This window comes from Cajanus cajan, chromosome 5 (assembly GCF_000230855.2).
Source record: "Cajanus cajan strain Asha chromosome 5, NIPB_CcT2T_4, whole genome shotgun sequence".
NCBI classification, from domain to species: Eukaryota; Viridiplantae; Streptophyta; class Magnoliopsida; order Fabales; family Fabaceae; genus Cajanus; species Cajanus cajan.
This window is the reverse complement of record NC_138521.1, coordinates 64,519,588-64,624,361: the sequence shown is the minus strand read 5'-3', so window position 1 is coordinate 64,624,361 and position 104,774 is coordinate 64,519,588. Positions and strand designations below refer to the sequence as shown.

Sequence of the window (104,774 nt, the reverse complement as noted above, 5' to 3'; positions counted from 1 at the left end):
AAAGGATTATCATTAACTTTATGCATAGGCAATATATGCCTTGCTTGCAGCTATAAGATGGACATGGGAAGGCTAGAAGTTTAACGTAACATCCAAACTTTTCTAAATAAATTAATAAGAGTTAATTAATTAATTAAGTTTTCTTATATATAAATATGCGTGCTACCAAACAACAACAAAAATTGTAAAATTATTTTATTTATGTATTAGGAGAAATATGTGTATTTTATATATTTAATTACGAGTTTTAATTAATAAAAAGAGAAAGAAGTGCAATTAAGGTTAATTATTTTTACGGATGATATCAATGGGAGTTAAAGGTAACAAATGTGAATAGTTTTCTTGTTCTTGGATATGAGATACTTACAAATAGAGAGATTAATCTCTAATCTTGCTTCTATCATATGTACGAGGAAGAAATTTTAAATTTGAATTGTAACTTATATTCCTGTGTTTTATACTTTTATTTTATGTGCTTTAATCGTAATAATCGATGAATAATCATGTTTAATTCTATTTAATTGCATGGAATCGTGAATCTATGAGTACATGATGGTTTTTGCGGAAACCTAGGAATATAGTAAGTGAATTTGTATAGAATAATGTATGTGAGAATGTAAATAGATAGTTTTTTTAGTATTTAATCACACTCGTATATTTTTAGCTATTGAAATTTGTCAAATTACATGTTGGGTTGTCTTGTGAGATTTTTGTACTTTTTGCAAAAGTTTATTTTCTAACACTACATAAAACACAAAAATGACAAAGAGTAAGGGATTGCTCTTTACAATTTTTGCGTTGGGCGTAACTAAGGATGACAAATAAACTCGTATCTATAGGTAATATTTACACTCGTCCTGACTTTAACAAAAAATACCTAATTTGACTGAGTACGGATATGGGTAAAATCCAAAATATTAAACTGGGGACAAGGACGAGTATATACTTACCCGCCCCGTCCTCATCTCCATCCTCATCCCTGATTTCACTTACAAGATAAATTCTATTTTTGATTTAAGAAATATCAATTTATTTTGTTATTTCAACACAACATTGTGACTGTTTATTTGTGACATTATTCAACATTTGTAGTTGTTTAGTTTGTAAGATTTTAATTATGTGTAGTTGTTTAATTTGTAAGATTTTAATTATGTGTGAGTGTTTAATATGACGTGTAACATCTATGGTTGTTTAATTATTAAGAATTCTCTTTATTAAAATATGAGATAGAAAAATAAATCAATTACTATTGTAATACAACAAAAAGATAAGTTAAAAGTATTTGTTTTTTTGCAAAAAAAAAATTAATTAATTTTTTACGGGTACGGGTATACCCGATACGTGACGGGAACGAAGATGGGACAAAAATTACATACCCATCAGGTATCGACGACGGGGATGGGGATGAGTTTGAATCGTGGGGACAAGGATGAATATCATAAAACTCGTACTCATTTCGCCTCGTTGCCATGCCTAAGCATAACCCTATTTATGCTTACTTACCGAGTTATGTATGAATGGTAATTGACACGCGTGAGAATGATGTATGAACTATGTTGATTAATGGAGTATATTATATTGATGTATTGTTGGATTTTACCTATTTAATGGTGAAAATAATTTTATGACTACCTTGATGTTATTTCATGGAATATATGATGTGAATGTGTGGTCATGTGATGTGAAGTATAAGATGAGATTTAGTCAAGACGAAAGTTTGAACGTTATTATCTAGCCACAATATAACTTATGATATGTAACATGAACAAATGTGGCATGAATAAGCATTGAGTTTTGTATAATATATATCATTCACATAACTTATTTTGTGACGAATACGATACAAGATACAATATCAAAAAAGGTCTTATTGTATAAAACTTGAAAATTCATTACATTGGGGATAACAAGTTTGAGAGTCCTAATTTTACTCGTGTGTGTACATTAAGATATAATTTGTGTGATACCACTTCTTGACATATTCTAGTATATTTTATCGTAATGTAAAGTGTTATAATATAATGAAATGTTATATTGTCTTAAACTACTCTTCAATTAGTACACAAATTAAAGCAAGATAAAATACACTTTTAAATATTCTCACTTTGAATAAGTTAGTAGGATAACAAAATTACGTTTTTTTCTAACCGTATCAATATCGAAAAGCTTTTATCTTATTCAAAAGTCTTCCCTTGGGTTGAATTTGTTCGTGAGACAAACAAATAAAGTTATCTATTCGTTTGTTCAATTGTCTAAATTTAGTTTGGAAGATTTTGATCTCATTCCAACTTGTACTCAATGATATGATAATACATATATATATATATATATATATATATATATATATATATATATATATAACCGCATTTTGTTGTAAAAAGAAAAGTAAAACTATCATTTTTACTATAAAATAATAAAATCTCCTTATATGTAATTATGTATGTCAATTAGTATTTCATTTTCGAATTAATTAATTTAGTTTAAAATAAATTTAATCCATCTATTAATTTCAAATCAAAACTTAACATTTCTTTATCATGTTTTTAAATTGTTTAAATATATTTAGTGTAATAACCATTTGATCTATTATGCAAAAGAAATTAATTTAAATGATTATTTAGAAGATTTTATAATTTCATTATTGTAATCAAAATATTGTCGAATTGTTTCTGTTATAAATAGAACATTTTTTTTTCTTTCAAAAATAACATTTTAAATTTCATTTTTCTTGTATTTAAAAAAGTAAAGGAATATCTTTTATTTGTCATATAGCAAAAGTGCTAGATATTAAATTAGGAACATTACTTGAGATATTTTCTATCTTCGAGTTTCTGATTTATTTTCAAATACAAGAAAGATAATGAAACATAAGGATGTCCCATAGATGGATTCTTTGTGTGTTTGGTTCCGCGTCAACAGCATCTGAATCGCGTAAAAAACGTGAAAATCAGAAGCAAATATTACTTGCTTCTCATCAAATTGACGTGATTCTGTTTGAAAACATAACTCAATACGTGAATCCAAACACACGCTCTGGTGTAGCAGCGTTGAAGCAATGGGAGAGGGACAGGGAAAACCACATGCAGATATTTTGACGTCCAAAGTCAATAGAAAATCTAGCATAGTAATAGTGTAATATAAGTATCATAAACTTGTGATATCAATCAGGCTTACTTTGATGGTGGTGAGAATAAGAAATAGAAAGTTGTTATGGAGTACATTGTGTAATGGGTTATGTCATCGTAAGTTGCTAAGTTAGCATCCAAAGCATGATAAGGTTGGAATGTTGTAATTAGCTAGGTTGATTGTAAATTTACTTAGGTGCGACTAGGTTGGTCTTGTTTTAATTAATAAGTAGGTGTTATTGGAGTTTTGGCCAATGTGTAATTCTCCGTATAACAAAACCAGAGGAGTGGAATTCAAGTCGAATAAGGCATATGGTTGCAAATTGAGTGCACTAAGTGTAATTCTTTAGACTAATAATTTAATAGTATTTGGTTAGTCGGAGAGATTTTGAATTGATGGTGCACTGCATTGTGTACAATGTGAAAGTGGTAGTGGTAACGTGGGAATCTCCACTATCGCAGACAGAAAATCTTCGTTGGAGTGCGTTTATTCTTCTTCCATTCCATCCTGTTGGAACTTGATTCCTCCAAAAACCACAAACCCATGCTTGGGTTCTTCAAAACTCCAAGGCTTTAGGCTTTAGGCTTTAGCAGAGTGAATTGGGAAAAGCAAAAAAGTCACCCTTTCTCACCTTTACTACTTCGTCTCATGGAAAAACACTATCACTACAAAACAAACTTCTTTTCTTATGCTGTGGACGGACTTATAAAATTCTCACATGCATACTTATAAACAATTAACTTTTAATTTATTTAATTTTATTTTTCCTGCGAAAACAGCATTTCAGATCCTTAAAACTATGTTGATGGACCAAATTCATTTGTTTTATGTTGGTGTATGAATCGAGTACAGTAGCAGGCATTTATATAGCCATCAAATTAGGTTCTCTATACGCCACGTGTGTGTGATAGAAATGTTACTTCCTCATCCATGATCCCAATCATTAGAGCATAAAGAACCTCACTACCCACATCCACTTGTTTTCTTTTGTGCGGTTGAGTGAGTGGTGCAGGTCTAGTCCCAATACTGGAGGTCAATTCTAAAGGTGCATCATGCACGACTAGTTAAATCATACCACATTAGAGAAAAACAAAAATCAAGTCAACCAAAGAAAAAATAACAATTTCAACCACGAAAAATTCCTGCTTAAATACAATGTAACACATTGTCACGCAGTAGAATTATTTTAAGTTAATTATGCTCACAAATTCTAAATATATAACCATAATTAAATATTTGAAGAGAGACATTTTACCCAATAATCTTATTTATCTTGAATTAAATTATCTTATATGAAAGATAAACATGATCTTTATTAAAAGAAACTAACATTTGATTTACACATGTCTAATTATAAATGATAACAAATTAGAATCATATTATACTAAAACAACATATACTAAAAAATTGCTAGTTCCAGGTTCCAGATGATAGCTCTTCGTTTTCAACTCCGTTCTAAATCACTACAGGCTACACTTTGATGTTATTCTTGAAGTTCAAGAAAGGAGTAAAAAGTAAAAACCCGGAAATTACCAAGAAGTTTTATTAAATTGGTTTAAATGAATCAAATTTTACACCATGTTTGGAACACAAAAATACCAACGAAATAGAAAGAAGAGGAAAATATACCCCCTTTTCAAAATCTTTTCTTCATTTGGTATGCAAGAAAATAAGAAAAGAGACTCTCCGGTACCATTACATTTTGGAGGGTTTTCTACGTGACATAATTATAATGGTTAAGTAAGGCAAGTCACTTAAATGAATAGCAAACTTTTAGAAATTGTAAAATAGTCCTAGGTGTTAGGAAAATTCTTGGATGGACCACTAATACAAGTAATGTATCATACACCCTATCACACAAGATTAAAGTTTCTGAATTTTTATTTAAATAATTATTTTTTTAAAAAAAATACCCAAAAAGCACATGTTCCAATGTACTGACGCAACAGGTATTAACGTTCGGAACGGGCCGTTCTGAAATAAGAACGGCCCGTTCCAGATGAAATAATAACACATGAAGAATGGATCAGAACGGGCCGTTCCGGATAAAAAAATAACACATGACGAATGGATCAGAACGGCCCGTTCGGAAATCAGAACGGCCCGTTCGGAAATCAGAACGGCCCGTTCGGAAATCAGAACGGCCCGTTCTGATTTCCGAACAGGTTCAGATAGGTCAACGTATGGAACGTGAACACACATAGATGGGTCATCCAATGCAAGGCTCATTGTTTCACACACAAGAATACATGGAATGGTACATGGCCAATTCCATCTATTTTTTATCTATGTTACGACTATTATCACAAATTAACATAAATCCTAAACCCTAAATCCTAAACACATTTAACTGTGTATTTCTTAATTGATGAAGCATTGACAAGTAGATACATCTAGATAAGTAGATATATCTTGATCACCTTTCTCATATATTTGGTAGTATAAGAGTTTATATTGTGTTTGATCTTATATTATGAGCCTTAGTATAAAACTTTTTGGGTTTTAAGTTTATTGGGCCTAGTTTTGGGCTTCATGGGCTTTTGGGCTTTTGATTGCTTCAGAGTTTAGTGAGCCCAATGGATTTGGTGGGCCTAGGGTTCTCTTTACTTAGGCTTTACATAAATGACCACCTTTCTCATATATTTGGTAGTATAGGAGTTTATATTGTTTGGTCTTGTATTATGGGCCTTAATATAAGACTTTTTGGGTTTTAAGCTTATTGAGCCTAATTTTGGGCTTCATGGGCCTTTGTGCTTTTGATTGCTTCAGAGCTTAGTGAGCCCAATGGGTTTGGTAGGCCTAGAGTTCTCTTTACTTGGATTTTTCATGGATGACCACCTTTCTCATATATTTGGTAGTATAGGAATTTATATTGTTTGGTCTTGTATTATGGGCCTTAGTATAAGACTTTTTGGGTTTTAAGCTTATTGGGCCTAATTTTGGGCTTCATGAGCCTTTGGGCTGTTGATTGCTTCAGAGCTTAGTGAGCCCAATAGGTTTTGTGGGCCTAGAGTTCTCTTTACTTGGGCTTTACATGGATGACCACCTTTCTCATATATTTGGTAGTATAGGAGTTTATATTGTTTGGTCTTGTATTATGGGCCTTAGTATAAGACTTTTTGGGTTTTAAGTTTATTGGGCCTAATTTTGGGCTTCAAGAGCCTTTGGGCTTTTGATTGCTTCAGAGCTTAGTGAGCCCAATAGGTTTGGTGGGCCTAGGATTCTCTTTACTTGGGTTTTACATGGATGACCACCTTTCTCATATATTTGGTAGTATAGGAATTTATATTGTTTGGTCTTGTATTATGAGCCTTAGTATAAGACTTTTTGGGTTTTAAGCTTATTAGGCCTAGTTTTGGGCTTCATTCATATGATGCTTGATGTCATTGAGGAAAATGTCGAGATGTAAGTATAAGACTTTTTGGGTTTTAAGCTTATTGCGCCTAACTTTAGGCTTCATGGGCCTTTGGGCTTTTGATTGTTTCAGAGCTTAGTGAGCCTAATGGGTTTGGTGGGCCTAGGGTTCTCTTTACTTGGACTTTACATGGATGACCACCTTTCTCATATATTTGGTAGTATAGGAGTTTATATTGTTTGGTCTTGTATTATGGGCCTTAGTATAAGACTTTTTGAGTTTTAAGCTTATTGGGCCTAATTTTGGGCTTCATGGGCCTTTGGGCTTTTGATTGCTTCAGAGCTTAGTGAACTCAATGGGTTTGGTGGGCCTAGGGTTCTCTTTACTTGGGCTTTACATGGATGACCACCTTTCTCATATATTTGGTAGTATATGAATTTATATTGTTTGGTCTTGTATTATGGGCCTTAGTATAAATTTTTTTGGGTTTTAAGCTTATTAGGCCTAGTTTTGGGCTTCATTCATAGGATGCTTGATGTCATTGAGGAAAATATCGAGATGTAAAACTAAAACTAACAAAATTTTTGCAATGATTTAAATGAGAAAAAATTATATTTATAGTAGAAAATTTTGTTTGGTGTTATTTTCTAATTAGAATTAGAAATTTATACATATAATTAATGTAAACCTCTAATTATAATAGAAAAACATTATCAATTGAAAAAATATACTTAAATTTTAAATGTAATTTAGTAGAATGAAAAAAAATATTATTTTGTTTAAAAAAAGTTTTTATAACAAATATGTAGTTAGAACGGACCGTTCTGATTTTAGAACGACCCATTCTGGTTTAACTGGTAATGTGTTATTTCTGAATTTGGAACGGGTCGTTCTGGATCTGGAACGGGTCGTTCTTGTCCATTCTTCATGTGTTGTTTTTTCATCTGGAACGGCCCGTTCTGATTTCAGAACGGGCTGTTCTGAACGTGAAGTCATGTGTTGTTTTTTCACTTGGAATGACCCGTTCTGATTTCAGAACGGACCGTTCTGAACATGAAAACCGAAGAATGGAAGTTGCGTAAATAGATTTTTTTTTGGATAAATTATTTTTAAAAAAAATTATTTTAATAAAAAATTCAAAAACTTAGTGTGTATATTAAACTATTAGATTAGATGCATCTAATGGTAAAGATTCATGGTGCATGATGCACCTCTTGGACTTCACCTTGAAAAAAATGGGGACTTAATAGCAAAATTTTATAACTTCAAATTTAACTTGACATGGCACACTTAAATGACATGTATATAAATTATTGGTCCACGTATAAAAGGCACCAAAACCCTTCCAAAAACGAGGGTGCGGTAGAATTAGTCAAATAAGAAAAGAAAGAACAAAACTAGTAAGCCCGCTTAATTTTTTTTCTTCTAAATTTGGAGAGAAAGATAATAAAACAAACTTAAATGAGCATGAAGATAAAAATATTCTTATTTTTTTATATGTCTTCTTTTTATTTAACATATATGGGTTATTTTAAATGCATATCTCTTTTCTTTCCTAAACCAAATAAAACATTAATTATTTTGTAATCATTTTATAATTGGGTGTATATAAATATGATATGTCAGCCTGTATTTCAAAAAGTAATTCATCTTGGGTCATTGATTACAAATTATTTAATTCTCTTAGCACTATTTCAATGATAAATTCATTATAGCTAGATGAACTTCCCCTGTACCCATTCAATCTTATCAACTTCTTTTTCTTTTTGCCGAGTACCTTATCAATTTCAATAATGAGACTATGAGAGATCCTTTATTTTCTCCTTCGGGGCCATACTGTCAAAATATGTCCTGCTTTTAGTAATTCTGGATCTTGGGACAGACAGCTCTTAAGCACATATAAGCCCAAATCAAACCCATAAGGTTACGATCCAAATTCTGTTGGGTCACCCCAATGTCAAGTTTGAGACTTTCAGATACTGGGTTTGCAGAGTATTGACACGAGTCCTATGAAAATTATATTTTCATTTTTATTTTTTATAAAAGAAAATAAAAAAATTGAAGGTTATTATAGGAGTTTTTGTTTATTCTTATAAATCCCCAATAAATAAATAAATAAATAAATAAATAAATATATATATATATATATATATATTCTGCTTTCAAGTTGATCTCATCATTTATATCGCACATTTCTCCATTATTAAGTATCTTAAAATGTTATGTTTGTATAATTTATTCCATAAAAACCTCTTACAAAATAAAATGAAATAAACATATTAAAAAACTAAAATTAGTTTACGCATTTGTAAAAGTTCTTTCATACTAATTTATTTAAAATATTTTTTTTAATTTATGTAAAAGTTAATTTGAATTTATTAAAAAAAAAAAAAAATCTCTCCCTTAAGTATAATATCTGATTTGAAAAATGTTATAACAAGTCAATGCAACATATATGACAAATGCTCGTAGCTAAATGCGTCTGAATATAAAGTCTTAACTTTTAACTGAATACATCAAACTAATATTTAAATTGAGTCTTTATTAATATTTGAAATTCTCACTAAATATTCATAAGTATGTCTTTTAAATGTTTTGAAAACATGTAGAATTTTAAGTGTTCAAATAGAAAGAAAGTTTAATACTCGATTTGACAAATGTTATAACAAGTCAATGTTACATTTATGACAAATGCTCGTACCTGAATGCATCTAAATACAAAATCTTAGCTTTCAACCGAACACATTAAACCAATATTTAAATCGAGTATTTTTTAATAATCAAAATTTCCACTTAATATTCATAAGTATGTCTTTTTAAGTGTTTTGAAAACACAAATTTTTAAGTGTTCAAATAAAAAATAAAAAAAGAGTAATACTCAATATGACAAATGTTATAATAAGCCGATGCTGCATATAGAGCAAGTGATTGTACCTGAATGTCTCCAAACACAAAATCTTAGCTTTTCATCATGTGCATGAGACCAATATTTAAATTTAGTACTTATCCATATGCGAAATTCCCACTTAAATTTGAGCCCAATAGAAAAGGTAGTATGTAGATCCACTAACTAGTATGTGGTGACAAAAGACAAAAAATGAAATTGGTATGGCCACTTATTACTGCGTGCTACAGTGAAAAAAATGCATTTGTGTGTAAAAGTCAAAAATATGCCTCACCCACTTTTGACAGAGTATTGTGACATCCCCACTTTTATTCTTGCTTATGTTTTTTATTTGGATATTGAAAATCTTAACCACCAGCTTGGTTATCACCTAGAGACTTCATGGTTCTGTATGAAAATGTCTAGGCTCCTATTGAGTTACCAAAATGTTCATACATGATACATACTACTCGTGTAATTTGAGTTTTTTTAGGTTTTAGGGTTGAATTTTTTTGGTTTAGAATATTAGACAGCATTAAATCATGTAGGCCAGATTCTCATTTAAAGTTTTCAAACTGCATAATTTTCACATTGCTCGCAAGAAGCCACTGAATTAAGCCTATATTTGGAATGCTAATGGTTCTGTTCCATGTTGAGGTTCTCTTCAACAAGTGCGAACAGAAGAAATAGTCTATAGCTAGTAACATTTGGGATGGCAGATGCTATTCAGAATTAATTACGGACCCAACTGCTGTTTGTAAATTCTTATATATGAAGTGCCACTTCGAATAACCTGAATTCGATCAACTAAAATGGATTTTTTTTTCAGCTATTCATTTATTAGTTCTGGAAAATATAAATTGTACACTGATTTTTTTTTTTTTTTTGGAACTCTTGTTACTAGAGACAGGATCATCGCGTGGATATAAAAACTGACATGCCTGCATTATGAATGACCATGCAAGGGATAATTTACCCCTTTTACATACTTTTTTGTAGTGAGATTTTGCTGTTTTTATAATATGCAACAAAATTACAAAACTGTCTAACAGAGAGTATTTTCTTTTCGAGGCACTAATTAATATATGGTAGCATTAAGCAAGTAATATGCAATGGACTTATAAGGCCAGTCAAGAGGTCGTTGTTTGTCGACCTTGAGGAGTTGTGGAAGGAACAAACAGTTCAGGATCAATATATAATCAACAAAGACTCTTAATAGTCTGAAGTTTAACATCTATGGATCTTTGTAGTTGGATAAGAAGCTATCAGAAGACAATGTTGTATGAAATTGAATCATGGATATATAAGGATATTGTATTTAGTCCAACAATTATGTATTGAAAGAAAATTTGTCGATATTAATATTGCCTAAGAATATGACTATTGTTTCTTTCTTGTCGGTACTATAATCTTAGAATATGAACAGATAGTGTTACTTCCAGTAATTGTTTCATATACCATTTCCGTGCTTTATGAACATATTTGGGTAGATAGTGCTCTATTTTATTCTTTTCAGCACCTAGCAGCTCTAAAAACTAGCACCAAAATCCTCCTCCTTCCACTGGGAATTAGTGGTGTGATATTTACAATGGCTTATATGCCAAATATTGTCACCCACATTAGTTGCTGTGCCTGAAAATTAAAATAGAACATAATCAATTTGCTCATTAAATAATTTACCCCATAAACTAATTCCTTAGTGCAGAATTTTAAACACAAGAAATCACTCGATATAAATCCAGAAGCCTGGCCTCACATTCAGCTGTGAAGGTGGTGCTCCTTAATTATTGTTTCTGGCACTAGCTCTCAAAACTGACTCATCAAACTCCTTTTTCCTCGGTTTGGAAGTAGCATGATATTTAGAGTGGCTTAAATCTATCAAAGATATAAATAATTGGGGTTAAGTATTCAGAGGGTTAGGGCTTAAAATATGGGTGATGTCTATGATGGAGAAGTTGGACAAGTGGTCCATGGATGGTGCATTTAAAATCACCATAGATATAATATTAAAAACAATGAATGGTTGAGATTGTGATTTAGTGATAAAATATATTGTACACCTTCACACACTGGATAAAATTTCAGAATATTTTACTGAAATTTTTTTTTTTAAATTACCTAAAAAAAAACACGTATTACGATGACTGACGCAGCAGCTGTCACTTCCAGAACGGGCCGTTCTGAAACCAGAACGGTCCGTTCTAGATGAAAAAATAACACAGGAATAATGCACCAGAACGGGCCGTTCTAGAAGAAAAAAAAACACGTGATAAACTACACCAGAACGGGCCGTTCTGAAATCTGAACGGCCCGTTCCAGATTTAAAAATAACATATGATTACTTAAACCAGAACAGGCCGTTCTGAATTCGGAACGGCCCGTTCTGGCTACATATTTGTTTTTTTTTTTTTTTTTCATTCTACTAAATCACATTTAAAATTTAAGTATAGTTTTTCAATTGAGCGAGATATGAAGCCCCTTCCTCAATGACATCAAACATCTTATGAATAAAGGCCAAAATTAGGCCTAATAAACTTAAAACTCAAAAAGTCTTATACTAAGGCCCATAATACAAGACCAAACGATATAAACTCCTATACTACCAAATATATGAGAAAGGTGGTCATCTATGTAAAGTCCAAGTAAAGAGAACCTTATGCCCATCAAACCCATTAGGCTCACAAAGCTCAAAAGCAATCAAAAATCTAAAGGCCCATGAAGCCCAAAGCTAGGCCCAACAAGCTTAAAACCCAAAAAGTCTTATACTTAGGTCCATAATACAAGACCAAACAATATAAACTCCTATACTAAAGACCAAGTAAAGAGAATCTTAGGCCCACCAAACTCATTGGGCTCACTAAGCTCATAAGCAATCAAAAGCTCAAAGGCCCATGAAGCCCAAAACTAGGTCCAATAAGCTTAAAACCCAAAAAGTCATATACAAAGGCCCATAATACAAGACCAAGCAATATAAACTCCTATACTACCAAATATATGAGAAAGGTGGTCATCTATGTAAAACCCAAGTAAAGAGAACCTTAGGCCCATCAAACCCATTGGGCTCATTAAGCTCAAAAGCAATCAAAAGCTCAAAGGCCCATGAAGCCCAAAACTAGGTCCAATAAGCTTAAAACCCAAAAAGTCATATACAAAGGCCCATAATACAAGACCAAGCAATATAAACTCCTATACTACCAAATATATGAGAAAGGTGGTCATCTATGTAAAGCCCAAGTAAAGAGAACCTTAGGCCCATCAAACCCATTGGGCTCATTAAGCTCAAAAGCAATCAAAACTCCAAAGGCCCATGAAGCCCAAAACTAGGCCCAATAAGCTTAAAATCCAAAAAGTCATATACTAAGGCCCATAATACAAGACCAAGCAATATTAAGCAATATAAACTCCTATACTACCAAATATATGAGAAAGGTGGTCATCTATGTAAAATCCAAGTAAAGAGAACTTTAGGCCCATCAAACCCATTGGGCTCACTAAGCTCAAAAGCAATTAAAAGTCCAAAGGCCCATGAAGCCCAAAACTAGGCCCAATAAGCTTAAAACCCAAAAAGTCTTATACTAAGGCCCATAATACAAGACCAAACAATATAAACTCCTATACTACCAAATATATGAGAAAGGTGGTCATCTATGTAAAGCCCAAGTAAAGAGAACCTTAGGCCCATCAAACCCATTGGGCTCATTAAGCTCAAAAGCAATCAAAAGCTCAAAGGCCCATGAAGCCCAAAACTAGGTCCAACAAGCTTAAAACCCAAAAAGTCATATACAAAGGCCCATAATACAAGACCAAGCAATATAAACTCCTATACTACCAAATATATGAGAAAGGTGGTCATCTATGTAAAGCCCAAGTAAAGAGAACCTTAGGCCCACCAAACCCATTGGGCTCACTAAGCTCAAAAGCAATCAAAAGTCCAAAGGCCCATGAAGCCCAAAACTAGGCCCAATAAGCATAAAACTCAAAAAGTCTTATACTAAGGCCCATAATACAAGACCAAACAATATAAACTCCTATACTGCCAAATATATGAGAAAGGTGGTCATCTATGTAAAGCCCAAGTAAAGAGAACCTTTGGCCCACCAAACCCATTGGGCTCACTAACCTAGTTTTGTACTTCATGGACCTTTGGGCTTTTGTTTTGGTCTTGTATTATGGGCCTTAGTATAAGACTTTTTGGGTTTTAAGCTTATTGGGCCTAGTTTTGGGCTTCATGGGCCTTTGGACTTTTGATTACTTCTGAGCTTAGTGAGCCTAATGGATTTGGTGGGCCTAAGGTTCTCTTTACTTGGGCTTTATATAGATGACCACCTTTCTCATATATTTGGTAGTATAGGAGTTTATATTGTTTGGTCTTGTATTATGGGTCTTAGTATAAGACTTTTTGGATTTTAAGCTTATTGGGCCTAGTTTTGGGCTTTATGGGCCTTTGGGCTTTTGTTTACTTTTGAGCTTAGTGAGCCCAATGAGTTTGGTGGGCCTAAGGTTCTCTTTACTTGGGCTTTACATGGATGACCACCTTTCTCATATATTTGGTAGTATAGGAATTTATAATGTTTGGTCTTGTATTATGGGCCTTAGTATAAGACTTTTTGGGTTTTAAGCTTATTGGGCCTAGTTTTGGGCTTCATGGGCCTTTGAGCTTTTGACTGCTTCTGAGCTTAGTGAGCCCAATGAGTTTGGTGGGCCTAAGGTTCTCTTTACTTGGTCTTTACATGGATGACCACCTTTCTCATATATTTGGTAGTATAGGAGTTTATAATGTTTGGTCTTGTATTATGGGTCTTAGTATAAGACTTTTTGGGTTTTAAGCTTATTGGGCCTAGTTTTGGGCTTTGTGGGCCTTTGGACTTTTGTTTACTTCTGAGCTTAGTGAGCCCAATGGGTTTGGTGGGCCTAAGGTTCTCTTTACTTGGACTTTACATGGATGACCGCCTTTCTCATATATTTGGTAGTATAAGAGTTTATAATGTTTGGTCTTGTATTATGAGCCTTAGTGGATGACCACTTTTTTTATATATTTGGTAGTACAAGAGTTTATATTGTTTGGTCTTGTATTATGGACCTTAGTATAAGATTTTTTGGGTTTAGGGCTTAGGGTGTAGATGTAATTTAGTAGAATGGAAAAAAATATATTATTTTGCTTTAAAAAATTCGTGTGACAAATTTGTAGTTAGAACGGGCCGTTCCATTTTCAGAACGGCCCGTTCTGATTTAATTATTGATGTGTCATTTTTGAATTCGGAACGGGCCATTCTGATGTTGGAACGGGTCGTTCCGTTCCATTCGTCATGTGTTTTTTTGTCATCTGGAACGGCCCGTTTTGGTCCAATATTTATGTGTTATTTGTTCATTTGGAACGGCCCGTTCTGATTTTAGAACGGCCCGTTCCGAGTGTCAGTAGCAGCTGCGTCTGTTGCCACGTGTTTTTTTTTTGTGGGTAATTTAAAAAAAAATGAGTAAAAAAATCGAAAATTTAGATCCAGTGTGGTAAGGTGTATTATGGTCTACTAGTTTAGATGCATCTAAGGGTGAAAATTGATGATGCACCCATGGACCACTTGTGAAGGTGGTCTTTGGGAGAATTCACCTAAAATATGATAGTAGCAGGCGGCACATCTTATGCAGATTTATTTTTCTTTCAAAGTATGCATTCTTCTTATAAATAGATCCAACGGTTAAAATGTTATGATGTACACATACCCTATTCACTAGTTTTTTTTGTGTGGTACATATAGAGAAAAAGCAAAAGAAACGGATAAATAAAATAACTTGCTTCTTGTGTAGGGCTGTCCCACCGGGAAGCAAATTGACCATATAAGGACTTAAATTTTAGTAAAAATAAAAGTGGAACAGTAATTCATTCCTATATGGCAGGGAAAAGGCAAAGATCCACAAGGAAGGAAGTCATTAACTCTTTATGTTTCTACATACCTTCTGCGAAGGGCCCCAACCAATTAAAGCTTCCCTGGATTACAGTCGCAGACAAGACAAAAATCCTTTAAAAGGCCAAAATCCCAAAGATGGAGAACTGGGTACAAATGAATGTAACCAGGTGTAGCCACGCTAATGTATGGATGTTGGTGTCCACATTAATTTCATGAAAAAACCTTCCACCTTCCACATTCTCAAATGCTTGTTTTATTTTATTTTTCTAATCTCGAAAGGTTAATTAGGAGTGTGTTTGCATCCACTTTAATGACGGGATTTTTCACAATCAACTCAAAGTAAGAAATAGTAGTTTTAATGTGAATTAAGCATTTGGTCATGTAAATTAAATATTTGGACGGGAAAAAGAAGAAAAATTTGAGTTGAAAAATTGATACTAAACATACACCGGATTGATATCAGGTGTTGTCAGCTAGATGGACACTGTGAGATATTATTAACTAGTGATATTAAGTATGTTCGACTTTTGGACATGTGTTACACATTCTATTTCGATTATAAATAAACTCTTAATCCACTTTTAATCTTACAAAAATAATTTGTAAGATAATTTTACATTTTCAATTAGTCGATCTACAATTTCTAATAATATATAACTGTAGCAAAATATTTAAATATATATATATTTTTTGTATTATTTGAGTTGAACAACATTATTTTCACGTAAATTACTTATTTTATATTGAAAGAAAAACATATATACTAGATATGTTCAGGTGACGTATGGATTGCAGCTGGCTGGAAAAGACAAGCGACAATAAATTAAGGTCTGCACCCTCGTTTTAGAGATGGTCATGAATCATGATCATTTAAACTCCACAAAGCACGGACATGAAAATGTGGACAAGACCACTTTTTATTCCGAATTGCATAATTGGTACACTCCCTTGCCCACAATAGTCAAACCCTTTTGTTCCTCATTTCACCCTTGCATGCTCTTTTGGAGATTACTTTGAGGAGCCAAATATGATATATCCAATCGCAATATGTCACGCTTCTCCAATAATTATGGTCCACAAAATCTTACTTCTTTCAATTTCTTATTTATGCTTGGGCACTCTCCATGCATGAGACCTTTAATATTCTTAATTGTAATAGAAGGCTGAAACTTCAATCTTACGCCCATCCTAGTCATTCTATCTCTTTTTCTTTTGTCAATGTCTTTTCTTTTTCTTTTGTTATTTATAAAATTCACTATTTTCACCGTTCTTGTATATATTATTAATGAGATAATTAATTTGAATTGATGTAAATAATGAAGAATTTATATTATTTAATTAAGTAGTCACGATTTAAATCCCGACTCTTATGAATACAAAAAATTTAAATTGGAAAGAAATGTTTAATTAAGTGGTGTTTATTAAATCTCGAACAAAGATTGTTCTTTTATTCAATAGAGTATATTATGTTCGATAGAGTATACTCCTTGTCAATCAATAAAAAAAATCTATTAATGAGATTTTTTTATTAATGGTAATTAATTTATATATTCTTAGATGAGGCATCGTTTACTTTGACTTATAAAAATGTGATTTGAAAATATAAACTAGTTTATGGACACTCTTATGCTATCATACACAATAGAGAAAGAGATGGAAGAAACAAGTATAGGTAATGACAAATAGTATTGTTTCGATACGATAACACTCATGACCTAGCGTTCCATCTTAATCTTAGCTTGTGTTCCTTCAATAGGTTGTACCTCTTGTTTTATGAGATCCGACCTCTCATCGTGAAATGTGGTATCTATAAAAGGTACTCCAATATTTAAGTAAATGTTCGGATTAGAGTAATAAATGTTATTAAATAATAAATAATCTAATCAATGAATAATGTCTACCATTTGACCTACCTTCTATTTATGTCGACCTTACTAGGCCTACAGGCCTCGTTTGTGATTCCCATTTGGTTAAGGATAGATTTTCCTGATATTATTATATGTTGTTGATCCCACTTATTACTTCTAAATGTTGATGTAACAAGAACGATATTATCCGGCTAGTCCTTATCTTCTAACATTACTAGGGACATGTTTGTTTTATTATTGAACTAGGCCTGAGCATTGGTCAGGCACGGTCGGTTTCGGACCAAAATTCTTAAAATCGTCCGAAACTGATTAAGAAAAATCAGGGGCCATTTCCGACTGACGAAGAACTCGGGTTTTGGCGGGTTCAATCCGTGCGGGTTACGGGTTCATCGGATGGATTCATCAGGTGCCGCTATCCGTCGTCACTCTTTGCCGGTCTCTGTCACTGCTTCATTTGGGGGAAATCACGGAGTTTCAGATCTCCACATCACCACCTTCATCAACCAGAACAGGGAGCTTCTCAGCGGCGGTAGCCATGGCAGGAAAAAGTTGAAGAAAAGAGGATGGTTACGGAGTGAAGAAGAAGAAGAAAGAAGACAGTGTGAAGAAGAAGAAGAAAGAAGCAGAAGAAAGAAGACGGAGTGAAGAAGAAGAAGAAAGAAGACGGAGCGAAGAAGAAGAAGAAAGAAGAACGGTAAAGACGGAGAAAATAAACGGTGAAGAAGAAGAAGATAAACGGTCGGATTCGGGTACATCGGATGAGAAAATTCCAACACCGAATCCGACCGTTCAAACCCGTTTGAACCCAAAATTTGCTTCAGAAAAAATCCGAAATACCTGAGAATCAATCCGCTTCACCCGATCTGATCGTCGGTTTGGCCGGTTTCGGATCGGCCGGAAATTTTTGCCCAGGCCTATATTGAACTTTGTTGTGAAAAAAACACACATTTCAAAGCATAAAATCAATAAGTAACATTTTCTGTCTTTTCCATTGATCGTGATTTTGTGAGTTTCAACAATCGGAAGTCAAACACACACTAGGGTGTGTTCGGCCTTTACTGGCCAAATGGTGGTATACTTTCTCAAGAGATGTTCCACGGTTACTGGAGTACTAGCCGTTGACCAGTCTTGGAATGAGAAGTGACTGACGCACTTTGGCTTATTGTTAAGCCGAAGAGTTTTATTTTTTATGACTTCAAAGGTGTAGAGGTTGCTTCTAGCTCGTCTACTGGGACGTATTTGGCCTCTTTCTAGGTTGAAGGATATGCCTTCATAAGGTGCATTCAACCTTTTTCTAAGTCAAAGGGTATGCCTTCATTGTTTCAAGTTCAGCAGACTTATTCAACCTCTTTCTAATTAAGTTGAAGGATATATGCCTTCGTTGAAGTGGGATGTATCTTATATAAATATGAATGAAAAAAGAAGATAAAGATAGAAAAAAAAAAAAACTTCAATCACATGTTTACAGTATTTAAGTTTCTGATTTTTTATATATAATTATTCACACGCTATGTTTGGTGGGGTGAAATAGCTAGGGTGAAAAAGATGTTACTCTTTTTTTTTACGGTTTGATAGGTGAAAAGAGATGAAGTGCGAAGAAAAAGACGTGGTTTCCATATTGAATTTTTTCCCCCACGAGAATATACAAAATAATGTAACAAAATCATTATAACAAATTGTAATATTTTTTAACTATGTTTGCAACATTTACGTTTCTCTCTCTTTTATAAGTTTTCTCTTTTTCTCCGTTCCCGGACATGAACACTTGGGTCTACATTAACCTTCTTTTTTTTCTTTTTTTTTTTAGGAATTGCATAAGGTACGCAAGTGCTTTAATTTGGTATCAATAATTGAATTATTAATTGACAATTATGACCGTGAGTCGGGGACACATATATATGATTTGCAACGAAGTGAAAGCTAAGGTAGATTATGAATTTGGTCCCGAACTAGTACTCTTTCTTAAGTAGTATTTAAATAATAAAAAATATTTAAGTAACCCTTCCCCTATTGAATATTTATCACTTTAGTTCTTAGGTTGGTTAATTTCAATAAAGACAGATCGATTTGCAAAGATTTTTCATTTTTAATATTTTTATGATCACTCACATAGTTTTTTTCTTTTTATTTAATTTCAGAAACCACTTAAGGATGGCAGTAGTTCTTAAAAAATGAAGTTAATGATTTACTCTAAAAAAGAATAACAACTAGTAATTGTGATGGTAAACCGATGAATAACAACCAGTGAGTAACAAAACATTGAACTTTGTCTTATCTATGTTCAATTGATTTATACTATTCCGATTTTTTTTATTATTTAAATGGAACATAAAACAAGTGCAATTATATCTTCCAATATCATAATTTTATTTATTTTTTATCGAAACCAAACTACCTTAAGAGATGAGTAAAGGTAGTATAGAGAAAGCCAAGAATAAGATGTACATCCCCTATGTCAAACATAAAATAAAGAGAATAAGATTGACAAGCAACTATGCATATATCTTTTTAAAAGGAGCACCAGAATTTTGTAGGTAATCAAATTGGAAGAACGAAGGAACATTGGTCGAAGCTCTCTTCATTTGAGGCAGGCAGGACCAATCTCTTACTTGCCTTCGGTTCTTGGGCAAGTGCGGGAGATTACAAGTCCATTATCCATTATAAAACAAATAAAATCTGTCTCTGCTCTCTTGTCCTCTCCTGTTTTTACCTTCTTTTTTTAATTATATAATCATCAAGAGCTTAAATATCCTTCAAGTGGATGCTGAGTCTGTGTCAAAGAGGACAGCAAGTTGATATGGTGTAAAGTCAACTAAGAATAATCGATCACAAGGGTTTCAAAAAATCTGTATCATAAAATTTCCTCTCCAGGAATTGCAAATTGCAATTGCTTTCTCTTGGCAATTTGACATTGTGTCCATGTATTCACACACATATTTTCATAATGATATGATGATATCCACTTTGATTCAATAGAAAAAGAAAAGGGATGTTGCATTTTATATAACATTATTATGGTACTAATTTTTGTTATGTACTTAAAATTTATACACATAATATTATCTATTTTTAAGTTTAAATTTCCATAATTTTACTTTTGATCTTCTTTTAAAAGGTTATCTCTCGATGTCTACATACATGTATTTTTACAATATATTGTCCACTTTAACTCAATAGGAAGAAAGAGAAGTTGCATTTTATATAACACTATTATGGTACCAATTTTTGTTGAATATCCGAGATTTACCTGCATGTCTCTACAATTGTATAATATTGATCATTTTGGCCTAGATCTACATGGTTTTACTTTTACTCATCTTCCAAATTATCATCTCTCGAGGTACATACATGTTTCGCAAATTCAAATTGAATAAAAAAAAACAGAAAATATTTTTAAGTGCTTGATAGATAAATTACTACTATAAACTATTTTTTTCTTTTTAAAGTACAGGCTACATGAATTATTTTTTATTAGAGATAATTATTTCAACCATATAGAAATTAAAATAACTTCATAACATTTGATCCACATGATTATTGGTAATGAGTTAATTATTGGTTAAAATTGTATAAATAATTTATTCACATGTTTTCAATTGTTTTTACAAAATAAATCCTAATTTTAGATTTTCAGATTTTCAATTCTTTGAGACTTTTTTTCGTGTGTTTTTTTTTTTGCTATATTTATGGATATTTTTAATTTTTACATTAATCAAGTTTTCTAGTTTTAATTTAGGTATATCTAATGAGATGATTTGTATGTCTTGTATCAATTTAAAAAAGTTTTAAATGGTATTCTAAAATAAAAAATTATTATTATTTCAAAATGATCATATTAAATCAAATTTAAGAATTAAAAGACTAAAATAATTTTTTTAATAAGATAAATGACCATAAGAATGTTTTAGTCATTATTATGTTTATTCTAATATGTTTGTATCAAATTTAATATATTTATATTTATGTTGAAGATTATTAATATATATATATATATATATTAATGAGTATGTATTGTTGTTTTGTCAAAGAATTAGAAATTATATTTGATATAAATTATAAAATAGTTATTATCAAGAACGAAAAATTTATTATGCACAATGATTCGTGAGTTATGATTGAATGAAAGTGTAACTGAAGTGCATATTCGATTTTTTGTATTTTTTATACACAAAAAAGTTAGAAAAATATTATGGGAAGAGAGGAGGTTGTGGTCCCTTCGTTCCTGTGTCACATCTGCATACCGCATACGGCTTAGCGTAATTTGCAATCTCTGTCGTGTCCAAAAGTTCAGGGCCTTTGGGGCTTCTAATTGTATACTGTGTTTGAGTATTGACAATCATTTTGTAATAATCAAATGTAATGGAACCTTTTGGATATTTCAATTAGAATAGTCTTTTTTTTTGTCATATTTGATTTTACCATTACTTATAGTTTATACTTAAGTATAATAATTGTACCTATATATATATATATATATATATATATATAACTTTTTCACATTAAATTTTTCTTTTATGTTAATATTTCCTTAAATAATATATTTTTTCTCCTATATATATTAAGTGTGTCATAAATTATTTTACACAGACAAATAAAATTAATAAATGAATTAATAATAATAATAATTTTACAAAGTTGACTTTGTGATTAATTAATCTTTTTTATTAGAAAGTAGAAATTAAACAATACAACATAATTATCATTTTCTAAATAATTCTATTAGTGGTATAAATGAAAAAAATATTATATTAAAAATTAATATAATACTAATTTTAAACATTTTTTTAAACACAACACTTATTATTTTAATAAACAATATAAATAAATAAATTTTGTTAATGTAATATTATTTAAATTATAAAATGATTTTGTTAATTTTTGTTCAAAGCTAATAATCAAGAATTAATCTTTATTCACAGAATATGATTTCTGCTGGCCAAATATCATTTTAATACAAACAAGAATCGAACATAAAAGTGCTAGCTATATACTCTCTATCATCTTGGTCTTACCATGAAAAGAGTCATTAACTAGGATGTGAGATTTATTAAATTTATATTTTTTAATAAATTTAAACCAATAAAAAAAATTGTATTAAAAAAAGTGTAATAGAAAATACTGTTGCCAAAACATATGAAGATCTTTCACGAGGAAGTCTAAAAGTCATACACACAACAAAATCAAAATTTAAAGTTCAAAATTAATGATTTTTAATAATTTAATATCATAGTAAAACAAATGCATTTGCGAAGGTTAATGCACATGTAGGGGCCAATTTTTTTCAGAAGGCCAGCCCATAAAGTTTTGAGTCCATAATTTGTTTGAAGTCACAATTATTAGGTCACAGCGACCACCCTGCTACGCAAGTTGTTGCACTAAATGACAACGTTCTATCTGAAGTACGCTAAAAAAAATTACCTTAAACTAACCAATATTGCCTATATATATGAATATGATATTTTGAAAGAGGCTCACAAGGTCCTTGAGATAATTTCGTGGCCTTGCTCTCTTGTGTGAAAAAAAGCTCTGAATTCATATCCTTCCTCTCCAAACTCAAACCATTTGTGATCATGTAAGTATATTCATTGCTTTGGTCTTCCACAAAAATTTCTTATCTTCAGCACAATAATCTTCATATTCTCATAATTTCTTGGGGTAACAATCTTTGTTTGTCATTGGTTATGGTTATGTATTGCTAAAGGTGAATCAAAGTAAAATATATATTTCTGGTCATTGGAAATCACCACTTAATTATTCCCATTAAAAAGCTCTCTTCGTTCATACGACATTTTTGTATGGAAATTGGAATAAGTTACTTTCATTTTTATAAATTTATAAGCTAAAACGTTATATATAAAATAGAATATAAAAATATTATATATTGGTAAAACAATCCTTTACAAAATTAATTTATATTAACTAAACTCTTAAATTAATCAAATAAAATAAAAATAATTAAAACATAGTTTATAAGAGAATACCCAAATATAAATGAAAAGAGACGTACGGACTTTGGTGGGTGTCTCGGAGTGAAGTTTTTACGAATTTGACTCTACCAATAAAAACTAATTTATTCGAGATTAGGAATGGGAAAATAAATTTGTACAACACATATTTTTTAACAAAATTGATAGATTGTTAGTTAAATGTGTATTGTGGATAATTTAAATGGGAATATATGGATATATATCAAGATACTTGTCTCGAAGATATTTGTTATAATAAAATTATTTAATTTTTTCAATTAAATATATAATATGTTTTAAGTGAAAATATGATATTATTTAATTTTTATATTATTTAAATCTTTTAATAAGGATTTCGAAGAAGTATTTTATATGATTTTAAATAAATATTCATATATATATATATATATTATTTTAAAATCAGTTTTAATAAAAATAATTTTAGAAAAAGAGTTTTATTTGAAAAATAAAATTGAGTGAGTGAGGCAAAGGCAGAGAGTTTTATGGGCAGTGCTGCTGCACCGTCATGTGCACTGCAATTTAACGTGTCGCCAATTCTTTTTCTATTTTGCCGTAAATGGTCCCTGCACTGCTCCTCTGTCCTCAACCTTAGCTTTTCTAGCATGCACCCCAATTTCATAGCTAAATTAATCTACCTTTCATTTCTTCAAATATATAATGTATAACTTATTTTACTATTACATTTTAAGAACATTTTTCACTAAACGCCATTCTCATTTTGCAATTCATCAAATTCCAGAACCAGCCATTTACTTCTAAGACGGATTAATCAATATTACATTTGTGGACTAAAACTCTGTTTGGCTTTTGCGCTGTTCAAATTCTTTGGCAACTATATCTATGCAATATTCAATCATGATCGTCGTCTCACTATTTTACCTCTGCTTTCCTCTGTTGGAACACTGAAATGGTGGCAACATTTTCTAATTTACTTTTTATTAACCGAGATTCGTTGGAACATTGAGGTTTCACTTTTCATTTATTAAATTTAATCATTCATTAAAAATTACATTTAAATATATTTTTAGTCCACATAAAAAGAGTTAATTTATATTAAAATTAGTCTTGAATCTGAAATACATGTTGAGTAGTGAGATTAACCATAATTTCTTTTTTATTGTATACATAGTATGAGGTGAAAACTCCGATTTGTGACTTAGGTTTTTGTTTTCCATATGATTTTTCATATTCTAATTAATGTTATTGGCATGTATATATGTTTGATTACACGTATGAAAATAATCTTGTAAATCTTGGATTCCCATTTTTTATGGGATTCTAAGGAATGTACGAATTGAATTATTGTGAAATAATAATTGAAATAAACATGTGAATTTGAATAATTGATTACTTAATTGAATAATCATAAGCTTTATTTTGACATCTTATCGATTATATTCGGATTGAAGGTGTTCAAGAATGGTATAAGGAATGTTAGAAACTTATTAATAGTATGATATTAGGTTCTGGACTGTCATAACTTTATTCAAGTGACTTTAGTTTCGCTTTAAGTGAATTTATCCTGTTTCAAGCAACCTTAGGTTCGCTCAAAAAAGTCCTAAGAGAGCGTCTCAGGTAGCCACTCACTTTGAGCAAATTTTATCTTACTTCGAGCAAGCTAGTTAACCTTGCTTGATATTTGCTTTGAGTGAGTTGACCTCACTTAGGCAAATGATTGGCCTGCTTAAGCAAGTAGATGACCAAATTTACTTTTGTGGTCTTTATGAAAGTTGTATCCTTGTTAGCTATCAAATGTCATTAGAATCACCTAAAAAAAGCTTAGAATTTAAGTTATGATCAAATTAGTGAGTGAAGGTCAAGCTATTAAATTTAGATAGAAAACATTGTATTTTGGAATTTTTTAAAATAGTAGGTGACATAATTAATTATTAAGGTCAACATATAAGTTGTAGATAATTGACTTAACTTTTAAAAAAAAATTAAGTTCAACTTGATTGCATGTATATAATTCTATATATATCATGTTTTGACCACACAAGGTTATAGAAGATTAAGTTATGAAAATACAACTTGTGAATAGTGATGATGAAAAACTTTACCCTTTAAGTATTTGATCTTATGAATGATTTGAGTTACCTATACCAATGTTTAGGAAAGATAAATCATGAAAGAGAATAATTATAAATAAGTTATAATGTGAATTAATTGTTAACGACTTTAAGTACTTTATTGATAGTGATATCTGAGAAACTAATGTATGATATCAATAATGTTTCTAGACTACTTAAGTTATTAATATAAATGTTTTATTTGATGATCTTTTAGTGACTATAATTAAAGTATTAACATATGATTAAATAATTTTATAATAATTTTATCTTGAAATATATCATATGATATTATTTTATTATTGTATTTAAATTATAAACATGTGACTCTTATGACTCTTGTATTATAAAAAAATTGTATATATAATAAAGTAAAAGTATATCAATTGTAACAATAATTAAATACTAAAAATTTAAAGCAAAACTCAACATACATATAATATTAACCTTAAAAGAATATATATATATATATATATATATATATATATATATATATATAAACACATATTGTATTAAATTAATGTTTATAATTTGAAAATAAAAAAAATTATGTATAGTAATGTACATTAATTTATATATCACTATATATTATAAAATTTATATTTAATATGTTATCTACAGCGCAAACTTAAAATAAATAATATAGATGATAATGTTGGGATACCAACACAACACTTCAAAGGTCCTCTCATGAATGGAACTCCAACGATTGATAGGATAACCAAATATGCATGCCAGATTTTAAAAACAGGATGCCAAACCATATCGAGCTAAAAGAGAGAATGAGGCATGAATAAAAAAAATATATAAAAAAAAACAGCCACCTTTCAGCTATCATCAATGGACTAGGACTCTCATCCCTATCCCTTTCACTATATAAACATGCATCAAAACCTCAACTACCCTTAAAAATAGGTCGGATCGAGTCGAGTTAAGCTTTATTAAACTTGAGTTTGACTTGGTTTGCTAAAAAAATTTATATATGGCTTTAGATTGATACATTTATTGTCGTAAACTATTTTTAAAGGTCTAATTTACATTAAAAACATGGTCTGACGTACAAATTCATTTAAAAGTTTGTTTGTAATAATTTAATACTAAAATAAATACAAAAATAAATATGTTAGGTTATATAAAAATCGAATCCAACTTGTTTATATTATATTATATTATAAACATATTTTTAAGGTTTAATATGAGATTTATAATGTTAACTTATTTAAAAATATTTTATAATAATATATCTAAACAAATAGTATTCTTTATATAAGTTATTGTGCTTAATATTTAAAAAGATAAATAATTATATAATTTTAATACATTATAACAAATTAGATATAGCAATGTCAAAAGTATTTGTCTTTTAAAAAAAAAAAAAAGACCAACTTAACAAGTCTAATTAATTTTTTTAATGACTATAACATGAACTTTTTAACAAAATAGACTTTAATGAAGACTCAGCCTTATGCCTGTCTCATAAGGAGATCATCTTCATACATCTACACCTAGGAAGTTGGAACTCTCTTAGATTGTTATATTGAGTAAGGCTTCCACAAGGTTTCTAAGAACAAATTTGTGGTCAATTATCATAAAAATGTTTGGTAAATTTACATTAAATTATCACATTTTTTTTACTTATAAAGGAAAATGATTTTATTTTCCCTCATTTATAAATTGATATCCCAAATAAAATTTATTTGTATTTTCTTCCAACAAATATAAGAGTTAGGTGAGCTAGTAAAGTGCATAACTAGTAAACTTGAAGCATGGATGATTTGCAAAGTATGATCTCATCTCATCAAGAGACTGATGCTTTGGTGCTCTCAGTACAAAATGATGGTTTACTTCTTCATGTTTGTTTTTTTTCTTCTTTTTTACATACGTATCTCGAAGTGAAACAGAGTTACTTGTTACTTCCAATCAATTTGGCAAATTTTTGTTGGCTTCAAGTCATGTGGCCAAACCTGAGTCCAAAATTCAAACTTGCTAAGACAACATGGATCTTTATTACAAGTCCAAAATGGAAACAAAAAGAGCAGCAGGGGACGAGCTCATTATTATGAACACATTGTACAAAGTACATCTAAATTATCGTTGATGGGATCATGCGACCCACCGTACCCACTTGTTTCCTTACAATTAAACTATTCTAATTATTATTCGGACAAAAGGTTAAAAGACTTACGGTACATAATTTCACGGATTACCATACTTCACTCGATCTCTGACTAATTCATTTTAAAAATAGAGATTTTTTATTACCCTATTTTGTTTTTTTGCTTTGAACTTTTGTTCTCGAGTCTTAATCATTTGAGTTGTATGATTCAGATTTTAAATCCATCATTTTGTTTTAGGTACGTAGGTGAAGAGATTCAGATTAACGATCTCCCAGTCACGTTGAAGTGTGACCCTTTTTTGGCTCAATCTTTTTTGGTTAAAATGTTTACTTTAAATCACTGGTTTGATATGTGAGAGCTACTCTGCCACATACTTAAAAATGGAAAAGGTAAAGCTTGTGTGGAAAGTAGGTGTAGTTCATATGCAAAGTGGCATGCTGGTTTCAACCAGTGCATGTGATGTTTTTCTTTATTTTTGTCTTTTCTTGCTTCTATTGTATCAACGAGCTAATTTAAGAAAATGTTAAAGTGTATCAATGCCATGTTCGAAGAGATGCACAAGACCCAAGAGTACTTGGATGGTATAAGTGATGAGAAAATCCAGTAAGCACTTTATGGCAACCAAATTAAAAAATATAAATTTATAGAGATTAAATCAATAACCCTCTATGTCTAGATGCAATGCCAGTTGGACTTCCGTTAGCCATGTCATTACCTAAACAAAGAAATCTCACATTATGACTAAAATGAAATGATGCTTATAATGACCAAAAAATATATACTATACAATAGAATATAGAATATAGAATAGACGTCTCACATTATAAATATGCAAATTAGGGAAGAGAGAAGGAATTGGTTAGGTGGTGTTAAGTGTTAACTTTGACAATCAATAAACGCTGTTTATAATATTGAAGTTGTGGCGTAAAGGGCAATTTACAAATATGCCATATTCTTTTCTTTCAAAGAAGGTAACTAAAGGAAAAGGGAAACCCATCTAGCACTCAGTTTTTGCTTCACATTAAGACCAAAGTTTAGACAACATTAGCAATATATGGTTGAGTTGAATTCTTAGGATCCGTTGTTAAAACAAGACAAGTCCACTTCCGAGGAAGAATCATATTCCTTTTTTATTTTTAACCTTTATTCCTTTTAATGGTGCACTGCGCAATCCACACTTTCACGTGCATACTAAAACTAAAAGGATTGAGAGAAAAGAGGAGGTTCGGAGCACAATTGATAGGACACTTGCAAATAGACTAAAGAAGCATTCGTCACCCGTAGCTCAACTTTCTTTGTCTCTGTGTCTCTTTTAATTTTGTTTTTCCAGCCCAGCTAATTTTATCTATAAAAGAAAAATAAAATAAAATGCTCTATGATTTTTTATTTTTATTTTTTGTGCTCTATGATTGTGCTCAACACAGTCTCCTTTGGACTGGCAGCTTCAGTATTTTGCAACCCAAGACCCTACTTGTGCTGTTGCATTGTCACCTCACCTACCCTCAACCACACCCATAAACACTGATTGGACAAAATATATAATAAAACCTCAATGCCAAGAACCCAAATAAGCACATTGAAAACGAAATTCCAAACAAATTCAGATATGAGGGTAGGCGAAGATAAACAGTGGTTTTCATTATGTTGGAACTTGAAAGGCCTAAAGAAGTGAGAAAATAATAATTTATTAGTCTAAAGTTGAAACATAATTAGGTCTAGTAATAATATATTTGAAATGAGTTTCCTTTTTGACCTCCTTATGATATGAGGAAGCCCCACATTGCCCAAGAAAAATCAATAAAATTTGCAAAAGAGACAGAAGCAAAGACTGACATTAAATTTGAAACGGTAATAAAAGAGTGTTTGGATGTTGAAGGGTCTGTAGTCTGTACCTTAAGGGACCCCCAAAATTTAAAGCATCACTGACTAAAATCCTACAGGATTAGGTGCATCCCCATTTACTGCAAAATGTAGCAACCCAAAGCTCAATCCAAGAAACGTCTACTTCCTCCCAGGCCATGAATTCAAACACACACAAACCCCAAATAAATAAAAAATAAATAAAAAAAATTCAGCGAGAAAATTAAACTGAGATGATAAGAAATGAAAAGGTGTGGCAAAGAAATCAATATCCACTGGTTGAATATTAACATTGGTTACAAAGAGAGTAAGGAAAGAAAAAGAAATAAAAGCAATGCTAACAATAGCTAATAAGACTAAGCTAAGAACAGATTGAGCCATGTAGCCAATATCACCAGCAGCAGCATGATAATAATGAAGATTCAAGAGAGGAATAAGAAGAGCATAGTGACAGGCAAGAATTGGAGTTCAGTGAAATCCATTTGCCTCAGAAGGATTAGGATTGATGAGTGAAAGACAAACCATTGTTTTTGTTGGTGTTGGATCCCATAATCTGTGGCCATGGATGTGTGGAGATGTTGTAGGCAGTGGTGCTTGAGCTGCCACCAAAGCCAAAAGCAAGGCCAGAGTGGTACCATAACTCACTGAGTCAGTCACAAAAGAATGGGACAAGCAGTTTGGTGCAAAAGGGGGGGAAAGGGGTGAAGGGTAAGGATGGTTGTGTGAGGAGACATAATGTGGGAAAAAGAAAATGAATGGTTGGTGTGCTTTTTGTGTGTACTGTTTGGGCAATGGGCAATGGGCAATGGGCATGGAGAGGAGATACTTCTTCTGCTTTGCTCTCTCTCAAATCTCAATCCTTTTCTTTCTCTACTGCTTGCCCCAGAAGCCCAGATTAGCTAGATTTGCGCAAGCAACCTCTGTCCTCTTTTCTCTTCCTCGCCTAACCTTCCTCAATCTCTATATTTCCACTCATGTCCTTCTTCAAAACTCCCCCTTTTTCTTTTCTTAATATTTTCTCTATCCCTTTGAATAGTAGTTGCTAGTTGCTACCTCTCCACTCTTTCTTTTAGGACTCGCCACATCGATCAACCCGTCTTAGGTATAGTGGGGCCCTTCTTGCCCCGTTAACAAAAACATAATAACCCATTTTGCTTTGTAATGGGTTCGGGAGAGATAATAACTTGAATCTATGAATCATCAATATCATGGATTCTTTAGTTCATTCACTTTTACAAGTTACTCAGAGATTCATCTTCAATAAACTTAAATATAAATTTAAGTTGATAGATTGAATAAGTTGATAAATTCATTTATTTAACTCACCGATCATTAACTCGTTGAGTCTCATTCTTAATTTTATTTTCACTTACAAGGTAAATAACATATTTAATAAAATTATAGTTGAATTATACATAAATATATATTTTTTAATATCAAAATATGTTCTTTGTTATCATGTTATTGTTCTTTTTAAGCCAACTTTTTAATCTATAAGATCCAAACTTAAAAATTTGCTTCAAGATCTAAGTATAGTTTTACTCATTCTAACAACTTATTAGTATATTATGATTTAAATGAAAGTATATATAAATAATTATTCTTAAAATATTGATTAAAAATATTCTTTAAAAATAAGTGTTGTCAATATATTTCATCTTGATTTCTAATATTACTCATTTTAAATTTAAGTAATTTTTTTATTAATTTATTGTATTTCTTAGGATAATCTTTTTAACTGTTGATTTTTAGAATTTTAGGATTTAATTATTGTAGTTTACTCTATAATGATACTTATTTTACTAATATTTTTATAAGATAAAGTTTGATTGAATAAAAATGTAAAAAAAAAATATTAATTGAAGTAATATTAAATATATTAACTCAATAGATTGTTGTTATTCAATTCCATAAGAAGAAATTCTAAAGAGTTTTAAGAAACTTATAATTTCATATTTTTAATTTTGATTTGATTATATCTCGGTTGTTTAGTGGTCTTGATTGGATCCAAAATATTGTTTTTTTAATGATAAGGATCAATTGTTTGTTTAAGGAACTGAACAAAAAATTTAAACAACTTCCATTATCATGTTAAATTGCTCCACCAAGAGAATTATTTTAAGCAACTAGAGTTTCATTGAATCATTTCACCATATATCTCCCATTAGAATAATTTAACGTAACAATAAAAATTTTAATGATCTCTCTCTATATATATAAATGACAAAAAAATTAAACTCAAGTATTCAAATAAATACCTCAATTATTGAATACAAACAATGAAAATTGATATGTAAGTATGAAAAAAATATTACATTTATTAGTAGTGTAAAAAAATTATGTTGTCAATTGACATGTACTGTTGTTGTTGGTTTTTTTTTCTTCACAATACTTTAAGATTGTGTTTGAAGGGAGACTTTTAAAATTTTAGGGTTTAAGGAGATGGGATAATATCTTAGGTTTAAACCTTCTTGTTGTCATTATAATCTTTCTTATTGATAAACAAAATTTATCTTAAATCATTAATTTTTTTTATAAATTAATTCAATTTTCTTAAATTTAAAATTTAGAGAAGACAATTTAAGTTTCATCATATGATTTTTTTAAAATAATATATATATATATATATATATATATATATTCAAATTTTAATATTAAGCTTTACAAAAATAAACTGTAGTTAAATATTAAATATGTTTAAAAATAATTTTAAATATTTTATAATAAAAATATTAATATTTTTTATATCAATGAAAGAAGGGAGAGAAATATGAGAGATGGGAAAAGACAGAGGAGAGAAAGGAAAAAGGAAAGAGAAGAAGGAAAAAAGATGAAAAAGAAAGAGAGGATATATAAGAAAGAAAAAAAGGTGATGTAGAGAAAAAAAAAAGACAGAGAAGAGTGTGTGTGGGAGAGAAAATGAGTAAGAAAAAAAACTAGGAGATGGAGTGAAATAAGAGAGAAAAGAGAGGAGAGAGAAAGATAAAATAAAGAATAGAATGAGATTGAGAAGAAAAAAGATTTAAAAAGAGGAAAAAAAAAAAGAAGTAAAAAAATTAGAGATAATATCAGAAAGAGAAAATAGGTATGAAAATTTTAAATTTTATTATAAATTTTAAAATTTTACAATCTTAAATAATTAAAATGTATTTACAAATTACTAGAATTTGTAATTTTTTAAATTTTGTTTAAATAAAATACTTCGATATAAGACATATATAAGAAATAGAAAAAAAAATAAAGGCTAAGAGATTATGATTAACATTTAATATTATTTATTAATTCAAAATTAAAAAAATAGATGTAATAGAGAGAATCCAAACGCAAACTTTTATTGCAAAATGCAAATATAATGGATTGTGTGTATTTGCAAGCATAATCAAGTATGTACTTGACGTACAAGTTAAAAATGTTCCTTAGAATTTATGTATTAAAAAAATAATTTTCAATTTTAGTAAAAAAGTTATAAAAATAGTTGTAAACTAATATGAAAACAAGTTGATAGTGGATTATAGTTGCACGTGAATACATCGATATAAGTAAATTGCACTTGCAATGTTTTCGAACAACGTTTCTCACACTTCTCTCTGTTTTTATTGAGAAGCATCTCCCCACAAAAATTTGTCTCTATTTTATTTTTTTCACTATTTCTCTCTTTTTCCTCTCTTGCAAACAACTAATCAACAATAGTTTATGGTCAATTCTCTATTTTTCTTCCACCAGAGTCTAAGCGATACTGTATAATTTGACTTCCTTCAATGTTGTTTTTAATACAGATTGTTTGCACAGTGCTTCGTGGAATTAGAAATTCCCCATGAATTAGGTGGCTCCATGAAGAAAATGAATGCAAACTTATATATTATTAATATAATATATAACTATTCTATTATTATACTATTATTAATTTGAGATAAAGGCATATAATATTTGCATTAAGTTCTAATCCTTAGTTTTTGTTCTTTTACAAAATAACTGTAAGTTTTAAGTCTTATACACGCATAAAATTAAAACTTACAATTTTCGTGAATAAACACAAACTTAAAAAAAAAATATTATAGAGACTAAATAGATATAGTTCAACATACTATTATATTATTATCGCATTATTTCACTGTTGTTTATTTGAGATAAAGACACGATATTTGCATTGACATAGAAGAACTGAAATTTCAAAGCCAATATTATAGATTACTCGTGATTTTTCCGGTACATAATTAGAATAATCAACATCGATCCATTATTTTATACAATTAGCTGTCATTAAAGTTAATTAATATTGTAGTTGCTTTCATTCCATTTAAGTATAAGACTTCACTCCACAGTAATTTTTTGAATTAAATATATACATACATTCACTAAGGGTTTTTTTTTATTTTTTTTTTATAATTGTGTACATTTCATTATTTTTCTTTTAGTGTTTACAACAATATTTCTTATATTATATACAATGTAATGATTAAATAATTAAGAGAGTATTATATTTTTTTTATCTATGAGAAAAATTACATGGGTGTGTACATGATCAAACTTAGATTCCATCATTTTTATATCAATTCCTTCTTCCAACTGTTAGACTAATTTTAGTGATCTAAAAAGAGAATATAATATAATATATTAAGAGTGTGGGTGTAATATTTTTAAATAATTAAAATGATCGATGTAACAATAAAAAAAAATAAGTTTAATCACATAAAACTTTAAAGAATGTGGGTGCAATTTTGTCTCAAATAAGAAGGTCAAATTCTTAACCACGTATTTAATTAAAGGATAAAGATACCCAAGTCTTTTGCTAAATAGTGAGGTGCACCCTAAGCTCTTAGATAATAGTTAGTGTAGTCCCCACCTTATAATTGCGCAAAGCAATAAATTAAATACAACTAGCGAATTTGCAACTCGACACGATACTGGCATTCTACACTCACATTATATGCCATATCATCCACATTAATTACACACTCCATCTCATTTCTCTAGTGATTTTAGCCTCTCTCTCTCTTTTTATTTTTTATTTTTTATTTTTTTTAAATAATTGTTATTTTTTATTTTTTTATACTTTTTTCTTTTCCTAATTACTGTATACTTTATTCTATAACATTCTTGCACTAATTACTCACTTATTTTTACTATGGAGTGAGCTATGCAATCAATGAATACGCTGATTATTGAAAATAATTTAAACAAGTAATAATTTATATTAAATAAGGGTTAGTATTTTAGTTCAAATGCTCTTTGAACTTATTTATAAGTAAAAAAAAAGTATTTTTTTATTAAAATATAAATAAATTTTATTAAAGTTAATTTTATTTAATGTTCTTAATTCAAAAATATCTCTATAATAATAAATGAGAACACATCTATTATGAATATGGTTAAATATATTTTAGAAATTATGATATATATATATATATATATATATATATATATATATATATATATATTATGTAAAATTGTGCATTTAATAAACTTTTTTAATTTGTGTAAAATTAGTTTTATTTGCTTATTTATAGGTCTAAAAGAAATATATAATTACTAAATATTTTTTAATATATGTCCGTTAATCTTAAACCACTAAACAAATGTGATGAAAGGATTATGTTTTTTCTAAGATATAAATGGGTTGGATCAAGTTTAAATCATTTTAAGACTCAATCTAATTAAATATAATTAGGTTGGATTGAGTTGAATTTGTGAACTTTTTTTTAAGCAATCCAATATAAATCATCTCGACTACAATCAAGTTGGGTTATTAATTAAATAATTAAAAAATATTTAAAAAATTAAAACAAATAAAAAAATAAAAATAAAGATTCTTTATTCAAATTTTAATATACGATCTAAAATATAGACAACATTATAACAATTATATATAAAAATCACAAATATTTTAAATAAACACATGACATGTGACAACTTTTGAATTAAATTCTATATCTTCTTCAATATAATCAATCAATTTATTATTGCAACATTTAATGAATAATTTATTCTTGACTAAAACCCTATTTTGGTACCTTATAATCTTTTTTTGTTTTAATTTAGTCCTTCATTAATTTTTGGTCTCAAATTGGTCCCAAATTAATTAATTGGTTTCAATTTAGTCCCAAATTAATTAATTAGTTTCAATGTGGGACTTCCGTCCAAATTATTTAAACGGAGTTAACTTTTGGCCACGTGGATGCCACGTATCGTGGATGCCACGTAGATGCATACGTGGCATCCACGTGGATGAGAAAATTCTTTTTAATACACCTGGACCCGGAACGGCCCGTTCTGAAACCGGAACGGGACGTTCTGGTTGCAAAATTAAAACACCACCAGTGAAGCAGAACGGCCCGTTCTGAAATCAGAACAGGCCGTTCTGCTTTCAAAACGGCCCGTTCCAGAACTATGAATAAAATATTCTTTACTTAATTGTGTTTTTGATATTATAATTATGCAATTTTGATCTCTAAGGTTTTAATTGAGTAATTTCAGTCCTTAAAAGATTATATTTGTGTAATTTTAGTCTCACAATTTTTAATTAAACAATTTTAATCTCTCAAATATCATAATTGTGAAATTTTAGTCTTTCTCATTAAAAATTTAATAATTTTAAAATTTTAATATATATATATATATATAATGTTTTAAAACTATATAATTGTTTGTTTATTTAAATTAACATATATTATTAGTATTTTAATATTACTGATAAATTAATATCAATAATATTTTTACCCTTTTTATAAATAAACTAATAATTTGATAAATATAACTTAATATATATTAATATACTTTTACAAAAATATAAATATATAAGATCAGATATATATTTCTAATTAATATACTTATATTTTTGTAAAAGTATATTAATATATAACAAGTTATATTTATCAAATTATTAGTTTATCTATAAATATATTAATAATATTATTGATATAATATCGAAAATTATAATATACATTAATTTGAATAGATAAATAATTATTTAATTTTAAAACATTATATATATATATATTAAAATTATTAATTTTTAATGGGAGAAACAAAAATCATACTATTATGATATTTGAGGGACTAAAATTGTTCAATTAAAAATTGAAGGACCAAAATCGCGCAATTGCAATTCTTTAAGGACTAAAATTATGCAATTAAAATCTTGGAGATCACAAAACTGCACAATTGTAATACTTGAGGGATAAAAAATGCAATTAAACCAATATTCTTAATTAATTTTATTAAAAAAATATAATAATTAATAAGATAAAAGAAATATCACTTTATAATTTTTTGCAACTTATTTAAGATTAAAGGAATAAAATGATAAAAATTAATAAGATAAACATAATAAAATAAAATATAAAAAAAAAATATTAATATATTTATTTTATTGGATATAATAACATAATTAAAATATAATTAATAATATATATTTTATAAAATTATTAATATTTTATATATAAAAAAATAAAATAAAACCGGAACGGCCCGTTCTGAAACTGGGACGGGCCGTTCTGGTGCATTTTGGGTGTGATAATTTTGCACTTAGAACGGGCCGTTTCGGATGCAAAATTAACACACCAAAAGTACATCCAGAACGGCCCGTTCCGGTTTCAGAACGGGCCGTTCTGGGTCCAGGTATTTTCAAAAAAATTCTCATCCACGTGGATGCCACGTATGCATCTATGTGGCGTCCACGTGGCCAAAAGTTAACACCGTTAAAGCAATTTGGACGGAAAGTCCCACATTGAAATCAATTAATTAATTTAGGACTAAATTGAAACCAATTAATTAGTTTGGGACCAAATTGAGACAAAAAATTAATGAGGGACTAAATTGAAAAAAAAAAAATTATAAGGGTTTTAGCCTTTATTCTTTATGTTGTGTGTAATATTTTAATTTAATGTAATAACTTATTATAAGTTATATTAAATTGATTTAGATTTTTGAGATAACACAACATTATCCAACCTAATTATAATCTGTTAACATAAAAATAAAAGTTAGAGAAGCTCATTTTCATTAAACTAAGATGTTGTATTAGATATTATCTTCATTGTCACCGTTTTATAAATAAAAAGAGTGATTTATTGTTATTAAATGAGATGGTTTAAGGGGAGCAGGAAAAGTTAGGTGTAGTCAGTGTTATTTGCGGCACAAGAATTTTGAAAGGTTCGTTTTCCATACTCGACTTAACAGGCAGGCACCTAGGTCGAGGTTAAATTTATCGAGATGACCACCAAAGCAGTAAACATTCATTCGTTTGGTTTGGGGATTTCTATTTCTCTTGGGATGCTCAACTCCTTAGTCCTTACTGCTTACCCAACGTTCTTCAATCTTCATTCCTTAATCTCCGTTTAATAAACTCCAACTTGTATGCTCAAACTCAAACATTTCTATTTCTACCCTCACTCCTTGTTGGGGGCCCGTTCTACAATTTTAAGCCCAATAGGGCACTTCCGTCCTAATCAAAGGTACCCGGATTTTACGTCTGCCTCTTCTTTCCACACCACATGTAGGACGAATTACTCTTTTTGTTTACCTGCATGGATGCAAAATGTATCTACCTAAACTTATCACTCACTAGTTCTCAAAACTTGTTATATCTATCATTGTTTATCTTCTATATATAATTATTTTCTAACTTTAATCAGCATACTACATTTTTCTTTTCTTTTTTTTTTCCTTTGAAACGTCAAGAACAAGGAGTATCATGTGTAACTAATTAATAACAATCAATTAACACTTGACCTTCCTTTCGTTTTTATTTGTGAATCGGGATTGATTGACCTTCCACTCAAGATAATTTCATGAAATATTAAATTAAATTTAAAAATACGCATTAGTAGATAATTTATAATATTCACCGAGATCAGTAATTTATGGGTTACTTTGATTTAAAGAGAGCATACCTTTAGGCTTTAAACCACCCCTTCTTTCCTATTGCTTATTGCGAGTTTGCGGATGATTAGTTTTTTACTTGAAACGGTATAAACTCCTATAATTAAAGATAACATTGTTTTGCGTACATAATCAATAATCATCATAAAAGATAAGCTTGTTTTGGTCAGTGTTGCGGATAGATGGACATGAGGTTTTGGGGAGCTCAAAAATTTGGTTTTGGGACAAAATGTCTGAAGAAAAGTCAGATACAGTACAAAAATAAAATGGTTCATATTTTCTAAGAGCATCTACAATGGGAGTTGCTTATAAGCAACTTCCAACCACTTTAAATAGGTCCCACTGTGCCACGTCACTCTTAAGCAACTCATACTATATTTTTATAATTTTTGCTCCAATGGAAGTTGCTTATAAGCACCCCTACTTTTTTACAACTCATACTACACTTTTTGACACTTCACACTATACTTTTATTATAAATTTTTTTAAAATTAATTATTATGAATAATATATATATATAAATAACAAATAAAAAATTATATAATAAAAAAATTACAATAATAAAAAAAATAACTTAATATATCCTACAATGAAAAATTAAAAGACTATTTTATTTGAGAAAATATTTTTTATTTTTATCTTTAAAAATAATTTTTATTTTTAAATTTTTAGATTTAGAAAACTTGTTTACTTTGAGTTCTTGTTTTCTATTTAAAAAATAAAAATATTGAAAATGTGTTTGATTTAATTATTTTTTAATAAAATTTTACAAAATGTATTTTTTTTATTATAAAATATAAAAAATAAAAATAGAAAATAAAATGTAAAATATAAAAACAGAAAATAAGAGATAAAAATAAAAAATAAACGTCTCTCTCGTTCCCTATTTCTCTTTCAAGCTCTCTTTTTTCTCTCTCAATCTCTCTCGTCTCTCATTCTCTCTTGTGGTTGGTGGCTGGTGGCTGGTGGCTGGTGGCTAGTGGGTGTTGGCCGTGGCTGGTGGCTGGGGGCTGGTCGGGGGGGAGCGCGCGCGCGACTGAGGGGGTTCGGTTGGGGGTTTCCGCGCGGGCGGCTGGGTTTCTAGTCGGGGGTTGCGCGCGGCTGAGGGGTCTGGTCGGGGTTCCGCGCACGCAGTTGGGGGGTCCAGTCGGTTCCGTGCGCGGCTAAAGGGTCCAGTCTGAAGTTTTATCTGTTTTTTTTTTTCAAAACCGTTCCACCGTGGATGACCCTCATCCAATCAAATCTCTTCATTTTCAATTTGACAGGGTTAAGAAACGTTGCTTCTGCAAGCAACAAAGAGAAAAATTTAAGAACCGTTGCTGCCACGTAGATTTACTCCAATGAGGATTTCTTGTAAGCAGCGTTGTTTACAACTAAGACACGGAACAAGCACCTCCCGCTGGAGGTGCTCTAAGGGTGGAGAAAACGAGAGTGAGAGAGACAGAGAGAAAGAGGTACCTGAAGAGAAAGTAGGACGGCTCTTAAACCAAGATTAGCTACGTTGAACACATGGATGATCAAATGTTTCGGCCTCAAGAGTTTTATCTGAAAAATAAAATTTAAAAAAAATTAAAAACAAGAAAGAAAAATAGGGATGTGACTCATGTAATCAAACAACAATAATTTGTTGACTTGATGAGACAACTTTTATAGACAGAAATGAAAGCAAAAGGCAGCAACATTGTTTATGAGAACTAAGGAAGGATATGAATATTTTTCCTAAAAAATGGAGCTAGCACTTTATTTTGATGGAGGAGAAACTAAGGATGGTGAAGGAACACGGGAAGTTTTTCACAATGGAGTACTATAGAGGAAGAAAACTCCGATGCATCTGATCGGTATAGCAAATATGCATTTAACATGATACTTATATAATGATCTTTACTTTGTCAATAGACGATATGTATTTGTATTGATCGATTATCAATGATGAGTCATAGTGTATGACTGGAAAAGTATTACAATGAATTAAAGTTAATGAAATTCTTGTGTTTAGCAATTATTGGTGGCTCTGATGACTTTCTTTACTGTATGATATAAGAGAAAAACTGTGGAAAAGAAAACTTTACACTAAAGATAATTTTATTTTATATTATATATTTTTTTGTGAAATTCTCTCTAAAGGCTAGCCTATATAGAGCATTTTTTTTGTAGAAAGTGTTATTTACGGTATAATCTTTAGAAAGAAAAAAATAAGAAAACAAAAGTATAAAAAGTACTTCAAAAACATTGTTTATATAACGATCCGTCATGATTTATATACTTAACGATTTACAACTAGCAAAGAAAAGAAAGACAAAAGTAATTATTTATGATTCACATACTTACAACAACCTAGATTTACATGCCCTAATATATATATACAATAAAATTTATTCAACTACTAATCACATAACAAGTATATATATATTGCAATAATTCTTACTATAGTATGTAAAGAGATCCTAGTAGCTTGTCACAACTACTATATATAACTAGTATAACTACACAGAGGTAACTCCAAGATATCAACACCATCAATGCTATAATGACCCCAAAAGACTCCATCTGCATAACCCATCCCTATTTTACTCTCATACTAAATATGATCATCATAGTTTAACTACGTGAAAATATTAAGGATAAGTTGATGGAATAACACTAAGGCCAAAAAGACCAAGAGGTGATATATTGAAGGAGGCATGAGGAATGGGTTAGTGTTGAAAAATCATAGGAGGAGTAAGCCTACTTTTGGGCCTTAGCTCCTAAGTTTTTATAGCATTTATTTTTATTCCTATTTTTGCCCTTGTCTTTAATTTCTTATTTTACCCTTGTATTTTGGGGTATCTTAGTCATAGGATTTATTTTCTTTTGTATTTCCCATTTTACCCTTGTATTATGGGGTGGTTTAGATCATAGATTTTTAATTTTGGGCTAAGATATTTAATTAGGGAGCTAGACACATTTTTGGTGGTGTTTGGACCTATTTTTGGACTTAGAAAGGCTTAGGCCCAAGTGGAAGGCAAAGGTTGCATGGTCTTATCATGCACCTAGATGTAGCCTAACTAAACCCAAAGATTCCATCCTAGGCCACCAAGTTGCATCTAGGGTTAATTTGGATTTCATTTGGTGTGCATTTGGCACCCTAAATGCAACCCTAGATGCCTCCCACACCTATAAATATCCTAAGCACCACACCTTGTAAATACTTTGGATATTAAATATAAAGAGAGCCTTTTGTGCCTTTATATCTTTCCTTATTCACCCTTGGCTAATTCGGCCACCTCCCTCCCATCTCCACCTTGAGAGAAACAACCCTAGAAGTGGCCTTCATCACCATGAAGTGAGCCAACCCTAGAGTACCTTTCTCAAGCCTTTCATCAAACACCTTCTACCCAACCTCCATTTTCGTCCATTCCATCATCATCCACCCTAAAACCTTGTGCCACCTTTGAAGAACTTGATCCTTGGAGAAGACATCCTATTCTTTGTTGATCATCTCAAGTTTATGCAAGTAAGGATGTCATCATGTGGTATCTAGAGCCTTGGTTCTTCAAGGGTAACACTTTCTTTGTCTCTACATATATTCGGTCATGTCATGTCATCCTTGTTTGTCTTCTAAGTGTGCTTAAATGAATCATCATAATTGCCATATTTTGATGATCCATAAATCTCCTTTCTTGTATTGATTCATACCATATCTTCCTTGTGAATCATCTTGGCATTTTAGGCTTTCTTATTTAGGTTCTTGCCTTTTTCTTTAAATTTTTTAGTTGCTGGAAATTTTGGGCTGCATGATATATTAATGCTTTTTATTTTTTTAATCCATCCGGTTTTGTCATAAGCTTGTCTCTCTGAACTACCTTGAAAGAAATTCCAAGTTTTTTATGCTTAGCCTTTGAAATGAACAAAAAATGACATGCATGCCACTTGTTTGATGAAATGGCCGTGAGTCCTTGATGTGCTTTAGAGAGTCAATCATGCATGATAATTAGTTCTAGCATGTTCTACATTCCTAAAGTATCATGTGTGATTAATTTCTTTGCACATACTTGCTTTAAAAATTTTGGCCACTTTGTGTAATCCTTTGTGCACTTGATATGCCTATGTTTTGTTTGATGTTTTGAGTATGAAAATAACTTTTATGTGCATATTTTTGTTGCTGGACATTGCACATTAAACCTTAAGAAAACACTCAAAACTTGTCTCATTAAGCCATTATAAGTCACTAAAAAGGATACTCCAAAAATTTGCTATCCAAACCAACAAACACAAGTGTAAAACCCAAGCAAATGAAAGGTATAAACATTAAAAAAAAAAAAAAAAAAAGAGTGGCTGGACTTTTGGGACAATTAAACCGCACCTTAGCCAAGTATAAAAAGGAACAAAATCAAAAGAATCAAAGACAAAAGTAAAGGAACCTTTGCTAGACTTGTGGAGTTTTGGACCAAATTTTCATACCTTGGCACTTGGAGTTATTCTTGGACTTTTGGACAATGCTTATTGACTTTATGAGACATTTAATCAAACACATTAAGTGCATTACTTTCTTTTAAGCCTATTTGATAAATTCTATTCTAGTGCCATTCTAGGACTTATTCTCTTGTGTGATTACCTCTCTTAATGTGCCTTAATTTTAGTTTTGTGTCTTCATTCTACTCTTAAGTTTGTCTTATCAATTCCACTTGAGTTTAGCCTTTTTAATTGTGCCTTTTTAGTTTTTCTTTCTTGGCCTCTTGTGCTCTTAGGTTTTGGTTTCTTCTTGACCTAGGTGTGGAAATCTTCTAAACACCACACACTTTCTTGGTGGATTGAGTGGAGGGGCTGTCCGATTTGAGTTCAAGGAGCTTTGGAGGATTACACTAAATAAAAGAGTGCAAACACCATTGAAAGGCTAACCTTGGGTTTTCATTGTGAAGGGGTGGAGATTTGAAGACTTGGAGACACAATTTTCTTTTCTTACTTGTTCTTTCTTGATTAAATTTTCGGCCTTTTTTTTGTATTTTGGGCTTTTGCTTTCATTCATTTTGGGTTGTAATTGGCCATTTTAAACATCTTCAATTTGGTAGTAATTTCGTGTAGTTTGAAGATGATTTGAAAACCTTCACCTAGGAATTTGACTAGTATATGTTTTAAGTTGCTTTCCTTTACATGTTTTAAAGCTTTTGGTAGTATAATTGCTTAGATCTTTATTTTGTCTAAATTTTCGTTTAGTAGGCCTTTCTTTTGCCTATTAGGAGGGCGTGCACACACACACAAGTATTGTGAAAAAATTGTTTTGTGAGAAAAGTTTGAAAAGGCTTAGTGATTTTTACTTGAAAAGGCTTGGTTTTTAAGTGATTCTTAGTAGTCCTCCTCCCTTGATAGTTCACTTTGTACACTTAGGCCTTTTCATACCAATCTTGCATCTTGAAAACCTTTTTTTTTGTGAAAACCTTTTTATCACTCATTCTTTGTGAAAACCTTTTTACCAACCTTTTGAAAACAAATTTGTGAAAACCTTTTCTTGATCAAAGATGAGTGATCATTCTAGTGTACATGGTCATAATTCTTGTAGTACTAGGTCTAGTGTTAGAGATGAGATTAGAGAGTTAAAAGAGTACATAAGAAAAAAAGAAGAGGAGCACATAAAAAGAGAGGAAGAAATTAGAAAAAGGGAAAAAGAAAATACTAGGAATAAGGAGGAAATAAAACAATTACTTGCAAAATTAGTTGAGAGGAGAGAAACTAGTGGATCCAAACCTAGGGTTTTCCCAACTAGGTATCAAAAATCCAAAGAGGTTAGAATCCCTAAGAGTATGCATGAGGAAGAAAATACAAAAAGAGAGGAAGAACTTAGAAGAAAAGAAAAAGAAAAGAAAGAAAAAAGGAAGAAAACTATAGAGAGGGTTAAAGAGTGGTTAGAACAAGAAAAACAACAACCAACACTCTTAGAGAAGAGTAAGGAGGATAATGTTTCTTCCAAAGGGATTATGCTTGAAGAGAGTCACTTTCCCATTGAAAATGATTTAAAAAAGACTCTCTTTATTCATCAAGACCTTAACTCTTTCTCTCACGTTGCCACTAGTCATGAAGTGGAGATTCAAAAACAAGTTTTTTTTAAAGAAAAAGAATCTCAACTTCAAGATTTAGTGAAGAAGAAGTGGACTTCACTTAGTACCACCTCTTGTACTACTTCCTTGGTAGTGCCCAAGGTAGATAAGCCTTCTTTCTTTAAGACTCTTTCTACTTTAGTTTTCTTCATAAAGCACCCAACTTTTGGTTTGTATGGTTTGTTGGATACATCTCATGGTGTTGTATCTTCTATTTTTGATCTTGAAGGAAGTTCAAACTTATTTGAACTTAACTTGGATACTTCCCTACAAGACAAACTTAGATTATATGAGTTTTCTAGACTCCTCTTAACACCTTTTTCCCATATGTATCTAACAAATAATGCAATACAAAGTTGTTTAGGTAATTTTTTAGTTAAGTTTTCTTTATTTTCCAATACATACCTAGGTCACTACATTGGGTACCTCCAACAAGATATTTTAGTTCCTAGGACTAGTGCTTTAGTGTGCTATAGTTTTAGTCTTTTTAATTTTTAGGTTTTAGTTATACACCTAGACTTCACCATGGGGAGGATCCTATCCTTAATATTAGAAAGTCTAGTCCTTTTAGTTTAAACAACCTTTTTAGCATTTTTAGTGGAACTCCTCTTAGGATACATTTTCCATTTCTATCATATACTGTCACCTTTAATGCTTATTTTTATGTTTTTATTGGTCATGAGGCCCACCATGAAGAACCTCTTGATTTGAGGTCAAATCCTTTTCAAGAGGGAGGGAATGATGGAATAACACTAAGGCCAAAAAGACCAAGAGGTGATATATTAAAGGAGGCAAGAGGAATGAGTTAGTGTTAAAAAACCATATGAGGAGTAAGCCTACTTTTGGGCCTTAGCTCCTAAGTTTTTATAACATTTATTTTTATTTCTATTTTTTCCCTTGTCTTTAATTTCCTATTTTACCCTTGTATTTTGGGGTATCTTAGTCATATGATTTATTTTCTTTTGTATTTCCCATTTTACTCTTGTATTATGGGGTGGTTTAGATCATAGGTTTTTAATTTTGGGCTAAGGTATTTAATTAGGGAGCTAGACACATTTTTGGTGGTGTTTGGACCTATTTTTGGACTTAGAAAGGCTTAGGCCCAAGTAGAGGGCAAAGGTTGCATGGTCTTATCATGCACCTAGATGTAGCCTAACTAAACCAAAAGATTCCATCCTTGGCCACCAAGTTGCATCTAGGGTTAATTTGGGTTTCATTTGGTGTGCATTTGGCACCCTAAATGCAACCCTAGATGCCTCCCACTCCTATAAATACCCTAGGCACCACACCTTGTAATACTTTGGATATTGAATATAAAGAGAGCCTTTTGTGCCTTTATATCTTTCCTTAGTCACCCTTAGCTAATTCGGCCACCTCCCTCCCATCTCCACCTTGAGAGAAACAACCCTAGAAGTGGCCTTCATCACCATGAAGTGAGTCAACCCTAGAGTACCTTTCTCAAGCCTTTCATCAAACACCTTCTACCCAACCTCCATTTTCGTCCATTCCATCATCATCCACCCTAAAACCTTGTGCCACCTTTGAAGAACTTGATCCTTGGAGAAGGTGTCCTATTCTTTGTTGATCATCTCAAGTTTATGCAAGTAAGGATGTCATCATAAGTTAGTGATCAAAATAATCAATATATATAGTGAGTACAAAAGTAAAAGCAATCACACTACCCACATAATCCACTCAACTTGTTTCAACACATCATTATTGACTACAACTTTTAAATACAATACAACACGTTTTTCAACTTGAACAACACCACAATTTACAACACAACAACACATCTTATCAAAATCAATATCGAACATGGACAACATAGCATATGCATAACACAATAATTATATGTGTCGTTACACATTTTAACTATGAGATCTCTAACAACATAAGTGAGCGGTCTAAGTGTCTTGACTTTACTAAACCAACAACCTAATCTTTTCAATCCAGCTAGATCAAATACTAATTTGGATAAAATTCACAACAGAACATGGTTTCTCGAATTTCTCCACTTAAACTAGGAAGCTTAGTATTTCTATAAAGGTAGAACAACTTGGGTGTGAGTCCATTACAATAATAACTAGCGTAATTAAGCCACCTATAAGATTAATCCGTCGACTATCCTCTAAATACTATGTCTTTTCAATACTTAGAAATTTTGGCTTTTGTCCTTGTACCTTATTTTAATTTGGTCGATTTATACACATATGTCTCAACATAACCCACATATTGCATCAACTAAGGCTGAAAGAGACTAAACTATTCACTTAAACGATCAACTTTCTTATAAGGGTTTTTAACAAATTAGGCTCTCAGAGTAATACAACACAATATTCTCACAATGAGATATATATGTAGCTTTAAAAACAATCTCTCCTATAGTATTAGGTCAATCAAAATAGTATAACGTTAATGCTAAATCATTCTCAACACAACTACTCAACATTTCAACATGCATCTCACTTACAACTTTCAACCATTTATACATTAGATCAATGTATAAAGGTTCTACATCATATACAAACATATGGTATATTGCACAACTTAATTATCATATAATATGTAATAGATTCCACAAATCAATACATTTTCAACTTGTAACAACACATCCATAAAGTAGTCCACACTTAGCACCACACTTCTCGCATTTGTGAGTGAAATGAGGTGGAGATTTCTTGACTCGTCTACGTCCGATGCCAATCTACCCACCCCTATTGTAAATGAGACAAATAGTCCTTGTTGCTCTCACGCTTAGTGTGGTCTAATCCCACGCTCGACCTCATTTCAAATAGAGAATCTTTGCCTGATTCATGTCTAGTGTCACCACATTGACACTCAACATTGTCTACGTAGAAAGTTCTATCTTGGCCATGCTAAGTGCTACTCAACCTTGGATCTGATGTCGTCAAGTCAACGACGTTTCTCTCTTTTCATGGTCGACACCATTCAAATCACGTCCAACATGACCAAGTTAGAGACTTCTCCCTAATTCATGTCCAACGCTTCCAATCTTGCACTTGACATAAGTGAGACAAAAAACTTCTAACATGAGTCAAGCTCGACGCCATAAAGGTGCGCTTGACACGATGAGAATTCTGCACTTAGCAGATTCACGAATTTGGCGTTCCACACCTAAAACTCAAACAATCCCAACATGCAATAGTCTAAACAAAACCTATACATCAAACACAACTCAACAACAAGATTCAACACCATGCAAACACAACTTTACCAAAATCACCAATTCACATCAACATGCAAAATGTAACATAATATTATATTTTACGTTGTCTATTCATGTAATATGTTATATTATAAATATATATATATATATATATATATATATATATATCATTTAATATATCATAAAACTTTCATTCAATATTTTTTCTTATATATAATTAAACTAATTTAAAATTTGAAAGCATATTTTTAATTAAAATATTAAAATAAAATATATTATTTAAATAAATTTCAAAGAAAAATATTTGAATCATAATTATAATTTTAAGAAAATTAACTATATAATAAAAAATAATTTTGTATGATATAGTTAAAATTATACGTTTTTTAATCTAAAATTTTAAAACAATTATATGTAATTTGAATGAAAAACTTTATTTTTATTTAAATATAATTGGTCAATGTCATATAACATATAATAATATTATCTTATTTATTTTTATAATATACATCAACATCGAATATAAATAAAGTTTGTTCTAATTATCGTATTATATTCTTACATAATATATTATAACATTCTAGTATAACAAGCTGGTCCTGAGAGTTAGTGGATAAGTGAGTATGTCTTAAAATGGTTAAAACTACTAATTTTTGGTACATAATCATATAAGTGTAAATCAGTAACTAGGAAATATTTGCTCCGTTTGTTTACCATTTTAAAAAATAAATAAAAATGTTTGTATTTTTAATAAAAAAAAATACTGAAAAATGTTTGTCTAAACTGTTTGTTTTAAACAGTTTTATGTTTTTTTAAGAATTAAATCGTATATTTTATTAGAAAAAACATTTTTATAATTTTTTGTTGCTTTAAACAAACTAAACCTTATATAAAGTACATGTAATCTTAAAATAAAGGTTTAGTAATGAAATAGTAAAAGGTAAATTGAACCAAGATGCTAATGCTATATAGGATGTAACTAGTAGAATTAGTAAAACTATAGGAATAAAGAAGGGTCCATTGTTTATTAAGAAGATAAGTTAGTGTCAACCGTTAGAATAAATATTTAGTTGAAGTTATCCTCTAGATTTAGAAATCTTTAAGAGGACGTTAAAATAAATGAATTGGTATAAGTTTAATGTAAAACCCTAAAGTAAACTAATTGGATTGTATATATACAAAATTAGTTTAGTTTGAATTTTAAGTATTGAAGGATGCAGGTTGTTAAAAAAAAAAAGTATTGAAGGATGCATAGAAAATTTTAGCTTGAAAACTGTATTAATGTTGCTTGAATTATTGTATACATCATAACGGAAAGTAATGTTTAAAAACAAACATGTGGATGAAGAGTACCACGACAACTCCATAGACTTAAAGGAAAAGAGTTGTAAATCTAATTCCAGTAATGATTTTAGAATTTGAAAATTTTTATTCTACTTTGATTATGTTGAATTGATTTGGATTGGAAAGAAATTAAATGAAAGAATGGTCATCTTAAAAGCTACTACTCATGTTCGGCCATGAGAGCCATTGAGGGAAGACTTTTTGATGATTATGTTATGACTTTTTAAGTTTTAAAATAGGTAATTTTAAGAAAGTGTATAATGAATTTATTTTAAGAAGATTTTACGTATCGAATATTCGTAGGCATTAAAGTGTCATGAAACTGATAAAAGTGTGATCAAGGTAATCAGATTTGAGTTTTTGGTATATATAACTTAATTTATAGAATACTAAAGGAAGTGTTTTATCATGTTATATCAGATTCAAATAATATTATTTCCAGTTTACTTAGAGGGTTTTTTTTAATAATAAAAAACTAAGGCATGAAAGTGTTAAATATACTATCAGATATTTTAAATCAATTAAAAAGTAAATATTAACTAAAGAGTTTTGTGCTTTCAATATAATAAATATTCCTTTTTTAATAAAATTATCGGTTAAATGGTTATTAATAATTTTTATTCCCAATATATTTTTTTATTTGCTTAAAATTTAGTTTCAAGATTGTTGTTAATTAAGTTATCAAAAGTTTCTGTGTTTTATGACGTTTATCTCTTGTCGTTTATTCATAAGCACACTATAATAATAAAGAAAAAATAAGCAGACAATAAAAAAGGCTTTTATATATGGTATAATTTAGTTCATAATTATAAGAAGAAGAAAAAGCCTTTCATTGTAAAAAAATAGATATAATTATATTTTTTTCAAAATCAACTCAGTAAATTTTCAAATGTCAAAAAAGATATTATTAAATTAATAATATAATAAAAAAATAAAAATCAATAAGAAAAAAAACTGAAAAGAACAAAAGAATTTCCTTTCCCGTGTGATTCTTGGATATATAGCGGTAGAAATAGTTTGATTTTTTTTTTCATTTAAATATATTTTTAATCTTTTTAAATATATCACAAAATTATTTTTAATCTGTTAATTTTAAAATTGGTCTTTTTAATTTTTATAATGTTAAAATTTTTTATTTTAATAAAAAAATCTTATTTTAATTTTTTTTTAAAAATATATTAAATATTATTACATAAAATTTATTTACTAGTGTCTCAAAAATATAACATTAATTATATTGTAAAATTGCCTAAAATTATCAATAGATAGGAATGTTAACCTCAGAGAAACATTGCAAATCGATCCAAAAAAATTGAAAATCGATAGAAAATCACAAATTAGTTGTTTGATTTGGTTTTACAATTTCAAAAATCACATAGTTTAATTCAATTTTCAAAAAATATATTATTAAATTAATAATATAATTAAAAATAAAAATGAATGAGAAAAAAAACCTGAAACAAACAAAAGAATTTCCTTTCCCAGGTGATTCTTCAATACTGGTAGAGATAGTTTTGATTTTTTTTCGTTTAAATATATTTTTAATATTTTAAATGTATAATAAAATTATTTTTAATTTCTCAAACTTAAAATTGATCCTTTTAATTTTTATATCTTAAAAAATCTTATTTTAATAAAAAAAATCTTATTTTAATTCTTATATTTTTTTTTAAAATATGTCAAATATTATCGCATAAAATCTACTTATTAGTATATAAAAATATAATATTAAACTCAATGATATTGTATAATTATTTGAAATTATCACTTTTAAACAGGAGTATTCAAAACAACATCAACCAAAGCGAAAAATTGCAAATCATTTCAAAAATTCAAAAATTGATAAAAAAAATTGCAAAATAACGGTTTGATTTGGTTTTAAAATTTCAGAAATCACAAAGTTAAATTTGATTTTTGGATTGAAATTTGAAACCATTCCAAAACTTTACCTTGAAAGTTAAAGGGTTATGTAATTTCTTTAAGTCACTACCTAACGTTTTCTGAACGATCCAATCTTGTTAAATTGGTATGAATCTGACCTTATCTGCATAAGGGTCCAACTACGATTGATTTATCCCAAATTTAGGAGAAATGAGAGTGATCAATTAATGATAGAGAATTTTTCCACTAAAATTCCAAGACCGCTGTGTGTGAGACTAGTGAGAGTGTATAAAACTTAAATTTGATGGAAAAGAAAAAGGTAAGATCACATTTTTAGAGTGTACAGAATTTGGGTAACCTATGATCCAATGACCTTTTCTTTAATTGGAATCTATAAAAGGGTGCATGTGCATGGCATACTCTTGGAAGCAGCACTCAACAATTTGACTTCTCTCATCTTCTTCCAAGGTAAAGAAAGTATATGGTGCAGAAGTGATTGCATGGTCAGCAGAGAAAACGGGTGGAAATGTTTGCAATGGTAGACCACATATATTCTTGGAATTCAGGGTCATCCCGAGTATACAAGAGATATACTGTTTCATCTGATTCATTACCTTCTCAATAAGAATGTCATAGAGGTAACTTCATAACATTATTATTCATTAGCATATTTCACAGTTTTTGCATTAAAGTCTTGGAGCTTATTGTTATAATACAGAAAGGATTATTAGCGGAAGATTTGAAGTGTCGATTTGAGTTGGCCGAGGCAGATAAGGAGTGCTGGGAAAAGACATGCAGGAACTTTCTCAGGGGGGGAAACAGAGCTCAGGCACTTTCTGAGCACAGTTGGATGGCAAGCCCCTATGGAATTAAAAAATTAAATGAAATAGGTAACAAATATATTAAAACAAAATTAGGGGTTCTCAATATGTAACAATCCATAGCTGTCTTCTTGTCAAAGTACACCGTGTATATACATGTCCTATTATACTGCATGCATGGTTGAATTGGGTAAAACAGAAATTATAAAATTGCAAATTAAAAAAAATTAGTAGCAACCTCTGACACTTACTTCCTAATATTTTATTTATTAATTGGTTAAAATAATAATTTTTGATGAGTCTTACTATTCAATTAAGATATATTAAATGAAATATAACCAACAACAAGAATAATATTAATAAAAATGTATTAGAAAGAGTACAGCTAGCATTCATGAAATTATGTTTGTTTTTAGTTTGTGGTTGAAAAATGGTAAATATATGTTTTGTTCACATTTTTTTACAAGTTTTTAAATAGTGAACAGAAATTTATCTATAATATGAAAGGATTAAAAATCCAAGAAGACATAAAATTTAATATTCTATCGTAAATTTTGAGTAAAAAATAGTTTTTAATGGTAAAACTATTGATCCTCAAGTTACTTCTATTGAAGTTCAGAAATATATATCAGAACAGAGTGTCATTTAGTTCACTTTGCTATTTAATAATATTTTGTTATCCAAGAAAATGCTAAATAAGTATGGTATATGATTAACACTTTGGTTCTCCGATATAAGAACAAGAGAGATATTTAAAGTTATGTAAACTATAGAGGAATAAATTTGTAAGTCACTATAAATTATGAGAAAGGGCATTTGTTGAAAAATTAATAGAAAAAATGGGATTGAAGATAATTAATATTAATTAATTAATTTGTGATAGAAAGGCTCAAATTACAAGTTACTTATCTTCGATGGGATTGATGGAAAGAATTTTCAAAAGCAAATAAACATACTTACATTTTTTTTATTGAGTTAGAAAAGATATATAGTTGAGTGCCAAAAAAGAAAAGTGTTGTGAAAGACCTAAAAAAAAAGAAAAGATATTTACATGATTTATATCAAAGATATACAAAATATGTATGATGGAGTAACTATAAGGGTGAGAACTCCTTGAGTCGAGATCAAGGATTTTCATATTAAGATAAGTTTACATTAGAATTGAACCTTAAGTTTTTACTTATTTAATTTAGTCTTAAATTTGCTATTTAGCCACATACGAAAGATTATCCCTAAATGGAATGCTCTTTGTTGTGGGTTATATAGTTTTAGCTCAAAATCAAGAGAATAAGTTAACTTCAAACTTGAGCTTTGAGGACAAACTTTGGAATCAAATGATTTCTAGATATGAATAAGCGTCAGACATAGTTTATATATTACAATTTTAGAAAGAAAAATCATGAAAATGATTTGGAGGTAAAATTTAAAGAAAATGTCATTTGATAGGTTGCTAAGTTTGAGTATTTCGAGATTAAATGTGCAAAAAGATAGGAAACTAATAAAGTTGAACAGCACTTTCTTTTTGGGCTGTCCTGATAGGGCCAATAAAGGCAGCTTCCCTAGAGTGGCACTGCTCTAAGATAGCATGTTTTCAACCTCTGGAATGCATCTCCAATTGATTTTAACCCTTGAGTATTAAGATGTAACTGTACAAGTGATTGGTCCTTTGTTTTTCTGTAATATATGTCTTTTTCTTTAATTGATAGAAATTATTTGATATTGTACTTGTGTAGTGTTTACAAGGATTGGTGAGAAGATTATGAATATTGTCCATGATACTGGGTGTTGCAAGATTTACCATTGCAGGTGACTTATTGCTATTTTTAGCAGGGAAATTGAAAGGTAGCCTTTTTCTTCTTAATCCTGGTACTGGTCGATCAATAGCTGGTAGTGTGTTAATATTTCATGAGATTAAATGAGGTATTCTATCACAGGTTCTGTGGTATTCACCTTTTATATGTATACATATACTAGTGCATTACTTAATTGATTTACGGCTTTAACAAATCTGTTCCTCAGCACCAAATTGCCAATAACAGTGGAATTTGATATGGGGAACCTTGGTGGTTATGAAGGTGACTTTATTTTGGCATAATATCAAGTTGGAACTATATTGAAGATTGTATAGTTGAAATGCAATCAATTAGTGTCATATCTTATTAATGTGTTCATGGCCTCAATTCTAATTCTGTTTTCTTGTTGGGATAGCTGCAATCTATGATTGAAGCTCTTTAAATCATTCACAAAATTCAACTCTCACAATTTTTTTAATGGACAAAGATAGCTTACTTTTATACAATGGTAAGAAAATGTCCAAATTTCCTTCCACACCCAAATTGTCAGTTTTTTTCCTTGCATTATATCTTCTGTTTTTGTTTTAATTTGAAATTAATGGTCCGGGTCCACTTTACAAGGGTGCAATTGGGTATTCCAGCAGAATTTGTTTGCACATTGACACTGGCAATGATGTTCCCTGTGTCAGTTGCAGCTCCTGCAGTGGTTGTCCCTAGACAAGTGAGCTTTCGGTAAATTCATTTTTCTCTTTTAATTCAATACTATCATGTTTATAAAACAGTAAAATCAATAATATACCCTCATACTTTGATATAATTGAATACAATCATCAGATGCCAGCTGTTCCAGTCAGAACAACCAGTGCTCTTACACTTTCCAGTATAGAGATGGTAGTGGGACATGATGCATTTGAATGCTGTTCTTGAGGGTTCTTTGACGACAAATTCTTCAGTGCATGTAGTTTTTAGGTGACCTTTCATTAGCCTGAAATCGTTGACACCATCCCTATTTTTTCATGATTTGATCTTTGACAAAGCTTGATGGAGAAAATGGTTGTTATGTTTGGATTTGGGCAACAGGAAATTCATGTCATCTCCTAGCTCTCCTATTGTCTGAAAAGAGATAGCAGTGGAAGGGAGATATTTTTTGTGGTGTGATTGTAGAGTTAAACATAGTTAAACAATCTTGCTTAAATTGAATAGGATTATTATAAATAACTATTTTATTTTCTAAGTATTTACTATAGCTGTATATTTAAAATTTAAATTTTAAAAACAACTCCATGTTATTTAATCAAGGGATTATAAATTACATCATTACTCTACTTGTTCCATATCACAATTAGTTCTTTCATCAGAATAAAAACGCTACATTTTGATATACTGTCAAACTTATATTTCTTTTGGTGGTTTTTAAGTAAACAATGTATATGCTAAAATGTACATAATTAATTCGTTGACCATACATGAGTCAATTGCAAAAATTTCCTTGCCAACCACGGTTTAAAACCCAAGAACTTCACCACTAATCAAACCTTTCATATATATACAATGCAGTATAGCGTAAAATTTACTTTTTGTGCATGACTTGTGTACATAAAACACCTCGGCGGAGTTAATTTGCATAATTATATATATATATATATATATATATATATATATATATATATATATATATATATATTAAACAATTCTCTTGTTTTAATAATTGTAAGACTTGTTCTAAAATACGAGAAGTTGACATGGTACTCGTAAGTTTAATTTCTATCTATATTAAAATAATGTTTAATAAATGAAAATTATGTCTCACAATTATACATTAGTTTTTAATTGTCAATGTCACTAAATTTTTTTATTTTAATACTAAGCTCATAAGATTTTATGTAATTATAATTAAATGATTACTTGCATTTTAATCTTAAATATATCGATGACATATATTGTATCGGAATACAAAGATGAAGAAATGTTTATCCTAATTAATTTTATAAAAAAATAGGACTAAATGCTTGTCCCTCCTTCACCACTTGTAGAAGATCAATCTTCCCAAAGCCATATTATAATATCTATCTGTATTAGATTAATCAATTGCAATAAACAGATTAATTGGTTCGTCATATTCACAAAATGAAAAAAGTCCACTTATTATAATATTTGTGAATGATGGTCTCTCTTCTAAAAACTAATTAAAACCTTAGCTAAAGATTTATATATGAGTAGTCTTTAACATAAATCAACAAATTAAATAAATAAAAAACAAACATATCAGATTTTCCTTTTTCCATGCAATCACATCAACTCTCGAACTCGTCGTCACAATGGTAAAACGGAACAATGGAGCTGAACTCGTTGAACATGACATCATCCCCTTCCTCATACCTGTTGGAATCTTCATACTCAAAGTATGTCTGAATGTGGTCAGGAAATGTGCACTGTGGCAACTCATCAGACTCTACCTGTGTTGTTGACACATTGCCCACAGATGTCATCTCCAACATTTCCTTAAACTTCGATGACTGAAGTAGCAGCTCCAATGCTGACGTGGCACCTGCTTGACGAGGCTGATGTGGCACCAACGTGGCAGCTTCTTCTACAATGTTATTAATTAGTGAGTCCTGGTGGAGTAAGCCTAATTCTTGCTCCTGATTGGGGTTTGGGGTGAAGTTGCTACTACAATTATGGTTTATGTCAGTGAGATTAATATTAATATTAATCTGGTCACTGTTGTTGTTGCTGATGTTGTTGGGCTTAAGCCACTTAATATATCGGCTGAGATCGAAATTGGTGACAGCATTGAGTCCACGGTATTCTATAGCTGCCAGGTCATAGGCTGTAGCAGCTTCTTCTTGGGTAGCTGCGAAAATTATAAAGATCATTGATTTGAGATTTTTATAATAATGGATAGCATATGATCAATTTAAGTTTTATATTAATAATGACATGACATGTTATTATATAGTAGGAAAAGGTTAAGTTAACAAATCAGTTAAGAGTGGGTGGGTATCCTTCCCCATTGAATACGACTGATAAATATGCCATACATGACCCATGCAAACCCATGACATGGGGATAATTTATTTAATTAATAACCGAATTGAATGTAATGCATATAAGCAATTTATTAAATGGTACTTCTGGATGGTTTTGGTTTACAATAATTGTCAAAATGCTTTCATTTAAGTTTGAAATTAATGTGAAGAGGTTTATGGACGTGTACCAGAAGCATCGATCACTTGCACTAGTTAGAGTCGTGCCACACTAGTATTATTAAATAATGTGCAAATCAGTATTTCTTTTCGGTGTTATTCTTGTATCAAAATTAAAGCTTTGTCTTGAGAAGTCACACGTACATTAAAGATGTATAATAATTATTAAGATAAAATTTTAATTTGTATTAAACACATGCAGCATCCAAAATTATCTAAGGTTCTACACATGCAATTCAGTGTTGTCATTAATAAATAATACTCCGTAGTACTACGTAAGAACAAAGAACAGGTTAATAAGATTCAAAGCATCTACGTGTATTAATTACTAATGTTAATATTGTGTTTTGCCATTATTCCATTGCTGGCTAAAAGTATTTTAGGCAATGAAACTTACCGTAAGTTCCGAGATAAAGATATTTATTGCCAAAAACTTTGCCAATCCTAGCCTCCCACCTTCCATTATGATGATGTCTGATGATTGAAAAGAAAATCATGCAAACTTGATTAAGTTGATGCCTAAGAGACTGAGTGTATGCATAATATTTTTTTGGGTACATAATATATATAGTACCTTGCAACACCTCTGTATTTCGAAATTCCGCGAGAAAAGCCACTGCTTTTCCTGCAATTCAGTTAATTTTTAATTAAAATGTCTCTATATATAATCCACGGTTTTTGTGAAAATGTTCTTGATTACCATAAAAGAAGCTTGCTAGAACCTTACCTCCTAAGAGATCCGATATACTCCTCCCGTGATTGACTCCCCATTTCTTTCAATTCATTCAGGTAGTTCGATAACTGCACTTGCAACACAATTGTTGTGTTTTATTTTCGATCATTTCTGAATCTATCCCATTCTTCTCACGAAAACCACGCACCATATATTAATAAAAAGTGCTTAATTTAGAATAAAGTTACCGGAAAATTAAGAATGGTTTCTTGACCCCAGTATTTGAGTGCTGCTAGATCATAAGCATGTGCTGCTGCCTCTTCATTATCATAAGCGCCTGAACAATACACAACTTGCTTAATATAACCTTATATATACTTGCTTGGATATATATAATGAATCTTTTAATTAATATATAATCTAATATATACGTACCAAGGTAGACTGAAGAAATTATATGCGAAGAACCCCACAAGATTGAGAACACCACAGGAAGGAAATTAACATATTAGCTAACTTCAATATCAAACTCTCTCTCTATTTATAAATTTAGTTGATGCGAACTATATATATACAAACCTTGTCGTCCTTTTTTGTTCTGGGATTCATTCCAGCAATGCTTGTCCCACAAATGAGCTTCGTATCGACCTGTCCATCGGTGCCTAATATTAATGTTGAATACCATATTTGATCAATTAGCTAGCTAAATGGAGATATATATAATTAAAATGATGAAGATGTTGAGAGAGAGAGAGAAGCAATGAATTGAATTAACAAGAGATTAACCTAGTGACTCCTCGGTATATTGAGCTGCGTTGAGGAGGGGAGTCTCTAGGGACACTTCTCCTTGTTCGTTTCACCTTGGTGATGACAGTGTTAGGATTAATGTTGCCATTGTTTTTCTGGGATTTTTGGGCCATGGAAAAAGTTGCACCATGCAGATGGTAGTGATGATATTAATGGTGCATAGAAAATAAGTTTATATAATTAGTAGTGAAGAGTGTTATAATTTATAAAGGAATGGGGTAAAGGATGGGGTTAGAAGAGATTGTGCTGGCAAACATGGGAATAGCCGGCTCAAAAGATGGTTGTTTCTGGCCGTCTGAAAAATCGGCTCTATGTTAAATTCTTTCCCCCTTGTCCTTATACTCCACTTTGTGTGATGGACCTTTCAATATTCTTTCATGTCTCTTCATTTGTTCATTTTAATAACTTTATTCCTTGTTTTGTACCTCTTAAACAACTATTTTCGGTTTACATTATTTTCATAATTTTATTAATATATACCCGCGGTATATATCATCAGGTTAATTCCTTCTTTGTCATTTTTAAACTGGGGTATAAGAAACAAGTTTGAAGTGATTCAAATTTCAATGGCTACTAATACGAGGGAAATTATGTTAACTTTAAACTCAATAAGTCAATAACTTAGTGGTGAGATCTAGATGATTTTTATAAAATATTAAGCTAATGAATATAGTATATATCATATTAAATTTTGAGTTAATTTGGACTATATTGAATTTTGATTAATTATTAAGTAATTGTGATATTTGATTTGAGAGTTTTCAATATATTATTGATTCTCTGTTTAATAATTATAAAGTATCAGTTCTGATTTATGATTTTTAAACATAAAAAAAAAATCATATGATTGACAAATAATTTGTTTATATTTTTGTGATTAAGAGTTCAATTTTAATATCAAGATATTAATCTCTTAAATTGATTTTTAATATCTTGAAAGATTAATCATTGACTTTTAAATAAAAATATAATGATTTAAAAGAAATGAGTTGAAATTTTATTATTATTGTAATTAATATTAGACTTCATTAATTAAAAATACATTTTATATTAAATCAAATTTAATCAATAATGTTAAATATATATATATATATATATATATATATATATATATATATAATTGTGTTAAATATTAAAAATATTATATTTTTATCACTTATAAATCACAGTACATACTCAAATATATTCGACTCCAACAAAAAATACATATGACTTATTAAAAAAAATATTATCCATCTTCAGTCTTTTTATTGTCAATTTTTAGAATCTAGTTGGCTGACATTTTTTTAAAATGCATAAAATCATAACAATTTTCTTGGTACATTTAAAACTTAATTTTAAAAGTGTATATTTTACATGAAAACTTTTAAATATAATGAATCAAAAACCGAGGACTATATATATAATTTTACAATAGGTACAAATACACTATAGAGATTTAACTTACGTTGCATGAATTGTCATAAATTTTTTATACCGAATTTGATTTCTATAAAAGAAATACAAATATTAATTAAAAAAAACTGTATTTTGTATAAAACATATTATATTAATTTATAATTAATAATTTGTACAGGCTATAAACTTTTAATTATAAAATAAAATGATTAATTAATATACTCTTTCTTTTGTAAAATTCTCTTAGTTTACATATTTAAATACGGATCTTTCAGAAAAATTTTATGATGTTGAAATATCGTAGATCGGTGTAGGGTTTATTTGGTAATGTAGCGTCTGACTTTTTTAGTGAGACACTGATGTATTCTCGTAAATTTGGCTCTTTAAGTCGATCATTAAATTAATTATGGGTTTTAAGCTTAGTCATACTTAAAGTTATTTTTCAAGGAAATGCTAAACCATAGGTGTCTCTTTTCTTTAACATAAACCGTAGGTGTTAAGCAAATTAAAAATATCTGTTTTTTCATCTTAATTAAATTTGGGGTATTCTCATTAATTTATCCATTCAATGAATTAATTTTATTGATGTCACGTGTCATTATAGTCTATAATGACTTTATAATAATAATAAAAAAACTCTAAAGATATAAATAATTTTAAAATAATTAATTTTCAAAATAAGATTACAATGATTGTTCACTCCATATTTCACCATAGATAATTTGTAAATTGAAGCTGATTAGCAGGTTGAATATCTATATAGAACTTAACTAGGGAGGGTAAGTGTAGGAATGCGTTACACCTAATTATGAACATGTGATTCGTTCCATGTTTTTTTCAAAGAGCAGTTTCAAATGTAATATACTTAAGTTACCTAACGTTGTCTCCTTAGACATGAAATTTAACATTTAGGCATGTTACCCACGTAGGTGCAACTACCCCATGTGAGGATTAAAAAGGTTATGCAGTTTTCAGGTATAGGGTCCCCCGCTTTTCCACCATTTCTGAATTTGCGTGCTCTGTGCAAACCTTAATAATGGTGGGACCTAAGAATTTGATCACAGTTTCAGTAACCATTTGCTTTTTGTAGTGGATGGAGATGTACATGGAGATGGAGTGTCATGCCATGCCATGCCATGCATATATACTGAATTACGACACATGCATTTTAGCATCCAAAAAAGAGATGCATTAATTAGTCATGCTTCAGTGTTTAGTAGAAATTTGGTAAGCAAACCATGCCTCATTTTCAAACACTGAATCTCACCGCCACCGAGGCTCACCTAAATTACACCAAATACAGAAGAAAAAAAAAAGTCATTTACCAGTCTCAAAGTGCTTATTTGGATTCTTATATACATTATTGGCGTGTTTGGTTTCACGTCCGCCACACTTAATTCAAAAACGTAAAAATAAGAAGTAAAATTTTTTTACTTCTATGTTAACGTAATTTTTGAACGCAGATCCAGACACACTATAAATGGTTTTATATTTTTTCAATTTTGTCAATGACTTGCATCTGATTTGTAACTCCATTTTAACTTTTTAATACATCATCCACTTCATCTTTAAAGTATTATTTCTTTCTTAATTTTTTTAAGTAACAAAATCACATAAATAATTCCTCAAATATTTAAAAATTGATAATTAATCTCTATCTAAAAATATAACCGATTATTTTTAATAGATTTTTCTCTCTTAATTATGTATTTTTTATTTTCAAAACTAAAATCTAAAATTTGCTTAAAAGATCCATAACTAGTTCTACTTGAAACGATTACTTATATATTAATCAAGTATTATAAATTATACTACATCCAAGTATTATTAAAATGAAAGTATAAAGGTGAATAGTACAAGAAAAGAACCTTAGTTTAACTTCATTTTTCCATTTCAATGCATAAACCTTTTTTTTAATTATTTTAATTTTAATTTCTATCATTCTTAAAATATTTTATTTAAATAAGTTAATTTTTAAAATTTTAAATTATTAAGTTATATATGATAATTTGATTCTATCATGATAAAATTGATTTGATAAAATTGATTTTAAAAGTATATTTATATGTTGAGATTTTTAAATTAAATTTAATAAAAATAAATATTAGTTAATTTTTAAATATTTATTATTTTTAAAAATTAATATTAGATGATATTTAATAATTTTTAAAATATTTTAAAATATTTAATAATTAAAAATATAAAGATATAAGAGATAAGAAAAAATTTATAAGTGAAATAAGAAGAAAAAAAATAAAAAATTTCAAATTCTTATTTTTTAAAAAAAATTTAAAATTCTACTATTTCAAAAAAATTCATAAATAATTAAATTTTAAATTCTTTATAAATTTTTTATTTAAACAAGATATCTCATTTTAAAAAAATTTACAATTTTTCAAATAAATAAATTACTTCAATTAAATTCCTCATCCAAACACATTATAAATCCTTAATCATCTAAATTTTTTTTTCCGGTTATCCTCATTCGCTCCACTCCCTCGTCTCAAAATTCCAAATCTCCATTTTTTCAACCCATATGCTCCATTCTCCCATCTCAAAACCTCAAACCCCTCATTTTTTCCCTTCCAATCACCCTCTCTTATCTCATTCTATTCTTCCATTTCAAAACTCAACGCTCTTTTTTTTTTTTTTTTTTTTTGGACCCTTATATTTTTTCACCCCACTTCCCTATCTCAAAACCCAATCCCCATTTTTTTAGTTTAATTTAAACAATATAATTTGTGTGATAAGATAGAGAAATTTAATTGGTTCTTAGTATAAAACAATTTTACACTAATAACACATATACAATAAACTCATACTTCTATATAGAATTTAGAAAACATCAAGATGAATTGGACGTTAAAATAAATAAATAAAAAGTATAAATGATTTCACTGTATTATTCTTGTATATTAATACTTTTATTTACAAAATAATATTTAACCTCTAAGAAATAAGAATCAATTAAGATTATCATAGATGACAAAAAAATTCTTTTAAATATTTAACATAATAACTTTCTTAAAATTTAAACTTAAAATACCAGTTAAACTAAAAAAAATTTTGTCATTTTGATCTACTCATTTGATTGTCGTAATAGTTAATACTCAAATTTAGTAAAATTTCATAAACCTATATTTAGATAGAGAAAGTGTTGGTGCAAGAGGACTTTTTTCTCATTTCTCCTCTTTTCTTCCTTGATTGAGATTTTCTTCTCATCTTTCTTATTTTTTTAACTGACCATAGTTGCTGTGTTGTGAAATAAAATTAAAGTAGGAACGTACGGAATGTGTGAAGCTTATGCTTAATAGATTTTCATCTTTTAAAGAGGTAAGGGGAATTTATTTTTAATTATTATTGCTTAGTTGTTTTAGAAGTCATTAATTCTTATGTAGAGGAATGAGTATGAATTGTGAATTTTGTAAGTTGAAAAGGAACACTCTTAAATAGAGTTCTTGAGTGATCGGGTCAAAATAAAAATGTTAATAATTATATGTACTATTTTTAATTATGGACAATATCATATTAGTTATTCGTTTATAAAAACTGTAAGTTAGTATTAATTCGAGTTAAGCATGAGTAAAAAAACGAAAAGAAAAGAGACATCCCAGATTGCAATTAGCAAGGGCAAACAGAAGCGTTGTCAGGGCTTCGAGTCTAAAGGCTAAAGGCACCTACTCCTGTTCAATCAGAAGGAGAAAGTGAAAATTGTTGAGTTAGACGACAACCTTAAAAAAATGATTGCGACGTAGTAAACTTGCCAATAATGTCCCCTGATTAAGGCTTGCACCCACATTCTACGCCACTTTCCTCTTTAATTAAACTCATACAAATATGATTCCACAAAAGTAGAAAACCTCACTCTACGATTCATGCATCTCATAAAAATAATGTCAACCAACTATAGTGAATCCAAAAGTCAAAACAAATTGTTTTAGCACCATATACAATCAACAATATAATCCAACAATAATTTGCGGAGTATCGGTTATATTAAAAGAAAATACACTTTATTAGATATTTAAATCATTTAAAAATGTTACACTCTAATTTTTTTTATGGATATAGTATTAAAATATTCAAAGTTTATAATCAAAAATTTATTTCCATTTCCATCAAACTTGAGGACTTAAACTTAAACTCTAAAATTTAAACTTTAATCTTATTCGATTAAAATCAAAGAGAAAAGGGGGAAAAAAGTTAATTAAAAAGAAACTAGAAGATTTTTTTTTATATAATTTTTGTCTTTTAATTTTTTTCTCTAATCTAGCACAGAAAAATATATGGTTATTCATATTTTATTATCTCTTTATTTTTATTTCTTTTTTGACTCTCGCCTTTGTATTTCCATGTAACTTGTAAAAAATAAAAATAATAAAATAGTTGTGTTTGTATGTAACGTCACGTCACCTTCATTCAGTTGCACAGTTACAACTTACGACCAAATTTATTTTGTTGATAGGGGCACGATATTATTATAGGTGCACATTAGTTTCGTGCACTCTAATAACTCCTGTAAATATCATACTTGTGTGTATTTTGTTAATAATATTGCCAATTAACAACTCAGAGATTATTTTTCTTCCTCTTTTATCCGATAATTAAATTCATTATTAAGGGAAAATGTTAACTCTCCCCTTTTATTTTCTATGCAAAATTAAATATAATATTGCGACTTATGTTATATTATGATAATATCTATTATAACCTAAACATGAAATAAAATAGCAAGTATATTATCTAGCAATATCCGATACGATTAAAACATTAAAGAAATAAGAGCTTATTAAAATTTTATCCTAATTTATTAGCGAGTTTGGTAGGTTAGCTGAAACTTATACGTTATAAACTAATTATACTTAAAAAAATATTTATAAATTAATTGATTGAATTTAAAATATTTTATACATTTAATTTAATAAGATTATTGATAAATTGTCATTTGAAGTAAAAGAAAAAAATAGAATAAATCAATGAAGATAAATTTAAAAAAAAAATAGTAGTAATTTATTTTCAAAAGCTAAAGTATGTTTGGCAAATTCCAAACGTGTGGTTCAACGGTAGGGGTTGATTCACGCTTAAGCAAGATTAAGAATTCGAATCCTACCTTATATATACAGCCACGTTAAATCTTGGAGTGGATACTCCAAGAACAAAAAAAAAAACAAAAAAAAAACGTATATTTGGCAAGGTATCTATATTGAACTTATTTTATAACTTTTAATTTATTATTATAAATTACTTTAACTAAATTGAGAAAATAATTTAGTTTATAAAAGTTACTATATATTTTTTATTCTCATTAAGTTATTTGAAACAAATTTTTACTTCAGATATTTTTTTTTGTCATTTTACCTTTATTCCATAGTCTGTTAGCTAATCTTACAAAATAATTTTAATTTGATTAATTAGTTAATAAATTTATTACTTTTTTAACTCTTACCTTATAATATATAAACTTTTAGTTAATTAACTTATATATTATATCTATCAAACACATCCAAAATAATTTATAAAAAATAAGTTAGAAATTATTAAAATGAACTTAAAAACTAAATAAGTTTTCAAACTAACTTATAAATTAGTCGAAAGTTAAATTAGTCAAAGTATGTTATAAGTTATTATAATGGTCTTGAACTAGTTTTGATAAAATTATACAAGAGCATTATTTAAAGAGAAAAAGGAAGAAAATATACAGTTATTCATAAATTAAAATTAACTTATAAAAATTTAAAATATAAGTTTTTTAAATAAACTAACATGAAAATAGTTTTTATAAATTATTTTATATATAAATTAACTTTAGCTTATATATAAACCTTTTAATTTTGATTTTCAAAAGAATACTTCTAAAAAGTCTATTCTAACAGTTTCTTGCTAAACACACTATCAAATAAAAAAAAGTTTGCATCTTATTTTATACAAGTTATTGTTTTAAGGCATCATGCAATAATTTATATTTGTTTTTTAGTTTCATTATTTTAAGCAACTCATTTTTATTTTCCAATTCAACAACTTTATAAGTTGTTTAAGTGGTCCCACAATTTAATTTGCTTAAAAAATCATTCATATATAAGTAGGGTCAACCAACATTTGAAGAGCATGTTTGCTTAGTTGAACAACCCACTATTTTCTTAATTAATCTCTAATGGTGTATAAGTTGCTTCTTAAGTTAAAAAATGAGAGAGTAACTCTCATCGGAGATATGCTTACACAACAAATAGATTTGTTTTTATATATGTATTTTTTTTTTAATTTCTCACAGATATATTTATTCAACGATAATTTTGTTTTTATATTTTGCTTAAAAAATAAATGAATACATATTTATAATTTATTTTTCTAAGTTCTCTACCCGCGTGCACGTTTGGTTGTTCTAGAAAGCGCGGAATCAATTTTTTTTACCGCGGTTTCATTTGCAGGATATTGTAGAGTTGAAGTGTGGAGGTGCCTCCGTGGGGGCAAAGATTAGAGTAGATCTGCGACGGAGCAAATAGTCGCCGGCGAGGCTGCACTTTAACGTCGGTTAAGGATGATTAGCCTTTGCCAGAGCAAAAACACGAAATCCGGCGAAAACATCCCGGCGAAATCGAAGCAATTCAAACGGCGACTGGTGAAGTTCGAGGAGCTGCCGGAGTACTTAAAGGACAGCGAATTCATACTAGACTATTACCGCTCGGAATGGCCCGTGAAGGAGGCCTTGTGGAGCATCTTCGCATGGCACAACGAAACCCTAAACGTTTGGACGTACGCCACCGATTCAATTCCAACACTCTGATTTCAAATATTCGCTGTGCGATTGTTTGATTTTTACTGTTTAATTACTCGCTCGCTGTTGATGCAGGCATGTAGGAGGCTTTCTCATATTTGCTGCAATGGCGGCGATGAGCACCACCGCGGAGCTCTGGAGTTTGCTCAGGTATTTTAAACGCAGGACCGCCGCGTCGTTTTGATGTTTCTGTATAGTGTTGTTCGGTATGAGAGAGAATGAACTGATGTTGTGTCACTGTGAGATGCGACCGCCAGATCATCCACGGCGCTCGGGTTTTCGACGATGGTGGCGGAGATGAATTTCGGATCTAACAGTGACGCCTTTCCGGTATTTCTTTTAAAATTTATTTTAAATTCGTTGTTTCATCATCATATAATAATGGTGATACTGTGATAGTGATTATTATGCATATGGCAAAATCAATTCAATTTGAATTTATTGTTTGATGATACAATAGTGGTATAAATTAAATAGTAATTAATTTGTGTCTATTATCACTTTTCTGGCTAGAAAAACTAAAGTTATATGGAATATTTAATACTTAAAGATTAGGAAAGGGAGAAATTATTATGTCGTTACTCATTACACAACAAACATATCAGTGATTGAATAATTCTTAGTACAGAACTAAGATGCAGGTCTTCTAATGAGCATCTTTAGTGAGAGTTGCTTATGATTGCTTAACAATAAAATATTATTTTGGTATATCACATGTGATTTTGAGTTGCTTAAAATTAGATAATCAACCATTCCTTATGTTGAGCAATGAGTTGCTCAACATGTGTGTAGAGATAATATGAGATGTTGAAGAGAGAGAAAAGATGTTTACATTACTATAAGTAATTTGTTGATAAGAACTTCCATTGGAGTGAAAATTGAGTTGCTTAAAAGTTAAAACTAAGACCATCTCCATTGATAGAAGTCATTTTGGGTTTTTAATCCACTTTTTGTGAGTCCCTTAGTGCTAGGATTCAAGAACATTTCTTTTGTGTTTTACTCCAATGGAAGAATCTAACTTGTGTTCTTAATTCACTTTATATGAGTTATACAACGAACTCCACATTTTTGGAGTTTTCTCATTTTTTTAATGTAAGGCCATCTTCAATGAGCGGTTTTGATATGGGTTCTTAGAATAAGAATCAATTTTTTTTTATTTTTTTATTTTTTACCATTGGTGCATTTTGACATGGATGAAACATGTAAGAACCAGTTCTTATATAAGAACTCTCGAGAACTGGTTCTTATTAATAAAAAAAAATATTTATTATTCCCACTTAAATGATTTAAGAGAGAAATCAACCAACTCGCTAAATTTTTTTAAAAAAAAGTGTGGGATCCATTGTGGAACCCACATAAAGTGAATTAAGAGCTCAAGTTAGATTCTTTTATTAGAGCAAAAATAGAGAGTTTTTAAATTCTAAGTGACATTAATGAACTCACAAAAAATGGATTAAGAACTAAAAGTAGATTCTACCACTGGTGATGCTCTAAGACTCCGGTTCTTGTGGGTTCTTATAAAAGAACTAGTTCTACATGTGGAAGTCATGTTACTACACTCCAATGGTAAAAAGTACAATTCTTATTCTAAGAACTCATAAGAACCTTTCATTGGAGATGAGTGAAGGTGACATTGCTTAAAACTAAGGTGATATGCATGGACCCACTTAATGAGATAAAGTAGGTTTCTTATTTGAAGAGCATTGGAGATGCATTCTTCTCTAATCAAAATTAGAATTTTACTTCAATAATTCGTCCAATAACAGATTGTGTTAAGAGTCAATATAGATTATATCTTGGTAAACTCTAATTCTTAATGGGAGAATAACATCAAGAGTAAAGTTGTATCGAAGTTTTGTTCTAATTCTACATCTTCCTAAAACATTTTTCTATTAATCTTCCTATTTAAAGTAAGTAAAGTATTGAATATTTTTATGTTTGAATTATATACATTTAATTTTTTTTATTTAATACTAGTATTCTTTTATTAAATATTAAGAAGATTTATAAAAAGATATAAGGACGATTATAACCTCTTTTATAACGAGATTTCTTATATTATCCTGGGAAGTTTAAGCGTGAACTCCTTTGAGTGTTTTTAGTGCTGTCCTCTTCTATTTTTAAATTTTCATTAAAATCTGCTAGTGTATTGCATTATAGAGGATCATGTGAGCTTACTTGTCCTCTTGTAGGACTTGGTCTGAGGGCTTCTAGATCACGATGTAATCATGTTTTCTACATCTGTACTTCGACATTATTATCATAATGAACTATGTGTGACCTAAACATAAGATGACTAAAGAATTCCTTAGCTACTCTATCAATTGTTGGTTCTGTTCTATGTTTTTTTCAGGATTTGCATTTGAGACACGTTCTGGACCCTTCCATCCTTGGTGAGGTGAGAGAATCTGGGTTAGAAACAATTCCTCGGTGGCCATGGTTCATTTTCTTAGCTGGAGGAATGGGCTGCCTAGCTTGCAGTTCTCTTTCCCATCTTCTGGCCTGCCACTCCAAAGGCTTTAACCTATTTTTCTGGCGTCTAGACTATGCTGGCATTTCTCTTATGATTGTTTGTTCCTTCTTTGCTCCAATCTACTATGCCTTTTTCTGCAATCCTTACGCAAGGTTATTCTATTTGGCGTCAATATCTGTGCTTGGAGTCCTTGCCATTATTACCTTACTTGCACCTGCACTTTCAACACCTCGTTTCCGACCCCTCAGGGCCTCCTTATTCCTCTGCATGGGTTTTTCAGGCATAATTCCCGCGGCTCATGCTGTTATCCTGCATTGGGGTCAGCCCCATATATTTGTTGCACTTGGATACGAGCTTGCTATGGCCATTCTGTATGCCACTGGAGCTGGATTTTATGTTGCTAGAATACCAGAACGATGGAAGCCAGGAGCATTTGATATCGCAGGGCAGAGCCATCAAATTTTTCATGTTCTTGTTGTTCTTGGCGCACTTGCCCATAGTGTTGCCACATTAGTCATATTGGATTTCCGACTGGGATCACCAACTTGTGCTAATTAGCCAACTAATAATTAGCTGTCTTAAAACTCTTGTGAGAGAAATAACTAGAATTATATTATGTCAATTTGTCTATTGCATGAATTGTAATATGATTGTAGTGAGAAATGGCTGTGTAATTGTCAGAGATGAGAGTGCAATTTAAGTATTTTCTTTTAAGAAGAGTAGCAGTGATGTGTTTTAGCAATTTGATTTTAATTTTTTAATGACAACTTATTCATTCGAATCTTTAGATAGAAGATGTACAGAAAAGATCATGAGACTAAATTATTAATAAGGGCTCTGAAGTAAGTCTTAAGTTTAAGGCACTCACTGGTCTACATGCTTGTTTTGTAATGATGGTCACTTGCGAGGGAGTAGAACTTGTTTCAGGATCTCGTCTTCCTTTGAAAGGATGCGTCGACGGCAATACCAATTAGGCGTTTTAGTGATCGTTAAAATGAACATAGATAAGTTTATTTTCCCTCAATGTTCAAGTTTGACATGTTTACTGTTGCACATTTTATCTGTTAAACTGGAGACAGCATTCCGGAACAGAGCAACCAGAGCATGCCATTGTCACGATGCTTGTTAATAAATGCTTCCCTTGGCAGAAGTTTCACGCTAGAGGCGGAGGGATTTCTTCTTTGATAGTTCAAGGTGTGAATCTTGCGTGGAATTGCATCTTTTAAGGCACCATGAATGCGTAAATCATCAGTGTAGGAAAAATATATAAGAAATCAGTTTCTGTTTTCAAAGAAACATATTTTACTGCCATTTATTAATATTATTATTATTGTTGTTGTTGTTGAAAATAAAACAGAAAAGAATCACTAATTAAAAATGTCCTTAAAAAAGAGTATACTAGAAAAAAAATGTATTTCTCTAGTGATTCTTCAAGTAACAAATTTGTTAATTGTAAGCATTATGTTAGTGGATCCGCGTTGAAGGATTTAACTGAAATACAGCTACCTTTCTAGATTCTAGTCATATCATAACTACGATTTGAGATATAAATCAACTATTGTAATAAATAGGATTTTAAACCCCAAGTATACAAGACATTCATTCAACCAAATTCACAATTCGTTCCATATCCCAGTTGAAAAATTCAAGAATTTGGCTCGCTGGGCAGGAAAAAAATAAGAAAAATACACAAGGGAACCACGAGAAAAGCTGCAACCTTGAGCAATTCCTCATTCTGTTGTGTTATGACTCCGATCCTCGACCAGTCTCCGCTGTACCTGAAACAACGTTTGCCGCATTCCCATGATCCATAACCAACAAAAATTCCGATAAACTCAACAATAAAGAAAACAAAGCATGCTAACCCAGCATCAACGAAACCCAACCCAAACACTCCAATGGCACCGCGAACGAGAATTGACTTGGAAACCCTCAGCGGAAAAAAGGGTCGCTGTTGGGTCTTACCATTATTTTGAAACTCCTTCCTTTTAGCCAACATTGTCCGAAACCTCCTTCCAACATTTCTTACAGGAACACAATAAGTAAGGCCCAAAACGCCACAGCTCCTTGCAGTGACCTCCATTTTATCTTATCCACTAGACATAACAATAAACAACTTAAGTCGGGTTGACTCACCCCTAAAAGAGAAGGGCAACCTCGTAGTTTGGTTTAAGTAACTGAAATTAGACTTGAATAAATTTATAGTCCCTATTTCCTTTTCTTCTCAATCTTCCTAAATTTATAATTTTTAGTTTGATTCCTTATAGTATTTTCGGAAGGAAGGAGATAAACTCAATGAAATTAGAGAAAAGAATAATAAAAATAGATTAAAAAAAACAAGGTAGATTTTAAGAGTGCTTTGAGAGGTATAAAAAAGAAAGAAAAAATATTATTTAATAAAAATAACCAATTGAGCCGTTAAAAAATCAATTTTCTTTGGTCACTTGATACATGAAAACTAACTATTTATTTTTAAAATAATTGATTGTTGTGTATCCAAAATCGATAAAAAAAATAATAATTAACAATGGGTGCATGGAAATAATTTTTAGCAACTTGAGATAAATGAAAAATGTTTATTATTTTTGAAATTGGATTATTATTCTTTAAGTACACTTATGATAAATCAATAAAATTGGTCTTAGTAATGACAACTAAAAATAATATGCACAAAGTTTTAAGTTGAAACTATATTATCATCATTATAAAGATAAATAAAATATACTTATGATGAGTGATTAATAAATAAAAAAAAACAACTGATTGTTTTCAATAAAAAAAAAATCTACTTCAATTTTTGCTTAATTTTGTATTGAAACAATTACAAAATTTGTCTTCCTTTATTTCTATGCTACCATACAAGAGAAAAATTAAGATTATAATCTCTTCTTTATTTCTTTATCCTTCTTCCACTTTACCTTTCATTTTTCACGCCAATTTAAAGTGAGATTAAAATAATCATAATCAATTTTAGCATGATGTTAATTTTAGTTCACAGGACAGAGAGCTCATACAATGTAATGGAAATATCAATATGATATAACAAAAGATACCCTTTTGTTACCCTAAGTTTCACAGTAATTTTTCTACAACTTAAGTTGTGTTTAGATTTGTCTAAAAGAAATTGTGTTCAGATTGGTAATAATATAGTTCTAAAATTTGAACTTGTTGATTTGATTCAATCGGTGTGACAATTAATAAGTCTTCCGACCATTTTGTTAATTTTAAAAAATTGTCTCATGAGAACAATAAATAACTAATCCAATTGACAAAAAATTAGTGTAAAAAAATATGTGAATCATTATTTTTTAAAATTAATGCTCTTTAATTTAATTTAAGATACGTTTATGAAAAATGAAAAACACATACTTACATATTACACATAGATATTAAAGTTATTTTTATCAATTTTTCATCTCATAAAACTTACATCTTAGTGTTTTATATTATAACTCTCATATCTTGATTTTTTTAATATAATTTTATATTATTTTTGTTCTTAAAATACTATATCATAATATTAAAGATATAGATTCAATTACTATTAATTTCAGTTAAATTACAGTAAAAAGCCAGAATTCAGTAAACATTGAGTGGAAGAGAATAGAAGAAAATGGGTGAAAACATAATAATAATACATTGAATATTTTATAATGAAACGTTGAGGGGTATTTAGTATTTAGGTGATTGGAAAGAGAGGTTTGTTGCAGAAAAACCCTTGGCAAATGGCAATGGCAACAACACACAGGTTCCCCCAATTCAAATACGTAGACGCAGTTCGTTGGCTTCCTCTGCAATCCCCATTCCACCGATTCGCGGTTCTCGCTCTCTTCGACTCCGACACCGATTCTTCCTCCATCCAAATCCACTCCTTCAACCCAAACCCACTCTCCTTCGACTCCCAATTCTCATGGCCCTCACCATCTCGCATTTCCTCCCTCAGAACCTCCCACTTCTTACAGAAGCCTCTCATCGTCGCCTCCACCTCCTCCGGCTCCCTCCACTTCCTCTTCGCCGACCCCTCCCACGCCGAACTCCTCTCCGAGGCCTCGCTCCCCGACGCCGCGCTCCACTCGCTCCCCGCCTCCTCCGTCGACCTCATGGACGCCGCCGTCGAGTGCGTCACCGTCGGGGAAGACGGCAGGGTCAACTTGGTCAATGTTGGGGAATCCAATTTGAGCTATCGGAGGATCTTTGATAGCGGCGGCCTGGTGTCGTACACGGCGGTGAGATGGGCTTCGCCGATGGAGTTCGCCACCGGGGGGTACGGCTTCAGTCTTCAGTGGTGGGACCAGCGGAAACCGGGAGGACCGGTTTCACAGTTTAAGGGGGACTGGTACGAAAAATGTCTCATCAGTGCCTTCAGTGACTGTTTAATTGCGTGCTTCGTTATTCAAAATAGCGTTAGTGTATTGGACTAATGTGGTTTTAGGTAAATGTTTGTGTGATTGGTTTTTCGTTGAGGAATTTGATTCTAGGTCTAGAAATGATTTTGAATTGAACTAACTTGCTTATGGCGGATAATTTTGTTTCTTGAGCATGTTCAATTATAGGTATGTGTTGGCAGAATTCAGCTCCTTGATTGAACCTCTATTTCGAAGGATAAGTATCTGGCTCTTAACTAGAGGATACCCTTTAATCCCTTATATTAAATTTTACTATAACTTGCTTTCAGAATAAAAACACTTGAACATAAATTGCGTCACTTCGAAGTATATTTTGCGAATGTTCACCCAAATGCATACTACGAGTGTCAGTCAAAGAGATGAGATTGGATGATGGAAGCACGTTTTTGTTACCATTTATAATTTTATACGTCATTAGTGGTTTGAAAATAGATGGCGTGACTTTCTTGAAATGTATAACATTTTCTAATGCTTACTACAAAATCTGTTGAATGCGTGTATGATGATATACAAGTAGAAACTTAATATGTTGTGTCAGAAATCTGCCTGATGTTAGTATGTAATTATGCTTGCAGGGATAAAAAGTTGACTTCTGGGATAGTGCACTCTATTGACATTCATCCGTCTCGAAAGCACACTTGTCTTGTAAGATGCCTATATTCCACTTGTTAATTTGTGGATAAGATATCAGATGCCGTTTTGTGAATGTTCTTGTAAAGAGCTGGGTGGATAGTTATGTTTAGATTTTAGTTTTGCTCCACTGATGGCTGATGCTGCAACTTTACCAAACTGTTTGTTCGTGTTATGGATGTTTGTCATTGCTTCTTTATGTGCGCAACTATAGACTGCTAGTTGATTGTATATAACTCTATTGGTCAATAACCAGCTAAAGCTTGAAATATGAATGTGGGATAATGCCTGGACAACTAAAAAGTATGTCTATGATATGTTGCTAATGTGATTAAGTTATGATTTAACAAAATTTAAGGCCAGTTTAATGACATTATTGAAGCTGTTAACTGTTTTCACTTTTGCATTAACAACTGCTTTGACATTAGTACCCGATTAATGATTGTTGAGTTCTTGTGTAAGATTTTAATAAATCAAGTTGTCCTTCAGAGATGCTTTGTGCTATTTTTTTTTTCTTGTATGCTGCTGACGTTTCTGGGATTGTAATATACTCAGGCCGGTGGCTCCTTAGGCACTGTTTTTGCTTGGGATCTTAGGTGGCAGCAACAACCGATTATACTTTCAGGTGCTGGGGCTGGCAATGCTGCAGTTCAGTCAATATCTGAAAGTGAGGTTTGGGAGGTCCAGTATGATTGTTGCATAAAATCAAACACTTCATCTACCCGGATCTTACCTTCCATGATATGCTCAGAGGATGGAATTCTTGGTGTGATCGAGCAAGGTATATATGTTCATTGCAATTTGCAACGTGTTAAATTGCCGGTTCATAATGAATAGGATTTTAAATTGTCTATTTATAAGTTAGTGGGATCTCCATTTATGTCTATGGTGAACCAGAAAATTTAGGCCTGCTTATTTTGGATAAATATTATCAGTTTTCGTTACTTATTTTCACTTCTAGTTACAAAAATATCATCTTATTTTCATTACTTGTTTTCTGCTTTCTAAGATTGTATAGGAAACAGTACAAACAAAGTGATATTTTTTTAATCAAAAGCAAAAACAAAACATTTTTTCAAATCAAACAGCTCCTTATTCAACTACATGAGGATTGATTTGATGCATCTGTGATGTTGTATTCTTGCACTGTATAGGTGAGGAACCTGTTGAGCTGCTGGCTGAACCTTGTGCCATCAATAGTTTTGATATTGATCGACATAATCCATCGGTAAGTGGTGGCAACTAATGTTGTTTTATTACTATTACGAGGCAATGATTTCATTAGCTCTTTTAATTTTTTGTTTTCTTAAAACAGATTAAATGGTTTATTTATTAAAAATAAATCAAATGGAAATGGTAGAAAGAGTATGTGGGAAACTACCTTTCTAATAGTTTATTAATTGACTGTTATGCAGGATGTGATATGTAGTTTAGAATGGGAAGCAGTAGCCATATTGACAAGACAATAACATTCAAAGTTCTACTTTTTGGTGGCTTGAATTTCGAAAGGATACAGTTTGTAACTGATAGAAAGAATGGAGCTTTTAACGGACTATTTGTGTTTATGTAAAGCCATTTGCATGCAAATGGATTTTGGGATTGTATATGTAGAATGCGTAAAAGTGACTTAAAGAGGCACATTGGATCAATACTACTATCACTCGGTTTACCTAAAATGCATTCCCTCGCAGCTAATGATGGTGGGATCTGTATCTCGGAAGTGGATCTCATTGTATCCATCAACATTTGATTGCTATGTTATTTGAACATGACGTCAAACAAGAGTTGGTATTGCAATACCATAGTCAACATGTTGTATCGAAGAAAAGGCCTTTAAATTGTGCAAAAACATAATTTATTTGATCCAAATCAACCTTGATATTCATTTATTGACATGCCCAACCAAATCAATTACCATTGCCAATACCGCCTTTGTAAATAATTCGAGTATTTTTTTTTTTAAATTTTAATTCCTTTTTGTTGGGTTTTAAAGAGACTGAAGTGTGAGAGTGTGGGAATGATCTTTTACAGGAAATGGAGTTAGGGATAGGAATATTTGGTTCTAAAATAAGTAAAGATAAATCAAGTAATTTTACTCGTTGAAAAATAATTGATTTTAGTACATGTAAATGATTTGTTATTTTTTATACGTATGTACGAAATGTAGATTGCTAATTTTTCACGAATGATCGAGATAAATAATTTTTCTTATATAGTTAGTCAGAAGTCACTACAGAGTAATTAGATCTGGGATGTGAAATCTTGTTGGTGTTTAAGCACAGACACAATTTTGCAATTTTAATGAGGTTTAATAATTTTAAAATTAAGTATTCTTTTGTTGTAATTTTAAGTATTAATCAATCATTTGATCTGTATATTTGTTGACCTTTTGTTTTACTCTTTTTCACCTAAAAATGTTATGTATTATTAATACTTATTGTTGTTGTTGTTGTTGTTTTTTTTTTTTTTTTTTAAATAATTTTAAACCATCACAAGATAAAAAATATATATGAGGACTAAAATAAAAAAGAAGAAGAAATTATTCATCAAATACTAAAGTATAAATTTTTTAACTCTATGGATTAAAATAAAAAAAAATTGATATAAATATAGAAATCAAATGATGAATTAACCGAAAATTTAACTTTAACTAATGTTATTTTATACTCTTACTGGAATAAGATGTAAAGTTTATCGTTATCGTTGTCCAACAAATAGAAACCATTTTAATATAACTTTTTAAAGTAATCATTGTAAGATGTAATAATTTTATTAAACAAAATAATATGTCGGAAAGAATAAGTCACATTTAACATCTGGATTCTAATTTTATATTTATTTTTTAACTATAATATAAATATGATGTATTGACGGTTATAAATAATGACTTAATTTTTGTTATATATTATGATTATAAGAGGTAAATATTTCCTTTCCAATATAATCTATTACATTCTTAATGTCATAAATAAACTATATTAGATGAAAAATACCTACCTTATATACACTAAGTCTATGATAAAAATTAGTTATAATTTTTAACGATGAATATTTTGTAGTTATATTATAGTTTTAAAAAATAAGTATAAAATTAGAATGCAAATATTAACTATGATTTATTTTTTTAACGATATATTATAATGTTATATTTTATATTCGTTTTTAATTTCAGACTTACATGAATTGTAAGATAGTATATATTTGATTTTTGAAATGGGGTGATTTGATTATGGTTTAAGTGGAGTGTTTGGAAGGTAATAAAAAAAGGAGGGAAAGGAGAGGAAATGAAAGTGATTTTAGAGGCAAAGGGCTTGCGTCTGCGTGGAGTGTGGAGTGGAAGAGGAAAGGAGATGGAAAAGACGAGCATAGATCTGAAACGAGAGGGAAAGGGGATAGAGGATCTGAGCGGTCGCGTCCATCAACTCCCCTGCTGCGTCAAGCACAATGGCCCTGCCTCCGTTTCCCACTATTTCAAACCCAAACCCTCCCCCGAGGGTTTACCTTTGCAACATGCCCATTTCAGAGGCAGGTTCCTCCAAGGAACCACTCTCCCTCTTCCTCACGGTTACTCTGGTACACTACGCTATTCCTCGCAATCGCATCGCATAAACCACAATTCATCTTTTCTCTTCCTATGCAGGTTTTCTCTTAGCTACCTCCTCCCACAACTGGGACACCCATGCAACGTTCCACGACATAACCTATTGGAACCATGACTACGCTCCTTCCCACAACGACGAATTGTTCCGAGCTTTTCATTGGCTCACTCTTGCACAAGCTGTAACTCTTTTCTCCATTTCAATCAATTTCACTACTATGTCTTTCTTCATATATAATACATCTAATCGCATTATATGTCATCATGTGAGTTGCACTATTGATGTAGTAGAAATAAATTATTAGTTAGCTTAGCCTAAACCTTGTTGAGTTGTAACTTGTGCAAATGTTAAGGGGAGTGTGAATCTTGGATGTCATTCTGGAGGCTGGTAGATTGGACTTGGAATGTTAAGGGCACATGTTTTGGCATCTTAATTTCCAATTCTAGTTTGTAGACCAGTTCTCTGTGTTTAGACACTTCAATTGTTTGTACTTTACTTAGGAGGCAGGGAACAAGGTAGACCACGTATATTACTTGCTTGCTCTCTTACCCATGGCAATTCTTGTTGGGTAGAGGATGCATTGGCTTCTGATTTCAGTAAATTCATTTTCTAAATCTTAAAATGTTGATGGGAACAAAGGGACTTGTATTTAAATGATTCTGATTTATGTGTGACAATCATAGTGTTTACGACCCATTCATTTCATCTAATAGCAGCACAGGACAAATAAGTTGATTCAAACAGTTAAAAATGGCACTTAAATATGAAAATTAATGTTGACTGTCAAGGTTTTTTAAGTTTATCTTACCAGATATTTGCTTGTGACTGCAGCTGCACAATCCCGTGACACCCGAGGAATTAGCTTCGTCATCGGTTACACTCTAGAGATAGGACTACACTGCAGTTGAAACTTGAAATGCTGTATCTGTCAAATTTACAGTTGATTAATCTCTGTAATATTTATGTTTTTGTTGTGCTTTGACTCTGACAGTCCCTATGTACTTCCCTTTTTACCCAAATCTGTGTTTTTTTCTCTATGTGAATACAATTTGTCATCATATATGAAAATATGCTCTCCCTGCAAATTCCTATAGTGTCTAGTTTCTCTCTCTAAAAGGAGGCAACCTGCTGTACTCACATCCAGCAGAATCAGATATGTGGAGACAGGAAGGCTAAGATGAGTTTGAAGACCTCAAAGGTGATCTGGATGGTGAATCTTTAATTGTAAAGCATTGTCTCAGGAGCCTTCCCCATTAGATTTTTTTTTTTTATTCCTTTAATTAGCGACTCTTTGTTAACTTCACTTTCTTTTAGTAGGAAAGAAACATGTTATAGTTATTTTTAACAACTTAACTTCTGTGTTTGTGCTGGGGAGGGAAGGAAGAGGTGCTGACCGGAATGAGAAAAAGGCTGGAACCTCGATTCTTCAAAATTAGTTTGTTTACAATTTCTTAGCTTTTAGAGAAGTTTTTCGGCCAAAATGATGCTTTTAAAAGTGATCCTGTGAAAGTGATCCTAATAATGATGTTTGTGTTTTGTCGAGTGAAGGTGATCATAATGATTGGAGGGGAGAAATGATTGTGTTTTTGTCGAGCAAAGCAATCGAATAAATTATGAAGAGTTTTATTATTTAGACACTCAACATTTACAAACACTCAAGTAAGACAATACATTTTTTTTATCCAGTCATGTTACATCACCAATAATGTTAATCACTTCCTTTCCCCTTCTTATATCACTCAAGATGTTTACACTCTTGGTGTCAAAATATTTTTCCAATTATCAATTTGGTCCATAAGCTGTTAATGTTATCCTCTCTCTTAGATAGTTTTTAAAATAATAAAATTATACGCATAGGCTTAAAGTGTTGAAAATCTATTAATTTTTAATCTCTTTGTTGATATATTTTATTAATATTGTAGGATTAATTTGAAAGATTTTTTTTTTTAATATTTGGTAACCTATATAACATGATTTCTGATATTTTAAAAATTATTTGAGCATTCCAATATATAACACTGGATTGAAAAGGTAGGAAGAAAAGAAATAGAGTGAAAAAAATAATGAAATAGATGTGAATCGCATGCACAAGGAAATTTATATTCGGATTAATAGAAATAAAAATAAAATATTTTTGTTTTAGTTGTTTGATTAAATTGAAAGTTGAAGGAAAGTAAAATGGACAAAATAATGAAAAGACAAATTTATCCTTCTAATCTTATAATAAAATTTGATATTTATTTTTGAAATTATAAAAAAAAAAAAAAAAAACGTTGTCAGAAGTGGGATTTGAACCCACGCCCTCTTTCGAAGACCAGAACTTGAGTCTGGCGCCTTAGACCACTCGGCCATCCTGACTTGGTGTTGTGAGTGGTAAATTTTATATAATTGTAGAGAATATAAAAGGGTGAAAGTGTCTATATCTAGCTTAGCAACTGGCAACTGGCAACTGGGTGAGTTTTATCCATAAAGCAGAATTTTGTTGAACGGAGCTAACCTTTACCTGAGAGTGAAGATGGCTACGGTGTCCTTTGCATTGGGACTATTACCATGCTCTTCTTCTTTTTCCCGCGTTCGATTTCCCGTTTTCAATAACGGCAACTCTCTCAAACTGAGTTCCTCAGGCAGTATCTCTGCTCCAATTCTCCGGCAAAATCTGTGCAGTGTTCCTTCTCCTCTCCCTCTAAGGCCTCGCTCTCTCACCATTGTATCCGCTAAAGGCTACAAAATGAAAACCCACAAGGTCCCTCTCACTCCTTTTCGTGCTATCAATTTCAATCTCTATTTCGCTTTGGTTAATGCTTTTATTTATAGGCTTCGGCTAAGCGGTTTAGGGTTACGGGGCGAGGCAAAATAGTGCGCAGAAGAGCTGGCAAGCAGCACTTGCTCTCCAAGAAGAACACCAAGCGCAAATTGCGTCTCTCCAAAATGGTCACTTAATGATATTCAATCTATTATATTATTTCTCGTTGCTTAACCTAACGCCATGTTCTTCTTAGGACCTTCTTTTTTTATATATACAAATTTTAATGAATTATCAATTATTGCGCATGTTACGAGTTTGGATACTGGATGGATTTTGTGATGCCTCATTAGATTGTTCTGCGTGCAGTTGAATAGGATCTTGCAATTGCCTTGGTCCTGTTGCTACCGTGTTACATTTGCATTTGCTTGTTTAGACTGCATTTCATTAGAATTTGAGAAAACCTTTAATGCGCTTGTTCTGTACTAGGTGCCATTCTATTCAGCGATCTGCGTAGTGTATATGATAGGGATTTGGGTATGATGGGACTCCTAATTCCCACATTAAGTAGTATGCGATTCTTGGAAGAGTGCATAAATCATAAATGACCTGGTTTCCCCCCGCCCTTGACAGCTAGCTTTTAAGGGAGGATACTCCAATTGCGTGGATGCTTATCAATTGGTAATTTGGTATCATAGCTAGTTGTCAGTGTCTCTAAAAGAGTCCCATCATTATAATTTAAATTTAGAGATTAAACATGGGTTTGAATTTGATATGTATGATAAGCTTCCTTTTGGGGCATCTGTATTCAAACCAAGCCATTCTTTCATTATTTTTTTCTCCAGAACAGAACTTGCACAGCCAAAATAAGTCATTTGTCACTGAAATGCCTTGTGCAGTGTATTCCAATTTCCAAGATGCACATTTTCTATGGACATTTCGAAATCTTAATTTAATAATGCATCCACAATTGATTTGTCCAATATCAACAAATATCTATTACTTCAATTTTATCTGATAAATTAAAGTGAAGTCATATATGTAACTTTGTGAGCTGATTGAAGTTATCAATTGAACGAATACCACTGTAGTTCATTTGAATTGATTGCTTTGTAAGAGATAAAAATGAATATTACTCTCTAGAGAAATCCGATTATTGAGTATCTTGACTTTCTTCTCATCTTGAACTTGGGGACTTCTACCTAGTCCACACCCATCACAACAGTAATTTAATTTCTAGAATGATGCAATTGGATTCAGCGAAAATGTTGCATTTGTTGACCTGAAGTTATTTATACCGGAAATTCTTCCTCCCTGAAATTTTCGTATTCTGGTCTGAAGCAGTTTGAATGAATAAATTTTCACTGGGATTTGAACTATTGTATTAAATTATGGGATTGGTTTTCTCATATCTAACTTATTTTTTATTGTCATGCACAGCACCCAGTCAACAGGAGTGACTATGACAATGTAATTGGAGCCTTACCATATCTGAAGGTAAACAGAAATGCTACATGATGTCGTGTTTGCAAAACTGAGTCATAAGCCTAGCTGCGTTTAGTCTTGTGATTTGTGACGTCTCCAATATGCTTTCAAATGAATACAATTGGTTTTTGCTAATTGAGATATCAGTACCTCAAGAAAATGGTACACTTTCATGTATCATGTAACAATTGTTATTTATTGACATCACAGTATTGCAATTTGTTTACCATCTTCTAGTTTATCTTTGCAATTGTTTAGCAAGCTATGATGAATAATCTATCTGGTGAGTTATTTCTTTTAATCTCACTTTTACTTTATTTTTTCCTATCTCCTTTTTTTCCCTTCCATTTTTCATCGTATTACTTTATATTTGTCATTTTTTTTCTCTTTTTCTTGGGGTACACGTTTATCACAACTCTTAAAAATTACTTTAAACTCCAACTATCCCAAGTCAAGACAATTGAATTTGCTTGAGGGGTATTTTATACAAAAAGTTGGAATTCAAGATATTATTTAAAGAAATTAATTTAAACCGCTAGAGTCGGTCTAGTGGTAAGGGAGCTAGGGTTGTACATAATCTTATATTTAAACTCTAATGATGTCATTGTAATTTTGATTAATAAAAAATTTGAGAAAATTAATCTTTGAAGTTATATCTTGATTTCCTTTTTATCACCTAAAGTGGGGTACTTTTAAGAGTCAAAATGTAAAATGCATAATTTATAATCATTAATTAAAGCGATCACTCTATAATTTTATAATGGACTACTCATGTACTTTCCTTAATTAGAAAAAAAAAGTTTTGGGAATTTTATACTTGGATTTGAAGGAAGTGAACAATTTTTGAGAAACAACACGATAGCATAATAATATTTCCAGTTTGTGATTGTTTATAAAATAGTTTATTTTCATTCACATATTTTTAATATTTTTAAAATGATTTGTAATATTTTCCACGCACGTTTTTATTTTTTTGTGCAAAATAGCTTCAATTTAAAATAATCCAAAAGGAAAATGCTTGATAGTGCAAATACGAATTCGTAGCATGTTCTTCCCATTAAATTTAAACACCCGCTTAATTAGTTTGTTTTTTATTTGGTTAAAGTTCGTATCAAATGCATTGTTACCAAATAATTACTTTGAACTTAGATGTTAAATGCGATTATAGTTGAATCCCAGGACACGTTTTTATAATTAGAGTTTGCTAGTATAATTAAATAAAGATATTAGCCCATAAAAAAGGAAGAGATACATTGAACACGCAATATTTTTTAATCCATAAAAGTTGATTCGCTAGGAAATTGGTATATACCCACTTTTAATAGAAGGCAAAATGAACCACACTCTCAAGTGATTAAAAAAAAACTATATATATATATATATATGTATATATATATACATATATATATATATATATATATATATATATATATATATATATGAATGTATTTTATATATGTATTCATTTATAAATCAATTACTTTAAATCATAAGATATCTATATTAATATATAAAAGAAATATCATTTTTGATAATTATTTTGGTCTCCACTTTTTTTTTACTATTATACCCTTTTATTTTAAAAAATTATAAAAAAAATATTTTTTAATCAAATTTAAAAATTTGAAACTAATAAATTTATACTAATATTAATATATAAAGAGAATATCACTTTTAATAACTACTTTAAGTTTTTATTTTTAATAATTACTTTTTTTTAGGAATAATCTTTCATTTTTTTTCTTTTTATTTATTTTTTTTCTTTTAATATAATGCATGGAATGTCTTTTTTCTTGCTTAGTATTTATAAAAAGAATTGAAAGTTGAAATTTATTTGGCGATAAAAAAAAAGGTCGTTAACAGAGAGAAAAAAAGGAAAAATTAAGATTTGGGAGGTAAAAAAGTATCCCAATTCCCATAATACGTTATCCATTAGTTCTTGAAAGGAAAGAGTCCACTTGTCAAAAGTTGAACCATTGGCATTTGGCAACAAAAGTTACCGTCACTTAAAAACGAAGAAAGAAGGGACCCACATTATCCATACCCTAAATTCCTTTCGTACGGTACGTGTCTGCCATCACACGCGCTCACAATGACCAACCCAAGTATTATTGTATTAAAAGTTTCCCACGCGCCGCTCCGTCGCTTGCACGCGCACCACCTCAGAAGCATCGAACTATTTTTTTTTTTCCGCCAATTGTGAACCAAAACAAAAGCTCCTCTTTCTCTTTGGTCTTCTCCGCGTTGTTGTTATTTTTTTTTTAAAAGGGTTATTGTGATATCAGAACATTTCGATTTGTGATTCAATCAATACTCAGCAATTTTCACTTCAGCAGAAAATTTGATGGTTCAGCAAATGGGTTTGAGGAAGCTCCGTTCAGACCTTGAAACGGTGCCGGTGAAGTTGGAGATGGAGGAGCATGCTCCTCTCGACAAGCGCTTCAAACCTTCACAAGAGGTTTCTCATCTTTTTAATTTTTTTTAATAATAGAGCAATTTTAAACTAATAGTGTCTTGAATGAAGCAATAATATAGAGCTGAGATCATAGAACATGCATTTTTTAATCTTAAGCTTAGTTAAAAATAATCCTTGTATTGCATTTTTACTTTCTTTTCTTTCCTTATTTTGTTATTAACGTTATGGTCACTTTGACAACTTCCTTTCTTTTTGTGCATGGTTTCAAAATTTGTTTAGCAATGGAATGCTTCAAACAGTAATTCATTCAGTTCTCCTTCCCAGTACAATATACTCGATGAGCCTAGCCCTCTAGGTTTACGTCTGAGGAAGAGCCCTTCGCTCTTAGATTTGATACAACTGAAGCTTTCTCAAGGGAATATGTTTATTGCAAATACACAAAATGAAAACTTGAGCTCTGGATTGAAAAAGGAGAGTCGTGGTGCTGCTGCATCAGTTTCTGTGGAGAAGCTTAAGGCTTCAAATTTCCCGGCTTCACTTTTAAGAATTGGTTCGTGGGAGGTATGTTCAAGATACTACATGTTACTAGAGTTTTGGGAAAATATATTTTTCAGTGAGTTTTACTTAGCTTAAGGCTCTCTTTGTGACAGTATAAATCAAAACATGAGAGTGACCTAGTGGCAAAGTGTTACTTCTCTAAGCATAAGTTAGTTTGGGAAGTTCTTGAAGGTGAACTAAAGAGCAAAATGGAAATCCAATGGTCAGATATAATGGCACTTAAGGCAAATTGTCCTGATACTGAACCTAGCTCGTTGACTGTAGTGGTAATTTATTCTCTTGTTTTCCTCTCTCTGTGGCAACTGTTATAGTTCTTTTACATGCAAACACCTATGCATAGCTAAATGTTCTGTTTCATTGATTTATTGGTGAGTTTCTGTGTGTTGCAGCTTGCAAGACAGCCTCTTTTCTTCAGGGAGACTAATCCTCAACCTAGAAAGCATACACTGTGGAAGGCAACATCAGATTTTACTGATGGAGAGGCTAGCAAACACAGGTATATTCTATTCACTATCCTCTGATATGTGGATTTGGGCTCAAATGTTTTACATAATATTATGGTTTTGTTGATTTGTCATAAACTGAGCATGAAAACCAGCATACAATAAAACCTGTCTGAGCATGCTGTCAGATAAGAGCAAGAATGCAAGATAGCTTATTGAAATAATTGAGGAAGAGAGGTCGAGTTGCATTTGATGTAGTATTACAAGGCTTTATAGGAGTCGTACTATATATTTTAAAGCATTTGGAAAAAAAAAATTTATTTGGTTAAATTTCTTAGTGTTCATTTGTATTAGCCTATTAGGTTGATACTATATATTTAGGTCCTAAAAGCCTTAATTTACTAGGCCATGATGTTTGAGAACTTCATCTCGTGGTTTTGTAGGCAGCATTTTTTGGAATTTCCGCAAGGGATGTTAGCCAAGCATATTGGAAAGCTCATCCAATGTGACATGCGTCTTAATTTCTTAAGCCAACAACCTGAGATAATTTTGGATTCACCTCATTTTGATACACGAACGGCTGCTTTTGAGAACCTTGAAAATCCAGACGATTGTGATTTACACCTTGTCAATGGTAAAGGATCTATAGCAGCTTGTTTGCAGGACACAGGATCACCTCGCTCATCCCTATCGCCATCATTTAAGATTGAGCACAATGATTGTCTTGACATTACCTTGGATAGTCTACCTTGTGACGCACCTTCTCCCAGCTCAGGTACTGTAAGAACTTAACTCTTGTTTTGATTTCCCTGGACATTGGGCCCTTTGTTTCACTCATCAATTTCCCACCCACCCCATTCGCTAAGTTTATGTTTGTTTGTATATCTAATGGTCTAATTGTTAGTGAGTAGAATAATGAAATAGAAAGGAACATTGTTTGAATGCTTGTAACGATGGCAGCAAAAAAGGGAAGAAAAAAGGGGTATTGGAAATTGTTACAGATATTGTGAATATATTACAGATATTGTGGATACATATATTATGGTTATTATCCTCACTATCAATTAGGGATATGATTAGATTAGTTTTCATAATATTAGAGATTAGTATCTCTATCATTTATTGTATTCACTCTATAAATAAGATTGGTATGTGTACAACAATACACACAATTCCTGAATCACAACAGAAATAATGAAATGTAATCCATTCCATCAAGTTTTATTCCATTTCATTCTATTTTAACATTCCAAACAATGGAACCTAGCATTATTTCATGCCTTGCTATCAATCCAAACATAGCCCAAGAAACAAAGTGCGTGTTTGCGTGAGAGAGAGATTCATATGTACCCAGTTTTCACATATATCTCTCATGCTTACAATTTTCTTTCCAACATGTTTGTTTTCTTGGTGTTCAATGTTTGAAAACTTATCAATAAAAGGATGAAGTGTAACTTCAAAATTAAGTAGTAGGAGGTGGAGAACTGGTTTTAGTTATAGATTTTCCACGATAGGATCATCATGTTCTGTTGACAACCATGAACTGATTGTGACATAAACTTCTAGAAACTATTATGAATCAGTTGCTTCATCAATTAGTAAAGAACATGGCTTGTAATAACAAGCTACTCTGCCTTGTAATTTGTTGGCAAACTATTTAATTCATCTCTAATTGCATGATTATAAAATACCAATGACGGCTCACAAATCCATCACTGTTCTTTTAACATGTGAATTTCATCGTTAGACCAATATGCTTAATTTGCTGAATAGCATCGTTGTCAGATTCTGACATATATACTGGGATCAGGGAAGAGACTGCATAGCATTTATGATTTCACATTTAGAGATTGTGCACAGCATTTATATTGGGCATGTGGATCGGTATACCATATTCTTATTTTTTATCTTACATTCTTAAGATTTAGCCATAACTTATACTTAGCTATGTCTAAGCATTATCTGTTTATGTTGTATGAATATGGCTTCATGGCTTCATGATGAACTTAAGATTAACTGGTCGTTTCTATGGCTTATTTATTAATCCTAGTTGGTGGCCTTTGTATAAGCTAACTGTTTTTGTTTTTTATATAAAATTCATGGATTGTTGTGCAATTGAAGGGAGTCCAAGTTCTGAAACTGATTTCAAGGGCACAAGAATTTGGGACCAGATAAAAATGCCTGGACTCCGCCCTTCTATGTCAGTGAGTGATTTTATTGGTCACATTGAACACTGCCTTTCCGAACAGACAACTTCCGGGAATCCATCTTTTTGTGGTGGAAGATTGGGGTACCAGGAAATGCTAGAGGGAATTGCGCAGCATCTTCTTAATGACAATCAAGTTATAACTTCTGATGAAAAATCACTCATGTCAAGGGTCAATTCTCTCTGCTGTCTTCTACAGAGGGATCCACGTGACAAGGAAAGTGCTGTTGAAGGACCTGATGATGGAAAAAATATTCAACCTAGCCATGTTATTGAATCAAGGCAGAACAACAAAATTAAAATGGATGTCAAGCCTGCTGAAGAGGACTTTAGAGATGTTTCTGGTGGCAAGCAAGCACTAGGCATGTCCAAGAAAGACTCTTTTGGAGAGTTACTTCTTCACCTTCCTCGAATTGCATCACTTTCAAATTTTGTTTAACATATCAGAAGACGATAACGACAGATAGTTATTTGATATTTGAAATGAAAAAAATGGCCAATATCAAGGTGTATAGAGGATATGTAGTCTTCGTAGGCATGAAAAGTTTAATTTTTACCATACGAACCATCAGGATTTGGAAAATATTTTAATGAAGAATCCTGGTAGAACCTGTGTAAAAAACTGTAACAGGTAGGTGCTGTAGCACTATCTCCTGATCTTTCCATCCGGGTCTTGTACAATGTTGTCTGCATGTAAATAAATAATGTGCTACTAATAAAATATCGGACTTGTGAATTAGATACTCTGGTGGCTTTATCAAGGATGCCACTTTTTTCTTCTTGGATGTATTTGTTGCGTAATCAGTTGAGGAATCTTACTCTAAACAAGGTTTTTTTGTCTTGGGGAAAGGGTGATGCTCATGCCCCCGCAGCTTCAACCACCAAGCAACCAATAAGGGACAAGAAGTTAACTCTTCAAATATTGTTCTCAGGGTTTCCTAACAATCCGTACTGTTCTTGAGAGTTAAGAGTGTTGTTAGGTAGTTCTGGACCATGCGACATGGAAGCTTCCATAATAGTAATAATAATAATAATAGCAGAAATCAAGTCCCAATTACAGGTGTGGTCTACCAGTATGAGACCCACTATATTATGTAACCAGGATTTGCAGTATTTCGTAGTTTTCTTACAACCTTAATCCTTGGAAGGTAAGCATGTTGTACCAGATGAAATATGGATTTCACCCGAATCATTGGTCTTGCTTCTATAAACACCCCCATCTTTTCAAGGTTGAATTGTTCTACAATGTTGTACCAGATATGTTGGGTACCCTCGTACCTAACATGTTAAAGGGATGTTACTTACCTGATTGAGAAGCTTGCACACCCACGGATATTTGGTAATAAGTTGGGTCGGAGAACTGACCTCAGACCATCTGACTTTATGATGCCTTATGATTTGTGTAATTCTATTAGAGGTACTTATCTAGTGATTAGGAAAATATTGCTTGCCCAATCAAATGTGACAACTTAATAAGATGAAAATAGCAAATGTCCAAATAAACAAGTTGTAAATAATATTCACAATTTATACAATGTCATAAAAGGTAGAAAATATGTACACGAGGGAGATCGAAACTAAATTGGTTCATCAGCTGTACAAAAGGCCATAAAGAGCATTTGGACTTTGAATGTAGTTCTATTTACAATTGAATTCTTCCATCACGTCTAATCTGCCAGGATGAAGCAGGATCAGGAAGGAGAGGATGAATGAATGGTGGTATCAGGTAACATGGCTACTGTCACTAGGAAATATTCACAGCCAACAGGGAGACCGTATGGGTTTGGAGTTGAGCCTGAATTCAAGGTCAACCAGTCAGTCCCCTTGTCAGGGGTAAATTTATCAGTCCTACCATGCTCAGGCCGAGGCGGCGCCTTCACGACTTGGCGTTCGATATGCACGATTTGTCCAACAATGTAGTTAGGTCTGGTTGGAAGATGGTCCGCAAACAGGGCTACAGATTCATCAGATAAGTAGTAGTTAGAACAGTTCCTAGTAATCGCCTCATAATGCCCTGCTGGAGTGAGCACAAAGGCAGCTATCTCGTGAACTTCCAAGCAACCAAAACAAATCTTCTCTTTGTTTGCCTGTACCAAAATTTCACAAGCAGAATATAACTCAGTCCAGAATTTGAAATAGATAGAACTTCCATCTATACAGTCACAACAAAAACATTCATGCTATTGAGTAATCATCAGGCATTTAGGCTCCAAAGGACATGAGCCAGCTGTAGTTAAAAAATAGCCATCTCATAGGGTGACAATTTAAAAGGAAAAGGGTGTTTAAAAACAAGAAGCCAATAACTAACAAAGTGAGGACAATAAATTACCTGCTTCTCAAGTTGATGCTTGTTGTAATAAGTTTTGACCTGGTCTATTTTTTCTTCCAATTCTTTCCGAAGCTGTTCGTTAGCAGCTTCCATTCTTGTGTACTTCTCGAGCAGCTCTTCACGGTGCCTAGATAAGAAACCAACTTTATCGGCCAGTACTCGGATACATTTACGGAATTCAGCAATATCATCATCATCTCTGTCATTAGCAGAACTGAAAAGAGACAAAAGAATTTCGGTCATTCTTATAATCACAATTTATTATGAATAAATATAAAATATCACTAGAAAGCACATCAGCCTATAACAATAGCCTATATAATCTTCTCTATTTCAGGACAAAAAGGAAGCGGTTGGGAATTATTTATGTTAGATGGCACATGTCTTCCCCTCCAAGCAAAAGATACCAAAGGAGCAAGAACTGTTTAGTGTTTAGCCAAACTGTCAAGTCTCAACTAACAAAGTGATTGCTAAATGAATTCATGTATTATAAATGACCCCACCAACATCAAACTTTATGAATGAACATCCCTACTACTAAAATGTGTGCCTTGTTTCTAGAATAAGGAAGTTAATTTCATCACTACCAGTCCAGCACCATAGAACTTTTTTTCTTTCTCAGTGGGAATGGGTGCAATAATGGGGAAGGATATAAAATTTTCCAAGGGTGCTCATGATATAAGTAATTAATGTAAGTAAATTACTTGGCCAAAGATTGTGCCAAATTACGCAGGGAATCTGCAAATCCAGCCACACCACCAGTAGAATAAACACAGGTTTTGAGTCTTTCAAAAAAGCTTCGTGTTTTAATAACAGAAGCACGTAGTAAGCTATACTCCGAAGCCCTCCTGTCAGCAGAACTTTTTTGTGTCTGCGCTTCCTCTCTTGCCTCATGCAAACAATTTTCCAGGTGAGCACAATTCATCTGTAGTGAAAGAGGAAAAATATATAAGAATATAAAAGGCAATCACAATAATGGAACAACAATGAGTATGAACGAAATTAATGAAGCTTTGTACTAGAGACCAAAAAAAATAAACCAACTATATATAGTTCATTATACATTCCTTCTAATCCTAAACAAGACTTGCACATCAAATTCTAAATCAATCATACCAATTCAACTTCATCTCACAACTCAATCCAATATATAAAAGAATCAATTAAGAATCTTAATTTAGTTGTATTTTTTTACAAAGATGCCTGTTGCTCAGCCCAACAGAAGTTCAACATGCATCAACAGAAAAGACTATGCCCTGTAAGCCTGACTTATGTACTATACACTTTCCAAAAGTCAACTAAAACTCCGCTGGCATGGTTTTATAGAACAACAAAATCAGCGCACAGATGCTTAGGAAATTTACTGTTAGTAATATATCTATTATCATCTGAATAGATCTATAGAAACTAAAATACAAGAATGTGGGAGTTGAAAAGCAAAGGCTACAGGAAGATGACAGAAATGACAAATTTCTTTTTTGGTAGAAATAATTTGAAAACTTTTCAGAAGAATTACCAGTAGAAAGCATGTTTGTGTAAATTGCAAAGAAAGGGGTGAAAGAAGACAGTGACAGAGGTTGGAAAATGACATTAAAATGGTGACTCAAACAAAATAAGAAATGGTTTAGGAGAATTACGCAAAAGATTTTTAGAAAATTAAATTGCAACCCTAAAATGATGTGTCTGATTCATTTCCACAGTTACCTGAGATTCATCAAGTAGTTTTTGACTTGCTTCCAACTCCCTTCTGAGCACAGCAACCTCCTCCATAACAGTTTTAAGTTTGGTTTCATTTTCATTCAATTGGTTGCACTTATCTGCAAGTGCACTTTGTAGTTCCAAAACCTTGTCATCATTTACTTTAGATTCCAAGTCTTGACTAACTGCCGAGTCACAAGGTACAAGATCATGTGACACAGGCATGTTCTCACCAGTAGAACTGTTTGTTAGCGACATGCCCGATTGTCCAATTATCTTGTCTTTTTTATCTTTATCAGCACTTTGTGCTTCTTCACGATGAGGCTCCATCATAGATGAATCCAACTGTGGGTTCTGAACTCCAGAGGAATCCAACATATTTTCGTCCACCCCATCTAATGCTTTACCAGTATGTTCTCTGAACAAACCAAGTTTTGCATCCAAAGAACTAGAGATGCATGAAACCTCATCCATGGGCTCAGTAGTAGATATGCAAGGCATGTGGGCTTCACCACTGATATATTCTGACTTGCGATTATCTGTCTTCCCAGCTACAAGGGGAAAGTCAGCTGCATCATTTACACTGGACATCTTCTGCCCCTGCACATACTGATCAGACAATTTCTGCTCCAATTCTTGAATACGTTTCTCATATGACACACATTGCATTTGCTTCATCTTAAGCATGGATTGAAAATGTTTAATGTATTCATCTTTCAAATGCAAGGCTTCTTCTGTCTTCTCTGCTGCATTCTTCAGTATACTATTCACCCTTTCATCATCCAGTGACTCATACTCTACCTCAGGACAGAGAGAACATATTAAAGCTATTCTAGCAGCAAGTTCAGCTTTCAGTTTTGCATTCTCAACCTCCAACTTGCAGGTTCCAGCAATTTCAATCAGCTCACTGCCATCAAGCAAATCCTCAGAATCATATCTCTCAATTGAGTCAGCAGTAATACCTACAGCCTCAGCCAAGTGAGAGCTATCACTACTCAAAGCAGATGAACCTTTAAAGCTTCCATGCTTCTCCAGCTTGGAGGTTACTCCTGTTAGATATTCAGGAGCATAACGATCCACATCTGATATGTCAATATTAAGCAAACTACCGTCAAATGGAGCTATATTGACATCACATTGGTTAGGAGAGTCAAACAAGCCCATAGATGCTAATACATCTTTAGGAATGCATGAACTATGAACCCTCAGAAACTCCTCCCGCCTCCTGAGCTCAGCCTCCCGTTTTATAGCAAGCCTTTCAGCCATTTGCCCAGCCATGCCCATGTATAGCTTCATAGAAGCCTTTCGTCTCACTATTTCTGCAAGACAAGCTCTGTATGCAGAACCAATACCATGGAACAACTTTAAATCCACAAACAATCCATCCTGACGAGCCATTGCCTCTTTAAAAACAGGGAACTGTAGCTTCTGATCTTTGATGAGATAAGAAATGTAAGTTATGTTTTGCATGTAATTGTGCACAAAGAGATTCATTGCATTCTTGTTTTCCTTGCAGAACTCAAGTAGCTTTGAAATAGCGCGATCACAAGCCTGCATTTTAGGCAAGTGGTTTTTGTCATGAACATCATACATGGGACCCAAGGCTGAAACAGCATCATGAGGACGAAGCGAGGAGGACAATTGGGAGGATAGACAATCATCTACTAGTTTCTTTACAGTGTTAACATCCTTGCTGCAGAAAACCCATAAAAATATAATTTATAAGCTGTGCTGACAACATTTGATATGACGAAAGTATCTCAAAAGACAAAAGGATTACAAATATAGTTGCAAAATCAATAATAACAGCACGTAATATCCGGAATCAAGTATTATTTCGTGTTGATTCTCCTCTAGTGAACTGTTAAGTACTACAAAAACTAGAAAAGAAAAGTCTCAGACGTACAAGTTTCATAACCAACATGTAATGGATCAAGACCTTTGCAGAAACGGTACATAATTATTTAAGACCAGGCCTTCTAAGTGCTAAGAGAACATATGAGAAATTGAGGGACAGAATTTGAATATTAAACTCATGAAACATGTAACGAAGTTACAAAACAGGATGCCACTGCAAACAACATTAACTTTAGATGCTTCGTCAGCAATAACGAGCACAGAAAAAATAGTTGAAAAATGAAAGAGAACTAACCTCAGAGATTGCATGATACTCTTTTGTTCATTTATATATTTCTGGTGTTCTTTAATTGCTTGTTCTAGATTATTGATGGGCAAGAAAGCCCTGCTGGACAACAATTCCTCATACCGTCGCTTCACTTCCCCAAAGGTCTGCTTAAGTTGTGACACTTTATTCTCAAACTGCTTGTGGGAGCTAGTGCAATTCTCCACTGACTTCCTCAAGTTTTCTTCCTTGACCAAATCCAGTAAGCATTTGCGATTAGCAGTTTGTAAAGCAGGGTGAAGTCTGATCGATCGTAGTTTCTCAACATCCTTTCCAAAATTCACCAAAAGATCAGAATGCATCCTGTGTTGTTGCATATAACGTTTCATGAAGTCCCCATAGTTTTGGTTAATCATTCGATAGTACTGATCCAAATTACCCCTTGCAACCTCCACTGCTCTTTCTTGGACCATCTGTTCTCTCAAAAGCCTCTCACAATGCTCAAACTTCATCACAGTACTAGAATAAATCGCATGCCCCCGATGATAATGGTACCTGAATTGCCGCTCATAAGAAGGCAGAGCCTTCAAAGCAGGATCTGAAGCATCATCAAGAGGGTGCGGATCATGGGAGGAGGCCGGCGATGGAGGCTCCAAATGACTGGGAATATCGACCTGCTCCAGCGGTGGAGGAGGCGAGTTGTTCTGAAGCCTTGCTTTGTTGAATATGAACACTTCCTGTTCCTGGTCATCAGATGGAAGCTTGTATGCAGAGAGAGGGCGATGTGGCTCGAGCTTCATTTCCAAACAAAGTACAAGCTGATCACTGAGATTGATCCCAGTAGCATTTTCAATGGACCTCATAACTGCTTCAACAAGTGTGTTTTCATTGCAATCCAACTCAAAGGAGTGTCCATTCTCAGCAATATGAACCAGCAGCTGGCCCTGATGGACTAAACTTCCAGTCACGCTGGAACTCATCTTATCCACCAATCAACACAAACAAAGCCCCAAACACAATCACAACCTCTTCCTCCACCAATAAAGGAAACCAAACAAAGGGTTCAAATCAAACCCTCACCAATAGTTGAAACACAATACCACCAAAGTAAACCCAAGCATAATCTCTTTCCGACCACACAATCTTTCACTCTACACCAGAAATTTTATATAGAAAAAGAATAAGGACAAAATTTTCGTCCAAAGACACGAAACTTGAAATTTCAAATCAATCAATCAATCAACACTGCAAAATAGCTGAACTTTGCACATACATCGTGGAAAGGCACAAACTTTAACCTCGGATCCCCTCGAAAACCCTAGTTAACAGCAACCCAATCCAGAAAACAGACCCACGTGAGAAACAATGAGGTGGAGACTAAAATACCCTTTCATCAAGAGGCTACTGTGAAAAAAATGCCCCAAAAGAGACGAAACTATCAAACCCAAAAACGACCGCGAAGAAAAAACCCGAATTATACTCAACCCAGAACCAGGTTCCTGAAGAAAAGTCAGAATCCAACAACATACAGCGCATACATAACAAAATTGAGAAAATAGAACAACAAACAGTTGGTTAGTTTGTTTGTTGAGGGAAAGGGTAAGCCAAAAATCTTAGAGTGATAAAGAAGAAAATTGTTACAAGCAGATTACGTGGAGATTTTGATTTTCCAGAATCTCGGCTAAGTAGAAGAACAAAGGTGCCACGACACCCCTTTTGATGATTTCTTAGAAATCAATCACCACTAATTTAAAATTAAACCGTTTCTCTTTCTTCCTCTCTCTATTTATTCTTCTCCTTTCCCCATAATTGTTTTATAGATTCCACACAGAAGCTTCTGCAGGAAGTAACTCTCTCATATCACAGCACAGCACAACCTCTCTCTTTTCGCTGAACAAATGTTTCCAACCATTTACTCCAAAAAATAAAAAACGTTTGGAAGGATTGAAAAAGCAGGCACTGTGGTGTATTCTTATATCTCGAATTATAGATGCATTTAATAACTCACCACTTTTAACTTTAGCGATGATAATCATTTAAGATTGTTACGCAGAGATTAAGATATATTGCACCGACTTTTATTAGTTATATTACGATTCTTTCTTTTCAAACATAAAAATAAAAATATAATTAAATATGATTCTCGACTTTTAAATTTAAGATTAATATTTTAATTTTTATAATTTTAAAAAATATATTTTTTATTTTTATATTTAAATTTTCTTTAAAAATTATCAAATTATATTACATAAAATCTATATATCAGTAATAATGTTAATAAAAACATAACAAATTCTATTGATATTTCTTAATTAGAATATGATACTTTAAATATATTATTAATGACAAAAAATTAAAGTAAGATTTTTAAAATTATAAAAAATTAAAGATAATAATTTTAAATCTAAAAATCAAAAATAAATTTACTATATATTTAAATTATTAAAAAAAATTTCAATTTATGACAAATAATTTTATCTGTTATGTATCTTTGAAACTAAAATAAAAAATAATTATGTAATAATGCAAAGATATTGTGACTATTTTTTTCAATGTGTCTTTTTTATAAATAAATAATATTTTAATATGTGTAATGCACATATTAGATATTTATATTTATTATATGTAACTAACTAAAATTTATAATAAATTTTATATATAAATAAATATTGTACTTGAATATATAAATTATATTTTAAATTTTTACAAATATATATTTTAAACATATAAATGATATATTAAAATTTTTATAGATAATTTATATTGTAGCATAATATTATTGTTATTTATTGATAATTTATTTTAAAAGTATTAAAATATAATTTATAAATAATTATGATAAATAAAATTGAATTAGATAAAAAGTTAAAAAAATTCTAAAAATTCTTTGATCAAAGAAAAATCTTTAAAAATGTCCCTATTTCATATATAATTAAAATTTAATTAATAAATAATCATGGTAAATAAAACCAAATTAGATAAGAAGTTAAAAAAAATTATTAAATATCTTATCATTGAAGAAAAATTCTTAAAAATACTATCATGGAAGTTAAAAATTCATGTTTAATATATAAAGATTGATTGATTCCATTTATCAATTTATAAAATTTAAAATATTATTGATTACTATTTCATAAAATATTATCAATTATTTATTAACTAGTATTTTAGTTTGTACAATGTATAATCATGTTTATTTATATATAATATAATTAAATTTTATAATAAATTATATATTTTTTAAGAGTAATAAATTATATATAAAAATATTATATTTGAATATATAAATCATATTTAAAATAATTATACATAAATATTTTTAAGTCTATAAATTATATTTTTAAATTTATGATAAATAATTTTTATTGTAACAAAAAAAATATTTTTTTGTTAAAAATTTATTTTAAAATATTAATATTTAATTTATAACATTGAAAGTTAAGATACTTTGTCGGGGTGAACTAATAGGGAGAAACTGAAGTTGAGATTTTAAAGTCTTGTTCTTCTCTTTTTACTCAAGTTCACAACATTCTTAGAAGGGATGTTGTTGTTGGAAGCTCTTGGAAGTGTTATTGAGCATTGGGAACCTTGGATTAGTGGTAATGTTGTGTTTGTTCGAGTGTGGAGCTTTGAAGCTTGGATTCTCCTTCTTCCTCTTCTTTGATTTTGAGAGTGCAAAATTAAGGTAAAAGAAATTAGGGGGGATTCTAATGGATGGTTGAGTTGAATATACTAAAAAGATTGTGGTTTGAATGCTGAAATTGCTTGAATTTGGGGTGGGACATGTTGAGCTCAAGGGTTTGAGTTCATGGAGGTAAATTTGGTTATTTGCTTAATTTGTCTTTGCATGTGTTACTTTTTTTTTGTTGCAAATGTGTTGTATATGATGTATATAAATGGCTTGTTGCAATCATGTTGGTGGTTTTTTGATTTTCAGGTATTTGGGGAAATTTTAGTTATCTATGTTGTGTAAAAATCACAATCACTTCAAGCGTGCCTTTGTGGCTCTGTGCCCATTATCAACTAAAAGGTTTTATGTCGATTACATCGGGCGTAAGATCAATGGCATTGGACGTGAGGAGAGAGACTCGTCTCAGATTGGGATTATGTTGAACACTATTTGAATGGCACCAAGCATGAGAGTGTGGAAAGTCTTTGGCTCAATGATGTCAGATGTTGTTGAGGTGACGTTATGCGTGAGTCAAGCAAATACTTTTTACCTGGGATGAGACTGGAACGTGGGTTTTGCCACATTGGGCATGAGGTCATGGGGGATCTCCACATTGATTATGCCAGGCACAATTTGGATGGTGTCAAACGTGAGTGAGGCAGAGAGCTCCATGTTTCAATGGTGTTGGGTGCAAAGTATGTTGAGCCAGATGTAGGATGCTTGAATGATATATTGGTATTTTGGTGAACTTGTATGATGAACATAAGTAGATTATGTTATTCTATTGCATGTTGCATGGATGTATGGAGATTGTTCTTTATATGTTGATTGAATATTACATATATAGATGATTGTATGACGTATGATGATTGTTCTGTATATGTTGATTGGATATGACATATGTAGGAATGACAAGTAAACTCATACATGTGGCTAATGTTTGAACTTGTCCCGACTTTGACAGGAATAACTGATTTGATCAAGTACAAGTACGGGTACAGTATGAATAATATCCAATTCATTAAACCAAGTACGGGGAAGGGGATGATTATATAGATACCTGCCCATATCTATACCCATACTCTTACCCGTTTAAAATGTATAAATATTTAATTTATTTTTTTAGATTTTACTTAACATTTATATAATTTCTTACTCTATTTTTAATTTATGTCAAATAAAATTTAATTTATGTAACTTATAATTATTATTTTGTTAAAATTCTTATTTTTTATAATTTTTTATAAAAATATATTTAATTAATTTTTTTACGAGTACGAGATGAGTATGGATATATCCAATACCTGGCGGGTACGGGGAGACACAAATTTCATACCTGTTAGGTATGGGGACAAGAATGAGAATAAGGTATAAGAACAAGGACAGGTGTAGAAAAACCTATATCCACCCCTTTGTTGCCATCCCTAAGCATATATAGATGTTTGTATGGTGTTGAATGGGAGTATATTTGTGTTATACATATGTATGATGTATGATTTTTTAGAGCATTGATATGCCACGTATGGATGATGTTGTTGTTGATCTCTATATGCATTGACTAAAAGTGATGTGTATAATTAATGTATGGTGAGGTATGCATGTTGAGAATGCAATATGATATTAAGGCATGTTGGTTAACTTAAGACTTAACGAGAGGAAAATGCTTTCAAAATGAAAGATCCCACATAGGGAATCTTGGAGTGGTGCTCAGTCAGGTAAGCCACTATTTGGAAAATCCTCCATGAATAGGTGTGTCCCTATAGGTCATTAGTTAGTAGTTGAGTAAGGCAAGAGGTCGAAGGTTACAACCCTTAACCGCATACCTGTAATGGTTGTGTAGTTCATTAAGGATAATCAATGGATGAATTCCATATGTGACTTGGTAATGCATGTTAAGGTTTTGGTAAGTCTATACCCAATTGTACCATTCTTAGCGGGGGAACCAAACTTTTCTAGTGTAAGTGACAAGATCCAATAAACTAGATGAGGGACTGGTATCCCAATTTGTTGTGATTGAGTCGGTGCTTCAAGTGAGAAAACAATTAGGTTGATTTGGTAGGGTAGAGTCACTTAGACTGCTCATATTGTTAGGAAATCTCCATAAGTGAATGCATGACGATGCATTAGTTGAGATGTCTACATATGATACATGTTTATGGTGTGTTCATATGCATTGTGAGATGTCTGGTATGACATGATATGGATGAGATACATGTGTGCTTTTGAGTGTTTTAGCTTTCATGTATGTTTTACTACGATGTTGTAGGTTATAAAATTATTTTCTATGTTTACATGTTTTTGAACTCTAACTTACCTTTCTATTTCCATTTTGGTTTGGACTACAATGATCGTACAATGTATGAGAGCAAAACATGGTTAGGCTTAGGGGACTGCTGGTGGCAAGTGGGATGATCTTTTGATGATGGTGGTATTACTATGTGTAACTTGTATAAGTGTGTTTGACCAACACTAAGTTAAAGAGTCTATTTGTGAGATTATTGTATATACATGTGTATGTCTTATATTAGTACAATGATGACACTTTTATATTTATATTCTATGTCCATATACCTACTAGTTAAACTTTATAGTTATAGTAAAGTTAGTTTCTGCTACTAGTAGTAATGATTTTGTTAATTGTGACAATTAACAAGGTTTATTTCATAATTCATAAATAATTACAATAAATAAAAATCAAATTAAATAAAAGGTTAAAAAAAAATTCTACAAACTCTTTCGTTGAAAAAAAATAATCTTAAAATATTATTATACAAGATAGATTTCCGTGTTTAATGTATATGAGTTGATTAATTATATATATTTTTTATTTATTTTATAGTCAATTTACACATTTACAATTGATATATATTTATTGTAGAGAAAAAATAGGAATTGATGCAATAAAAAACTTCCAATTATTTTATGAAAATCCAATAAAAAGTTATTGAATTATTAATTATGTATAAAATTCTTTTTTTTACAGCACTGTAAAATTTTTTTTAAAACACGCTTAAAAATGAAAACTAAGAATTATAAATTGACTTAAAATTAAATTTTTAAATAGTTTTTACATATTGATTGTAAAAAAAATTCTTTATATATACTTTTATCTTTATATTTTTTTGTGAATTATCTTTATGTTTATAATAATAATAAAAAAAAGAGAAGTATAAGGAGTATCAACTTTTTCCTTTAAATGAGGCTCCTCGTTTGGTAATTTAATTTTTCTATAATTATATTTAACTTTAAAAATGTTAATTTTGAAATAATTACAATAAATAATTATAGTATAAGAAATCGTCAACGTAGTTAATAAATAATGCAAAAAAATATTGAAATAAATTATAATAATTTTATTCTTAATATATTTTAATTCATTTAAATATTAGATTCTAATTTCTTATAATATAATAAACAAAATTAACGTAATATATACATTTCAAGATATACTAAAAATATGAACATTTTAATTTCTTTCAAGTTGTTATTCAATTTGAATAAAATTTGATTAATTCTAAAATTAATACTGTTCCTTTACTTTCAAAAAAACTCATCTATTTTAATTTAAAGTTTAAATTTTATTTTTCTATAAATAGAGCTTCAATTTACAAGAAAATTATGAATATTACGTATTTACATTATGTAATAGAATTTTAGAATGTACAATTATCAAGTTAAATATTTATTATATAAATTAAAGTTTACAATAAATTTTATATAAAAATAAATATTATATTTAAATATATAAGTTGTATATAAAACTTAAATAAATAAATATTTTTAATATAAAAATTATATTTTAAACTTATGATAAATAATTTATATTATAGTATAATATTATTTTTATTTATTAATAAATTATTTTAAACTATTAAAATTTAATTTATAAATAATTATAATAAATAAAAATTTAATTAAATATAAAGTTAAAAGAGTATTTATAAATTTTTTAGTCAAAGAAAAACTTCCTAAAAATACTTTCAGATAAGATAATCATTTGTGTTTTATGTTGATTACTTTCTCATCAAAATTAATAATAAATATAATCACACTTCATTATTGATTAAGGATTGATTAAACATTAAAATCATTTAAATTGAAAGTTATAGCATTGGTTTTTAAAGTAGATTGGAAGTCATATCTCTGTAAATTAATTTTTATTTATTAATTTTAAAATATTAAAGTTATGTTTATAGAAAAAAAAAACAAAAGTAAACCAAATATCTATAGGGAGAAAATGTAAACAAGGAGAGTTTAAGAATTAACATTCAAGTATAATATTCTTCTTGCTGTATAATTTATATTTTATGTTTATATAATAAAAAAAATTAAGAATACCTTTAGTTACAGTTCAAAATATTTTTAACCAGATTACGATGCATGATACAGTGGATTTTGGTTCTCACTTCAATTATTGGCATCATGAACATTTGGTTGATGACTGATGAGGATGATATTTTATGAGATGTTATTTTCTTATTTGGTGTTATTGAATTTATTTCTTTTCATATCTTTTATTATCATCATTATTATTTTCTTTCTCGTTTTTTCTTTTCATTATTTTACTTAAATTTTTATATTTATTTTAATACGTCACATAATTTCTTCAATTAGTATTATAGTATGTGTACATTATATTTATTATATATATTAAAAATATAAAATAAATTATTTATACAAATAGATATTTTTTTAAATATATAAATTATATTTTAGATTTATGATAAATAATTTATATTATAACATAATTTTTTAATTTATTGATAATTTATTTTTAAAATATTAAAAATTTAATTTATGAATAATTATGATAAATGAAAATTGAATCAATTTTTATATATTAAACATGAATCTCTATATTTTGTGAGAGTGATTTTAGAATTTTTTTTTTAAAATGATCTGTAGAGTTTTTTTTTTTTTTTTTTTTAAACTTTTTATTTGATGTAAGATAATCATTAGTATTTTATATATAGGAGTTAACTTTTTCAATTTAAATTTTACATTTTAACATTTATTCTAACCTATTATTCTTGTTTTAATTATTTCTTTCATTATTTTGTACCTAAACTCTTACATGTATTATAACTAGTTCATCTTAATTTCAAATTTTATATAATATTAAATTAAGAAATAAGAATGTTATTAGACATTTAGTTAAATACGGAAAATATTAAAAAATTATAATTAAAATATAATAAATAAATTTTACAGAAATATAATAGAGTATACCACAATATACAGATAAGTAACATATAAGAATTTTATGATTGTAGGGATTCACATGAAAACTTAAGCTTGAGGTTTTTTGTTTTTTTAATAAAAAACTTAAGCTTGAGTTCGTACTCATAAATTTCTACGAATGAATAACTGGAACCCAAATCTAAGTATAGGAGTTAAGCAAAAACATACTTGTTTTGCAAGAATTCATGGGATCTTAATGTATTATTATATGAATCAAGAGCAACATATAACTAAACTAGTCACGTGCAGAAATTCAAGTAGACATAAAATGTACAAACTCCAAAAGTTGACAATGAATGAAAGCATATATTATGTCTTCATACATTGCTTCTAAGTAAATAGTACTGTAATACAATTCTAGACATATAAAATTACCTTAAAAAAAAATAATAGTTGAACCCTTTTTCTTTATCAAATGATAATTATAATTACCACGTGTGCCACTCACCATTCACCAATCGTAGCTACTGCATTGATTCATTCATGCCTGGTTAGTGTAGGATACTATTACGGAGGATCCAGGAAGGAACAAATTAATTAACTAATAGCTACCACTTCTACTTTTTCTTTTCTTTCTTTTCTGAAATTCTTAAATATACAGTGGATCAAAAATAAGTTTTAAATTGTGTAGAATTGTCATCATCATCATCAATCATCATATCATATTCATGTGTTGTTCTCGTATCATGTTAATTACGACTTGCGAGAGGTCATCATTATATTATATTGGTATTTATCTAGAGAATAATTAGAATAAAAAATATTTTTATATTAAAAATATATAAAGTAATGACCGGATTCACCGGAATAATCTTTCAGTGTAGGTTTTACTTTTGAGTTTTGGGATAAGTAAATGAAAGTATATTTACTTTTTAAATTTCAATGAATTGAAGTATCATATACGTTCGGTGCATGTTTGAAAATGCGGTGTAAATATTATCTATTTGTGTATTTTAAAATGTAAATATTATTTTAAGAAATTGTTGTGATGATTTAGTGTATACATATTTGAAAAATTATAAATATCTTGTTTTTGACTCGGGCGGCGTTAGCTGATGTAAAGGTGGGGTGACACGCTCTCAGTTTTTTTAATTTAATTAAATGTCAATAGTATAGTTTTTAAGGATAAAAAAGTTGAAGAAAAAAAATGGTGTAACCATGTTATTAGTGAGACACATTTGTCCACATTGGAAATGTCTAATTTTCATGGTAAATGTAATTGACTATTTTTATTTCGGATAGTTTTTGATCTTAACCATTTATTTTTATTTTTTTTATACTCATAACATTTATCTTACTTTAAGAAATTGAGCCTAATTTTAGGTTAACTTATAATTTCTTTTAGTATCAAAAGTGAATTTAGCAACCTTTATAGTGATTTAATTTTGTTTTGTATGACATATTTGTGAAGGCCTTGAGTTGAATAGCTGAGCTTTTGTGTCTGTGTGTTGGGGTTATGAGTGACAACGATGTTGTGCTAATTATCCGGTAGTTGTTTTGTTTGTGGCTCATGATGAAAGTTTAGGGTAAGTTCCTGGAAATTTCGCAAAGTACAAACACATGCAAATGATGCTATATTCAAAGTTGTGTATTCATTTGTGCAAACGAATCCGATTCCGATAAGTGAGAAAACAGAGCATCCACCACTAAAACCACGAAGGGAGCCTGCAATTTCCACAGAGTTGCACTCACACTTTTCTTTTTTCTTCTCCAAATATTCGCCACATAACATATATCGACCCTTTTTTTAATCTTTGGTAACAACCAAGGAGTAACGTGTTCGATAAAACCAAATTATTATTAATGAGTTTCGACTAATTCATGCATGTTGTAAAATTGATGTGAAAGATCCTTGTCTCTGAAGGGAAACATGTGAAGGTCAATGTTGGCAACGAGTTTTTTTCTCTTTGAAGAAAAGTCAATGTCATAAATAACGGATGAAGAGTGTATTATTAGTTTTTAGCAAGAGTTATCATTTTACTGCTAATTTGACTTTATTAAGATTTAGGCTAAATGTAGGAAAATAAACGGCTAATTAAAACCGATGGGACATAATTGAATGGTTGAAGTCTCTTTCTTTGTTCTTTTATTTTAGTAAATTGAAGTCTCTTTCTCACTCGTTAATTCAAGTGGGCACGGCACCTTGGTTGTTAAAGTAGTAGTAATTGAATCACGTGATTATATATAACTTCACAGCATCATTGTCTTTCTCTTCGCTTTTGTTCCGCTGAACTTTATACAACTACTAGTAATAATGTCTCCTGTTTGCATTTAAGTAATGTTTAAAAGCATAAATGAAAGTGTAAATATTTTAAGTTACCATAAAAGATCTTTAAACAATTTGAAAAATAGCATACGCAACTAATATTTAAAGAATAAAAAGGCAAAATAAAATTTTAATAATTTACACTGATACTTTTAAGTATTACTTGTAAAACTTTGGTCTCTTAAGCTATAATTGTGTCAATTCATCTATCAAATTTTGTACTATTGAGGAACGTCAGCAAGCATATCTCAGTGCTTCTTTTTAATATTTACTTTATTAATAGTTTAAGTTTATTAATAATTATTACTCTTTATCTCATAATAAATGTTGTTTTAGGTTATTTTGCACAAATCAATAAAAATTAATTAATTAATAAATATTAATAATAATTTTATAAAATTAACCTTATGATTAATTTTTTTATTTATTAGAAATGAGGTAATACAAAAATCTCTTTCTACATAATATTATTAGTAGATGAAAA

The 104,774-nt window shown here is 30.6% G+C and overlaps 9 protein-coding genes and 1 non-coding gene across 10 annotated transcripts; 6 read left to right on the top strand and 4 right to left on the bottom strand.

Annotated features, from left to right (window-relative positions):
• The first annotated feature begins 40,937 nt into the window (after nucleotides 1–40,937).
• On the top strand, nucleotides 40,938–44,778 carry LOC145957776 (uncharacterized). Its single transcript, XM_083074183.1, has 2 exons — nucleotides 40,938–41,587; nucleotides 42,800–44,778. The coding sequence occupies exon 2, from the start codon at nucleotides 43,545–43,547 to the stop codon at nucleotides 44,616–44,618; it is 1,074 nt and encodes a 357-aa protein (XP_082930309.1). The 5' UTR covers nucleotides 40,938–41,587; nucleotides 42,800–43,544; the 3' UTR covers nucleotides 44,619–44,778.
• Nucleotides 44,779–55,268: 10,490 nt separating this feature from the next.
• On the bottom strand, nucleotides 55,269–58,210 carry LOC109811846 (AP2-like ethylene-responsive transcription factor At1g79700). The gene is made up of 7 exons (XM_083075674.1): nucleotides 57,815–58,210; nucleotides 57,464–57,690; nucleotides 57,277–57,365; nucleotides 57,083–57,156; nucleotides 56,930–56,980; nucleotides 56,753–56,829; nucleotides 55,269–56,003 (listed from the first exon to the last, which is right to left on the bottom strand). Exons 4-7 carry the CDS (start codon nucleotides 57,124–57,126, stop codon nucleotides 55,444–55,446), a joined length of 732 nt encoding a protein of 243 aa, XP_082931800.1. The 5' UTR covers nucleotides 57,127–57,156; nucleotides 57,277–57,365; nucleotides 57,464–57,690; nucleotides 57,815–58,210; the 3' UTR covers nucleotides 55,269–55,443.
• Nucleotides 58,211–65,524: 7,314 nt separating this feature from the next.
• On the top strand, nucleotides 65,525–69,200 carry LOC109811862 (heptahelical transmembrane protein 2). Its single transcript, XM_020375701.3, has 4 exons — nucleotides 65,525–65,983; nucleotides 66,081–66,155; nucleotides 66,263–66,335; nucleotides 68,359–69,200. The coding sequence occupies exons 1-4, from the start codon at nucleotides 65,769–65,771 to the stop codon at nucleotides 69,034–69,036; spliced, it is 1,041 nt and encodes a 346-aa protein (XP_020231290.1). The 5' UTR covers nucleotides 65,525–65,768; the 3' UTR covers nucleotides 69,037–69,200.
• An 851-nt stretch (nucleotides 69,201–70,051) lies between these two features.
• Nucleotides 70,052–70,648, bottom strand: LOC109811900 (DNA-directed RNA polymerase subunit beta). The gene is made up of 2 exons (XM_020375750.3): nucleotides 70,344–70,648; nucleotides 70,052–70,256 (listed from the first exon to the last, which is right to left on the bottom strand). Exons 1-2 carry the CDS (start codon nucleotides 70,559–70,561, stop codon nucleotides 70,124–70,126), a joined length of 351 nt encoding a protein of 116 aa, XP_020231339.2. The 5' UTR covers nucleotides 70,562–70,648; the 3' UTR covers nucleotides 70,052–70,123.
• Nucleotides 70,649–72,155: 1,507 nt separating this feature from the next.
• LOC109811865 (Transducin/WD40 repeat-like superfamily protein) lies at nucleotides 72,156–75,403 on the top strand. The gene is made up of 5 exons (XM_020375705.3): nucleotides 72,156–72,814; nucleotides 73,460–73,529; nucleotides 74,070–74,295; nucleotides 74,669–74,742; nucleotides 74,930–75,403. Exons 1-5 carry the CDS (start codon nucleotides 72,204–72,206, stop codon nucleotides 74,981–74,983), a joined length of 1,035 nt encoding a protein of 344 aa, XP_020231294.1. The 5' UTR covers nucleotides 72,156–72,203; the 3' UTR covers nucleotides 74,984–75,403.
• A 1,351-nt stretch (nucleotides 75,404–76,754) lies between these two features.
• LOC109811882 (ribonuclease H2 subunit C-like protein) lies at nucleotides 76,755–78,198 on the top strand. Its single transcript, XM_020375731.3, has 3 exons — nucleotides 76,755–77,087; nucleotides 77,155–77,294; nucleotides 77,945–78,198. Exons 1-3 carry the CDS (start codon nucleotides 76,799–76,801, stop codon nucleotides 77,996–77,998), a joined length of 483 nt encoding a protein of 160 aa, XP_020231320.1. The 5' UTR covers nucleotides 76,755–76,798; the 3' UTR covers nucleotides 77,999–78,198.
• A 1,189-nt stretch (nucleotides 78,199–79,387) lies between these two features.
• On the bottom strand, nucleotides 79,388–79,471 carry TRNAL-CAA (transfer RNA leucine (anticodon CAA)). Its single transcript has one exon. It is a non-coding gene; the product is annotated as a tRNA-Leu (tRNA).
• An 81-nt stretch (nucleotides 79,472–79,552) lies between these two features.
• Nucleotides 79,553–81,642, top strand: PRPL35 (Ribosomal protein L35). The gene is made up of 3 exons (XM_020375704.3): nucleotides 79,553–79,856; nucleotides 79,928–80,044; nucleotides 81,297–81,642. Exons 1-3 carry the CDS (start codon nucleotides 79,629–79,631, stop codon nucleotides 81,372–81,374), a joined length of 423 nt encoding a protein of 140 aa, XP_020231293.1. The 5' UTR covers nucleotides 79,553–79,628; the 3' UTR covers nucleotides 81,375–81,642.
• Nucleotides 81,643–83,385: 1,743 nt separating this feature from the next.
• LOC109811861 (ATP-dependent DNA helicase) lies at nucleotides 83,386–87,703 on the top strand. The gene is given in 7 exon segments (XM_020375700.3): nucleotides 83,386–83,799; nucleotides 84,037–84,318; nucleotides 84,408–84,581; nucleotides 84,705–84,811; nucleotides 85,202–85,533; nucleotides 86,880–87,399; nucleotides 87,401–87,703. Coding segments are annotated over 7 exon segments (1,560 nt in total). The 5' UTR covers nucleotides 83,386–83,685; the 3' UTR covers nucleotides 87,432–87,703.
• Nucleotides 87,704–88,437: 734 nt separating this feature from the next.
• Nucleotides 88,438–95,090, bottom strand: LOC109811860 (autophagy-like protein). Its single transcript, XM_020375699.2, has 5 exons — nucleotides 93,144–95,090; nucleotides 90,998–92,684; nucleotides 89,998–90,218; nucleotides 89,294–89,507; nucleotides 88,438–89,051 (listed from the first exon to the last, which is right to left on the bottom strand). The coding sequence occupies exons 1-5, from the start codon at nucleotides 94,091–94,093 to the stop codon at nucleotides 88,656–88,658; spliced, it is 3,468 nt and encodes a 1,155-aa protein (XP_020231288.1). The 5' UTR covers nucleotides 94,094–95,090; the 3' UTR covers nucleotides 88,438–88,655.
• Nucleotides 95,091–104,774: the final 9,684 nt, after the last annotated feature.

Coding starts and splice junctions, on each gene's coding strand:
- LOC109811882 (XM_020375731.3), top strand. CDS start 76,799: ATGAAAGTGATTTTAGAGGCAAAGGGCTTGCGTCTGCGTGGAGTGTGG. Junction 77,088..77,154: donor TCTTCCTCACGGTTACTCTG/GTACACTACGCT, acceptor CTTCCTATGCAG/GTTTTCTCTTAGCTACCTCC. Junction 77,295..77,944: donor GGCTCACTCTTGCACAAGCT/GTAACTCTTTTC, acceptor TTGTGACTGCAG/CTGCACAATCCCGTGACACC.
- LOC109811865 (XM_020375705.3), top strand. CDS start 72,204: ATGGCAATGGCAACAACACACAGGTTCCCCCAATTCAAATACGTAGAC. Junction 73,530..74,069: donor CTCGAAAGCACACTTGTCTT/GTAAGATGCCTA, acceptor TAATATACTCAG/GCCGGTGGCTCCTTAGGCAC. Junction 74,296..74,668: donor TCTTGGTGTGATCGAGCAAG/GTATATATGTTC, acceptor TGCACTGTATAG/GTGAGGAACCTGTTGAGCTG.
- LOC109811860 (XM_020375699.2), bottom strand. CDS start 94,093: ATGAGTTCCAGCGTGACTGGAAGTTTAGTCCATCAGGGCCAGCTGCTG. Junction 90,219..90,997: donor AACTACTTGATGAATCTCAG/GTAACTGTGGAA, acceptor CTTTCACTACAG/ATGAATTGTGCTCACCTGGA. Junction 89,052..89,293: donor AGCATCAACTTGAGAAGCAG/GTAATTTATTGT, acceptor ATTTTGGTACAG/GCAAACAAAGAGAAGATTTG.
- LOC109811846 (XM_083075674.1), bottom strand. CDS start 57,126: ATGGGGAGTCAATCACGGGAGGAGTATATCGGATCTCTTAGGAG. Junction 56,981..57,082: donor TATATCGGATCTCTTAGGAG/GTAAGGTTCTAG, acceptor ACTGAATTGCAG/GAAAAGCAGTGGCTTTTCTC. Junction 56,004..56,752: donor TCTTTATCTCGGAACTTACG/GTAAGTTTCATT, acceptor TAATTTTCGCAG/CTACCCAAGAAGAAGCTGCT.
- LOC145957776 (XM_083074183.1), top strand. CDS start 43,545: ATGAGTGATCATTCTAGTGTACATGGTCATAATTCTTGTAGTACTAGG.
- LOC109811900 (XM_020375750.3), bottom strand. CDS start 70,561: ATGGAGGTCACTGCAAGGAGCTGTGGCGTTTTGGGCCTTACTTATTGT. Junction 70,257..70,343: donor TTGGGTTTCGTTGATGCTGG/GTTAGCATGCTT, acceptor ACGTTGTTTCAG/GTACAGCGGAGACTGGTCGA.
- PRPL35 (XM_020375704.3), top strand. CDS start 79,629: ATGGCTACGGTGTCCTTTGCATTGGGACTATTACCATGCTCTTCTTCT. Junction 79,857..79,927: donor ACAAAATGAAAACCCACAAG/GTCCCTCTCACT, acceptor TTTTATTTATAG/GCTTCGGCTAAGCGGTTTAG. Junction 80,045..81,296: donor AATTGCGTCTCTCCAAAATG/GTCACTTAATGA, acceptor TGTCATGCACAG/CACCCAGTCAACAGGAGTGA.
- LOC109811862 (XM_020375701.3), top strand. CDS start 65,769: ATGATTAGCCTTTGCCAGAGCAAAAACACGAAATCCGGCGAAAACATC. Junction 65,984..66,080: donor GAAACCCTAAACGTTTGGAC/GTACGCCACCGA, acceptor CTGTTGATGCAG/GCATGTAGGAGGCTTTCTCA. Junction 66,156..66,262: donor GAGCTCTGGAGTTTGCTCAG/GTATTTTAAACG, acceptor TGCGACCGCCAG/ATCATCCACGGCGCTCGGGT.